This window comes from Ascaphus truei, chromosome 8, assembly GCF_040206685.1.
Source record: "Ascaphus truei isolate aAscTru1 chromosome 8, aAscTru1.hap1, whole genome shotgun sequence".
Taxonomy (NCBI): Eukaryota; Metazoa; Chordata; class Amphibia; order Anura; family Ascaphidae; genus Ascaphus; species Ascaphus truei.
The window spans coordinates 29,716,794-29,860,972 of record NC_134490.1 but is presented as its reverse complement, the minus strand read 5'-3'; the positions used below and the strand labels follow the sequence as shown (position 1 = coordinate 29,860,972).

At 47.8% G+C, this 144,179-nt stretch overlaps 1 protein-coding gene across 10 annotated transcripts; it reads left to right on the top strand.

Moving 5' to 3' along the window:
• The first annotated feature begins 28,959 nt into the window (after positions 1-28,959).
• MAST3 (microtubule associated serine/threonine kinase 3) lies at positions 28,960-136,688 on the top strand. Of its 10 annotated transcripts, none has more exons than XM_075611069.1 (29): positions 28,960-29,084; positions 40,278-40,309; positions 67,927-68,016; positions 101,542-101,630; positions 103,177-103,246; positions 103,434-103,454; positions 104,842-104,920; positions 105,817-105,974; positions 107,034-107,112; positions 108,535-108,744; positions 109,064-109,165; positions 110,742-110,874; positions 111,558-111,625; positions 111,894-111,979; positions 113,373-113,581; positions 114,293-114,431; positions 115,317-115,449; positions 116,759-116,924; positions 117,589-117,690; positions 118,893-119,015; positions 120,618-120,730; positions 121,707-121,861; positions 122,253-122,464; positions 125,882-126,082; positions 126,854-127,080; positions 127,499-127,621; positions 128,750-128,886; positions 130,475-130,659; positions 131,240-136,688. In XM_075611069.1, the coding sequence occupies exons 1-29, from the start codon at positions 29,046-29,048 to the stop codon at positions 132,364-132,366; spliced, it is 4,608 nt and encodes a 1,535-aa protein (XP_075467184.1). In that variant the 5' UTR covers positions 28,960-29,045; the 3' UTR covers positions 132,367-136,688. The 10 variants fall into 10 exon arrangements, with proteins under 10 accessions (XP_075467184.1, XP_075467183.1, XP_075467191.1 ...); XM_075611068.1 differs by having other exon boundaries at positions 103,174-103,246; XM_075611076.1 differs by lacking the exon at positions 67,927-68,016 and having other exon boundaries at positions 103,174-103,246.
• The last annotated feature ends 7,491 nt before the right edge of the window (positions 136,689-144,179 follow it).

The following is a 144,179-nucleotide window of genomic DNA, read 5'->3' as shown; positions in this document are numbered from 1 at the left end:
TCAACTCAAACGTAATAGTAGTCTTAGGCCTCGGCCATGCTCCCTGCTGGCGTGCTGAGGCGCGCTGAGGCGCAGGGAAAGCACCCGCTTTCCCTGGCCTTGCGGTTGCTTACCGCACGTGCTGTCAGCGGGCCGTCGGGGCGGGCCGGGGGCAGGCGCGTCACTGGCCGGGGGCGGGCCAGTGATGTCACGGAGCTGGTTCGCCCTCATTGGGCGAACCGCTCACGTGACCGGCCTGTCGCGCCGGCAAGCGGGGGAATTTTAAATTCCCCTAAGACCTGCGCTTCCGCAAGCGCGCGGAAGCGCAGGTGAGCCCCTACTAAAGCCGCTCTAATTGCGGCTGTAGGGGCTCAGTGCTGAGCGGGAGCGCGCGTCAGCACGCTTCTGCCAGCAAGCGGTAAACATGGCCGAGGCCTAAGTGTTTCAGATTAGATTACAACAATGTGACAACAGTGACATCAATTTAGTTAACATCAGTGGATTGTCTACATTGTGCTTCTTATACAGTGTTAATCTACGTACAGGACCGCAGACAGATTTCCCGGGGCCCAGGACTAGAGTTACATCCAGTCATCGTCACCCCCCTCCAGCACCCCCCTTCCTGATGCCCCTACCCCCCTCATATCACAACTCACGAGCCCTCTCTATTTCCCACCCTCTTTCCATGTATTTCTCTCCCCTCCGTCTCACTCCCTCTTCCTCACCCCCCCCCCCCTCTCGCCTCTCATGTATTTATCTTGCCTGCGTCTCACTCTTAGGCTGTGGTTATACCCAAAAACGTGGTGCCGTGCAGCACCGAAACAAGTAACTTACTTCCAATTGAAGGGCTCATTCCACAAGCGACGGTCGCCGCGGTCCGTACTGCAATGCGTACGGCTGGGGAAGTGATTCTGAAAATTGTTTTTTCTGGCGACGGCCGTGTCATGTGAGTTCAGCCAATGAGGGCGAACCGCTCACGGCCACGCCTCCAAGATTCCTCTGCTCTCCCGGCTCGGCGGCAGCGCTGGATGATGTCACAGAATAGTGCTGCCACCTTGCAGCTCTGGTATAATCTCAGCCTTAGGCCCCCACTCCCCAATACACATTAAAAAGACCCCCACTCCCCCAGTACATATTTTAAGAAAAAAACAATACATATTAAAAAAAAAACAATACATATGGTAGAAAAAGATTTACCTTGCTGATGGTCAGGCCAGGCCCGGTGACTGCCGGGGGGGGCACAACTGACGGTTGGGGGTGGATTGGTCACTGCCGAGGAGGGGGCTGCCGGGGGGTGGGGGTGACTGGAAGGGTGACTGCCGGTGGGGGGTGGGTGACTACCAGGGAGGGTGACTGCCGGGGGCGGGTGGGTGACTGCCGAGGATGTGATTGCCGGGAAGGGGGTGACTGCCAGGAAGGGGGTGACTGCTGGGAAAGGGTGACTGTGACTGCCGGGGGGCCCGGCCACCAGACAAAGCAGTTGCCGGCGGGCCCCGGCTCTCCCCACCTGCAGGCCTCTTCCTCTATCTCTGTCCCACGCTGGAATCTCTGACTTCAGCACGTGCCTGCCCGCCCACTCATGGCGCTACGCACCGGAAGCTGGGCCAGGCTCGCGTCGGCGCGGCGTGGGACAGAGATAGAGGAAGAGGCCTGCAGGTGGGGAGAGCCGGAGCCGCCGGCAACTGCTTTGTCCGGCCACCGGGTCCCCCGCTGCCCCCAGGCCCGGGACACCAATAACGTCTGTCCCCCCCTCTCAGCGGCCCTGTCTACGTAACAGACCTAGAACTGTGTCCTTTTCATGGGGATTGAGTGAGAAATTATGATATTTTTTCCTGGACACAGAGCAGTTTGTCTTCTGGCCTGTGATGTGGGATTGCACCTTTAAGAGCTGTGTGTCTTAACACACTTCAAAACTAACAGCACACTAGACGTGGCAGGACTGGGAACACTGCAGCCTGTAGGGTTTCTGCTTGTCGCAGCCTGGTACCCTGACACAGATAGGATGAGACAGAGTAACAAGCCAAAGTCATTTGTTAAAGGTGCAGCCTATTGTAGCATTGTGTCCTTTGCTTTCATTTTCACATTGTATGATGTTCAAAACCAGGCCTCTGAACCTGCGATCTAAATCCAGCCCTCAAAAGGCCTCTGAGTGGCCCTTGCACCATCTGCTCCTGCTAATTTTATTACCATTGTTCAAGTAGATTATTGCAATATCTCAGTCAAATTCACATTTCCCATTTATTTTTTTGACATATATTTATTTACCTTATTTAAAACAAAGGATCCCCCTGAGCTAAAGCGTGGCACTCCCAGCTGTGGGGACCAACCACTTCCTGAGATATTTAATTTTTAAATTCTCTTATACTTATTGTTATCCAGGAGAAACAATATGGTCTCCAGGGTCCAGTCTCACTCTGGCAGCCAATATAGCGTGACCAGGTGTCCCGGTTTAGCCGGGACAGTCCCGTTTTTTTAACCTGACCCGTTTTTTAACCTCTGTCCTGTTTTTTTAGTCTCTGCCCGGCTGCCCTGCATGCTGTAAAATGTTCCGTTTTTTTGTGGTCCTTCCGCTTTTGACGATCAGAGCAGGGGAGGCAGCAGAGAGCAGACAATGCATGGAGGAGAGCAGGGGCCGGGACTAAGCTGCAGAGCCCAGCAGTGAGACCCGGAAGTGTCAGTGAGAACTTCCGGTGTCTGCTGCCAGGGCTCAAGATGGCTTCCCCCACCCATGCAGGTATGGTCCAGAATGGGGGACACAGACACACACTCACACAATGGGGGGGGGGGGGGGGGGAGAGAGGCACAAGCACAGCATGAGGAGGAGAGGCACAGCATGGGGAGAGACACAGAGAGAGGCACAGGCACAGCATGGAGAGACAGAGAGAGAGACAGAATGGAAGGGAGAGAGAGACAGAGAATGGAGGGGAGAGAGAGACAGAGAATGGGGAGAGAGAGACACACAGAATGGGGGAGAGAGACACACAGAATGGGGTGGGGGAGAGAGAGACAGAGAATTGAGGGGAGAGAGAGATGCGAATAGGGGGTGGGGGAGAGAGACAGAGAATGGGGGGGGGGAGCATGGAGGGTAGAGAGAGAGAATGGGGGAGGAGAGAGAGAATGGTGGAGGAGAGAGAATAGGGGGACAGAGAGCCGAGAATGGGGGGGAGAGAGAGACGAGAATAGGGGGTGGGGGAGAGAGACAGAGAATGGGGGGGGGGGGTGAGAATGGGGGGGGGAGAGCATGGAGGGTAGAGAGAGAATGGGAGAGGAGAGAGAGAATGGGGGAGGAGAGAGAGAATAGGGGGACAGAGAGCCAAGAATGGGGGGGAGAGAGAGCCGAGAATGGGGGGGAGGGGGGGTGAAGAGAGATAATGGGGGGGAGAGAGAATGGGGGAGAGAGAGAATGGGGGGAAGAGAGAGAGAATGGGGGGGGAGAGAATGGGAGATAGAGAGGGAATGGGGGAAGGGAGGGGGGACAGAATGGGGGGAGAGAGAGAGAGAGAATGGGAAGAGAGCATGGGGGGAGGAGAGAGAATGGGGGAGGAGAGAATGGGGGGGGGGGGAGGTGAGAGAGAGAATGGGGGGTTTCACAGAATGGGGAAGACACAGAGAATGGGGGAGAGAGACAGAATGGAGGGAAGAGAGACAGAGAATGGAGGGGAAAGAGACAGAAAATGGAGGAGAGACAGAAAAAGGGGGAGGGAGAGAGAGACAGAATGGAGGGGAGAGAGAGACAGAGAATGGGGAGAGGGAGACAAAGAATGGGGGAGAGAGAGACACACAGAATGGGGTGGGGGAGCATGGAGGGTAGAGAGAGAGAATGGGGGAGGAGAGAGAGAATGGGGGAGGAGAGAGAATAGGGGGACAGAGAGCCGAGAATGGGGGGGAGAGAGAGACGAGAATAGGGGGTGGGGGACAGAGACAGAGAATGGGGGGGGGTGAGAATGGGGGGGGGGGAGAGCATGGAGGGTAGAGAGAGAGAATGGGGGAGGAGAGAGAGAATGGGGGAGGAGAGAGAGAATAGGGGGACAGAGAGCCGAGAATGGGGGGCAGGTGGGTGAAGAGAGATAATGGGGGGGGAGAGAGAATGGGGGAGAGCGAGAATGGGAGATAGAGAGGGAATGGGGGGAAGGGAGGGGGGACAGAATGGGGGGAGAGAGAGAGAGAATGGGAAGAGAGCATGGGGGAGGAGAGAGAATGGGGGAGGAGAGAGAGAATGGGGGAGGAGAGAATTGGGGGTTTCACAGAATGGGGGAAGACACAGAGAATGGGGGGAGAGAGACAGAGAATGGGGGAGAGAGACAGAATGGAGGGGAGAGAGACAGAGAATGGGGGGGAGAGAAAGACAGAGAATGGGGGAGAGAGACAGAGAATGGGGGGAGAGAGGGAGACAGACAGAGAATGGGGGGGAGAGAGACAGAATGGGGGGGGAGAGAGACAGAAAATGGAGGAGAGACACTGAGAATGGGGGAGAGGAGAGGGAAGGAGAGAATGGGGGAGAGGGAGAGAATGGGGGAGCGGGAGAAAATGGGGGAGAGAGAATTGGGGGGGAGAGAGAGAATGGGGGGGAGACACAGAGAATGGGGAAGACACAGAGAATGGGGGGATTGAGACAGAGAATGGAGGGGAGAGAGAGACAGACAGAGAATGGGGGGGGGAGGGAGAAACAGAAAATGGAGGAGAGACACAAAGAATGGGGGAGGGGAGAGAGAGACAAAGAATGGGGGAGAGACAAAGAATGGGGGGAAAGGCACAGAGAATGGGGGAGAGGGAGACACACAGAGAAGGGGGGGAGAGAGAGAGACAGAGAATGGGGGGGAGAGAGACAGAAAATGGAGGAGAGACACAGAATGAAAGGGAGGGGAGAGAGGGAGAGGAGAGGGGAGAGAATGGGGGAGAGAGGGAGAGAATTGGGAGAGAGCGAGAGAATGAGGGGGGAAGAGAGAGAGAGGGGGGAGAGAGAAAGAGGGGGGAGAGAGAGGGGAGGAGAGAGAGAATGGGGGAGAGAGAGAATGGGGGAGAGAGAGAGAATGAGAATGAGGGGATGGAGAGAGAGACAGAGAGAGAGAGAATGGGGGGAGGGGGAGAGAGAGACAGAATGGGGGGAAAGAGAGAGAATGGGGAGAGAGAGACAGGGAAGGGTGGAATGAGAATGTAGGGGTGGGGAGAACGAGAATAGAGGGATATGGGGGGGGGGGAGAGAGAGAGGGGGGGGGGGGTGTGAGAGAAGGGGGGAGAGAGAGAGGGGGGTGTGTGTGAGAGAAGGGGGGATAGAGCGGGGTAGAGAGACCAAGGAGAAGGGGCGCAGTTGGTGACATCATTTGCTCTATAAAAAATTTTTTTAATGTGTCCCGGTTTTTACTTTTGTAAATCTGGTCACCCTAAGCCAATAGAAAGCTGTTGCATCACTGTGCGATGTCATAGCAGCTTCCGATCGGGTGACCCCACAGCCATCTTTGTTTTTCCTGACAAGCACTGGAGCACCTTCCACTGGTAAGTGTGTATGGCTGACAGAAAAGAGGAAATATGTGTAAGTTTTAATATTTCCCACTAGGGTATTTGTGCACCCGCAGTTTACCTTTATAATAAGGGACCTTTGTTACGGGCTTTGGCCAACTTTTAATTGCACTAAATCACAAATAAGCATATGCTTCATGTATTTAACCCCTTCAGGCACTTTCACATACTTCACAAAGTTTAGTTCATAGGACAATAAGAAATTGTATTTACTTAGTGTAGGTACCTGCTAAACAGAGTTTACCTTGACGAGGTTTGCAGGCTTGAATCCTGTTTTGATCAAAAGATGCAACCAAATGACTTCTTTGTTACACAGACGTAGGTTCTAAATGTAAAAATGTCACTAGTATATTTTAGTACAATTGGTAGGAGTGCAGGAATTGTTCCTTGTTTTCCATAAATGTAAAGCCAATACTACACAAAGGGAGGAGCGCAGGAAATATGTACAGTATTTGTTTTCCATAAAAGTAAACAAATAAATATCTCTGCTGTTGAGGTCCCTGGAGCCTTCACTGTCGCAATTCAGCTCTGGGTGGCCACCTGAGGTTCATATAGGTGTAACGGGTTTTCCCCCCCCCAATCGCAGATTATACTGTGTGGGTGCAGAAAACATATATAGTTACTCAGTGTGGTGCATAACCTGTTAGCTCACAGGAGGGCTGAGTCTCCGCCACGGGGAACCTGGGGCAATTATACTATGGACATTACTTACAATGATGCAGCGCCTCCACCTGCGATGGCTCCCACCAGAGGGGGAGTGGTTCCTCGCAGGACAATCAATAAACACATACAATAACATATAACAACGGATACTTCTTTACTGATCACTAAGCATAAAAGTCAAACAGGTAATAACAGGGGTCCCTCTCTAAAGGTAACCCAACTCAACATCGGCTCCAGGTTAGATATAACGGACACCACAGCGGGTGTCCACACTTTATGCGTCTCGGCGGACGCTACCGTCTCCACACAATAATCCCACCCTCAAGTCCAATGAGTCCCACCCAACGTCTTGCACTCCCAATACGTAGACCAGCTTATGTGTATTCGTGTGTGACTGCGCAGCCACTATGTCAATGATAGGCCTGGTTGGTGCACGTGTGTTGTGATGTTACCTGCCCGGGCTCCAGCCACGGGTGCTGCTATACCGCAAAGGGAATCGCTGGATGTCCTCCACTGGTGAGGGGAATTCCAGCGTGGATAATATCACCGCTTCTTCCGTCGTCTGTACTTAATGGCTACTCGGTTGATGTCCACCAGCTGTAGTCACTCCGCTCTTATAGTCTATGGATCCCTGTAGGGCCCAGCATAGGCCCAAACCTCTCGGTGGAAGTGCAGCGTTCGCTGGATTCCTTACTGGCTTATAGATAAGGGGCAGGTCCCTAACTTCGGGCCGGTCCCTATCACACTCCGCTAGCGTGGCTCAGGGCTGTCTGGGGCCTAGGGGAGTACTGGCCTAGTGCTCAGAGTCACAGACTCTAGCACCCTACCTCGTACCCCTTGCCGCTCCAGTCCCCGACTAACTACGTAGTTCCTGCGCGCGGAATATATCTCCGCTTGCCAACAGAGATCCTCTTTCCCTATTGGCTAGTCCTTCGCGGGCTTTCTGGACCTTAACTGCGCAGACGCGAGCTCCCTGTAGTCCTGGAGTGCTCCTGCTTCTCGCGCATGCGCAACGCCCCTAACAATGGCGGCGCCCTGCTCCGCGAACCGGCGGAACCACCACAACGCGATACCGGCCGCAACCCTTAGTGCTACTCGCTCGCATATACAGGAGAGAAGGTAATACCGCAGGGGACCTGGCTACATCCTCCCCCCGGTAAAATCCCCAACGCCCTCACTTGGGACCCCAATATCATAACTATATACAGCATTTATATAATAAAAAATGCATTGGAGACATAACTTAGCACATGTATGACTCTATACAATGTTACACAACTCTGTGAGCATCACAATCACAGATTGGATCTTGCTCCGAGAGCACTGCTGAGTCTCATAATGGGGTGCCCCCATCTGATCATAGGCTACCCGCGTTGGAGGGTACCTGTTTCTTTGGCTCCGTCTGAGCTGTTCTTCAGCAACTCCCTCGGGGGAGTAATAAGCACAGTCCTAAGGCTCAGCCTCTTCCCTTGAGGGGAGAAATGTCTCTGAATAGTCTCTGTTAGGAACAAAGCTCGGGCTCTGTGGATCCAAAGGCTGGCCTGTTGGTGCCACCTCAGTAGGCGCTAGCCTACAGGGCCCTTTACCCGTAACTCCTCCGGGAAATGCCCCTTCTGTGGAGTGGTCCTTTTGAGAGGGTCCCTCCAATGGGTCTTCCGTAGTGTCAAAGGGGGTCTCATTATGGACAGTCTCTTGACCCTGCTCTGGTAAATCGGGCTCACCGTTGAGCGGTGTGGCCAATATCTCAATCTCCTCATCTTCCACTTGCGGAATGGGAAGAAGATGATTGCGGTGCCACACCTTTACCCGGCCGTTAGTGTCTTTGATACGATAGACCGGGAGGCCAGGCATTTGGGATTCTATCTCATACACTCCATCTCTCCAACGGTCGGCCAGCTTATGTTTTTCTGGGACGCCTAAGTTCCGAAGCAACACAGCATCTCCTGGCCGAAGTTCCCGATATCGGACTTTATGGTCATATCGCCTCTTATTATCAGCATTGAGCTTAGCGGTGGATTTCTCTGCCTGCCGATATGCCTGTTGCACATATTTAAAATGGGTAGCATTATGTATCCCATCCGTGGAGATTCTAAGACGCACATCCACTGGTAAGCGGGCTTCTCTCCCAAACATCAGGAAATACGGGGAGAACCCGGTTGACTCGTGTCGGGTACAATTATACGCATGCACCAAGGTTTCTACATGTCGACTCCATTCTGATTTCTGGGCACTCTGTAGGGTTCCGAGCATGTCTAACAATGTCCGATTAAACCGCTCTGGTAGGGCATCTCCTTCAGGGTGATAGGGTGTCGTTCGAGATTTGGCAATGTTCAACATTCGTAGCAGTTCCCTGATTAAGGTACTCTCGAAGTCACGCCCTTGGTCAGAGTGGAGGCGGTTGGGAAGGCCGTAATGTACAAAGTATTTTTCCCATAATATCTTTGCCACGGTGATGGCTTTTTGGTCTTTAGTAGGGAAAGCTTGAGCATAACGCGTGTAGTGGTCGGTGATAACCAGCACATTGCATATCCCCCGGCTATCCGGTTCAATACACAGGAAGTCCATACACACAAGGTCCATGGGCCCCGAACTCTGCAGATGACCCATGGGGGCCGCTCGGGTGGGCAGGGTTTTTCGCTGTACACACCGGTTGCGACAATGACGTTCAACAGCCTCTCGCATTTTAGGCCAAAAGAACCGATCTCGGACCAGCCCAAAGGTCTTGTCGGTACCAAGGTGTCCATGATCATCATGTAGAGCCTTTAGCACCAGAAATTGTAGGTTCCTAGGGAGGACTAGTTGTCTTCTGTCCGGGTGGTTGTGGTATTGTACCACCCGGTAGAGTAAGCAATTGTCTATTTTGAAATGATCCCACTCCCGCATGAGTAGGGCTACCAAGTTTTTGGGGGCACACTTGAGCAGAACCGGGTTCTCCTTTATTACGGCTCTCCGGATGATACCAATAATAGCGTCTCGCACTTGGTAATCTACTAGGTCCTTCCACCGTAGTACCTTGTCAGGCGTGATATTCATCCCTTTGGGATCACAGTAAGCGTCGGGGACAACCTGCGACCGACATCCCAATGAATCGACTACTCTTAATTCTGAGAACGCCACTCGGTCGTCGATGATAGCGGCCATGCTGCACATGGCTCGCACTGCAGGCCCAGGCAGTTCTTCCCATTCCTCGTCGTCAGGGATAGCACTTAGCCCGGGTCTTCGGGAAAGGGCGTCCGCTCCGACATTCACGGGTCCTGGCTTGTACTTCATGGAGAAGTTATAACTGTTCAAAGCGGCCAACCAGCGGTGTCCGGCAGCGTCCAGTTTGGCTGAGGTATTGACATAAGTAAGGGGGTTGTTATCGGTCCTTACTTCGAAAGCAACCCCGTACAGGTAATCGTGTAGCTTCTCGGTAATAGCCCACTTGAGAGCCAGGAATTCCAACTTGTGGACGGGGTATCTCTGCTCGCTGGGTGTCAAGCTGCGACTGATGTAAGCCACAGGCCGCAGACCTTCAGGATGTTTCTGGTGCAGGACGGCGCCCAGTCCTTTCAGACTGGCATCCACATGCAGGACGTAGGGCTGCTCGGGGTCCGCATATGCAAGCACAGGCGCCTCGGTCAGGCATCCCTTTAATTTCATGAAGGCTCGCTCACACTCCGATGTCCATTGGTCCCCAAATGGTTGGCTAGCCGAGACAGCTTTCTTCCCAGTTTCTGAGGGATATATTTTTAATAGGTTGTTCAGGGGCTTAGCCTTGCTCGAGTATCCTTCCACAAAGCGGCGGTAATACCCGCAGAAGCCTAGGAAGGACCGCAACTCTGTGACGTTCTCGGGGCGCGGCCATTTCACTACGGCTTCTACCTTGGCAGGATCAGTGGCGATCCCCTTGGTGGACACTATGTGTCCCACGTAGGTCACCGATGTGTGACAAAAACGGCATTTGTCTAGGGATAATTTCAACCCTTCGTTCCCCAGACGGTCGATTACCTTGAATAACCGCTCTTCGTGTTCCTCTAAGGTTCTCCCGAAGACGATAATGTCATCCAGGTACACCAGACATTCCCGTGGAACCATGTCCCCGATGGTCTTTTCCATCAACCTCTGGAACGTGGCCGGCACCCCACATATACCTTGGGGCATACGGGTGAATTGATAGAATCCTAAGGGACAGACGAAAGCAGTCTTTTCTTGATCCTCCGCGCTCATAGGCACCTGATAGTACCCGGATCGGAGATCGAGCACACTGAACCACTGACTTCCATTTAGCGCGTTCAGTAGTTCTTCGATGCACGGGAGGGTGTACTGATCCGGTATCGTGCGGTTGTTCAGTGTCCGATAATCAATACACAGTCGTACGGCTCCATTTTTTTTACGCACCACCACGATGGGGGACGCATAGGGGCCCCGAGACTCTACCAAGATCCCGGACTCTTCCATATCATGGAGAACATTCCTTACATCGTCTATATCTCGTGGGGTGAGGCGGCGCGACCGTTCTCGGAACGGGGTGGTATCACTCAATTGGATGGTATGTTGGGCACTGCGGCTACACCCCACATCCATCTCACTCGTGGAGAACACATGTCGTCGTTGGGTCAGCTGCGCGACCAGTCGTTCTTTCCACTGGGTAGATATTGTCGACTCACCGAAATTGAAATTCATTTCAACGGGCCGCTCGCCCGCGGCCGCCGCCTTCACCTCTGGTGGGCCTATGACAGGGCTGACCGGATATATGCTCCCCAACTTCTGTCCGGCATCCAACTCCATCGGAAAGGGGGAGATATTCTGTACGTACACGTGGGTTCGGAGGGGAATCTTAGTGGTCCATTCCCTCACCTCCGGGAGTATTTTATATCCTTTCCGGACCTCTTCCTCTGGGGTACTTTCCAGCGAGAACAGCTGATCCTCCCCCTCTCGGTCCGGGTAGCAACACCAGACGGGCAGCCTCCGCACTCCACCCGGTAATATGGTCGTCAGCCCAGCTTGGCGATTGTATAGGTCCCCATGTCGTTCCAAGGCATAGATCCGTTGGCACTCGTCTTGTAGAACTGGGTCTAGAAGGGCGGTGGCTAGGGGTAACTCATTAGTCTCTTTTAGGTACTGCCGGAACACTTCTTGTACTATATCCGCGTTAGTGCCTAGAATGATCGGGTACTTGTATTGACCTTGGGGTTCTTGGCATACCAAGGCCGCTAACTGCATGGGATGTCGTTTCCCGGTGTTCAGCTGGAGTATTTCCATCTGCACCTGTACAATTCCAGTGATAGGGTAGTCTTCATTGCTTAGCCCTCGTACGGTCACGTGTTCAGCCGGACGCAGGGTACAGTGCCGGAGGTGCTGGGCGTAGAACGGATGATATATGATGGTCACTTGCGACCCTGTATCCAGTAGGGCCGAGGCGTAGATTCCCTCTACTAAGACGGGTACAATGGCTGCAGGGCCTACTTGGCTGTACGGCCCTCGGTTGGAGGGGTCCGTCTGGGCCTCGGTATCGGCCGGGGCTGGGGGGTTCCCTTGAGGGGTTCCCCCGTCAGGTACGACGGCTCGCGCTTGGCATACCATCGTCCGAGCTGGGTTTGGCCGAGTGGAAGTTTTGTCTTCGGGAAGCTCCTCCCGTTCTGGGCAGGCCCGAGTGAGATGACCCTTCTTACCGCAGGTGTAGCAAAGGCGGTCCCTTGATTCCGGATGGCCACGGTATGGGGGTGGGGAATTCCGACTCGGCCTAGCTTTGGGGACCGCACCCTTAGGGGCAACTTCCTCTTCTGGAGTCGCGGGATTCTTGGCTTTAGCCCCAGTGGCTTTAGGCGGGTCATTGGGGGTGGACTCCTTACTCTTGGCGGGAGGATGCAACCGGCCATATGCCTCATGCTTGTTGATCTCACCTACTAGAGCTTCCCAGCTAGGGGGTTCGTTCCGCATCAGGGAGCATTTGACCAGGAGGGCGATAGGGTTGTCGGGCAGGGCTCCTTTCTGGAATTGATTCCAACAATACTCGTCCACCTGAGTGGACTTGATCTGGTGTCATTTCCGCATATCCCATAGAACTAACCTAATTCGGTGGAGATAGACAGACAGCTCCTCCCCCGGCTTCTGGCGAAGATTGAGGTACCTCAGCATCAGTTGGCCTTCATCCTCAGTCCGCCCGTAGGCACGCTCAAGTGTCTCCAACATTTTCTGAGCAGTGATGTCGGCATGTTGGTCTTTAGCCAGCCGTATAGTGATGGAAGCGGGGGTCCGTAGACACTCCATTATGCGTTGGCGTTTGACTAGCTCAGGACATGTCCATTCCTCCACCACCTGCGAGGTGTATTCTATCCAGGCGTCGAATGCCTCTTTGCCCGTGGGAGTCGGTTTAGTGCCTGAAAAGGTCTTCAATTTACGATATTGTTGTTGCATTGAGGCGTCAGCCCTGGCTCCTCCCAACTCGGCAAGACTTTGAGCTAACATTTGAATCTCACTTCTTCCGCTAGTCGGGACGGGGGCAATACTGAGCGGCGGGCTGTGGTCGGCAACTGTGCCTACTATAGACTCGCAATAACTCTCAGGGGTAGAAGACGAGGCGCACAAATCCGCCTCCTCTAAGTTCGTGTGAGAGCTGTCAAGTTCTGACTTGATAGGCCGCGCGGGGTATACTACCGCACAGCTCGACTCGGCCGGATCGTCAAACCATACACTGGATGGTCCTTGTTCTTCATTTACATCTTGTCCAAGGTCCACTAACACTGAATAGTGCCCTTTGGTCTCTGTGCATTGATCCACCAAGGCTAGGGCGTTTTTACCCCGGAGATGAGAATGTTGGCGCAGAGCCACTCAGATGGCCATAGATGGGATGTCTATAGGGACGCCGCACACCCCCAGAGTGTGTGCGGGTGGCACTTCCAGCCTCGTAGCCCACTCATATACTTCTGAGCACGACAGGCACGGGAATACTGTAGACATTCTAGAACGTTTGTTGAATAGGGCACCCCAGGTCTAAGGATCTCAGCAGCGCCTCCAAATGTAACGGGTTTTCCCCCCTCCAATCGCAGATTATACTGTGTGGGTGCAGAAAACATATATAGTTACTCAGTGTGGTGCATAACCTGTTAGCTCGCAGGAGGGCTGAGTCTCCGCCACGGAGAACCTGGGGCAATTATACTATGGACATTACTTACAATGATGCAGCGCCTCCACCTGCGATGGCTCCCACCAGAGGGGGAGTGGTTCCTCGCAGGACAATCAATAAACACATACAATAACATATAAGAACGAATACTTCTTTACTGATCACTACATATCACTAATAACAGGGGTCCCTCTCTAAAGGTAACCCAACTCAACATCGGCTCCAGGTTAGATATAACGGACACCACAGCGGGTGTCCACACTTTATGCGTCTCGGCGAACGCTACCGTCTCCACACAATAATCCCACCCTCAAGTCCAATGAGTCCCACCCAACGTCTTGCGCTCCCAATACGTAGACCAGCTTATGTGTATTCGTGTGTGACTGCGCAGCCACTATGTCAATGATAGGCCTGGTTGGTGCACGTGTGTTATGATGTTACCTGCCCGGGCTCCAGCCACGGGTGCTGCTATACCGCAAAGGGAATCGCTGGATGTCCTCCACTGGTGAGGTGAATTCCAGCGTGGATAATATCACCGCTTCTTCCGTCGTCTGTACTTAATGGCTACTCGGTTGATGTCCACCAGCTGTAGTCACTCCGCTCTTATAGTCTATGGATCCCTGTAGGGCCCAGCATAGCCCAAACCTCTCGGTGGAAGCGCAGCGTTCGCTGGATTCCTTACTGGCTTATAGATAAGGGGCAGGTCCCTAACTTCGGGCCGGTCCCTATCACACTCCGCTAGCGTGGCTCAGGGCTGTCTGGGGCCTAGGGGAGTACTGGCCTAGTGCTCGGAGTCACAGACTCCAGCACCCTACCTCGTACCCCTTGCCGCTCCAGTCCCCAACTAACTACGTAGTTCCTGCGCGCGGAATATATCTCCGCTTGCCAACAGAGATCCTCCTTCCCTATTGGCTAGTCCTTCGCGGGCTTTCTGGACCTTAACTGCGCAGACGCGAGCTCCCTGTAGTCCTGGAGTGCTCCTGCTTCTCGCGCATGCGCAACGCCCCTAACAATGGCGGCGCCCTGCTCCGCGAACCGGCGGAACCACCACAACGCGATACCGGCCGCAACCCTTAGTGCTACTCGCTCGCATATACAGGAGAGAAGGTAATACCGCAGGGGACCTGGCTACATAGGTAAAAATAAATACATATATAACTGATTTGGGGGCAGATTGCTGCTGTAACCCTTGGGACGCCCTTACGATGTTCCTTCTGTTCATATTACTGGGGATCGACCATTGCCACGTAATCGTTACGCCAACCGGTCACGTGGTCGCAATCACGGAAGCCCGCGGGTCTTTTGTAATGTTGATAGATGGGACTGGTCCTGTAACCCCTATGCTGCATTGCTGGCCCCTCTGGCAGAGAAGAGGTTAATGCAAAGGTCACACTGACTACTGAAAATCATAACAAGCTTGCCAATTAAACAGAGGCTTTATTAAGGCTGAGAAATGTCAGGTTAATGGCAGTAAAGAGAAAAAGATACATAGATAAGTGACAGTTAAAATTCATCTCCCATCAACATCCTTAATTAAATGGCCCAGTTTTCTAAGTAGCAGAGTGAGTGTTCTTGAATAAATATTGAAATTGGTGTTGGACACGTAAAATAAAACAACCATTAACATCAACACTGTCCTACTTTCCAGGAGATGAGGACAACCTTGTTTAATAGTAGTGAGCAGTGACACAGGTGGTGAACAAACAGATGCAGAATTAAATCCTCCCTCTCCCTCCTTTCTCGTGCCCTCTCTCTGCCCTCCTCACACTGTTCTGCTCTGGTACCTAACCCTCCTCTCTCTCCCTCCCCATCTTTCCTTCCTTGTGCTGCCTCTCCCTCTGTGTTGCTCTTGTTCCCAGCCCCACACCTCACCCTTCTTTCTCTTGTCTTCTCTTCCTCTCTCTCTCTATATCACTCTTTCTCTCTAACTCCTAATTTTCTCTCTTCTTTCCAACGCTCTCTCACTCCTCCCCAACCCTCTTCTCTCTTTCTCACTCTCTCCTCCCTAGCCTTCTTCTCTCTCTCTCTCTTTTTGTCCCAAGCACCCTCTCTGCCTCTCGCCTCTCTGCCTCTCTCTCTCCCTTTTAGCCCCAAGCACTCTCTTTCTTTCTCTCCCTCTCTTGCTCCCAAGCCCTCCTCCGCTCTACCTCTTCCTTGCACTAATTCTCTCTCATTGGCAATGCCATGGGCTGCATAGCATTCCTGGGGCCGCACCTATGAACCGTCCCTCCGTGTTGTACTTACTGGCACGGTTTGCATGGGATTGGCTACGGGCAACAGCGATGGCTACTTGGCATTTTCTAGATAAGGCACTTTCATGTCCAGTGGCCTTAGTGCCTCTGAAATCTTTGTGGTACTGTCCCAATTTCTAGAAATGGACATCTTATAATGGGGCGAAGCCCTTTGGGCATCATTTTATGAAGGATTATACAATATTCCTACTTGGATTTTTGGATCCAATCCCTTATTCGTTAATAAGGGTGTTCTGAAAACAAAAAGCCGTGTCACTCTCTACCCCTTAGGGCACTGGTGGGCAACTCCAGTCCTCAAGGGCCACCAACAGGCCAGGTTTTCAGGATATCCCTGCTTCAGCACAGGTGGCTCAATCAGTGGCTCAGTCAAAGACTGAGCCACTGATTGAACCACCTGTGCTGAAGCAAGGATTGATTGAGCCACCTGTGCTGAAGCAGGGATATCCTGAAAACCTGGGCTGTTGATGGCCCTTGAAGACTGGAGTTGCCCACCCGTGCTCTAGTGTCACCTCTCTTTGACCACTGCTCATTTTATCATTGTTACCATTGCTGACCACAATTTGCTGACTTTTTGACACTTGTGGTTAACAGATTATCTCCAGCAGGTTTTTTTATTTTTCATAGTGAACGTGTGGTATCACAGTTAGTTAAGGTGTTAATATTCCATACACAAGTTTGTTGGTGTGACCTAAACTATGAAGTATTGTGCCACAGTTCCGCCCCAGAGGTGGCTGAAATATAATAAAGCATTCTGAGACGATATTGGTGTTTTAAATAGTAATGCACCCTTTTGATTGTAATCATTATGTTAAAGGTGCAATCCCACATAGCCGGGTAAAATAAAAACCTTTTGTAAACAATTGAATAATCTAATTGTCTTCCTTGAACTAATCTAACTGTGCTAAAAGCAAATATTTCTTCTTTGGTTTCTCTGAAAATGATTTACAAATTGCATTTCTTAGGGTCCTGTGAATGGGGTAGTGTTTGTCCATCATGTTTTTTCTTGACTCTTATCCCACCCTGTCCTTACCCGAGAACCAATTCCCCCTAAGGCCGCGCCTGTAGTGCTGTCGATGGCGACGGTGACACGATGGGTGACGTCACCCGTCGCAAGTTATATTTCGCCGGGCGGCGGCGTCGCGGGTTTCTGGCCATTTGACTGGTTCAAGGGCCGTCACACGAGGCTTTGTCGCCGTCGCACTTAGAGCACACGCGCCGGCGGCAATGTGTTTGTTTTCGGGCGACATCGCATCGCCGGCACTATAAGTGCGGCCTAAGGGGAGGGAGAGAGGGGGATTTTGCCAGTGCAAACCATTGTTGAACACAGTGACATCAGGCAAAATGCAACAGCCAGAGGAAATCCAACCGTCTCCCAAGTCTCAGTTTACAAAGTAACTATAAACATGATTTGCAATACTAATAGGTGTCACACCGGGGGGCAAAGCCCTCCTCTTACCCCCAGCCATTCTCAACCTTCCACACTCCTCCCGCTCCTGGCACTTGTCAGCATCCTCCGAACTACTCTCCTTCCAGCTGTCGTCACCTGGCCCGTACCTCGGGCGGCACCACGAGAGGCCCATCCAGCCTCTCCCCCTCCGATTCTTCTTCAGACAGGTGCACAGGAGGCTTCCGCAGCCATCCAGACTGGTGCACTGTCTGCCGAGCTTGCCCACTGCCTGCACCTTCTACAGACGGCTGCCACCATGGCTGGGCCCTGATGCAGCACCGTGACTCGCACCTTGGGCTGCCACACATGGCTGCGGCCCACTGTATCCTCTGACACCACTGTTCCCCCAGCAGCCCAGATCGTTGGCCTTGAAGGCCCCCCCCCCTGCCTGGTGGTTCCACACTTTGGCCTGGAGCTGATCAAACAGCCCTCTGCCTTCCCCTGCCGCCTGTACCCACCTGTACAGGTGGCTGCTACACGTGGCTGGGCCCCGCTGCCTCTTCCGCTGCCACAGGTGAACCGACAGTGAGGCGACATCCCCTTTGAAGTCAGCTCCTCCGGCACTGGACCCATCAGCCCGGATAGTTGGCGCTGAAGCCATCCCTCTTGTTGGTTCTGTGCTTCACCCTGGGCTTTACTAACTTTGGAAGCCATCGCAATGATTTTAGAGGCCATTGTAAGCAGCAGGAGCCGCAGAGTTCTCTGTGGCACTGAGCCATAATCCTCAGGATAAGCATCAACTCCACGTATCTACTACAGGTAACCTGGGAAGCAACTCAGAGACTCCCTATAACGCTCAAGTAGGACCCACCACCCCAGCGAGGGCTCAAGTGGGCTACCCTCCCGCCCCAGTTGGGGCAACTTAGTAGGGGGGAAGGGAAAAAGCTGGGGAGGTATGCAGGGGCCCAGGACCTCTACTTACTGCTGGACGTGGATGCCTCCCTGCACCAACCAGCAACTCACGGACTCCCCCCTTTCCTCTAAGGGACAACTCACAGAGACCCCCCTTTTATCTCCCCAGTGGGGGGCTCAAGTGGGGCCCCACACCCCAGTGGGAGCTCAAGTGGGGCCACCCGCTTAATAGGGGGTAAGGAAGAATGGGATCTGTAGCTGCGGAGAAAAGCAGGAACCAAGGCCCTTCACTTACTCCCGGATGCACACTGTACCTCCCCTGCTGCCACCGCCGGCCGTGTGCTCTGTGGACACACTGCTGCCACGTGGGACTCCCCCTGACTTCCCCATCGTGTGGGAGTCCCTCCGCCAGTCTGACCCATCAGCCCCTACGGGCACCTGAGCCACAGAAGCTGCTGCGGCCAGCCACGTGGGAGCCCCAGCCCAGAGCTGACATGGAGCTCGAGACTGCTGTAATTGCTGGCAGGGCCCAGACAGACCACACGCCTTGCCAGCCGAACTACATAACCTCCGTCGCTGCCCCCTCCCATCCCCTGACCGCGTCACCCCCATCACCCGAGGGCGGGGAGCCAACGCGGAGGTGAGAGGGGAGCCTGGCCCTCCCAGTCATGGTTGCCCTTTACTTAGGGCTCAAGGCAGCTTTACAGATGAGCACTGTCCATGTGTGGTGCTCATTGTATAATCGCTGTGGAAGTTGACAGTAAACTTAAATTGTGGCTTCAAATGAACGGAACTTGACAAGAACAAATGGCTTCCCAGGGGTCTATGTACCCATAATCCCACGGGGTGCTTGTTACCTAGTTACCAACAGAGCGGTGACAAATACAGAACACAGTTTAAGTAACAATGTGAGCAGTGTTTATTCTTAACAGCGGATGTGACAATCTCATGCGTTGCTGGCCCCCTCTGGTAGTGAAAGGGTTAAATTATCCCTCCCTCGGGCTGCCACAAGGCAGCATCTGACACTGACATGTCTCACGGATTAGGGCTCAGATTTTCCGCATCTCACACAGTTCAGTGGAGGCTCACTAAGAAACATCAGCCTGTATCCATTAAAGGGGCAATCCCTCCTAGCATCAAAACGAATTAAATACACTGACATGTTTAAGGGGTCTTGCCTGGGTGACTGATATTTTTTTTTTTTTTACCCAAATCTGACACATCTAAGCATTTTTTATTTCGTTTTCAAAGTGGGACTTGGGAGGGAGTTTGATTTCCTCTGGCTGCTTCCTTGTGTGTAATATCACTGTGTGATCAGCAAATGCTTATACAGCCAGTCCCCCTCCTAACCTCTCCTTATCTTTATTGGCTCTCTGATAAGGACAGGTTGGGATACGGCCCATTCAGAGGCCCCTGAAGAAATTTAACTAGCTGACCATGTGGGATTGTGCCTTTAAAGTGTCATTTGTTTTGGTAGAAATATATATATATCTTCATCCCGGGAGCCTGAACTCTGCTGACAGTAGTGAGACGCTTCTCATAACACATTCTATTTCTTCTGCACTCAAAATCACGTCTCCAGTTCGGAAAGCTAGTTAGAAAGGTGCTTCTGATTTGCCACTCCAGTGATATGTTGTTGAGTGGCACTGCAGCAGTAAAATCATTTGTGAGGAGAAATACCCATACATGTGCTAATTAGATTAATTATTATTCAGCGTACGCTTGCTCAATGCAAATCCACCTCATGCATAAACATGCCGGACACAGCCAGACCTGACCCAGTATTTGGATGTATACCCGTTCAACTTTTCTCTTGTGTTAGGGGATGAGAGCTCCGTTCCTGCAAATAATCTGCTGACTTCATCAATACATCACCTATTTTCAAATTGGTTAAAAGCCAGCTACACCCTAAAACATTTGAAATACTCTTCTTGTTCTTTAAAAAAAAAAACACATTCTTTTTTTAATAAATTTTGAACGTTTTATACGTCATGAACGTTCAAAAAAAAGTCAAACAGGAAATTGTCATGTTGCCTCTCTGGTGATGTCACTTATGGTACAGGAAGCACCAGATGTCATAAATATCAATGTAGTGTCACAGAATGTCCAGCTCTCCATATATAACAGGAAGACGCGGTACAATGTAACGGAATGACCGAGCAGCAGAGATACTGCTAACGCTGGGGATACCTCCCTGCTACAGAAACTCCGTCTGGCATAAGAACTTTATATCAAAATCCCGCTCTCTTCTCCTGCTGTCACCTAATGGTCCCTGTCCCAGGCAGAGACATAAATAACATCACAGGAGGGGACAGCAGAGAGACACAGAACCCTGAACATGGCGGCACACAGAGAGAAACCCTGAAGTCCAATACTTGGGATAACATAGTTGGATTATTGCATTGATTTTCAGTCCTTTCTTGATTTATTAACTATACATTATGGGAAAACATTCAGATTTTTTTCCCCTGGGAACACAGACTGCCTTTAATAGTCCGGTGGCGGTGGGCTTTGAACGCACTGCATTATTCTGCATAGATTAGGGTGAATTCGTCAGCATGCAAAGAAAAGGCCGTGAGTCACAACCGCGGCTTCCCACTGCTAGGAAAAACTTCTAGGAAAGAAGAATTTAACCCTGTAGAACCTTTTCTTTTTTATTTATGCCTCTTCAGGGCGTCACTTAAAATGGACAGTCCCACGTAAACAACTTAAATAGGTGTATTCCAGGTTCCTTAGAAACATTCAACCCCCCTTACTGTAACAGTTTGACTTATTTGCTTCCTCTGTAAAAATGAACACATTTCTATTGCCTTCAGGCCTGTATTATTCGAACCTTAATTATTGTTCTTCTCCCTTTGCTCCCTGTATAATGATGGCAGCATAATTCGTTTAGACAAGTCACCAGGGGAAACAGAGAGTGGATCCACAATTTACTTGTGGGTACAAGAGTTTACAAAGCGCTTAGGTAAAGATAGTAAAATAAAACTAGTGGTAACTATGGTAACATTACACGTTAAAAAACACACTTAATACACGTTATACATCTTAATATACTTAATACTAGCTGAGAGCCCCGGCGTTGCCCGGGATGTTTGTGGTGTGGGTGTGGCATTTGGGTGGGGAGTGGTCCACGCGGCCCATGTGCGGTGGTAGTGCTGCTGTGGCTGTACTGATGGTGATTGTATTGGTGTGCTGATTTGGGAGGGTTTGGTGCTGATGTGGGGGTGCGGATGTGGGTGTGCCGATGGGGGAGGTGCAAAGGTGGCGATGTGTGGGTGCTGATGGTGTTGATGGGGGCTGGGAATGGTGGGGAGCCGAGAATGCCAGTGTGCTGGGGGGGCATGGGATACCGGTGTGCTGATGTGGTGGTGCTGGGGTGTGTGTGTGTATACACGTGTGTGTGTATGTGTATACACGTGTGTGTGTGTATACACGTGTGTGTGTATACACGTGTGTGTGTGTATACACGTGTGTGTGTGTGTATACACGTGTGTGTGTGTATACACGTGTGTGTGTGTATACACGTGTGTGTGTATACACATGTGTGTGTGTGTATACACGTGTGTGTATACACGTGTGTGTATACATTGTGTGTATGTATATATTGTGTGTGTGTATACGTGTGTGTGTATACACATGTGTGTATACACGTGTATACATGTTTGTGTGTGTGTATACATGTTTGTGTGTATACATTGTATGTGTGTGTGTGTATAAGTGTGTGTGTGTGTGTGTGTGTACACATGTTTGTGTGTGTATACACATGTGTGTGTGTATACGTGTGTGTGTGTGTATACATGTGTGTGTGTATACATGTGTGTGTATACACATGTGTGTGTATACACATGTGTGTATACACATGTGTGTGTATACACGTGTGTGTGTACACATGTGTGTGTGTACACATGTGTGTGTGTGTACACATGTGTGTGTGTGTGTACACATGTGTGTGTGTGTACACATGTGTGTGTGTGTGTACACATGTGTGTGTGTGTGTACACATGTGTGTGTGTGTGTGTACACATGGGTGTGTGTGTACACATGGGTGTGTGTGTACACATGTGTGTGTGTGTGTGTACACATGTGTGTGTGTACACATGTGTGTGTGTGTGTACATGTGTGTGTGTGTGTGTGTACACGTGTGTGTGTGTACACATGTGTGTGTGTATACACATGTGTGTGTGTATACACATGTGTGTGTATACACGTGTGTGTATACACGTGTGTGTATACACGTGTGTGTGTGTGTATACATGTGTGTGTGTGTGTATACATGTGTGTGTGTATACATGTGTGTGTGTGTATACATGTGTGTGTATACATGTGTGTGTGTGTGTATACATTATGTGTATGTATACCTGTGTGTATACGTGTGTGAGTGTATACGTGTGTGTGTGTATGTGTACATGTGTGTGTGTGTATGTCTCCACGTATGTGTTTGTATGTCTCCATGTGTGTGTGTGTATGTCTCCATGTGTGTGTGTACGTGTACATGTGTGTGAGTATACGTGTACATGTGTGTGTGTGTACGTGTCTACGTGTACATGTGTGTGTGTGTGTGTGTGTGTGTACGTGTGTGTGTGTGTGTACGTGTCTACGTGTACATGTGTGTGTGCGTGTCTACGTGTACATGTGTGTGTGTCTACGTGTACGTGCGTGTGTGTCTACGTGCGTGTGTGTGTACGTGTGTGTGTGTGTGTCTGTGTCCCTGTGTGTCCTTTGGCCCGTGACTCCGCCTCAGGGAAGGGGGGGGGTGGGGGGGGAGGGAGGTGGTGGGAAGGAGGGGGGTGGGGGGGAAGGGGAGGTGGGGGGGAGGTGGTGGGAAGGGGGGGGGTGGGGGGGAAGTGGTGGGAAAGGGGGGGGGGGTGCGGGGGAGGTGGTGGGAAGGGGGGGGGGTGCGGGGGAGGTGGTGGGAAGGGGGGGGAGGTGGTGGGAAGGGGGGGGTGGGGGGAGGTGGTGGGAAGGGGGGGGAGGTGGTGGGGAGTTGGGAAGGGGGGTGGGGGAGGTGGGAAGGGGGGTGGAGGTGGTGAGAGGTTGTAAGGGGGGAGTGAAGGGAAGGTGAAGGTGGGGGTGGAGGGGAGGTGAAGGGGAGGTGAAGGGGGGGGGTGGAGGGGAGGTGAAGGGGGGGGTGGAGGGGAGGTGAAGGGGGGGTGGAGGGGAGGTGGAGGGGAGGTGAAGGGGGGGTGGAGGGGAGGTGAAGGGGGGTGGAGGGGAGGTGAAGGGGGGGTGGAGGGGAGGTGAAGGGGGGGGTGGAGGGGAGGTGAAGGGGGGGGTGGAGGGGAGGTGAAGGGGAGGTGAAGGGGGGGGTGGAGGGGAGGTGAAGGGGGGGGTGGAGGGGAGGTGAAGGGGAGGTGGGGGGGGGGGGTGAAGGGGAGGTGAAGGGGGGTGAAGGGGAGGTGGGGGGGGGTGAAGGGGAGGTCGGGGGGGGTGAAGGGGAGGTGAAGGGGAGGTGGGGGGGGTGAAGGGGAGGTCGGGGGGGGTGAAGGGGAGGTGGGGGGGGTGAAGGGGAGGTGGGGGGGGTGAAGGGGAGGTGGGGGGGGTGAAGGGGAGGTCGGGGGGGGTGAAGGGGAGGTGGGGGGGTGAAGGGGAGGTGGGGGGGGGTGAAGGGGAGGTGGGGGGGGGTGAAGGGGAGGTGGGGGGGGGGGTGAAGGGGAGGTGGGGGGGGGGTGAAGGGGAGGTGAAGGGGGGGTGGAGGGGAGGTGAAGGGGGGGTGGAGGGGAGGTGAAGGGGGGGTGGAGGGGAGGTGAAGGGGGGGTGGAGGGAGGTGGAAGGGAAGTGGAGTGAGGGGAGGTGAGGGGTGGGTGAGGGGAGGTGAGATGAAGGGGGGTGAGGGGAGGTGAAGGGGGGTGAGGGGAGGTGAAGGGGGGTGTGGGGAGGTGAAGGCCGCTCCCTCACCCGTCCGGCCGCTCACTCACCCGTTCGGCAGCTCCCTCACCCGTCCGGCCGCTCCCACGTGGATCTGAGGCGGGAGGCAGCTTGTTGTGGCCGGTCCCCCGCTGTGTCCCGGGCGCTCGCTCGCTCCGCTGACTGTAGCGGCGCCGGGGGGGGGGGGGTGGAGGGGAGGTGATTTGAAGGGGGGTGAGAGGAGGTGAAGGCCGCTCACTCACCCGTCCGGCCGCTCCCACGTGGAACTGAGGCAGGAGGCAGCTTGTTGTGGCCGCTCCCCCGCTGTGTCCCGGGCACTCGCCGCTGACTGTAGCGGCGCCGGGGGGGGGGGGGAGGTGATTTGAAGGGGGGGGAGGTGATTTGAAGGGGGGTGAGGGGAGGTGAAGGCCGCTCACTCACCCGTCCGGCCGCTCCCACGTGGAACTGAGGCGGGAGGCAGCTTGTTGTGGCCGCTCCCCCGCTGTGTCCCGGGCACTCGCTCCTCCGCTGACTGTAGCGGCGCCGGGGGGGGGGGGAGGCTGATTTCGGGGAGGAAGAGGCGGAGGCTCCGGCGGGTATGTGAGGGCCCCCCCCCCCCCCGGGTTATACATGCTGCTAATGTACACCCCCCCCCCTACTGTGTGTGTGTGTGTGTGTGTGTGTGTGTGTGTGTGTGTGTCCGTGTGTGTCCGTGTGTCCGTGTGTCCGTGTGTCCGTGTGTGTGTGTATATCCCTGTGTGTGTGTTTTTGTCCCTGTGTGTCCTTTGGGCCGTCACTCCGCCTCAGGCCAATGAGAGGTGTGCGGGGGCGGCCCAAGGGACCAATGAGATTTCCCCTAGGGACACCGGACATCCAGCAGGCAGGCATGCATGCAGGCAGGCAGGCAAACATACAGTGCTTTCACTAATATAGTATAAGATACATCTCTCTAGATTTAGATATACACATCCACGTGTGTATATGTATATTTTTTTTGTTTTTACTAAATACATACAGTATACACACATATATTATTTTACATACTGTAGTTACATATTTTTGTTACTTTTTAAAATAATTATTCTATTTCTCTTTTTGATCAAAGTTTCCAAGTAAACGCTAAAAAAGTGTACTCAAAACCTTATTTTTTTTTAAAGGAGGTCCCCCCCCCCCTTCCGTGCCCGTAACAATGGTGTTAAACAAGGACTTGAACAAGACAACTGTCAGTTTCCAATTCTAAAAGGGGCCTCTATTCTCCGTGTTCCGGTTTAATTATACAGCGCTGCTTCTCAAAATCCTTGTGCCACTGGGAGACTGGCAGCGGATCTAATGTACGGATACACATGACCATTACGAATCCGTCTGTAGCCAGGGGACTCTGAGGCCCTGCTTGTTCTGGAACAGAATTCCTCCAGCCTGTGAAGAGATGGCGGGTTTTTAAGAAAGCTCACGGAATCGTTTACTAAATGTGTGTCATGGGAGAGATTTGTAAAGAAGAACTGTGTCTCCCCCCCCCCCCCCCTAGTGCAGGGGTGGCCAACTCCAGTCCTCAAGAGCCAGTGTCAGGTCAAGTTTTCAGGATATCCCTGCTTCAGCACAGGTTCATGATGAATCTTATCTAGGACTGTAATGGGTCAGTCCCACCTAGTGGGTGCAAATACATATATATTTTTTTTAAACAACTCGGTGTAAATGACTTCCTTAGAAAGACGTAATCCCCCTAAAAAGTAACTTTTAAATGTCGGTAGCTTGTGAAAAATGAATATTTTTTGCTTTTTCTCTGGGTCTACCTGTAAGGTGTCTTCTGCCATGGTGCTGTTTAGTAAATATAGGCCCTTATCTGCCTGATCTACATAAGCAGAGTCGTTACGTCTCACTGATTTTCTGTGCCACTGATTTGGAGTCATTCTCACTGATTTTTGCTGCTTCAATTCCACCCCAGAGGTGGCTGCACAGATTACTCTGACATGTAATAAAGTATATTGAAAGAGTAATATCTAAATACAAATATATATATATATATATATATATATATATATATATATATATATATATAAAATCAAAAAATAAATAGATCATACCGTTCTGTGGCTAACGAAATGCTTTTATTTGTGCGAGTTTTCGAGATACACTGATCTCTTCTTCCGGCGCTGTTACAATGGATAAAGCAAGTGGTTTTTACTTAAAAACACTATTTATAATGCTCTTATTAATGTTCAGTTGCTGAGGCACCCCTACAATAGTCAGAGCTTAAACTAGCACACAAAATAGGGTGGACAGGTACTGTACACACACTACACAGGGTAGGCAGACACCTATCTCTGCTCACAAATCTCTCCTGTCTATACTGTTTCCATTTATGTGGTGCCTGGACTGTGGTCCTGCTCTCACTCCTGTACCGCAAAGGCATCTGGGAAATTGCTATGGCCCATGCTCAACAAACTCAGCTCTGAAACTTTCTCCTCTATGTGCAATAATTAAAACCATTTCAGTGAGCTGCCAGTGGCGCTTGTGGAAGAAGTTCTGCGAGTTGGAAGAAGTGTGCAACTTAACTCTCCTGAGGATACGTTTTAAGACAGTTTGTCTTGCCTTGTCCGTTAGCATTTCCTGTGTCTAATTAGGCAGATCCACCATTACTTGGAGGCATCTAAATAACAACATTTTGGGGAGCTCAGCTAAAACTGCAGGACCCACAGGGGACTTTTATTTTCATCATGATCAGCAAAAAAAATTCAGATTTTGTCTTGATTATTACTTTCTCCATTTAACCCCATCCGCTCTCGCTTTCGAAATCCTTCTCTAGGAGTCACGCCCATTTCAATAGAGACTCGCTGATAAAAAATACTTCTCCATTAAAATGCCTTGTTTTTGATCCACATTTCACTGTTTTCAGTCTTTGCAGGTTATCGCTCTCTTTTAGGGCAAAGGCTGTTATTCTGTAAACTGTCAGATCGGAAAGCCCTATGGACATGGAAAAAAACAGCACAAATTGTTTTTAGTGGGTGCCCCTATTTTTGTACCAATTTTTCAGACCACACTGTTTCTCAACGTGGCTAGCGAGTCAATTATGTGGGTGCTTCAGACTAACCTGAGAGATCCCCCACATTGGAAGATAAATGATAGAGGTCCGTTTATAATGTCACGTTTGTGCCAGGTTAAATCCTCCCTGACTTCTTCTACTTACTCATCTTCCAGCTGCTAAACTCAAGCAGAGCGCTTGATACACTGATGCTAAGGCTCTGAACAATGATGCTCTTAGCGGCAGTTTAATGATTAAGCTGTCTTTTGCGTAACTAGATAGATAGGTTCCATCATGTCATCGCAGTGTTTTGTTAAGGAAACTTTTGACATTGTTTTTAACCTGCCAGATGGAAAAGCAACACAACGTGATTTGGGGAGTTAGGGAAGAAAATAGGGAGCGGTTATAAGGAGTAATAGGATAATGTCTAGTGATATGGAGCAATAGGAGTTATAGCGAGTTGTTATAGGGAGCGGTTATATGAGCAATAGGAGGAGTTATAGGGAGCGGTTATATGGAGCAATTGGAGGAGTTATACGGAGCGGTTATATGAGCAATAGGAGGAGTTATAGAGAGGGGTTATATGAGGCAATAGGAGGAATTATAGGGAGCGGTTATATGGAGCAATAGGAGGAGTTATAGGGAGCGGTTATATGGAGCAATTGGAGGAGTTATAGGGAGCGGTTATATGAGCAATAGGAGGAGTTATAGGGAGGGGTTATATGAGGCAATAGGAGGAGTTATAGGGAGTGGTTATATGGAGTGATAGGGGAAGTTATAGGGAGAGGTTAGATGGAGCAATAGGAGGAGTTATAGGGAGCGGTTATATGGAGCAATAGGAGGAGTTATAGGGAGGGGTTATATGAGGCAATAGGATGAGTTATAGGGAGTGGTTATATGGAGCAATAGGAGGAGTTATAGGGAGCGGTTATATGGAAGCAGCGAATTTCGAAATCCACCGCCCCTAGGCACGTCATATGCCGGCCGCCTCCTTTCTGCCGCCATCCTCCTCCTTCCGATTCACAGCGTCAAGTGATGTCACACGTGTGTCGTTGTCATGGTAACGTCACATTGTGCCGTCATTTGACGCCACGCTGACACGTTGCCATGGCAACAAGATGCCGTGTGGCACTACTCCACCAGGAGGAGGAGCGCGGCAGCAAGGAGACAGCAAGGAGGCGCTCGGCATATGTAAGTGACGTCCCATCAGGCCCGACAGGCCCGAGAGTGCGGCAAATGTATATGGGGCGGACATTTTTGCCGCCCCAAAATTTTGCCAGCCAAGTCCCAGGCCTAACGGGCCTAATGGGAAATCTGCCACTGTATATGGGGCAATAGGAGGAGTTATAGGGAGATGTTATATGGGGCAATAAGTGGAGTTATAGGGAGATATTATATGGGGCAATAGGAGGAGTTATAGGGAGATGTTACATGGAGCAATAGGAAGAGTTATAGGTTGAGGTTATATGGGGCAATAAGAGGAGTTATAGGGAGCGGTTATATGGAGCAATAGGAGGAGTTATATGGAGAGGTTATATGGAGCAATAGGAAGAGTTATAGGTTGAGGTTATATGGGGCAATAAGAGGAGTTATAGGGAGCGGTTATATGGAGCAATAGGAGGAGTTATATGGAGATGTTACATGGAGCAATAGGAAGAGTTATAGGGAGAGGTTATATGGGGCAATAAGAGGAGTTATAGGGAGCGGTTATATGAAGCAATAGGAGGAGTTATATGGAGAGGTTATATGGAGCAATAGGAAGAGTTATAGGTTGAGGTTATATGGGGCAATAAGAGGAGTTATAGGGAGCGGTTATATGGAGCAATAGGAGGAGTTATATGGAGATGTTACATGGAGCAATAGGAAGAGTTACAGGGAGAGGTTATATGGGGCAATAAGAGGAGTTATAGGGAGCGGTTATATGAAGCAATACGAGGAGATGAAATAGAAACAGAGATATCTACAAATACAATTGTAAACATAAAATTGGAAAGTTACTGGGTATTGTATTTCAGTTTTCTAACCAGTTTTAATAATATGTAGCTATTGATAACTTGGTGACGGACTCAGCAGTTGTATTATACAAATAGAGGTTCCTTGTGGAAAAGATCGGCTTGAAGAATGTTGGTTTAAGTAGCAGGTTGGATGCTGCGCTGTGAGGGGTTAAGGTTAGGGGAGTGGGGGGGGGGGGAGATCAGCTGATACTGGCCAGCCAATGGGAAAGCTGAAATACTTGAGTTACTTCCACTGCTGCTCAATGCTGCCAGAGCAGATCTGTGCAGAAGTTCACCAGGCAGCTTGTTAAAGCTGTGAATGCGAGAGAGCAAGAGAGAAAGCGAGAGAGAGGAGGAATAGAGGAAAGACATGGATGAGTCTAGCATCCTAAGGCGAAGAGGACTGCAGGTAAGGGGCAAGTTCTTCTTAACCTGTTGCTCGCTGTCCAGCAGTCAGTGCTGAAAAGGGGAGTTGGGTATATAATACCTGGGGTAGGAGTAAGGGTGGAAGTCTGTTAGGGTGTATAAGAGAGGGGGATAAAAAGAAGACCCTCTGTGAGGAGGTCATAGGGGTGTGTGGGGAGATGGCATCTTGACACTGAGTAGGAAGAGAGAAGTATGAGGTAAGCGGTATTGGAGGACCTCTTAACAGTGACGGGGTCAAGAGGAAATTGGGGGAGCAATCTTACACTGAGTGGGGAGGTGAGAAGTATGAAGGGGGGTAAGAGAGAGAGATACATGTACAGTATGTGATGGTGTGAGAGAGTGGGGTTGACAGGTTTGAGTGTAGATGGGAGAGGTATTATGAGGGGAGAGAGAGAGAGGTGTGAAATGTGTCAAAGGAAAAAGATCCTCTTACTTTTAATGGATTTTACTACATGTGATAAACAGAAGACAGCGCACCCCGATGCTACATCCAACATGACCAATCATAAAATGAAATACTTATCTGTTCTCTCGTAGTCGGGATGTGTGTCTACATCTGGTGTAGTTTTATTTGTCCCCAGAACACAGCCTTTTTGCTGTGATTGACAGACCCTGTGTATTTTACACCAACATTACGAGCGGAATGGTGTTCATTTGTGTTTTTTAACCAGGCTAAGGTATTAGCCAAGAGTTCCATAGTGCTTTGCACTAACCTGTATGGTGTATGGTTTAGTGCAGGGGTGGCCAACTCCAGTCCTCAAGAGCTACCAACAGGTCAGGTTTTCAGCATATCCCTGCTTCAGCACAGCTATGTCAGTCGAAGACTGAGCCACTGATTGAGCCATCTGTGCTGAAGCACGGATATCAGGAAAACCTGACCTGTTGGTACCTCTTGAGAAGTGTGGGTGAATACCCTTGCTGTAGGGTGTACAGTTTAGTGTGTTATTGGTTTTAAATCCATACAAAATTAGGAATCTACACTTACGTTTGTTGACAATGTAATTATTACGGCAACTGGAATTGGGAATATACAGTAAGTGTACATATAATATTTAGTGGTAATTCATTTCAGTTTGTAATCTGTTTTATGGGGACATTGAACGTAAACCCTTCGCTGCCAACACATGGCAGAGAATGGGCAGGAGCGTAACTACAGTACTACAAATACATGCAATGCATGGGGGGCTCGAGTGGCCAGCACTGGATGTTGGGCATGGCCATAGATTGGGCCCAACCTTTATGTTGTGCTGCTGAGGCCATTTGTTTGCGGCAGGGCCCTCAAGGACCCAACTTCTGCATCCGTAGCCCCAGCTTCCCACCGACACGGGACCCAAGGCCTCGTCCCCTCCCACATTGCCCACAACGAAAGGTAATGCGGGGGAGGGGGTAAGTGAAAGAGAGGGCGATTGAGTGTGAGGAGATGAGGGGGATTGAGTATGAGAGAAGGGGGAATTGGTATGAGAGGAGGGGAATTGAGAGTGAGAGGAGGGGGAAGAGTGAGAGGGTTAAAGAGGAGGGGGAGAGGGAGAGAGTTAGCGAGGAGGAGGGAGAGTGAGAAAGTTAGAGAGTAGGGGAGAGAGGGGGAGAGTTAGAGAGAAGGGTGGGAGAGTTAGAGAGAAGGGGGGAGAGTTATAGAGAAAGGGGAAGAGTTAGAGTGAAGGAGTGAAAAGAGTTCGAGAGGGGGGAGGAAGAGAGTGATAGAGGGGGCCTTTACAAATTTTTGCTGGGGGCACAGATAGCGAGAGACACAGAGAGAGAAACACACACCCAGAAACACACTCAGAGAGAGGGAGAGAGTGACACACAGAGGGGCCTATTCTATAAGCCTCAATAAGCCACTTATCGGCCAAAATGCCTACTGCTATTCAGTAAGCCTCGATAAGTTGGTGATAAAGGCATAATTCGGCCAAATTTTCAGCCGACAAAAAAAAGATCACCGGGTGAGCGGGAATAAGCCACATATCGGCAGGTTCTGAAACTCGTGCAATTCTAGTAGCCTCGATTAGCTTATCAAGACTAATCGCGTCTCTAGAAATGCGAGTTTCTCCCAAAATCCTCACGCCAGGAAAAGTTGGCGTAAGGCTGGTGAGAAGCGGCGAGACAGGACTTAGAAATTTCTTTTTCTTTTTCCTGCATCAGATTCATGCCGGGAGTCTCCGGTGCTGATACCCATTAATATCAGCACCGGAGGCCCCCGGCATGAATCCCATGCAATAAAAATGCATTTACAGGCAACTTCATTACCATAGCAGCTAACCGCTAAGACAATGCAGGGGTAACTACCACTGCCATGTTTATTGAGGGTAGCAGGGGTAGGTGAAGGTGGTATTTGGCCATTGGTGGGTGTTTAGGACTTGCGGGGGGGGGGTTGCGGGCGGAGTTAACCCCTTCATTACCATAGTGGTAAATAGCGCTAAGGTAATGAAGGGGTTAACCCCTCCCGCTACCCGCCCGGTAGGTATAAACACCCACCAAGGGCCAAATGCCACTTCAGCCATCCTTGCTACCCAAAATAAATATTTTAAAACACAACAACCCTACTACCCACCTCCTCCACCCCAAAAAAATCGGCACTCCGTAACGGGGCCTGTATTTTGGGTAGCAGGTGTTCCCCGGACCTCAAATCAACACGGTTTATTTATTAAAATTAATATTAAAACACATGGATCTCTGGCGAGATATGCGCAGCTAGAGGCGGCTCTCTCTGTGCAGCTAAAACAAATTGCCGGATTTGGCCTTTTGCGAGAGCGATCATCACGTCGCCGGCTAATCGCCCGTTTTGGGAATTTTGCTATCGCAGGTAATCGAGGCTTTCTGAATACCGTAATGGCAACGCTCAAAAAACGGGCCGGCTATTTTTTTTAATGAAGGCTTATAGAATAGGCCCCAGAGAGAGAGACACACACAGAGAGTGAGAGAGTGAGAGAGTGAGAGAGTGGGCTGGGGTAATTCTGTCTCCTACATCAGGCCATAAATTGCATTTACGCCACTGAGTATGGGTTAACTATTGATACATGGATGAGGATAATATGAATGAAGGTTTCCTGTGCATAGAATGATGAAATACTGTCGAGAAATAGTATATTTATGTTTTGTTCTTTCATTAATTCATTGTTTCTTTTTGCCAGCAGAGCATTTTATCATTTATAAATACAGTACAGTATCTACATATTATCATAAACAGCGCTAGTCTGTACGGTAGCAAAAGGCTAAAACATCAGTCTCCACAGACTGAAATTAGCCAGGGGCCAGAATACGAGATTTCAGTGGAAAAATGTGAATTTGTAGTGAGACTCCATTGAAGTGTATAAGACGCTGATACTAAAAATCAGTAAGATGTCTGTGAAGGAGTTAACATAAGTAGATGTAATACCACAGATACCTGCATCATAACAGGTTTTCCCCCTAGGAAAATATGATCGTGCTTTATGTCATAACATAGAAAGTGTCTTTTACAAGTGCTTGTTAGCATGAGTCATGCACTTTGTCTTTGGGTGAATGGCCTTGCATGTTAATATACCTTCCTCACGTGCACAGGCAACAGTGTAAGTTTATTAACATGGCACACAGTACTGATAGTAGCTTGTATTGGAAGGAGTGACAGTCAGTAAAGCAGGGAAATGTGGTTCAATTCCTTGTGTCCTTGGGCAAGTCACTTTATCTCCCTGTGCCTCAGGCACCAGAAACATAGATTGTAAGCTCTGCGGGGCAGGGACTGTGTCAGTGACAATTCCTCTGTGCTGCGTACTGCGCGCTATACTGTAATTGTGAAGCGCTTTGCGTCCCAATGGGAGAAAGGCGCTATATGAAAGTTATTATTATTATATGCATGTATGTATGTCTTTATTTATATACAGCCATCCATGTAGATAGCGCTTCACGTGACAAAATAAGAGGAGACATAACGGGAGTAAGCGCAGCAGATATAAAAGTAAACATTAGTCCCTGCCCCGAAGAGCTTACAATCTAAGTGATAATATCATTAAATAGAGATGTGCGAAACTTGCGCACGAGGTCGTGGACTGCGCAAAATGTGCCCGTTTTGGCGTTGTGCAAAAAGCAGCGGCTGAGTGTGCAAACGAGTGGCCCAGCACAAAGTCACCCTGCATAGCAATTTTATTTAATACACTAATTTGCTAAATGCACTAAAATCGCTAGTTCACGTGGTGCTGAGACGTGGTTGAATGTCAGAGCACCTCGGTGCGTTCATCCTGTCCCTCTTCTTGAGCTTACAATAAATTGATGCTTTCATTTTGAGTTGCCCTGGAGTTTTTTAATTTTTTTCTTCCACGTTTGGCTGTCGTCTGGCTGTGCTCTGACATTCAACCACGTCTTTGGATCTTCTACACTTCTGACTGCACGCCGTGGATGCTACGGGTTTGTCATGGAAGCCGACAGGTAACGGGCCAGAGTGCCCTGCTATGCCTTGTTCTAATTGAATTATTTATTATTCATACCTGACTGGACACCACTAGACACAATATATCTCAGTTATGTATCCTATATCAGACACCCTGGTTGCATCCGGACATTTATTACAAGATATTAACAAGCTTTGTTCATAGAACCACATGTGATTTTTTGAGCAACACTACACATAAGCTAAAATCATGTACTGTAGCGCTGAGCCTATGAATTGAACCCGGCCCACGTGTCACTTATTGCGCGGTGATATTTCGCTAGAAGCGTGCTAATTTGGCCACATTGTCAGCGCTTTGAGGTCCGGCTCATTACATCGCAGAAAATAAAACGGGGTTCGGGGGGAAAAATGGCTACAATTTGTCCAACGCGTTTTGGATCGTTTCGCAAATCTCCCCTTAGTGTTCAGAAACATGCAGCCACGTCTGGGGTGGGACCCTGTGTGTTTCTTGTGTGGCAGCCAGCGATGGGGAGAGCGGCGCGGTGACATAGGACATGACAGAGTATTCCTGAAATCTCGAGCAGTGCCTCCTTGAAAGTAAATGAATGACACTAATTAGTTTATTGCTATAAACATTCTGATTGAAGAATGAATGTATTAGAGAAGGGTTGCTCCACCCCAGTCCTCAAGCCCCCCCCCCCCCAACAGGTCAGGTTTTAAGGATATCCCTGCTTCAGCACAGGTGGCTCAATCAGTGGCTCAGTCGAACTGAGCCACAGATTGAGCTGCCTGTGCTAAAGCAGGGATATCCTTAAAACCTGACCTGTTGGTAGCCCTTGAGGACTGGAGTTGAGAACCCCAGTATTAGACGATATTGACATTTTGTAAGCCCACAGCGCTGAGTTACTGGCCTCTCTGGCAGTGTTGGGGTTAATGCCAAGGTCACAAGTAGCACAGGGAAATGACTTTCATGTACACACTAGCAGCGCTACTACTTTTTAATTTCATTTACAAGCTTAAATTCCATTTTGTTTGTTAAAGAAAGATGAATTTATTTTTTATAAAACGGTAGTAAATGCTCTGCTCTTATTACAATAAGTCCCCAATAAATTCTGGCCACTGTCCCACTTATTTTCTTTTTAACGTTGCTTTTTTCTGCCCTGACAAGTAAACGGATCTTGACATTATAATTTTTTTTTTTAATGGTTTAATGTCTCCACATGCGATGCTTTGGAGGGTTTTTCCAATCTTTATCCAATATCTTTGGTGTTAAGACTCTTTGTAAACGCATCTATATACAGGCAAATTGTTTGACACGCACTTATTTGCTGTTCTTGTAAGGTAAACGCGACTTCATTTGCCAAACAGATAAATGGACGGCCCACAAGTATGCAGCCCCTCGACAACTGGGCACCTGACCGCAGGGGCTAGGCTTCCCTCTCTTCTCCCCCACACCCCCTGTCCCTTTGTTTGTGAAATAACATGACAATGGTATAATATATTGTACATCATGTTGTATTTTCCTCCTTTTTAAAAATAAGTAAACATGGGAAGGATGTTGACCCAGGGAGCAATCCGATTGCCAATTCTTGGAGTCAGGAAGGAATTAATTTCCCTCCTTATGAGAAATTATTGGAGGTTATATCACTGGGGTTTTGTTTGCCTTCCTCTGGATCAAAATACTGTAGGTGGGATACAGAATAAAGTATCTGCCTAAATTTAGCATAGCTTGAACTTGATGGGCGAATGTCTTTTTAGCCTCATCTACTATGTAACTCTGCCTGCCATGTGTGAGGTGGGCATTCCGTGGCATGTGTTGCTTATGTCATGGCGGCTGTTGGGGGGGGGGGGGATAGGTGTGCATTAACCTTGCCAGCGGGGGCTCTATTGTGCAGATAACCCCTAAAGCCTTGTGGTGGCTGCGGAAGCGAGTGGGCAAGGCTCATTTTGTGCGTGATTCCCTGGGCCCAGTCTCGCTTTACGGCCGGGCCATCGGGCGCCCGGCTTGGTGGGTGTTGGGGCCATGGTTGGGTGCCGCCAGCCTTTACCCGGGGGGGAGAGCACGCGGGCAGGGTTTATTTGGGTAAATAAAGCCGGGGCCTTTGCACCTCCAGACCTTTGTGGTGTGTTTATCTATATGTGGGTTGGGGGAGGGAAGGGGAGCTTCCTCGCAGGCTCCACGGTCATGGATTTCGCAGGATCTGTTGAAAATCTAACACGTTTTCCACTTCGTTAACAGGCACAAGCAGAAACTTTACTCTAATAATAATGATACATTTTCTAATATAGCGTTGCCATTATATACAGTATACAGTTCATCAGGCACATGGAGTCCCTGCCCCGCAGAGCATACAATCTAATTTTGGTGCCTGAGGCACAGGGAGATGAAGTGACGTGCCCAAGGTCACAAGCGTCTCCATCATCCCATGAAGTGTTTTAAGGAAGCCGATTTCAGTCTCTTCTAAAGCAGCGTTTTTTATTTATTTATTTTTCCCTTTAATATGTGCATCAATACAATCCACACAATGATAAGTAATCAGCTACGTTGCTGATCGATCGGAGAAGATTCGGCTTTGGTTTACTCCTCTCCTTGGCCCCACCTCCAGGCTCCTGACACCTACTCCTGATTGGCTGCATTACCCAGCAGCAGCCAATCAGGATGGAAGAATCTGCCCAGCCCCCTAGCAGCAGCCCTGCTCTCTCCCTGCTTAGGGAAATCCCGCGCCCGCCCAAGCCGATCAGATCACTGCACCCAGAGAGGTAATACCGGACACACACATGTCCAGAGAGGTAATACCGGAAACACACATGTCCAGAGAGGTAATACCGTACACATACATGTCCAGAGAGGTAATACCGGACACACACATGTCCAGAGAGGTAATACCGTACACATACATGTCCAGAGAGGTAATACCGGACACACACATGTCCAGAGAGGTAATACCGGACACACACATGTCCAGAGAGGTAATACCGGACACACACATGTCCAGTATTACTGCTAATTTTTACTGGACAGAGTGTGCAAATACAGAACAGTTCGGTTCAATACTGGACACCTGGCAACCCTACGTGATTTCCCCTTTCCACCTCATGTTAAACGCTTCTACCATGTCACTCTCTCTCCCGTGAATGTCACCGACTCCACCGCATGTTGTTCCCTCCCCCATGTGACTCTCCTCTCCCTTTCCCCCACTCCACTGCATGTAATTCCCTCCCCATGTGACTCTCTCCTCTCCCTGTCCCCCACTCCACCGCACGTAATTCCCTCCCCCATGTGACTCTCCTCTCCCTGTCCCCACTCCACCGCATGTTGTTCCCTCCCCCATGTGACTCTCCTCTCCCTGTCCCCCACTCCACCGCACGTAATTCCCTCCCCATGTGACTCTCCTCTCCCTGTCCCCCACTGCATGTAATTCCCTCCCCCATGTGACTCTCTCCTCTCCCTGTCCCCCACTTCACTGCATGTAATTCCCTCCCCATGTGACTCTCCTCTCCCTGTCCCCCACTCCACTGCATGTAATTCCCTCCCCCATGTGACTCTCTCCTCTCCCTGCCCCCACTCCACTGCATGTAATTCCCTCCCCCATGTGACTCTCTCCTCTCCCTACCCCCCACTCCACTGCATGTAATTCCCTCCCCATGTGACTCTCCTCTCCCTGCCCCCACTCCACTGCATGTAATTCCCTCCCCCATGTGACTCTCCTCTCCCTGCCCCCACTCCACTGCATGTAATTCCCTCCCCCATGTGACTCTCCTCTCCCTGCCGCCACTCCACTGCATAAAATTCCCTCCCCATGTGACTCTCTCTCCCTGTCCCCCACTCCACCGCATGTAATTCCCTCCCCCATGTGACTCTCTCCTCTCCCTGCCCCCACTCCATCGTATGTTATTCCCTCCCCCATGTGACTCTCTCCTCTCCCTGTCCCCCACTCCACCGCATGTAATTCCCTCCCCCATGTGACTCTCTCCTCTCCCTGCCCCCACTCCATCGTATGTTATTCCCTCCCCGATGTGACTCTCTCCCCATGTCACCCACTCCACTGCATGTAATTCCCTCCCCCATGTGACTCTCCTCTCCCTGTCCCCCACTCCACCTCATGTAATTCCCTCCCCATGTGACTCTCCTCTCCCTGTCCCCCACTCCACCTCATGTAATTCCCTCCCCCATGTTACTCTCCTCTCCCTGTCCCCCACTCCACTACATGTTATTCCCTCCGCCATGTGACTCTCTCCCCATGTCACCCACTCCACTGCATGTTATTCCCTCCCCTTCCTGTCCTCCACTCCACCGCATGTTATTCACTCCCCCATGTGACTCTCTCCCCTCCCTGTCTCCAACTCCATCGCCCCCCACTCCATGTAACCCCTCTATTTTACCTCAGATTATATGGCCTGTCACTGAGGTGGGGGCCTGAGTCCTATGGGTTACTGTTTAATTCTTATGGTGTGTGGTACATGTTGTGTGAGACTGTAGTGACTAGACACAACACAGCTGTAATGAATTATAACAAGCTTTATATACTCATATAGCTATAATTTGTGGTGTTACATATCTCATATGAATCAGTATGGTGACTCTTAATCTCAAAATCATTCCATACACATATATACGTAAGCAAACTATACCAACAGTGTGAACGCTGCCCAAACAAATAATAACCTTTATCTCTGTCCGGACTCCCAATCATGGGGTACTGGCCTGTAGATCCTGGTGTGCTAGCACAAACGTTACAGCTCATAAACTGTGTGTGCGTGTGTGTGTGTGTGTGTGTGTGTGTGTTGCAGGCCTGGTGCTTCACAAAGATCAAACTGTGATGGCAATATAACTGCAGTTTATATCCTTTGTGTAATTCCTGCACAGATGAGCTCTCTAATCTTTCTAATCTTTCTCTGTAGTAGCCTCTGTCTGCCTGTTTCCCTCTGCACTGTCAGGTCTCTGCTGGGCCCTGCTGCACGCACTGGTCCAGTGGGGCAACTCTCTCTCTCTGCAGTTCCCACTCTCTTAGGCCACACTTATAGTCCCGGCGACGCGCCGTTTCGTCAAAACAAATGTATTGCATCCGTCGCATGCGCTTATTGTAGGAGCAACGCGACAACTTGGTCGCGATCGCTGGAAGTCAATTCAATTTGATTTTTTCAGCAACTACAGCGTGACATCAGCGTCGCCGTCGCCGTCACCGGGACTGTAAGTGCAGCCTTATGCGTCCTGCATGGACTCTCTGTGCAGGATGGGCCTGCACACCCTAGCTCCCTTTCCAACTGTCAGTCCACTGGCTAAGCACAGTCACATGATCCAGTGGAATGTTATTCTTAAAGGGGCCATGTCCTGTGCTGATAGCAGACACAGGGGGTTACACATGTTATTCCCTCCCCCAAGTGACTCTCTCCCCCACTCCACCGCATGTTATTCCCTCCATCATGTGACTCTCTCCCCATGCCACCCACTCCACTTTAAGTTAAACACCCCCTCACGGGCACCAGGTAAGGAGGTAATGGGCCTGGGGGGCAGGGAGCATAGTTCACCGTGTGGGGTTACCTGCAGTTGGGCCCACTGTACCTCAGTGAGAGGGCGGCCCAGGAAGATGCCGGTTAACAGAAGGGCCCCACAGGCCTGCGGATGGGCTTAGCAGAATGGGGGTGCGGGTCATGCACAGCAGACTCACCGGAAGAGGGGGGGCCTCTTGACTGAGTGGGCATGGAACAGGCTGTCCCAGGTGTTCCCCCTCCGGCCGGCAGCCCTGTATGTCAATCACTCCCTCGGTGCCCCCCGTCCTCCAGCTCCCCCCCCTGGACGGGCAGAGGTTGGATCCCGGCGACGACAGGAAGGGGGAGCGCGGGGCCACCAGACCGGCAGAGAGAGAGGTGTGCGTTTTCCTTTGTGAGAGGGGTCTTACCTATTCCTGTAGCGTCGCGTTGCCACAGTGACCGACGTCAATTGACGCCGCGACATCATATGACGACGTGTTGCCATGGCAACGTGACGTCACATGCCGCCATGCCTGATGAGGGCCGTTCATCAAGGTAGGCCACCTTAACTTTTTTTTTACAGGTTGGGCCCCACTGCCAGCGTGCTGCCTTGGGCCCCCAAAAAAGCCTTAGGTGGGCCAGGATGTGTGGTCTTTATCATACTGTCCACCACTTGTTTACATTTTACCATGTTGCTGCAATTGTAGTTACACCTTATTGCCACATGAGGGCATAGTATGCCTTGCTATAGAGAGAGAGAGAGAGAGAGAGAGAGAGAGAGAGAGAGAGAGAGAGAGAGAGAGAGAGAGAGAGAGAGAGAGAGAGAATGAATAAAAATAATAATAATCAGGTATGACCCTGATTTTCTGTGGTCTCAATGATTTTTAGCATAAGCAGGAAGGACTTTTTCATTCAATTGCATTTGTTGGGGTCCCAAGACCCCAAATCCCACTAATCTGAAAGTAGGGAGAGGGGAATATACTGAAATCCTTTAAATATGTCTGTGGTATCTATAAGAGGTAAGATGGAAACATGCTCATACAATGTGCATCAGGGCTAACATGAGGAAGTACTTAATTGAAAGGGTAGTGCATGCATGGAACAGCTACCCAGTAAAGGTAGTGACGGTTAATATAGTTAAAAAATCAGAACTGCTTGGGATCTCTATGATGGGATCCTAATGATGGGGAAGGGGAAGTGGCAGGACAGGGATTAGAGAGGGTTAATATTTCAGGATATACAAGTGGATGAAATGATTATGATCTAATACCAAGTTCTAGGCTCCTATAGAAAAACTATATGAATTGAAAAAGGAATAATAATGTGTTTCTTGTCTTATTACAGAAGGAGCTGAGCTTACCCCGTCGTGGAAGTATGTAAGTAGAACTGCGTACCAGCAAATGCACTTATTCACTTATTCATCAGAATCTGCACTACTTCTGCCCCTGAAGGGGTTAACAGAGCAATGCACCGCAGGCCCCTTGGCAGCAAAAGGGTTAAAGGGTCTCTCTCTCATATATATATATATATATATATATATTCCACTCCAGCAGGAGCAGACACAAGACAGCACTCAAAGGTAAGTAAGAAAACTTGTATTCAAAAATAAACATAGCACAAACATGACCAACGTTTCGGTCCTCAGCACCACCCTGAGGAAGGTACCACGAGGACCGAAACGTTGGTCATGTTTGTGCTATGTTTATTTTTGAATACAAGTTTTCTTACTTACCTTTGTCTGCTCCTGCTGTAGTGGATTACTTCTCTCTTACTATTGGTATAGGACATGCACCGCAAACTGGCACAAAATGAAAGGCACCCTCCCCCCTGACTCCTAAGCAGTGGCGTAGTGGTACCCACATGACTGCGAGGACCTGGAAATGGTTCAAACGAATCAGATGCAGTTCAGGGGACAAAGGAGACTAGAGCTGGTGCTCTCTCTCACTCTTCTTCTCCTCTCGGAACAGAGACGGCTGTAACTTAAGGCCACGTCCATAATGCGAGTGACTCCACACGCGTGGCGCAAACAGCAGGCCGCACCTCTATGAGGCAGGCCATAGAGCGCACGACCAAGCGTGAGGGCGTGGCAGCATTTTCGGGAGACAAGACAATTTGTTTTTGTCGTGCGACAGCTGGGTCACGTGAGCGGTACAGCCAATGAGGGCGAACCAGCCTCGTAACGTCACGTCCACGCCTCTGCCACCCCCCGCCGTCGCTGCGGATCTCAGTCCACAGATCGCTTGGCCGACAAGCGCGTGAGACGCCATGCGCTCTGTCGCGCACCCACTATATCCTAGGCCTAAGGTCTCGCCCAGGGTGAGAGTGCGCTCGCCGGTGCTCGAGCGCCGTGACGTCGGGTGTTCATGTTGCCCGGGTGATTCCTGGCCAGCTAGATGCGCGAGTGAGGTGGGCGTGCCTGTGATGTCACGTGAGCGGTTCGTCCTCATTGGCTGAACCGCACACGTGACCAGGGCAAGCGCGAGAAATACCAAAAAATTTGTCTCGGCAAGCAGCCCTGGACGCGGCCTAAGAGAGAGCGCAGCAGCTGTCTCCTTCCCTGAACTGCATATGGTTTCGATTGAACCATTTCTGGGTCCCCGCGGTTACGTGGGATGCCGCTCCGCACTGCTTACGAGTCAGGAGGGAGGGTCCCGACTCCTTTTGTTCCCCCCCTGCTAGAGCTGGGGCCCCTGGGACGTGCCCGGGCAGTTGAGGCCACTGGATGAAGCCTCCCCCATGACCTTCCAGGTACTGCGGTTGCAGCCTCTCTCCTCCACGTTGCTGCAACATATTTTCTGATTCATCCTCCTATCTTACTTGTGGTTGTTGTCTTGGTCTATTAAAGCTGCACTTCAAGCAATATCTTACATTTGTGTTTTTTTTTAATAAATCAGTTCTGTACTATAAGAAAGTACTTGTAGCATTTAAAAAAAATTTTTTATGCATTATAATGTAACGAGCATTTTTGTTTCTATGGCAACCATTTACAAAGTCACATCCCTTCCTCTTCTGAGACCGGCTCTGGCACACCCCTTTTGCCCTCTCTCTAGCCGTGCACCAATTGTATCTAGTGGCTGCCTGGTCACATGATGTTCCACACAGAACTTTACATCTTGGGTTCTCTTCTGCAGCACTGACAGTGATTTAGTTAACTTCCGAGCTGAATCTTTGCGGATCGATCAGCAACTTACGTGTAGCTAATCACTTGTCAGTGTGTAGATTGTATTGATGCACATATTGAATGGGAAACAATTTTTTAAACAGCAGCTTGAACTGCAGCTTTAAACTCGATTGGAGCACCATCTTTGTCCAATGATGGTAATTTCTTCTTGGGATATGTCCGGCCCAATGCCATATTAATTTCTTCACCCTTGTGATGATGTTACAAATACACATACATACATACATACATACATACATACAGTTTACAAGAATGGACACAGCACACTGGCATTGGTGAATAAAGTGAATATATTGTAGTCATAGCAAAAATCAACATTTCGTTATACTATGGGATCTTCATCAGGGTCGTTTGGGGGATGTATGACTTTTCATTACCTTAAATATGATACGTGCACGCATTAATGTATATACTGTACCTTTTGTTTTGTGAAGTTGTGCCTATTGTTACTTTTGATTGAGATATGGAATATATATATATATATATATATATATACAGTGTTCGACAAATCACCCAAAAATCTACTCGCCCAACCCAAAAATCTACTCGCCACCTAGTCCCGTCCCTAGTCCCGCCCCCAACCCCGCCCCTAGTCCCGCCCCCAACCCCGCTTTAAAATAAAATATATAAATAAAATACATTTAATAAATTCCTAGTCAGAACAACATTCGTTTTTGACATAAATGTATTTATTGTATTACATTATACTACAATTAGTCCTTGTTACATGTGTGTGTGTAAATGTGGATCTAGAAATAAAAGCCAGGTGTGAATGACTAGTTTCCTGAACCCCTTAACCAATGTCTGGATGTCCCCGCTTCACAATATCTAAAGCAGCAATCCCACCTGGGATCTTACCTGATCCGCAGTCCCTCAATGTCCAGGTACGCTCATTCCCGCAATGTTATACATTGGGGAGGTGTTCATTACCTGTCTTCTGGGTTAGGGGGGGGTTCCGATGTCTTCCGTGTGAAGCTTGAGCCAGATCTGGAAGAAAGCAGTATAGGGTAGTTAAGATTTCGGTGTAGTATAGGGCAGTTAAGATATATAGGGTAAATAAGAGATCCAGAGTGTGAGTGACAGAGAGAGAGAGTGTGGGAGTGACAGAGAGAGAGAGTGTGGGGGAGAGAGAGAGAGAGCGTGTGGGGGAGAGGGAGAGAGAGTGTTGGGGAGAGGGAGAGAGAGTGTTGGGGAGAGAGGGAGAGAGAGTGTGGGGGAGAGAGGGAGAGAGAATGTGGGGGAGAGAGGGAGAGAGAGTGTGGGGGAGAGAGGGAGAGAGAGTGTGGGGGAGAGAGGGAGAGAGAGTGTGGGGGAGAGAGGGAGAGAGAGTGTGGGGGAGAGAGGGAGAGAGAGTGTGGGGGAGAGAGAGTGTGGGGGAGAGAGGGAGAGAGAGTGTGGGGGAGAGAGAGAGAGAGAGTGTGGGGGAGAGAGAGAGAGAGAGGGGGAGAGAGAGAGTGTGGGGGAGAGGGAGAGTGTGAGGGAGAGAGAGTGTGGGGGAGAGAGAGAGTGTGGGGGAGAGAGTGTGGGGGAGAGAGTGTGGGGGAGAGAGTGTGGGGGAGAGAGTGTGGGGGAGAGAGAGTGGGGGAGAGAGTGTGGGAGAGAGAGTGTGGGGGAGAGAGAGTGTGAGGGAGAGAGAGTGTGGGGGAGAGAGGGAGAGAGAGTGTGGGGGAGAGAGGGAGAGAGAGTGTGGGGGAGAGAGGGAGAGAGAGTGTGGGGGAGAGAGGGAGAGAGAGTGTGGGGGAGAGAGAGAGTGTGGGGGAGAGAGAGAGTGTGGGGGAGAGAGAGAGTGTGGGAGAGAGAGAGAGTGTGGGGGAGAGAGAGAGTGTGGGGGAGAGAGAGAGTGGGGGGGAGAGAGAGTGTGAGGGAGAGAGAGTGTGGGGGAGAGAGTGTGGGGGAGAGAGAGAGTGTGGGGGAGAGAGAGAGTGTGGGGGAGAGAGTGTGGGGGAGAGAGTGTGGGGGAGAGAGAGTGTGGGGGGGGGAGAGAGAGAGTATGGGGGGGAGAGAGAGAGAGTGTTCGGGGGAGAGAGAGAGTGGGGGGGGAGAGAGAGAGAGAGTGGGGGGGAGAGAGAGAGAGAGGGGGGGAGAGAGAGAGTGTGTGGGGGAGAGAGGGAGAGAGAGTGTGGGGGAGAGAGGGAGAGAGAGTGTTGGGGAAAGAGAGAGTGTCGGGGGGAGAGAGAGAGAGAGTGGGGGAGAGAGTGGGGGAGAGAGTGGGGGAGAGAGAGAGAGTGTGTGGGAGAGAGTGTGGGGGGGAGAGAGAGCATGTGGGGGGGAGAGAGAGCGTGTGGGGGGGAGAGAGAGAGTGTGGGGGGGAGAGAGAGAGTGTGGGGGGGAGAGAGAGAGTGTGGGGGGGGGAGAGAGAGTGTGTGGGGGGGAGAGAGAGAGTGTGTGGGGGGGAGAGAGAGAGTGGGGGAGACAGAGGAGAGAAACGGTGGGTGACACACACAGAGGGTGGGTGATACATAGAGAGAGAGGCTGGGTGAGTGACTGGCTGGTTGAGTGGTTTGCTGGGTGAGTGGCTGGGTGGGGCAGGGGTGACTGGGTGGGTGAGTGACTGACACTGACTGGGGGTGGGGGGTGACTGACACTGACTGGGGGTGGGGGGGTGACTGACACTGACTGGGGGTGGGGGGTGACTGACACTGACTGGGGGTGGGGGGGTGACTGACACTGACTGGGGGTGGGGGGGTGACTGACACTGACTGGGGGTGGGGGGGTGACTGACACTGACTGGGGTGGGGGGGTGACTGACACTGACTGGGGTTGGGGGGGTGACTGACACTGACTGGGGGTGGGGGGGTGACTGACACTGACTGGGGGTGGGGGGGTGACTGACACTGACTGGGGGTGGGGGGGTGACTGACACTGACTGGGGGTGGGGGGGTGACTGACACTGACTGGGGGTGGGGGGGTGACTGACACTGACTGGGGTTGGGGGGGTGACTGACACTGACTGGGGGTGGGGGGGTGACTGACACTGACTGGGGGTGGGGGGGTGACTGACACTGACTGGGGGTGGGGGGGTGACTGACACTGACTGGGGGTGGGGGGGTGACTGACACTGACTGGGGGTGGGGGGGTGACTGACACTGACTGGGGTTGGGGGGGTGACTGACACTGACTGGGGGTGGGGGGGTGACTGACACTGACTGGGGGTGGGGGGGTGACTGACACTGACTGGGGGTGGGGGGGTGACTGACACTGACTGGGGTTGGGGGGGTGACTGACACTGACTGGGGGTGGTGACTGACACTGACTGGGGGTGGGGGGGTGACTGACACTGACTGGGGGTGGGGGGGTGACTGACACTGACTGGGGGTGGGGGGTGACTGACACTGACTGGGGGTGGGGGGTGACTGACACTGACTGGGGGTGGGGGGTGACTGACACTGACTGGGGGTGGGGGGTGACTGACACTGACTGGGGTTGGGGGGTGACTGACAGGGGGGGGTGACTGACTGACTGGGGGGAAGGTTACTGACTGGGGGGGTTACTAACTGGGGGGGTGACTGACTGGGGGGGAGGTTACTGACTGGGGGGGGTTACTGACTGGGGGGGACCTCTGGTGTCACACACATACACATACTCCCATACACACATACATTCATTCACACACACACACACATTCTCCCACACACACACACATACACATTCTCACACACACACATTCTCCCACACACACACACATACACATTCTCACACACACACAGGGGAGGAAAGGCCGCGACCAGCACCACGCAAATCCCCCACCCACCCGCGCCCATCTCCCGCTCGTGTGGGGGGCAGGCCGACATCCCCCCCCCCCCAATCAGCAGGGTGGGTGGGAGGCACGTGGCGAGGTATCCCCCACTGGGCGCCCCAGGTGACAGTCAGCCCCGCCGTGGCCGCCACTGCCCTGCTCCCCTCGCCGGCATGTCACAGTGCACGGCCAAGCTGCAGGCTGCTTCTTCCCCCCCAGCCCGCGGCGGCATGATGCTCGTGGCGGGGGGGCAGGCCGACATCCCCCCACCTCATGCGGCGGCTGCGCCATCATGAAGGTAGGGGACGCATGGGAGGCACGTGGTGAGGGCCGAGCCCCCCCCCGCAAGCCAACCGGGCTGCAGCAGCGGGGACCTCCCATCCCTGACATCGATCGGTGGATCGAGGGGAAGGGGACAGGAGGAGGGGAAGGGGACAGGAGCAGGAAGAGGGGAAGGGAGCAGGAGGAGGGGACAGGGGACAGGAGCAGGGGACAGGAGGAGGGGACAGGGGACAGGAGCAGGGGACAGGAGGAGGGGACAGGAGCAGGGGAATGGGACAGGAGCAGGGGACAGGAGAGCTTCCGCGGTGGGGAGTAGGGAGCCATGTGGGGACCAGGGGGATCGCAGGGAAGGAGCAGAGGGGCCGCAGCATGGAGAATACTTACCCTCCAACAGAGCTCCAGGCAGAATGGCCGCTCGTTGGGGGCGGGCTCATATAGAGCCTGGCCGCGCGCCCACAAAGCCTGGAGCGCGCGCCAATCAGGAGTCAGGTAGGGGAGTTTTTTTTTTTTTTTTTTTCAGCGCGAGCAGGGAAATTTCAGCGCGAGCAGGGAAATTTCAGCGCGAACGGGGGAATTTAAAAAAAAAACACGTGTGCTGCTTGGGCCAATAGTTACTCGCCCGGGGGTTAAATCCACCCGCCCCGGGCGAGTAAATGTATACAATTGTCGAACACTGTATATATATATATATATATATATATATATATACCATAATACTGAGTTAAGTTATGGTGAGTAAAAAAAGTGACAAAAACCCTCCACAGGAAAGCAAATATGCAAATACAACTGTATGCTCATCTGCATGTCTTAGGCAGGTCTGCAACCCCGCCTTTCCCCATTATCACCCAGCATACAGCACTTCCACTGCAGCAAGGGATTCTGGGAAATGACATGCAAATGAGCACACAGTGTCACTTTTTGCCTCAAAAACCATTTTTAACATGGTTCCCTATAGGCTTAAGCTTGCTGCATGGTCACAGCTTTGAGCACAGCCAGGGTTAAGGTGCATACCCAGAAAACCACCCACAGACAGCTGTTTCGACCTTAATGGGTCTCATCAGTGTGGGGTTGATTTTAACTGGGTATGCAAAGAGGCTATGGGATAGGCTATACCATAATACTGAGTTAAGTTATGGTGAGTAAAAAAAGTGACAAAAACCCTCCAGCCTATCCCATAGCCTCTTTGCATACACAGTTAAAATCAACCCCACATTGTAAAGTCTGGTCTGGATCTCCTACCCACCAGCCTTAGTGACTGTGAATCTGTGGGGCGGATCACTTCCATACTATGTCTGCACTTTCTTCTATAAAAGAAATTTCTATAAAGAAATCCTATCCCTTTCAGGGAACTAACTACACATCAGAATCAGCCACTAACTGCGAACTAACTGGGCCAACTAACCTGGTTCCCCAGCTTAAAACAATGCCCTATCATTTAGGGTCACTAGATATAGCACAGTCTTTTAGCAACAGCAATAAACATTTGTTTTGTCTTATCTGTTCGTGGTGGGAACACGGTCCCAAGTGTCCAGGCAAATCCTCTGGTACTGTGATACTTGGAGGGGCCGTCAACCCCGTACTGGATTCCGGGGAGCAGCGATACCCCCAGCCTCCAGGCTCTAAGGAGAGAGACTGAAATGCAAACCTCTCTGCTCTAAATACCTGTGCAAGTGATTAGAAGAGCAGGTGAGGGAGAACTAGACCCATTGTAATCTGTGGTCTGGATTTTCCATCCAGCAGTCTGAGCTAATGTGAAGCTGTGGAATGGATCATTTTTAACTATTCCTGCACTTTCTGACCTAAAACGGGGCAGAAAGCTGCCTAACATCTTTGGACTATGTCACATATCCCCCTCCCCAGCTCACACCTAATGGGGTGAGCGGCCATGGACCTCACTGGGATGAGCGTCCTACCTGAAATACTTGAGCTAACTCCTCAGTACAATATTAAACATTCACGACACGAATATTACTTTTTTTTTCTTTTTTTCCCGCGGCAATTATGGTCAATAGTTTTCGTCATAAGAGACTATACTTGGCAAACATATTTTGTTGCTCTCTATTAGGGAACTATTTTGAAAAATAAATGTCTAGCACACATTCTTATAACCCAGGATATGCTAAATATGCTCACAGAACCAGACAGTTTCTATTACCTCCCTGGGTTTTTCTACTCTAGAATATGAACCTCATTATATATTTACCAACCGGAAAGGGCATTTTTTCCCTATATTGTAAGCTACCAATATATATATATATATATATATATATATATATATTTTTTTTTTTTTTATAAACTACAGCCTTGTAATCTTAAGGGCCATCAACCCTGTATATTAATTTGTAGTTTTACCTACATTTTCAATGAAGAGAAAAAAAAATACAACATTGCAATATTTACAAAAATGCTTTTCTAAAGGTATAGTATAGCATATACTGTAGTAGTGACATAGTCCGCACGTGTAACCCAATTGGTTAGTTCCACTACTTTTTTTTTTTCTTGACTTCCAGTCCATTATATCCTCAGAGTTTATTTTAACGCTTTCTGTCTCTTGCACATGGTCAGACTGTCTCTTTAGCTTCTGGCGGAACTCTGGGGCCGGATAATCTTTGTCTTTATATTGTGGCCCAGAGTGGCGAGATCTGGATAAATTCAAGGCCAGCGTTGACCTTCGTCGCTTTTGCTTTGCAACCTTTGAACCTTTATGGTACTTCTTACTGCCATGTATTTTCTCACAACCATCTTCACTCTTAGAGATTTGGGATTTTCCCTTTGGGGCAATTATATGGTACTTAGAAGATGAAGCGCTAATTACCTGGAGCACCTTCACCTTGATGGGGCTCTCAATAACTCTGGCTGTACCGTGTGGCATTTTACCTTTGCAGCCGGCAGGCATGTAGCCTTGGGCCTCTCTTTCCTGAGGCCTACATTTATTCAGGCGAAAGTACCGCTGGATAACCAGTGACGCCTTTCTCAGGGTTTGATAGCGAATCCTGTTCTGTGTCATCCTAGTCAGAGACTGAATTTTTATAGTTGCTCCTTTCATAATGAGGAACCTGTTTCGTACCATGCGGGCATGGTAGAATGATTGAAGAACACAGGCTGCTTTATTCCGGCGATTAAACTGACGAATTTTCATCCCTCTGTAGGCAGCCTGTAGGATGATAGTTGTGGCGCGTTTACGCCGATAATTTTCTCTTTCCCTTCTTCCTTGGATAAGAGCTTTGCAGTGCTTCTGAATTATTCTAATGCTTTTCTCCTTTTTCAAAACGTTAAGTTCCTCCACGAGAGAATTCTGTTTTGTGCACACATGTCGCAATTCTGTTCTCAGAGCCTCTATTTCTTCCTGGTGCTGGCTCTGAGTTTGCATCAATGCATTCTGTAGTGCTTCCTGCACTTCTAATTTTTCCTGAGTCAACTGTTTCTTTACTTTTTCTGCTTGGTCAGTCAAATCTGAATTTTTCAATTTCAGAGTCTCATTTTCTTGCTTTACAGTCTCTAACTCACTCAGGGCAATCTCATGGGTTTGCTTCAACATTCCCAGCTCTGTGTTCAGACCGTGGCCCTCCAGGCGTGAGTTTTGCACCTCTGTGCTGAGCGCGTGAACCTCTTGTAGAGGCTGCCCGCATTCTCCACCATATGTGACAAACGCCCCTCTTTTGTAGCGCTGACGTCTGTCTTGGTTCTTCCCGACACAGTCTTCTAGGGTTATTTATACAACAAACAGGAACAAGCAAAGTATTATGCTGCTTAACTCAGGCTTCTGCCTGCTTTATTTCCATCCAAGTAAGGTACTGCAGCTTTAACATGTGTAGGCAGGAGGTACTCAGACATTTAACCTTCAGCGGTTTACTCATATCAGTGTCATAGCATTTCACACAGTGTCACTTTTAAGAAATAAAAACCAAATCATATAAAGAAATCCTATCCCTTTCAGGGAACTAACTACACATCAGAATCAGCCTCTAACTGCGAACTAACTGGGCCAACTAACCTGGTTCCCCCACTTAAAACAATGCCCTCTCATTTAGGGTCACTAGATACAGCACAGTCTTTTAGCAACAGCAATAAACATTTGTTTTGTCTTATCTGTTCGTGGTGGGAACACGGTCCCAAGTGTCCAGGCAAATCGTCTGGTACTGTGATACTTGGAGGGGCCGTCCACCCCGAACTGGATTCCGGGGAGCAGCAATACCCCCAGCCTCCAGGCTCTAAGGAGAGAGACTGAAATGCAAACCTCTCTGCTCTAAATACCTGTGCAAGTGATTAGAAGAGCAGGTGAGGGAGAACTAGACCCATTGTAATCTGTGGTCTGGATTTTCCATCTAGCAGTCTGAGTTAATGTGAAGCTGTGGAATGGATCATTTTTAACTATTCCTGCACTTTCTGACCTAAAACGGGGCAGAAAGCTGCCTAACATCTTTGGACTATGTCACAATATATATATATACACACACTATATAGTGGTGTGTATATAGTGGTTTATAGTGGTGTATATAGTGGTTTATAATTGGTCTGCCGGGGTTTCCTGGTTTGTGGATTTTGGGAAGCATGTTGAAGATCCCAACTCTTGGGTTGTCAGGTATTAGTTGCTTCAATAATGGTTGCAGGTGGTTAGGGAATGATTTGATCAGATCATGAGTTGCTTTGTATATTCCGGGTTGGATCATGCGTGAGTTTCTTGTTGTCTGTGAGTTTTCTATTGCCTTCTTCTATGTATTTATTTGTGTTCATAATCACCACGGCACCTCCTTTATCTGCTGGTTTGATGATGATATTGTGGTTGTTTCGCAGTTCCTTGATTGCAGATCTCTCCACGGGGGATAGGTTGTACATTGTTTCTACAAACCATGAAACCCCGGCAGACCAATTATAACAGGTATGGATACACTCGCTGAACAAATATCAGGCTTAGTGGAGAATATCCTCAAACCTTTAGTCACAAGCACCAACAGCTTCATACAAGATACCACAGATTTTCTCAATAACCTTAACAACATCGACCAACTACTGTACCATCCAACACACTGCTAGTTACCATGGATGTAGAATCCCTTTACAGCAACATCCCCCACAAGGATGGTATTGAGGCATGCTTGCAATTCCTTACAACATCTCCCTGGATCAGAAACACAGCGCTGATGTAATTACCAAACTGATAGAATACATGCTCACACACAACTACTTCAGCTTCAACAAGGAAATGTACCTACAACTAATGGGGACTGCATGGGTACCGAGATGGCACCGCAATATACCAATATTTTCATGGTAAATCTTGAGCAAAGATTCCTAAGTACATGCCCCCACAAACCCTATAAATACTACAGATACATTGATGACCTGTTTATAATATGGACAGAGGGTGAAGAAAATCTAAAACAATTCTTCAACTCCCTGAACTCATTCCATCCATCAATTAAACTCAAAATGGATTATTCGGAAAACCTAGTAAACTTTCTAGATACAACAGTAACACTGAAAGATGGCAAACTACACACATCTGTATACAAGAAACCAACTGACAGATGCAGTTACCTCCACAACTCCAGCTTCCATCCCACTCATACAAAACAAGGTATCATACACAGCCAGGCTATAAGATACCACCACATATGCTCTGACACTGAAGACAGAAACAGGCATCTCACAACCCTGACCGAATCGTTCAGACAGAAGGGATACAAACCAAAGACTATTGCCAGAACTACTACATCTGCACTAAAAGCCGCTGGAGATCACCTGCTACAATACAGACAGACAGAACCTACCACACGTATACCACTAGTGGCCACATACAACCCTACCCTAAAGGGTATACGAAAAATAATCAAAGACCTGCAACCCATGTTGGCAGAGGATGTGACATTCAAAGAAATCTCTCCCAAACCTCCCATCCTTGCGTTCCGGCAGCCACCAAACCTCAAACAGAAATGAGTCAACAGAAAACTAAATAACGAACATAAAGACACTGATAATGGCACAAAACCGTGCAACAACACACATTGCAAACTCTGCAAACATATATGCCAAGATCCCACAGCCAGTTACAACAATGGAACATTCAATGTTAAAGGATCATACTGCTGCACATCCAGGAATGTGGTGTATATGATTCAGTGCAACAAATGTGACCAAGGGTGCTACATTGGGGAAACCAGCCAAAAATTACAAGGCAGAATGAACATGCACAGACCCTCTATACTCCACCATGAAGAAGGAAGATACGGCTCACCAGTGGGACATCACTTCTCACAACCAGATCATTCCATGAATGTATTTAAAAATCAAAATCCTCAATGGAATGTTTAAACGTACCCAAGAACGGAAAACATTTGAACTCAAAATGATAATACTTTGACACCAAAACAAGAGGACTTAATGCGGATATGGGGGTTCTCACACCCTATCACAATTGTTTGTAATTATCCTGCCTGCCTCTCTGCCAATGTTCTTATCAACAACTCCCCCCCCCCCACAGCATCCCCTTCCCCTTCCATGCTGTTACTTCTCACCGTTGAATAACCCTTCCAATTTCTTCAAACATCCCTTTGTCACCCCTCCTTATCTAAATCTGTTTTATTCTGCTTTCCAAACCTCTGTTTTAGCCTTATATTCCTTTGTACTGTATATCGAGCGTCAAATGATGCCGCGGGGTCATGTGATGTGATGCATCGCCATGGCAACAAGCGTCAAATGATGCGCAGGGTCACATGCCGTCACATAACCCGCTGCGTCATTTGACGCCGAGTCCTTGGAGAGGGGGGGTTGCGAATGCTGCGGCTCCCGGGCAGGGGGGCGCAGCTCAAGAAGTTTGCGCACCCCTTGGTTAAGGAAACATAAGGGAAGTTCTGAGGAACCCCCAACCATCTCTAATAGCGTGGCTGTGATCAGATGCTTTGTAAATTCTTCTGCATTTTAAAATGACTAGAAAATTGCAGGGACCCTTTAGGGACACCCGGGGAACCCTAAGGGGTTATAGGAACCCTGGTTGAAAAGCTCTGGTGTATATTATACTTCTTCCTGATTTCTTTTTTTTGAGTGGGTTAAAGTGGGTGCAATGGCTACTCCCGTGAGAAATAGTGATTTTTTGCTGTCCGACGGAGAACTGCCTCAAGCGGTATCTTGTATCAGGGTGTTTTACAGGTGAGATTTTGCTTCTCATAACATACGCAGTCTCACTTGTACTGCGCTACAGAACATGTTGACTCTGCATAGGAGTCATGTCATCAGATAATGTTGTCACTTGTGATCCCCTAGGCCAGGGGTAGTCCACTCCAGTCCTCAAGGGCCACCAACAGGTCAGGTTTTATGGCTACTTCTGCTTCAGCACAGGTGGCTCAGTCAATGATTGAGCCATTGATTGAGCCACCTGTGCTGAAGCAGATATCCTTAAAACCTGACCTGTTGGTGGCCCTTGTGGACTGGAGTTTGCCACCCCTGCTCTGGGTGTGTCTCCCAGAATCCCCTGGGAGATGCCGCGAAACCTTCACACCCTTTTCCTGCGTGTCAAGTATTTAATCTTACAAGTTTCCAACGTATTTGAGTAACAAATGTGACAGGCTGAAGGGGTAGCAGTTTAGTGGTAGCAGCACTGCCTTTGATGCAGATAAACCTGGTTGGATTCCCGCTGCCAGTCTGCCCTTAGCTCTGTAATGCCGTATTTGCCCTCGTTACGGCTCATTAAGTGGAACTGCAGCTTTAAAATGTAAAAAAAAAAAAACGCAGTGCAGGTCATTTCTTCCTGCATTGCGTCGCCATAGCAACCACGCCACTCACTGCTACCAGGATAGGGGTCGGATAAGTGACATAAATCTTCACCAATCAGGGGCCTGAAATGCCGCTCCCGGACAGACAGTCCTGCCTCCTGTACTTTGCTGCTGGAGGAGCCTGCAGTGCACTGGCAGAGAAGGGGATAACAGGTTTCATTTGCAGGTGGGAGTCGGTCATTGCCATTTTGCCAATCACCCTTTCGCTGCCTGAGAGACCAGTCACTTGCAGGTTCACTGTGAGCGAAGGGTTAAACTGATGCCAAGGGAGGCATTTATAAATCCTGTCTCTCTAAGCATCAATATGTCAAGGGGCTTCTCATCAGCTTGTGAGCTGGGCTGTGACAATAAGTCCCTGCTTCAGCACAGGTGGCTTAATCAGTTCCTGTTTCAGCACAGGTGGCTCAATCAGTCCCTGTTTCAGCGCAGATGGCTCAGTCAAAGGATGATCCCCTGATTGAGCCACCTGTGCTGAAGCAGGGATATCCTGAAAACCTGACCTGTTAAAGGGAGGGGTTATATGGAGTAATAGTAGGAGTTATAGGGAACATTAAATGGGGCAGAAGGATGAGTTATAGGGATTGGTTATATGGTGCAATAGGAGGAGTTATAAGGAGCGGCTATATGCAGCAATAGGTGGTTATAGGGAGCAGTAAGAGGTGTTATAGAGAGAGCTTATATGAAGCAATAGGTAGCAAACTCTGAGATGCCATATATTTCTCCGGCTTTGAATCTGCGTCACATGAAGATAACTTGAAAAACTTGATAATTATGGAACATTCCACGCAGCCTCAAGCAAAACTTTCTCTGCAACTAGTTTTCTCACTAAACTTGTCCGTAAGAAAGTGCGGGACCTCAGCACAGTGATTTTCAATCAGGGTTCCTAGGAACTCTATTGTTCTCTAAAGGGTTCCCTGTAATTTTCTGGTCATTTGAAAATTGTACCAAATACAGAAGAATGTACAATGCATCTGATCAGTGTTTCTATTAGAGAGGGTTGGGGGTTCCTCAGAATTTCACTTAGGGTTCCTTAAAGCTGCAGTTCAGTCAATATCCTGCGTGTGTTTTTTTTAAATAAATCAGTTCTGTAGTAAGAAAAAATACTTTTAGCATTTTCTGTTTTTAAAAAAACAACTTTGAAAGACCAATTTTCTTGTATTCTATTTTAACAGCCATTTGCTAAGGCACTGCCCCTTCATGTCCTGTCACAAGCTCTGGCACACCCCTTTGTCAGCCCTGCCCTCCCTCTAGCACATGTCAGTGCAGGAGTGCTCATGAATATTCATGAGCTTCCACTGACAGACAAGCAGAATATAAACAGATCCCTTCACTAATTATGTCACCAAATTTCGACCTATCAATACATGGAGAACGAATTGACCTGCAGCTATACAGTTCTTTAGGTAATTAGAGATTGCACACATGAAACTATTGAAGTAAAAAAATAAATAAAAAAAAAAAACAAAAGACTGAACTGCAGCTTTAACCAAAAAAAGGTTGGAAACCACTGCCTCAGCATGTACAGTCTAGGGGTGTTTATTCAATTTGGGACTAAAGTCTTCTCTTGGCACGGGGAAGGTGGTTTAGCAGGATATTGAATAAGATGAAAGGAGGGAGAGGGGGGATATGATAGAGACCTGAGTATATCAATGGATGAAGTGCTACAACAAGAGGTCATGAAAGGGAAGTGGGTGCACTGCACAGCCCCCGAGCGGAGGAGGTGGAAGCTAAGGCCGCGCTTATAGTGCCGGCGACGCGACCGATGACGTCACCCGTCGCTGTCACCATTGCGATAGTTATATTTCAAATTTAGGCAACGTCGCTGGCTACAAGGCCAGCGACGTCATAAAGGGGATAGGCAGAGAGACGGAAAAGCTCCTGATTGGCCACAAGGGGAGGCCGTCGCCGAAAAAATCAAATAACAGTGACTACCAGATTTTTGGTAGCACTGTCGCTCCGTCACGTGCACTATAAGCGCCGATGACGGCGACAATGCATCTGTTTTGACGCGACGGTCGCGTCGCCGGCACTATAAGCGCAGCCTATTACCAAAAGGAATTCAAAACAGATTGGGATAGACAGCAGGGGATCCTAAATATGGAAATAAGTCAGGGACCCAATCGGGTCTGAGGGTCCCAAGCAAGTAGGGAAATGGGCAGAGTGGGTGGATCGAGCGGACTTCATCCATAGGCAGTTTCTATGCTTTGCAAAAAGCTGGCGCTCAGAGGAAAGTGTGCGGCATAAAACATTACTCAGAACTTCTATTCACTCGCACAGCTGCGTAAGCAGCCGCTCAAACCAAAAGCCACTGGGCAGACAATTTAGGGAAGAGGATTAAGTGGCACCATGAATCGCCCCGGCCATGCTGAAGTGTCCTTCACATCATTTGTAGGGACTCTTGACTCGGGAGTTGCTAGTTGCATGTCGTGGGAGGACGTGAATTCTTTCATATCCGTGAGTATTGGGGCAGCCCTTACCCTTATTCATTCACTTGTGAGTCAGGTCTATTAAGAGTCTATGGCGGGGGGGGGTCCATTCCAGGCCTCAAGGGCCACCAACTTGTCAGGTTTTCAGGATATCCCTCGACGACTGAGCCACTGATTGAGCCTCCTGTGCTGAAGCAGGGATATCCTGAAAACCTGACCAGTTGGTGGCCCTTGAGGACTGGAGTTAGCCACCCCTGGTCTATCGGGTATATTCTATCAGTTGCGAGATCGCCGATCTGTGCGGTCTCACACGGAAGCCCCGTGGGCATGGTCCGGCGGTCTCGCAGCTTATAGAATATACCCCTAGGTTTGTAAGAGATCCTGACCTTAGGGAGGGCGATCGTGTCAAAGCCAATTAGATTGTAAGCTCTTTGTGGCAATGGTACTATTGGCCTTGTATCAACCATCATGTTCATTGCCTCTTTCCCTCATTGTGTATGCAACTCCCTGTATTTTCTAATGATACATATACTGATGTGTGTAATATCATGATCCAGACTACTGGGAGGGAAATCCTATTAAATCTATGGGGGAAACTGATGCCTGTAAGATGAGGATTCTAAATTTGTACAGGTGACACTACAGAATATATTTTTTTTTTGGGGGGGGAGGAAGGCAACCGATGTGTGTTAGGGGGTGATCCTGACTTTGCAAAGGGGCGATAGTATTAACCAGTCGCTGACCCTGGCTGTTAACCCCTTCCCAGCCATGCCATGCATTACAAAGCGATGCGCCACTACAGCAGCAAACAGATTAAAAGAGGGATCCCGTAGAAGCCTGAGGGGGCAGCTGACGTGTGTGGGAGAGTGATCCTGAATAGCAATGAGGTTTGGGAGACGCCGAGCTGACTCTGACTCATGCGGTTTAGCAGAGAAAACATTGCAGATCTTGCAATTACTGAATGAGAATCTGTGCAGCTATTGATAGGTTATGGCAGGGGTCCTCAGCTTCAGTCGTCAAGACCCCCAACAGGGCAGGTTTTAAGGCTATCCCAGCTTCAGCACAGGTGGCTCAATCAGTCTCTGCTTCAGCACAGGTGGCTCAGTCGAAGATACCTATGCTGAAGCAGGGATATCCTGAAAACGTGGCCTGTTGGGGGGGTCTTGAGGACTGGTGTTGAGAACCCCTGGCTTATGGCTTTTCTCTCTGTACACATCAGAGCTAAAGCATCTGTCTAATACTGCAGCCCTACATGCTCGGACCATGTACATACATATATACATAATTAATTGTAAAATCCTTCTTGTAGGTTTCCACTGTGTCGAAATTATACATTTATAAAGATATTTTTTTGCGGGGCTTTAAAAATGGGTCCGACCTTGCTAAACAGGCGTAGCACCTGGCGTAGCACCAGTGCAAATGTGTCGTCTTCAAAGACAAGATGCGAATCCTGATTGGTATCTTTTACGGTAAAAACCTGTTTACATTAAACATATAAACAGGCTTCAGCCACCGGCTCATCCAGATGTATATTAACCCCTGCAGTGCCCGAGGGGATAGCAGGGCATTACGATTTCTTGGCAGGGTGGGGGTGACCGAAAATCACAGGTCCCTGTCTTTCTCCCTCCTGACCTCTTGTACTCATTCGTACGACTGTCCCTTTTCTGTGTCACTGATCCCTCTCTCTGTCCCCTACGCTGTCTCTGTCCCTCTCTCTGTCCCCTACGCTGTCTCTGTCCCTCTCCCTGTCCCCTACGCTGTCTCTGTCCCTCTCTCTGTCCCCTACGCTGTCTCTGTCCCTCTCTCTGTCCCCTACGCTGTCTCTGTCCCTCTCCCTGTCCCCTACGCTGTCTCTGTCCCTCTCTCTGTCCCCTACGCTGTCTCTGTCCCTCTCCCTGTACCCTACGCTGTCTCTGTCCCTCTCTCTGTCCCCTACGCTGTCTCTGTCCCGCTCCCTGTCCCCTACGCTGTCTCTGTCCCTCCCTTTGTCCCCTACGCTGTCTTTGTCCCTCTCCCCTACGCTGTCTCTGTCCCTCTCCCTGTCTCCTACGCTGTCTCTGTCCCTCTCTCTGCCCTCTACGCTGTCTCTGTCCCTCTCCTTGTCCCCTACGCTGTCTTTGTCCCTCTCCCTGTCCCCTACGCTGTCTCTGTCCCTCTCCCTGTCCCCTACGCTGTCTTTGTCCCTCTCCCTGTCCCCTACGCTGTCTCTGTCCCTCTCCCTGTCCCCTACGCTGTCTCTGTCCCTCTCCCTGTCCCCTACGCTGTCTCTGTACCTCTCTCTGTCCCCTACGCTGTCTCTGTCCATCTCTTGGTACAGGCAGCCGAGATGGTCTGACTTTTTGGGAAGTGTTCACAACCTTCACACAATGTACTTAATGATAACCAAACTCCTGGAGTGCCTTATCCCGCATCCATAGTAAGCGTGATGGTGCGAGCGACGGCACGCACGCCGCACACAGCAGACTGAAAGGCAATGCGCACGGCCATAGAGGACGGCGCGACCAATTTTTCGTGAGACAAAATCTTTTGATTTTGTCTCGCGACGCCGGGTCACGTGCGGTTCAGCCAATGAGGGCGAACCGCTCACGTGATGTCACGGGCACGCCCCCAAACATGGAATTGCAGCTGCTCTTTGTCGCGTCTCCTCCTCCAGACCGCACCTACTATGTACAAGCCCTTATTGTGGCACAGAGACCAGTGGTAGAATTGATAGGGACTAAACATGTCTTTCTGCCTGGGTCCTTCTGGCAGCGAAGGGGTTAACTGTACATCGACTCACCAACAATGCAGCTCTGGTAAAGCCACTTCTGTACAATATGACTTATGTTTAAATGATAAACTGATGTCAAAAACCCCACAGACGCAAACTGCTCATTTGGCTGGTTAACTGGCACCAGATGGACCCCTGAGTGCATATGTAGAGTAGGAGGGGGTGACTATAAATATCACTTAAATAGACAATACATTTGCAAATGGGCTGTCACTGGGTGTTCTGCATGCATCATATCTCATGTATACAGGACACAGCGCGGGCAATAACGTGTCTGTATCCAGCACTGGGCACCGCAGGGTTACTGTTACACTGACGCATTTACAATATACTTCTGTTCATCAATATAGGCGTTACATAGCAGTTATAGAGAGTGCTAGGAGGAGCTATAAGGAGGGGATATAAGGGGCAATAGGAGGAGTTATAGGGAGCGGTTTTATGGGGCAATAGCAGGAGTTATAGGGAGTGGTTATATGGACTAATAGGGGGAGTTATAGGGAGAGGTTATATGGGGCAATAGGAGGAGTTATAGGGAGAGGTTATATGGGGCAATAGGAGGAGTTATAGGGAGCGGTTATCAGGAATAAGAAGGATTTATTCCTTTGATAACACCTGGTGTTATTTTTCTGTACAACTGTAATACACAACTCCCATTATGCACAGCACTGTGTATACACTGCTGTCAATGCATTTCAGGTGTTTCTGTGAAAGGATTACACCTGTAAAATCCTATGCACAGTGTTGAATACACTACGTAATTAGACTAGGCTGGCTTGGTAAATAGTCCTTATCCGCCATCAATTTCTCTCTGCCACATGAAATACCAGCGCAGTGGGGTCATTTTCTACACAGATACGGGTGTCCTTTTGACGCAATTACATATATATATATAAATATATATATATATACTGTACTTGTGTAAATATGCATGTTCTTAGCCTGTACACACACGCGCGCGCACGCTCCCTCCCTCTCTCCTTCCCCAACGGCCAGCTGTGCCTACTGCACTTATTATCTGTGCCGATAACATAAGGGAAAGAGCAGACGGAGAGAGAGAGACTGCAAGCAGGAATCATCTCTAAACAGCCATGAAATCCAGGAGAGACAAGCTTAAAATCCCGTCCCTGACGTTAGAGTGAGTACTGTATTTGCTGATGGATAGGATGTTCAGAAGCGGTGCTGGGGGGTCAGTGGGCAGGTAGCTTTTCCAAGTCGCTGTGTCGATGCAAAACACACAGAGACTCTGCGGTATTTAAGGGGTTTGGGAATGTACAGCTGTCAAGGTGTGAGGGTTGAGATGACGGGTGAAAAGGAGAATCCGAGCTATTCCGATCTGGAAGAGGGAGACCCCGGGTCTGTGGATGATGGGAAGGAGTGAGACTGACTTCCAGTGTGTCACTTGCCTTCTGTTGAGTGAGATAGCCTTTTAATGAGTGAGACTGAATTTAGGTAAGTGAGGCTGTTTTCTGTGGTGTGATACAGCTGTCTGGTGAATAGACAGCTTTCCAGTGAGTGAGACTGCCTTCCAATGACTATAGCTTTCCTGTATTGAGAGTGACGGGATTCTATTGGGTGCGACAGGTTTTCAGTGAGTGAGACTGAATTCCAGTGAGTGTCACTGCCTTCTAGTGAGTGTCACTGCCTTCCAATTAGTGTAACTGCCTTCCAATGAGTGTCACTGCCTTCCAATGAGTGTCACTGCCTTCCAATGAGTGTCACTGCTCTCCAATGAGTGAGACTCATTTTGAATGAGTGACACTGCCTTCCAATGAGTGACACTGCCTTCCAATGAGTGTCACTGCCTTCCAATGAGTGACACTGCCTTTCAATGAGTGTCACTACCTTCCAATGAGTGTCACTACCTTCCAATGAGTGTCACTGCCTTTCAATGAGTGTCACTGCCTTCCAATGAGGGACACTGCCTTCCAATGAGTGTCACTGCCTTCCAATGAGTGTCACTGCCTTCCAATGAGTGTCACTGCCTTCCAATGAGTGTCACTGCCTTCCAATGAGGGACACTGCCTTCGAATGAGTGACACTGCCTTCCAATGAGGGACACTGCCTTCGAATGAGTGACACTGCCTTCCAATGAGTGACACTGCCTTCCAATGAGTGTCACTGCCTTCCAATGAGTGACACTTCTTTCCAAAAGTGGATTACAGTGAGTGACAGGTCAGGTTTTAGAAGTTATACTAAAACTTGGCAGTAGAGAGTAAGAATAGGTTATCCAAGCATCTAAAAAATATATATATATATTGTTTGTTTTAATATAGGGAGCCTTTGATTACCTTTATTGAAAACTAATTACCTAACCTGCCAATTGATTAGTTCTCCTGTGATCGATCAGCAAAGTCCTGCATTCCAGGTTTCACTAAATGGCCGCCTCTCAGTATCAATCAATCATTCAGTTAGTGTAACTCAGCAGCTACAATGTATTCTTAGGCCTCGGTCCAAGTGCTCGCGGCTGCGCGCGCTATGGCGTGCGCGGCGGGAACAAGATATGGCCCTCTATGGGGCCGGCCCCAGTCACTACCTGTGCGCGCCTGCAGAAAGCGCGATGTGCGACCACCTTTCCCAAAGACAAAATTTTTGTCTTTTGGTGCGGCGGCCAAGCGATGGCCACGTCATGGCGGTGTAGCCAACGAGAGTGAACCAGCCGCGTAACGTCATGGCCGCGCCCCCGTCACGCCCCCCCCCCCACTGTCGCGAGTGATCTGAAGTCCTTCAGATTGCTCGGGTGGAGGGAACAAGCGCCACCAGGCACTCCGTCGCACGGACGTGCTCATTGGGGCCGTAGCCTTATATTACTAAGGTAATATTACCTATTCTTACCATTTGCAGCTCAAACTGCTGGCAATATTGGCAGTAAGGTGTTACAAAGATCTTGCACTGCTGGGCGGGCGGGATAAAACCCGTTATAGAAATGAAAAGATGCTCAGTATAGTAAAACTCATAAAAAAATGGCATTGAGTTTAATTTTAAAATAAAAATAGGTACTAAATATTATTTAATACTATAGAATTATTATTATTATTTTTTTAAACACGTAGGATATTGCTTGGATTGCTCCTTCAAACATTTCATGGCACCAGCAGGTTGATCAGACCCCAGAAGTTTAAGTTATATATAGAGGGGGGGGGGGGTGGTGGTGTGTGTGTGTGTGTGTGTGTGTGTGTGTGTGTGTGTGTGTGTGTGTGTGTCCCTTTCCTAGTCAGGAAAAGGGAATTCCCGATGTTCCACTCTCTCGGCAACCCGCGGAAGACTGTTCTAGCGCACGATCTTTCTCTTACCCTTTAAAAAGCCGAGGCGTTGGAGGTCAACTTAAATCAGGGGGCTCTCCAGAGAGAAGAGAGCGGGGGCCTTACATTTAAATCCACAAAGCAACGCTAGAGTTTGTGTAAGCATTTTATAAGCTACATACAATGAAGGCCCCCTGGCAGTGATGGAGTTAAAGATGACACCTGTATATTTAGGAGTCTCTTCCTGTGCTATACTGTAGCTGTCTTTTGTTGTTCACAATGAACCCCTGTGTATAAAATCCAGTGGCTGGGACACCTCATTAGCTTTTAAATAGTTAAATTCATTAAAGGTCTTACATTTTTTAAAGACACATAATTGATACTGAATTTGTTATTTGCCGTTGCTTCTGCACTGCAGTGTTATTATAGTGGCAGCATTTATTTGCAACTGTCAATTCTTTTTGCTTGTGTGTGTGTGTATCTGAGTGTGCATATGCAGATCTGTGTATATCATTATATACTGTATATTAGTGTGCCAGTGTGTGTATCAGTATATCTGTGTGTGTGTATATCTGTGTGATTATCATATTTGTCTGTGTGTTTGTATCAGCCTGTCTGGGTGTATGTATCAGTGTGTGTGTATCAGTATGTCTGTGTGAGTACCATGTTTGTATCGGTGTGTGTGTATCAGTGTGTGTGTGTATTGGTGTGTTCAGTGGTTAAAGAACATCATGTACTGGCATTAGGAATCAGCAGCTCTAATTGGCAGAGGGTACTACCATTAACCCCTTCACTGCTGGAGGGGCCAGCAATGTTACAAGTCTTGCCCCACCTGACTTCCCTCACTAACAATCATAGGGATGTAAATATATAACCCCTTCCCCTCCACCAGCAAAGGAGTCCTTATTGCAAATGGGTTACCATGGAGACAGGACCCCATGGCTTAAGCCAGGGGGGTCTCGACGCCCGTCTTCAAGATGCCCCAACAGGTCAGGTTTTCAGAATATCCCAGCTTCAGCACAGGTGGCTCAATCAGTCCCTGCTTCAGCACACGTGGCCCAATCAGATGCTCAGTGTTCAACTGTGCCTCTGATTGAGCCACCTGTGCTGAAGCTGGGATATCCTGAAAACCTGCCCTGTTGGAGGGTCTTGAGGACTGGAGATGAGGACCCCTGACCTAGGCCGGGTACTTTCTAGAATACATCCACCCTGTCTTCAAAAAGCTAAGCCTGCTGGGATGCCATCATGTCTCAGATGGGACACAGTGCATATTGGGTTTTTTCCCGGTTGCTAAGATACCAGATTTCATAGCCTTGTAATTATCTAGGTTATTTTTTTTTTTCATTAGCATCGGTTTTCTTCACAAAAATAAAAATTTGTCCGTAACCACTTTCTGGAATGTATATATATATTTTTTAAACAGGAAAATGTTCTACCGACCCATTTTCCCCTGAAATCCAAACAGCCCCATCTTTTTATGCGTGACATTTTTTTTTTTTAATTTATTTTATTACCTATTTGAATGAGTCGTTTCCTTCTGCCTCGGAAAACCCTCTTTGCAAAATGCAGCAATAGCTGTTTTTATTTCCAATTTGTTTTTTAATCCATCTCTTTTAGCTGTTTTTCTCACAACGTCACCAGACATTATTTTGGCAACCTCTCTTCTCTCCACACGCTTGCAAATGGCAGAAGCCATTTTAAAATCCCGTGTAATGTAACTTAAAAAAGATACCTATTTTTTTTAATTCAGTGTACAGAGGGTTTTTGCTGCTTTAAGCCCTTCAGCTCTTTTGCCGTGGCATTGAAGAGGTTAAACATCATCGCTGCCAGAGACTGTGTTGCCGACCGCTTTGTCACAGGAAAAAAAAAAAAAAATTAATGATAGTCTGGGTTTAAAAATAAAAAAAAATGATGTTATCCCATGCTACCATAATACATAATACAGGTGACCCCAGAAAATAGGTCCTTAAGTGGAACTGCGTCTTTAAGTGCAGTTAATGAGTGTTCTGCAGGTAGGAGAAATGCAGCAGGGAGAGGCTGGAACAGGGATCTCTAACCCTTGAACATAAGATGTTTTGATAAGATGCCAGGTGACTGTACAGGGCAGACACATAGCTAATTAATGGCCTCCAGTGTCTAATAATTAACATGGCCCGAGGTGGTGAAATACTTGCTTCATTGCCATAGCAGCGCTGTTGTTGACCCCTTCAGGGCTGGAGCCAGACACGCCCACTCACATGGATTTTCTGTGGATCTCGCTGATTTTTAGTAGCCCTGGTTTCATAGGACTTGAGTGGAGTCTCACTTTTTAAAGATCAGCACTTTTTCATATAAATGCAATATTTTGGGCCAGAACCCCCCCAAATCTCAGCGGTTGTGGTACCTGGCAGTGGACATCGCAGTTGAGATCCAAGACAATTCTGATCCCAAAATAACTAACGTTATGATGGAATAATTATTTTTCCCAAATATATAGGGTGTATGTGTCAAAAAGCAGCACACACTTTAGTTCCCTCGAGCATTGCGGAATAGGGGAGCTTCCAGGCACATGGAAAACTGGTACACAGGCATTTTAACGCCCAACTTCTGTATTCTATTTATTTGTTTGTACAGTATATATGTACACAACAGGATCAGTGATCAGATCCCTCTGAAACGTATCAGATCTACTTCTGTTTTACGTCATTAGTTACCAGCTGCTCCTATTAGCTGAAGGTTCCGCGTTTAAACCAATCAAGGCAGGAACAGCTCCTTCTCGCTCTCGCACATAATAATAATTATAAAGAACATTTATAAGCACATCCGCATTTCTAAGACATGTCCCCAAAGCTGCTTCTGCTGCAGCCAGGGATTCTGGGTAAATGACATGAAAATGAACACTTTTTAAAGATAATAGTATTGATAATAAAATTGGAACAGTGTTTACAGCTGGTGTTCAGTAACTGCAGGACACAGAACACACGTGCTGAATAGGTTCAGTTTGAGGGTATGAATTAAGAGACGTCTCCCTCATAATCAGGGAGAGCTGAACACTATGTACAGGCTCAGACTGGTCCATGGGGTATCTGGGGGAAATCGCCGGTGGGCCCTCAAGGTTCAGACTGGTCCAGACTCTCAGAATGACCGGGAGAAATCTCGGGTAGATTCAGGAAACTAGGGGAATCCCCAATGGCAGCCTGTGTGTGATTGCGTTTGCACAGTCTTTCCTGTGTGTATCAGGTGTGTGTGTGAGTGCGTTTGCACAGTCTTCTCTGTGTGTATCAGGTGTGTGTGTGAGTGCGTTTGCACAGTCTTTCCTGTGTGTATCAGGTGTGTGTGTGAGTGCGTTTGCACAGTCTTCTCTGTGTGTATCAGGTGTGTGTGTGAGTGCGTTTGCACAGTCTTCCCTGTGTGTATCAGGTGTGTGAGAGTGCGTTTGCACAGTCTTCCCTGTGTCTATCATGTGTTTTTGTGAGTGCGTTTGCACAGTCTTCTCTGTGTGTATCAGGTGTGTGTGTGAGTGTGTTTGCACAGTCTTCTCTGTGTGTATCAGGTGTGTGTGTGAGTGCGTTTGCACAGTCTTCTCTGTGTGTATCAAGTGTGTGTGAGTGCGTTTGCACAGTCTTCTCTGTGTGTGTGTGTGTGTGTGTGTGTGTGTGTGTGTGTGTGTGTGTGTGTGTGTGTGTGTGTGTGTGTGTGTGCGTTTGCACAGTCTTCTCTGTGTGTATCAGGTGTGTGTGTGCGCGCGCGTTTGCACAGTCTTCTCTGTGTGTATCAGGTGTGTATGCATTTGCACAGTCTGCTCTGTGTGTATCAGTGCGTGTGTGTATATCTGAGTCAGTCTACTCTGGGTGTATCTGTGTGTGTATGTGAGTCAGTCTGCTCTGTGTGTATCAGTGTGTGTATCAGCAGGGCTGGCGCAAGGGTTTCATGCACTCTAGGCGAAACTTCATATTTGCGCCCCGGTTGTATAAAAAATAATAAGATTAATAAAATAAACAGTGGAGTAGCTATCAGGGCTGTAGGGGAAGACATCCGATCGGAGCAGGAGCACAGGAGACGGCAGGGGAGGTACGCGCTGTAACACCAGAAGTTGGCCGGCGCCGGTGTTACAGCGCGTACCTTCCCTGCCGTCTCCTGTGCTCCTACTCCGGATGTCTTCGCCTGCCACAGCCACCACCGCCCGCTGTCTCAACGTCTTCCCTCCGCTGTCACCGTCTGCTACTGCCGCTCCACTCCCTAATACTAATATTATTAATGCCCCTCGGACCTTTGCGCCCTAGGCGAGCGCCTAGGTTCGCCTAATGGACGGGCCGGCCCTGTTTGTCAGAGTCAGTCTAGTCTGTCTGTGTGTGTGTGTGTATCAGTGTATGTGTGTCTGTGTGTATCAGTGTATGTGTGTGAGTCAGTCTGCCCTGTGTGTATCAGTGTGTGTGTGTGTGTGTGTGTGTGTGTATATTAGTCAGTCTGCTCTGTGTGTGTGTGTGTATTAGTCAGTCTGCTCTTTGTGTATGTGAGTCAGTCTGCTCTGTGTGTATCAGTATGTGTGTGTGTGTGTGTGTGTGTGTGTGTATATATATTAGTCAGTCTGCCCTGTGTGTATCAGTGTGTGTGTGTGTGTGTGTGTATATTAGTCAGTCTGCTCTGTGTGTATCAGTGTGTGTATCAGTGTGTGTGTGTGTGTGTGTGTATATTAGTCAGTCTGCTCTTTGTGTATGTGAGTCAGTCTGCTCTGTGTGTATCAGTGTGTGTGTGTGTGTGTATCAGTCAGTCTGCTCTGTGTGTGTGTGTATCAGTGTGTGTATGTATATCAGTCAATCTGCTCTGTGTGTGTGTGTGTGTGTGTGTGTGTGTGTGTGTGTGTGTGTGTGTGTGTGTGTGTGTATGTATATCAGTCAGCCTGCTCTGTGTGTGTGTGTGTGTGTGTGTGTGTGTGTGTGTGTGTGTGTGTGTGTGTGTGTGTGTGTGTCAGTCAGCCTGCTCTGTGTGTGTGTATGTGAGTCAGTCTGCTCTGTGTGTATCAGTGTACGTATGTATGTATGTATGCACCAGTGAATACATGTATGACCGTATAAGAAACAAAACTTGCTGGACAACTCCTCGATTAATATGAAATATTAATTACAGTTTTCAGAAAACACACAGTATTTCTTGTTTATGGGCAGTGGCGATTAGACATACCCCAGCTGACTGTATCCCAATTTTTTTTTAATTATTTGGATTTATTACGGAGTGTGTTTCTACTTTATATCTTATGTATGTGTCAGTGCTTATACATGTATGTATCTATGAGTGCATGTATGCATGCATCAGTGAGTACGTGTGACATGAGTGCAAGCCCTTTTATAACCTTTTTGTTCATTATGGCCCTATAGTAGCCCGTACACCAGGAGTGGCCAACAACAGTCCTCAAGAGACAGCAACAGGTCAGGTTTTAAGGATATCCCTGCTTCAGCACAGGTGGCTCAGTCAAAGACTGAGCCACTGATTGAGCAACCTGTGCTGATGGCCCTTGAGGACTGGCGTTGCCCACCCTGCTCTACACTCAGTCAGGCGCTGGTATGTGTTGGATAACGGGGCTGGGAGCTGAATTCACACTCTTCCTTTGCAGCTTGTCTCCGAACAGCCAAAGCCCGACCCTGCTCAGCCCTTGCAGCCCCTGCAGCCCAAACAGCCCCCTGCAAACCCTACACCCATGGAGGTAAGAGACCTTAAATCATGGTGCATACAGTGTTTAAGGCCCCTGCTGTATATATGCAGTGAAGCTGGCTTCCCCTTCAGCTTAAAGCAGGAGTGGCCAACTCCAGTTTTTAAAGGCCACCAACAGGTCAGGTGTTAAGGATATCCCTGCTTCGGCACAGGTGGCCCAATCAGTGGCTCTGCCATTGTCGTTGACTGAGCCACTGATTGAGTCACCTGCGCTGAAGCAGCGATATCCTTAAAACCTGATCTGTTGGTGGCCCTCTCAACTGAAGTTGGCCACCCCTGGCTTAAAGGATATTTCCCCCGCCCATCTCCAGTTAACGTGTAGTCGTCATGATATTTAGTGAGACTCCATGACATGGGAGGATTTAATGGTGAACCGTTGGGCCATTGTGTTGATAACCCCTTTGCAAAGCATTGTGGGACCTACTGGCAACGAATGGGGGTAAAGCAGAAGGCAGAAATATTCTGGTCCCAGGTGAAACATGAGGAAGTCCTCCTTCACCGAAAGGGAAGTGGGTGCATGGAACAGTCGCCCAGCCAAGATGGGGGAGGCTAATACAGCAACAACTGCTTGGGGTAGACACAAGAGAATCCTAAATATGGAAAGAAGCCAGGGATTTAATAGGGTCTGAGGCTTCACAGCAGGCAGGAAAATGGGCAGACTGGGCGGGCTGGCGCTCGCCACCCCTATGCATTTCCCGGCTGACCTTCAAGTCCTACTGCACACTATAATTCTGTGGCAGGTGGCAGCTTGCCAGCTGAGCGATTGTTACGATAGGAAATGTCACACACACGGGGGACGTCTCTCATCCCCCAGCGCAGCGGCTGTAGCTGTAATGAGGATCGGAATAAATCCATTCCGTTTCCAGGGAAACACCATCCGGCTGCCGGCTGATGGGGAAGTCAGAGCTTGGTCACTGTAGGGTAATTACAGCAGGGCGACGGAAGCACAACACAACTGGTACAAGGGAAATTCAATGCGGATATTCCCTGCCAAAGGGGTCTGCGACACATGGTGAAGCTGTCTGCCATGTTCTCTGGGAGGGAAGCAGTTATATGGGGAGATAGGAGGAGTTATAGGGAGCGGTTATATGGGGCAATATGAAGAGTTATAGGGAGCAGTTATATGGAACAATAGGAGGAGTTATAGGGAGAGGTTATATGGAGTAATAGGAGGAGTTATACGAAGCGGTTATATGGGGCAATAGGAGGAGTTATAGGGAGAGGTTATATGGGACAATAGGAGGAGTTATAGGGAGAGGTTATATGGGACAATAGGAGGAGTTATAGGGAGCAGTTACATGGGGCAATAGGAGGAGTTATAGGGAGCGGTTATATGGAGTAATGGGAGGAGTTATAGGGAGCGGTTATATGACGCAATAGGAATAGTTAAGGAGGAGATATATGGAGCACAAGGATAAAGAGACCACATTTATGAAATAATTCCTTCTAATTATTTTGTTTCTTTGATAACACTGTATTTCCACACGTTTTAAACATGGGAATCTGTGATGCACGACTCCCATTATGCACCGCACTCTATATACTGCTAATGACATTTAGAGGTAAACTGTCTATACCAGTCTAAGATGTTTATATAGGTTACCACCAGCACAATTAGTAGAGGCAGATGTGAGCAAGACATCCTGCCTTTGAAGTGGTAGATCAAGGTTATAAATCGTACTACCTGGGACCTTGGACAAATTACCTTTTTCTTAATGTAGCAAAAGTATTGTAAGCTGTTCGGGGCAGAAACTCATGAGGGATACGTTATCGGAAGCCGTTAATAAGAGGTAGAATCTGGATTACAAAAACAAGCAAAATTAGATTGTAAGCTCTCCAGAGCAGGGATTGATATCTCCTAATTTTGAATTTGACAGCTGGTGTTCTCATGTAAGAATTATAATTATCATTCTGCTTGTTCTAAAGTCTGTGTGTCCATCGTATATTATATACATCATCATTTTTTGTATTTTTTTTTTTTTACATTGAACAGTATACTGTATCAAACTCCACGCTAACACCCCCTAACATACTCACCCCCAAACCGTGATGGGATCAGCTGTGTGGCTGGACCGAACACCACCCTGAGGCATACTGCATCCCACAATGAATAGCCACTGTACCTTTTGTTTCAACATTGACCCTTATTCCCCCTAGAGTGTAAGCTCTCAGGAGCAGGGCCCTGATTACCTTCTGTATCTGTTACACTTGTCTGTCCTTATTTGTCTGTCATTCAGTTTATGTAATTCATGTCACTCTGTACCCCTATTGTACCACCCTGCAGAATATGCTGGCGCTTTACAAGTTAATAATAATAATACAGCCGGTCGTCGCTTATCCGACGTAATGTGTCCCGCAAACCGCAGTCGAATAACGGACCGTCGGATTGCGAGTCCATGTTAATCCGCGTCGGATAAGCGGTTCCGACGTCAGATAATGCGCCCAGTGGAATACATTATGCGGCATCGGATGAGGCATTCGACAGAAAGCGGGCTGTCGGATACCGAGGAACACCATATCTTTGCAAATACACATGTACTTCCACAACTGTCCACCCGGGGGACACAGTACCAACGAGAGAAGAGTAAAAACATTTGCAGTTTTGTTCAAATTTGGGCATCTTGGAGAAAAATCGCTAAAATAACAACAATCACCAACCTCCTCAATCTTTTTAAGCAGAATAGAATCACCCATAAAGTCGTCGTTTCAGCAAAACGCACTCGCAAGTTTCATACACACCCATACTGTACGCTGTGAGGCCGCAGCTCTGTGCCAATGAATCGGAATACAACATTCTCCATTGTTTTGAAAAAAGATTATGGGGAAATAATATGCTAAGGAACACTATAAATACGGCTGCCCACATATGTGCCACATTAGCAATTTTGCCACGGAAAAAAAAAGGCTACTCTTTTTCAAAATAAGACTTTCCAGCGAAATGGAAAAATGTCATGATGTACAGCGTCCGTGGTCAGGGCCCCCTGGGGAGACGCCCTTTACGACATACGCTGTACGCAAATACGGCACTAAAGGGGCAAAAATGCGTATTTGCATTGCTGCTCCCAGAATCCTTTGCACTCAAGCTCACAGGAAACTGCTCAGTGTTCAGGAAGTCGGTGTCTGTGAGATGGGTGGGGGCCTGGGTAACCTCATGTTGCAGGAGACAAACCACCTTTTTCCTGTCTTACCTCTCTTCATGTTGTATTTATAACCGCAAAGATCAAGCCTGGTTAACCCCTTTGCTGCCAGGCGGTTCTACGACGAATTGCAGATTCCTCTCACCTGCCCTTAGCAAGTGCAATGATCATTTATTTTTCAAATGGGTTTCCTGGTAGTGAACGTGGAAACATTTTTAAAGAATGTAACAATCTAACTATCTTCCTTATACAAATGTAACAGTGCTTAAAGCAGAAATCTTTCCTGACTGCTCGCTTTTATTTATTTATTTATATCCCCTATTTCTTTTAAGAAAACAGTCTAAGTGTACAAATAAATAAGTAGTGGTACTTTGGCGGTGGAAATAAAGAGTATCACACGTCAACTACTGTATAACAATGAATGACTCATCTTGACCCTTTCGATGCAAGACCAACAACCCACTGCAGAGCAAGGAGTGTATAGTGGTTACCTGTGTACAGTACATGTTGCAAAGTGGTACTGCAGATTTAGGATTAGAAACACAAATATAATATTATTATATAAATATAGTGTGTGTGTGCGTATATAAATATACACACGCACACACGTAATATATTTATACAATAATAATATCTATCTACTGTGTATTATTTATATATATATATATATATATATATATATATATATATATATATATATATATATATATATATACAGTGGTTGACAAATCACCAAAAAAATCTACTCGCCACACAAAAAAATCTACTCGCCACCTAGTACCAAACGTGTGCTGCTTGGGCCAATATTTACTCGCCCGGGGGTTAAATCCACTCGCCCGGGGCGAGCAAATGTATAGGTTTGTCGAACACTGTATATATATATATATATATATATATATATATATATATATATACACTGTGGATAGATACACACACATTTATAATTAGTACCAATATAACATTATTATACTATATATTTCTAATTATTTTTTTCTTGTATAAATAGCACTGACAGTGTATGCAGCGCTGTACGTAGAATGTTTGCATGCATGACTCCCTGCCCCGTAAAGTGTACAATCTGTGTTTTTGTTGCCTCAGGCACAGGGAGATGAAGTGACTTGCCCAAGGTAACAAGGAGCTGACACAGTTGTGTTGTTTTTACAGTCTGTGCCTTTACTCAGTGAGCCGTTCCATCATATATATATATATATATATATATATATATATATATATATATATATATATATATATATATATATATATATATATGTGTGTGTGTGTAATATATATATATATATATATATATATATATATATATATATATGTGTGTGTGTGTGTGTAATATATATATATATATATATATATATATATATATATATTATATAACAACTAAGTGCGCATATAAACACAATAAAACAATAAAATGTAACGATAGATGCTGCCACAGTGTTACACTATACACAGTAGTAATACAGTATATGGAAAAAGAAAGAATAAACACAGGCGCAAAAAATCACTATATATAATAAAAAGAGAGCATAATATAGATGGAAACAGTGTCCGATATCTTTGAGATGAAAACTCTGAAATGAATAAAGAGAAACAAAATATAGTGAAGTACGTTTTGTATTAGTATATTGCGCAAAAGTAGACAGCTACTTACAAAGTAGCCAAAAGTTTAGGCATGTAGGACACATAAGTTCCTCTCCTTCCTGCTGGTCTGTATGGTGGTCTTCTCCTCTCCACGTGGAACGCTGAGATTCTGCGACCGATCCGTCTGCAGCTGATTTCCAGTACTCCTGAGTTGCTCCTCCAGTCTCGCGAGATAGCGAGCGTGACGTCACTGGACTTGTATCCGTGCCGGAGCGACAGGCGATAATGTCCAGAGTATGAACTATATTATGACTGGAAATATGACGGTTCTGAAGATACGGGGAGCTTTGTAGATATAATCTTAAGCCTTTACCCTACGTGTTTCGTTCTATTTGTAGGACTTCATCTGGGGAATGAATCTGTGTGACCTGCTGGTACTTATATAGTTTAAAATGGTCTACCATAGGTTAATTAATTAACCAATGTCTATACACCTAGTAGACACACACATTCATTACTGAATAACAATTATACATAACAAACCCTTGTTTGATAATTATAAACATAAAAATAACAGTTTATATTAATTGTCTGTTATTTTATAGACATTGGTTAATTAATTAATTATATAAACTATATAAGTACCAGCAGGACACACAGATTCATTCCCCAGATGAAGTCCTACAAATAGGACGAAACGCGTAGGCAGATAGGACTGTGCTCCACACCATAATAGCCTCAGGACTGTGTTCTTTGTACATTTGGAACCATATCATCTACAATTGTGTCTCTCTTACAGGACTGACTCCATTCTTAACTATGTGTAGCATGTTTGGGGATTGTTATCCACACTACATCAATTCTGTGATATCCTATGTAGTGGTTTGACCTAATATTATGATTTTGGTCCTAGTTCTCTCTCCATTATTGCATTTTGGTGTTGTACTTTCAGCCATCTTCTTTCTGCTTGAGACTTTTTTTTCTGTCTGCTGTTTTTCCCAGAGATTGTGCTATTTTCTCTTGGGTTTTTTTTCAGCCTGGGATATCACCTGTCCATCTACCCGGTTGTTTATAGTGTCCTAGATTACTTTCATGCTAGTTAGCATATCGCTTTGGTTTACGCACAGGGGATCCATGCCATGTTTTAAAATTTTGTGCTATCTTTTATCGTGTTTTGTGACATTCAATAAATAAATTTGTACTTTTGATATTGCAGACTGTATACCCGAGTGCTACTTTTTGGGCTTCTTTTCTTTTTTGCTTACATATCTATTGGCCCATTAAGCACCACTGACATACTTATTTAGTATATATTGTTTTGTCAGTTTGTCGGTTGCCTTTATTGTGCAGTCTTGTGGATGCGGGGTCCCCTCTCTTCTTTAGCATATATATATATATATATATATACACTGTATATGTGTGTGATATATATATGTAACGCCTGTATGCCCGCAGACCTGGCCAGTCCCCAGTACTGAGGTGGGTAAGGGTATAACACGCACCCATAGCAGTGAGGGCGTGCCCGGAGTGTGGTAATGCGTTGCCGGGCCTGGTAAGAAAAGGGCTTGTCGAGGACTTTATAAGGACCCAAGAATCTTGGAGACAATTTCTGAGAAGGCGTTTTGAGCCTTATATTTTTAGAGGATAACCAAACACTGTCTCTGGGTTTAAACGATGGGCCTGCTTGACGTCGCCGATCTGCCTTTGTTTTTTGTCTTTGGACAGCAGTTTGTAAGGTTTTTAGAATTTTCTTCCAAGAGTCTTGGAGGGTGGAGACATGAGAATCAGCTGCAGGAACACCAGAGGGGAGGGAGGAGAGGGGAAGACTGCTAGGATGGAATCCAAAATTAAGAAGAAAGGCGACTCTTGTGTAGACTCGTTTTTTAAGGAGTTAATAGCAAACTCGGCCCAAGGTAATAGATCCACCCAGTTGTCTTGAGACTCGGAGACGAAACATTTGAGATACTGCTCGAGGGATTGATTCATTCTTTCCGTTTGACCGTTGGTCTGAGGGTGATAACCCGAGGAAAATAGAAGAGAAATCCCAAGTCTCTGGGAAAACGCACGCCAAAACTTAGAAATGAATTGAGATCCTCTGTCAGAAACAATTGAAATAGGTAATCTAAAAATTTCTTTAGAAAAAATGTCGGCCAGAGTAGCTGAATTAGGAAGACCCTTGAGGGGTACAAAGTGTGATTGCTTGGAAAATCTATCTACTACAACAAGGATAGTATTCATCCCTTTAGAATTAGGGAGTTCCACAATAAAGTCCATAGAGATATGTTTTCAAGGTTGCTCCGGAATGGGAAGGGGCATGAGGAGACCAGAGGGTTTGTGACGAGTGGACTTACTCTGGGCACAAGCACTGGTGAAGTTGAAAATTTCCTTGTTCATCTCAGGCCACCATAAGGTCCGTTTGATAAGATCTGCTGTCCTTTTGAAGCCTGGATGACCGGTCGATCTTGAAGAATGCCCCCAAAGTAGGATCTTGTGGCGAAAACGTGGAGCTGCGTACAGGCGTCCCTCTGACACCCTAAATCTCCTGGGGATGAACCTGGGCTTTGTTAATTTCATCCAAAACATCGAAATTATTGGCGGAAATAATACATTTGGCGGGAAGAATAGATTCAGTGGATTCGTTAGAGTCGTTCTCTGTAGCGAACTGGCGAGCGAGATCGTCCGCCTTAATATTTTTGGTGCTGGGAATATAAGAAATGGTATAGTTGAAACGAGAGAAGAACAATGCCCAGCGAGCCTGACGGGATCCTGAACGACGAGCCCCCTCAATATACAATAAGTTTTTGTGATCAGTGAGGATGGCAATAGGTTCCTTGGTACCTTCGAGAAGATGCCTCCATTCCTGGAGAGCCAATTTAATGGCCAGTAGCTCACGGTTCCCAACATCGTAATTTCTCTGAGAGAGTACTGCACCAGCCCCCACATCGGAGGCGTCAACTTCTAGCGTGAAGGGAAGAGAAGTATCAGGATGCCGTAGGATGGGTGCAGACACAAAGGCTTTCTTGAGGAATTTGAAGGCTTCTATGGCTTCGGGAGACCAAGTAGTAGGATCAGCACCCTTCTTGGTTAAGGCGGTAATAGGCAGAGCGATGGTAGAGAAATTACGGATGAACTTCCGGTAATAATTGGCAAAGCCAAGGAAGCGCTGCACGTCCTTGAGAGAATTCGGTAAGGGCCAGTCGAGTATAGATAGACTTCAATTTCTCAGGCTCCATAGTAAAGCCTTGGTTAGATATAATATAGCCTAGGAAGGCGGTGGACGTCTGATGGAACAGGCATTTCTCCATTTTTGCATAGAGGCGATTAGCACGAAGCCTAGAGAGTACCAGTTTGGTATGGTGAATGTGCTCCTCTAAGTTCTTAGAGAAAATGAGGATGTCGTCCAAATATACGATAACGTACGTCCCCAAAACGTCCCGAAAGATATCGTTCATGAACTCTTGGAAAACGGCAGGAGCATTGCACAGCCCAAAGGGCATCACTAAATACTCATAATGTCCTGAACGTGTGTTAAACGCGGTTTTCCATGCATCCCCGTCTCTTATTCGAATAAGATTATAGGCCCCTCTTAAATAGAGTTTGGAGAATATAGTTGCTCCTTGTAGACGGTCGAAGAGTTCAGAAATTAAAGGGAGAGGGTACCGTTTTTTTACTGTAATTTTGTTAAGCCCACGAAAGTCGATACAAGGTCTTAGGGAGCCATCCTTCTTCTTCACGAAGAAGAAGCCTGCCCCGGCGGGGGAGGTAGAGTTGCGGATGAATCCTTTCTCCAAATTCTCTTGGATGTAAGTCGTCATAGCTTCTGTCTCTGGCACCGACAGGGGATACGACTTAGATTTAGGGAGAATGGTTCCTGGAATTAAATCAATAGGACAATCGTAGGGACGATGGGGAGGTAATACCTCAGCTTGTACTTTGTTGAAAACATCTAAATACTCGTGATACACCGTCGGCAGAGCGGACAGGTTAGAGGAAGTGATGTCCAGGCCAGCGAGCACGGCAGCAGGAGGTGTAACCGACTTCTCTGAGGTGGTAGACCATTGGATGGGTAAGACATCGGTCCAATCTATACGTGGATTGTGAAGCTGCAGCCAAGGTAATCCTAGAATAACCTGTACAGTAGGGGAATGAAAGACATCAAAGACCATTACCTCTTTATGGCCATCCGCGGTGGTCAGGGTAAGTGGAATGGATTCCAAGATGATGAATACTGGTTGAAGCGGGCGTCCATCGATAGCCTTCAGGCCAATGGGTGATCTTTTCTTAACCAAAGGAATTCGGTTCTTGCAGGCGAAGGTATGATCAAGAAAGTTGCCACCAGACCCAGAGTCGATGAAGGCTTTCACTTCTATTTGAAGATCAGAACCCGCCAGCGTTACAGGGAGCATAAGTTTCTTAGGTAGTTCCTTAGGGGGAGAGGGCTAAGGAGAGATAGTACCCAGTAGAAGCCCCTCTACCTTTACTGGGCGTTCCCATTTCCCGGCTTCAGTTACGGAGCCGATGCTCAGGGGAACCGCAATAATAGCAGAGACCCTCCTCACGACGTCGTGCTCTCTCTGCAGCCCGAAGTTGTTGGCTACTGATCTGCATCGGTTCAGGAGCATCCAACGCAGGTAAGGGCAAAGGAGAAGGCCTGTGAGAAATAGACGGAGGGGGGAGAGAACGTGAACAGTGACGCTCGTGTCAACGTTCTTGGGTACGTTGATCCAAGCGGATGCTGAGTGCGATGTGTTCCTTAAGGGAAGAAGGCCGAGCGTGAGCTGCGAGGTCATCCTTTAGGGTGTCGGACAAACCATGCCAGTATGCTGCGGCAAGAGCCTCATCGTTCCATTGGGTCTCTGCGGCGATGGTGCGGAACTCTATCGCGTATCTTGCAGCTGACATCCGAACCTGCGTGATATGGAACAAAGAAAAAGCAGCAGTTTCCCTACGTGCTGGTGTGTCAAACACCTGTTGAAACTCATGCCTAAACTTGGGATAGTCTTGGGTTAACTCAGGTTGGTGTTCCCTGAGGGGAGAGGCCCAAGCGAGAGTGTCGCCAGTTAGTAAGGCGTAAATGTAGGCCACCTTGGTACGGCCAGTAAGGAAGAGGGAGGGGGACATTTCAAATTGAACCTCGTATTGGTTCAAGAATCCTCGGCAAGCTAGAGGGTCCCCATCGTACCGGTTGGGAGGTGGTATACGTGGTCCTGGATTGCTCGTAGCCACAGGAACAGAGGGTGATGGGGCAACTGGGGTTTCCCGGAGAGACAAGTTGGCAAGTTGTTGTGACACAGAGGTCAGTTGAATTCTGACAAATTGCAACTGTTCCACGGAAACACCTTGGCCCACCTCAGGGGGATCTGCGTTTGTTGGGCTCTGCATAATGTAACGCATGTATGCCCGCAGACCTGGCCAGTCCCCAGTACTGAGGTGGGTAAGGGTATAACACGCACCCACAGCAGTGAGGGCATGCCCGGAGTGTGGTAATGCGTTGCCGGGCCTGGTAAGAAAAGGGTTAACGTATACTTGCAAAGTCCGGGGTGCCAGAGATCGGATAGTAATGTCCGTGTGCCAAAGTTCAAGGATCGGAGAGAGCAGCGTAGTGGTGTCCGTAAGCCAAAGTTCAGGGGTTGGAGAAAGCAGCGTAGTGAAGTCCGTAAGCCAAGGTTCAAGGGCAGGAGTAAGCAGAGTAGTCAATCCAAAGCAGGGAGTTCAAGCGAGGGGAATCCAAACAGAGGCAGGGACAGGAACCAGCGCTGAAACAAACAAGGGAGCTAGGCATAGACACTGCACACACAGGGGTCACAGGAAAGCTATGCAGAGCAATGAGCAAGAGGACAGATAGGGGGTTATAAAAGGAAGGAGAACCAATGGGGGAGAGAGGAGGAGCAGAGGGTTGAGTGAGAGTTTGCAGGGATAGGTCTGAGAGAGCAGGGGAGGAGACAGGGGAATAATTAAGGGATATGGCTTGTAAGCCACAGGGGGCGGAGCTAGATGGCAGATAACTGGAGCGTGTGCGCGCGCCCTCTGTAAGGGTATTATGCGCGTGCACCGCGCGTGTCACAGAACGTGAGGGAGGAAGCCCCGCGGGGGCGATCGGCAACGGGGGCGAGAGAGACGGAGAGGCGAAGGAACAAGGTAATATGGAGGCTGGGGGAATAGAGGCACGCAGGGGGCCGCGGGGGCCGCGGAGGGGTACCAGCGAACGCGCACGCACATTGCGGAGAACGCGCAGGTGACCCGAACGCGCGGCTGGGCATGCTAGAGGCAGTGGAAACGGAGGTGACGGGGACACGCTGGGAAGCGCGAGTCCCCCGATCCGTCACAATATATATATATATATCCACTTTTGAATAATCTTTCTCATTGCAGAATGATGGACTTTAAATTGTTTGGAAATGGCCATATAACCCTTCCCAGATTGATGGGCAGCAACAATTGCTTCTCGAAGATCATTGCTGATGTCTTTCCTCCTTGGCATTGTGTTAACACACACACCTGAATGATCCAGACCAGCAAACTGCTGTAACTTCGGTTTTTATAGGGGTGGTCACACTTGCTGATGATCAATTAAATCAAGGGCATTTGATTAGCAGAACCTGTCTGCTACTTAGCATCTTAATTCCTATGGAAGCAGTAAGGCTGTACTTAGTTTTTCACACACGGCTTCTCCATTTTGGTTTTATTTTTGTTAAATAAATCATGACACGGTGAAATATGTCATGTGTTGTTGTTCATCTGAGGTTGTATTTACCTAATTTTAAGACCTGCTAAGGAACAGATGATTGTTATTATGTCCTGATATGTAAAACCATGGAATTCAAAGAGGGTGTACTTTCTTTTTCACACCACTGTATATATATCGTAGTGTTTTATGGTCAGGGGGACCCTTAGCACGATGGCCTCTACTCTTATGGAAAACCCTCCCAATTCAATACAATATAGATATACAGCAGGGCCCCGCTTCTCGGCGCTTCGCTTTTAGGCGTTCCGCCTATACGGCGGCGCCGAGAAGGGGGCCGCCATCTTTGATTTTCTGTCGCACATGCGCAGAATGGGCGGTTGCGCCCGGCGCGCATGCGCAGACCGGTGTCTACGCACGCAGACCATAGGCCGCGCATGCGCAGAACGGCAAAAACGCCATTCTGTGCATGCACAAAACTGAAAATCGCCGGATCCACTTTCCGGCGATTTTCACTATACGGCGGGCCCCTGGAACGGAACCCGCCGTATAACCGGGGCCTTACTGTATTACACAGTAAATGATGACGCTGCGCTGTTGCCCCTTCTACAGTATCCAATGTAGCAGCCAAATAGGCCAATGTTAATGCTGGCATGGCGTCAGCGTCTTTTCTTAAGATGCAGTGTAGTCTGTTAAGCATGGAATATTTGTGAGATGTATGTGTACGTTCACCAACTGTGGCAGATTCCCATTTAGGCCCGGGCTTAGGGCGGCAAAATTTTGGGGCGGCAAAAATTTCTGCCCCCATATGCATTTGCCGCGCTCTCTGACCTATCTGCCCTAATGGGAATGCAGTTACATATGTCCTGCTGCCTCCTTGGTGCCGCCCTCCATCTCCTTTGGAATCCCAGCGTCAAATGACACCACAGATGCCCCAACGTGACGTCACACGGCGTCTCTTTGTCATGGCCCATTGCCATGGCAACAAGGCGTCATTTGACGCCGCGCAGCCATGTTCACTGCAGTTGGAGGGGGAGTTGCAGCAGGATTCCGGGAGACGCCACCGCAGCACGTAGCCAAGTAAGGGATTTTTCTTTCTCCGGTTTGGCCATCAGTTGAAGGTGTCAACCGTGGGAGGGAGAGAGCGGAAGAGTCTAATAAGATGAGGTGAGGTGAGGGGGGGGGAGAGAAATACATGGAGGGAGTGTGAGAAAGGGGGAAGGAAACAGAGGGGGTGAGAGAGCGAGGAGGTGAGAAAGGAGGGGGCCTTGCAAGGCCTCCGGCAAGTGGGGGGTCCGACGTCAGGGGGCGGGGAGGGCCCAGTGGAATTTCTAGTCCTGGGCCCCGGGAATTCTGTCAGCCGCCCTGAATGTAAAAACATGGGTGGGTGACCGTTGGACAACATGGACAAGACAAAAATAGGGGGGTTTAGTGCCGGAGTCCCTCAGCTCACATCCTGCTACAGCAACAAAATATATATAATTATTTGGTCAGATTGAAGCTTTAACCCTTTGTGTGCCTCTTGACATTGCTACCACGTCATGCGGTCAGACGGTCCACGGAACCCATGATATAGTAGCTACGTCACATGCTATGCTCCGGTTTTCTAGAGCAGATCGCGTTCTGACCTCCTCTGGAGAGCGTATTGCGATCTGTCCGGCTGAGGGACGGTAGAGGGGGGACGCCCTCCGGTTCGGATCCCTGTCGTCGGTGACGCCACGATCACATGATCACTCCCGGGAAGCGCTCACGGGAACGCGTTGCTGCCCCCTCGGGCACGCAAAGGGTTAAATTCCCGCGGAGCATTGTAATGCTTTGACCTTCTGGTAAATGCCCCCATCATCGAGTGCCCGAGCGCAGCATCACGGAAAAATAAAACACGTGTTGTCTGGAAATCCTTTTCCCTGGAAAAACATAGCCACCTACATACGCAGTGTAGATGTGTTTAAAGGGGCAGTCCCCCCTAGGGCTACATTGAGCCCATGGTAGGTTCTAAAAAGGCTGTCTGCGCGTCATTTTAAAAATGTTTTAATATATGCAGCCTTTGATTACCTTTATTGAAAACTTATTACCTAAGCTGCCGATCAATTAGTTCACCCGTAATCGACCTGCAAAGATCCTGCTTACCAGGGTTGACTAAATGGCCGCCTTTCAGTTTCAATCAATCCTTCAGTCAGTGTAACTCAGCAGCTACAATGTGTTCTTATATTACTACGGTAACATTATCTACTGTTACAGTTTGCAGCTCAAACTGCTGGGAATATTGGCAACCAATTATCACAAACAGGAAAGTGTTGCAAAGGTCTTGCACTGCTGGGGAGGTGGGTTAAAAACTAAAATAGAAATTAAAGGATAGCCGGTATATTTAAAGATTAAGAGTTGAATTAAAAAAAGGCAGTTAGTATTATCTAATACCACAGAACTGAGTTATAAAAAAAAACACGTGGTATATTGCATGGATTGCTCTTTTAAAGGAGCCTAAAAAGTATTTTTTACTGCTAACATCTCTCTACTGTAGTTATCACATTCTTTGGGATGAGGGAGGGAGCGGGTGTGGGGGGGGGGAGGATGGTTCAATCTTTATCTAATGTATTTTGGTGGTAAGAATTGTCAGTCCTCAAATCTATAATAACAGCAGTCCACTCTGATCACAGTTTTTTATATATACACAGTACCTTCTTGCCCTTTCCTACTATTTTTAGTTTTAAAATCTGATGCTTCGTTCTGGAGATAAATGTGTTTGAAATATTAAGGAGTAAAATCTATATAGTCTGAAGCGGACGGTCGAGCTGTTTTCGGCCTAAACGCCCTATTGAAGTCTACAGCCGCTTCGTGATATATATTCAGGGGTGCAATCTTTCCCTGCGGTGCCACCCCTGCCTGCTTCCCTCCCTGCTCTTTCCCCGCCCTCCCTTACCTTGTCTCTGGCTCTCGGCATCATTTGACGCCGTGTTGCCATGGCGATGCGTCGCCGAAGGTAAGGGAAGTTGCAAAGGCCTCGCGCAATCCCCCAGCATTCATTTAAATGCCTTGGGGGAAGAGCGCGGGGCCGCTGCAACCGCCGCGCCCCCCCTGAAAAATCTTGCGCCCCCCAGGTTGCGCACCCCTTCTATATAGCATTTACCCTGTGCCCGGGGGGTTAAAATGGAGCTCTCCCCAGATCCTAGTGCAGTCTAAAGGTTACCATGATAACCACAGTGGATAGAGATGAAGAAAATCAGGATTTTTAAGACTACAAATACTTTTTTTTATTTTATTTTTTTAAAGGACATACTCGGAGGACAAGATACAGTTCTAACATTATAATAGAAACTTTAATAGCAGGGGTGAACAACTCCGATCTTCAAGGGCCACCAACAGGTCAGGTTTTAAGGATATCTCTGCTTCAGCACAGGTGACTGATAGATATCCTTAAAACCTGACCTGTTGATGGCAGGGGCGAATAGGAAGCAGCTTTATCATCCGTCGTAGCTTCCTATTGGCTCTTGTGATGCCATGTCATGTGCCATGGCTTCCTATTGGCCCCTGTGACGCTGTCATGCGTTGAGGCTTGCTATTGGCTCATGTGACGCGTGAGATTTAAATACCAGGCAGTATTGGTGCTACTTTTACCAGTAAGTATCTCGGGGGGAACAGGGGACCCCAGAGCTAAAAATAGAGCATTTCTGCTCTCTGAAGCGGTCACGTGATCGCTCTGTCACTGATGACAGAACAGAAGGGGAGTAGTCACCCCTCTTCCGTCCTCCATCATTGCAGATCGCGTCCTGATCTCCATAGTAGCGCCGAACGCGATTTCCCCAAAGACAATCAGTTTTTTCTTTTCTTTACGTAGCTATTACGTCATGGTTCACCCAGGGCGCTAGAACCCATGATGTAGTAACTACGTCTTGTGGCACAAAAGGGTTAGGTCAAATTTAGGCGGTAGGATACCTTTCCAACCTCTAACATTTCCACGGTAAACAAAAACTTGGGTGTTTTTTTTTTACAATCTTTATCTCATATCTTTTGGTGATCAGACTATTTGTCAGATCCAAACCGCAGGTAAATTCTTTTTGTTGTCTTTTTTGTTTGCAAAGCAATTATGAAGCCATCATTAGTCAAGCAAATAAACATCTGTAGCTGATCTGCTTAAATTCAGTTTTTCTGGGAGAAAAGCAAAACACATTCATTTTAAAAAACATAAAAAATATTTCCAAACAATTTGTATTTGTTTTTCAGTTATATTCAGGGTGGGTAAAGAACAAACAAAAGGAACGGTTTGAAGGACAATAGAACCAACATAATTAAATCAACAATACAGTACAGAAATAATAATAACAGTAGAAATAATATTTAACAGTACTAATAAAGTATGGAGGATAGAGGGAGGTAAGAGACAATAGTGGTAGTAATCCTAGTAATTTTTCGGCATAAATTTTTTACATTTGTATATCTTGTATCGTCGATATATCTTCTGGAAAGGCCCTTATCCAGGGATTCCAGATCTTTTCAATTTTTTTCGTAGTGTTGTTCATAAATGCCGCGAGTTTCTCCAGTCCTAGAATGTGCCGAACTTTTTCCTGAAAAATCTAATAAGAAGGTATATATAGTCTGCTTCCATTGAAGTGCTAATGTACATCTTGCTGCCAAACACATTCATTTTTAACAGAGCGCGGGGAAATAAAACTTTACAAGTAAAAAAAAAAGTCAAAGTCAAAAGTTACTTTAGCTCAGGGGCGGCCAACTCCAGTCCTCAAGGGCCACCAACAGGTCAGGTTTTCAGGATATCCCTACTTCAGCACAGGTGATTGAGCCACTTGTGCTGAAGCAGGGATATCCTGAAACAATGGACCTGTTGGGGGCCAACTCCTGCTTGAGGACTGGAGTTGGCCACCGTGTTTTAACTATGTAATCTTTCCAAGAAGCCGATTACACTGAGTTGTGTTAAAAAAAAAATTGCTTTATTAGCTACTAGCAAACCTGTCTCTGCAAGTGCTTTCTGTCCTGTTTAACCCCTTGGAGGCCAAGGCTTATTTTGAACCTGGCTCATTGTAACTGCATGGCATTTCTAGCTGTGAGACTTGATTGATTATGATGGATGAGTATTCTTTAATGCGATCCACAGAAGTAGATCAAATTAAGTGTTATTATGGAGCCGCCGCCCTGTAAGTTAAAGTCTGCTCCCTTAGGGCGTTGTTACTGTACTCATTGGAACGCAGGTTCCACTAGCGTTACATTAAACCAGTGGTGCGCAAACTGGGGGGCGCGCCAGTTTGGGATTTTCTAAGGGGGGCGCGCGGTTGCAGAGCCCCCGCGCTTTTCCCGCGGGCATGTAAATTAAATGCCAAAGGAGGCACAAGGCCTCTGCAACGTCACTGACCTGCTCTCAGCCAGCTCTTCCCTGACGCGTCGCCATGACAGCGCGGCGTCAAATGGCGACGCGTCACATGACGTTGTAACGTCATATGATGCGTGAAGCCCGAAAGCAGGTAAGGAGGGGGAGGGGCGTAGGCAAGGGGGGGGCGCGAACTTAAAAGTTTGCGCACCTTTGCATTAAAGCACGGGTGGCCAACTCCAGTCCTCAAGAGCTACCAACAGGTCAGGTTTTCAGGATATCCCTGCTACAGCACAGGTGGTGCAGTCTTTGATTGGACCACCTCTGTTGAAGCAGGGATATCCTGAAAACCTGACCTGTTGGTATCTCTTGAGGACTGGGGTTGGCTACCCTTGCGTTAAACAGAATGAGAGCCCCTGAATGTATGTATGTTAATGGGTAATTTACCCTTTCAGTGCTGGGTACAGTTTAATAACACTTTGGTGCAGGACAGGGTTAAAGATAAGGAGTATAAGTGCATTTAGAAAACTAGTGGCACTGCGGTCGATTGCCAGAAATTCTAAACCTGGTAAACATTTCTAGAAATTGTTATTAGTGCTTTGCAAACAGAAAGCAAAAGAGCCTTAATAAAATAAATCCGAGTAGTGGTACTTTACAACCCCTAACAGTATTACATTTAAATCATTAATGACCACGGACTGATAACCCTGTAAGTATAATAGGAGTGTAATAGGGCTAAAGTTATAATAATTATAAAAGTAGTAGGGGGAGGTTAAAGGGACATCGCACCCCCATCAATAAAAGGTTTAACAAATAAGGTGTTAAGATCTCTCGGAGTACTTTGCATTGCACATTTATTCAGCACGAGGTTAATAGATCCCTCTCTACGCATGGCAACCCCCTGCAGCACTGAAGGGGTTACTATATTCATCTCCCTGCATTGCACCCCCATCCAGCACTAAAGGGGTTAATATAGCCATCTCCCTGTATTGCACCCCCATCCAGCGCTAAAGGGGTTAATATAACCATCTCCCTGCATTGCACCCCCATCCAGCACTAAAGGAGTTAATATAGCCATCTCCCTGTATTGCACCCCCATCCAGCGCTAAAGGGGTTAATATAGCCATCTCCCTGTATTGCACCCCCATCCAGCGCTAAAGGGGTTAATATATCCATCTCCATGCATTGCACCGCCATCCAGCACTAAAGAGGTTAATATCGCAATCTCCAGACAGTGTAACCCCATTCAGCACCCAAGGGTACAATATATCCAGCGCCATGCATTACACTCCTCTCCAGAAGGGGTTAATATAGCTATCTCTATACAATGACACCCCTATCTAGCACTGAAGGGTTTAGCCGTCGAGGGCCCGCCCCCTCGGTCACGTCACTACCCCAGCTTCCTGCCGTTGCAACCCCTGGTTGTTGGCCGGCTGGGAGTTCCGTGTCCTGGGGGGTGGGGAATACCGCAGGAGCAGCAGTAAGTAGTGCAGGACTCTGGGGGCACATGCACAGGACAGGAGGTAAGCTGCGGGCAATGGATGCTGAGCCCAGGCGGCGCGAGACCAGGGACCCGGGGGCGCGAGACCCAAGCGCGCGCTGACTCTACGAAGAGATTGAGCTGCTGCGCACACGGAGCTAATGCAAATGTACAGTTACTGCAAGGACTGGGACAGCTAGAGACAGAGCCACTGCAAGTACACAAAGCTAATGCGAATATAGAGCTGCTGCAGGCACCGCGTTTTGGAATTGGGAAGCTGCAGACAACTACAGCAAAGGCACAAAGCTAAGTGCAAACCTAGCGCTCCTGTAAGTGCTGGGGGTAGATGCAAGAGCTGGAACTACTGCTGTGACAAACCCTGAGTTGAAGCCTTTGCATCCAAACTTATGCCTGCAAGATCCAGTGTGGCTGATTGTATAAGCTCTGATACAGCGGACTTCTGATGTGAAATCTTGTGCCTCTGCTGCATCTACATCCTTTGTTGTGGGATACTGAGCTTATGCTGCTTTTTAGATCTATTCATGCATCTAGATACTTTTTGTTGCTGTGATTTTTTTTTGGTGGTGTTGCTGTTGTGAAATCCAGGACTTCTGCTTCTCTTCAGTGGCTTGTTGCTTTTTAGATCTGCTGCATCGAGATCCTTTTTTGTTGTGAGATCCAGTAGCTTATGCTACTTCTGAACCCTGTGTTGAGAACTAGAACTGTCTGCAATTTCTACATTCTCTGCTGCGACTAGATCTGGAGTTGCTGTGCTTGCGGCCCTGTTAGACCCAGTGGTGCGGCTGTTCTGAGCTCTACATCTAGATGTTGTGTTGCTAGAACATTGTAAAGTTCCTGTCGTATTTATCCACCCTTTTGTTTGGTACCAAGCAGACAGTTAAAGGGTTATGGGGACGACCTTTAAAAGAGGTGGTGGGGGAAATAAACACACACCAAGAAACTCCTAATAGAAATTTGAGGATTCTGGACCCAAACAAGGAATTTAATCGTGGTATTTTGATTTCGGTGAGGGAATCGTTGTGGTTTTCAACATTGGACTGAAGGATGCTCCACTGGAATTTATCTGGAATGGCAAACATATTTTAACTGGATAAATCAGATTCCGGAAAGCTAAACCCCATTATGCGGTTTAGGATGCAGGAATGAGGAACAACCCCCAATGAGTGGATTTGGGGTCGGAATTAAAGACCATAAAATGGAATATCTCGTCCTCTGAAGATGTTGCCCTCTGCACATGGGAGACATGGTCGGACTCCACCAGTGACACGTGATACCGTCACAAAGTGGGTGTAGGATGTCGGATCCCAGTTACTGGACAGCGTTCCCTGGTTACAAGGCCCACCTGGTGAAAGGAGCCTTATTACAGCGATCCAAAAGGTAACTCGGTCGTGGCGACAGTGTGGTACTTTGCCAATCCCACACTTTCCAAGTGAGGGGATCGGCTTTCCATTAACCAATCTAGTTTGCTTCTTATAGCAGCATTAAGCCACAGGGGATGTATAACCCTTTCTCTGGCGCTTGCAACGCATTGTATATACCAGTGTGTTTGTATTGAGACTGTTGGTGTATGGACCGTGTGTTTTTTGTGCATTTCTGCAGTGGTTAAAGAGCATCGGGTGCTGGCATTGGGAATCAACAGCTATATATGGTGTGGCACCATTAGCCCTTTCTGTGCCATAGAACTGCAACACAATGTGTTGCAGGCCCCATGTGGCAGTAAAGTGGTTAATGGTGTTCCACTGTTCAGCTGTCCTGGTGGCATACCTGGCACGCCGGAGCCACTTGGATCTAACGGAGCGGTTGCCCCAATTGAAATCAAAGTTTCTGCTGGCCAAGGATGGGGACGGGACGATCCTTACCGGTAGAGCTGTCGTGAAGTTTCACCCAACTCTGAATCCATTTTTGGCAAGCTTTACAGGGCTAAAATAGTTTGTGAAATGAAGTCTTGGGTGGTGCAGGAATTGGTGAAATTTCCCAAGGCTGAACATTCCAGAATCTCGCGAAATCTTGCGAAATCCAGGACTGATTTCTCAAATGTCTTAGCCCCGTAAGGGCTGGCGAAATATTTCCTGTCGTAAAACGGAAGATTGCAGACACGAGTGTGACATTTTCACATTTTTTTAGGTGCCGGTATGCCCCCATTTCAGGAATTAAATATGGCCGTCATCTCGTGGGTCCAGTGGGCCAATGGGAAGCTGCCACTTCCTATTAGTCGTTTAAATACCTACATTTTGGCTGCTTTAACCCTTTGAGTGCAGGAACCTGAGTGCCACCAATCTTTTGACACTCAACCACGTGATCGCTTGGGGTATCGATCACGTCTTTGCAGGCAGGGCATGAGGTTCCCTTTGGGCCCTATCTCTCCCTAGAAATCGAGCTTGTCTAACATGACGTACCTGAACGGTATAGGGCCCCTAGAGTGTCGTCCCTTATGACGTGCAGGGTACGTTTTGGGTCACTCAAAAGTTAAACCCAGTTGCTACTCCATTTTTAATTGAACTTTGGCTATTGACCAGACCTCTGTTCTCTGCTGGCTATTGTTGACCTGTAGTTGGACATCTGGCTCGTGGTCTGCAATGTATTGTGCAGCTAAAGGATGAAATTGGATTAACAAACAAAGGAAATCAAGTGAAGTACGTGAAAATACTTCAAAGCCGTTGGTTAATTTGGAAACATTAAGAGTATAAAGATCTATTTAAAAAAAATACTTCTTGTCTAGTAGTAGTAGTATTTTTTTATTTGTGTTTTTGTAAGGAAAATTCTGTCTGAATCCTAAATAAATATTAATTTTTAGCTAAACTGCAATTAATAATTTGACTTTGAATAAAGAAATGTGGTCGTTAAGGGCCCATAACTGAATTCCCTCACAGATATTAGTATCTATATAAGAATATTAGGCACTGGGCCTTGAAGCTTTCCTGAAATTCAGGCACGGCACCTAGTTTTTAATGCCATTTTTGGGGTAGTCTGTGCCTTCTTACTGTAATATGGGGCCAGTAACAAGTGTGGAATGTTAGAACTAAAGACAATTGTTGCATTTGACCATTCTGTGTACATTGAGAGAGCTTCCAGGGGCTAAACTGTTACGTCAATCTGCTGAATATCTCTCCGCAGAGGTCATTGTGCCGAGAGAGTTATTTACATTGTTTCGGCACCACATTTATTATTTGTATAGCACAATATGATATTCCCATGTGTCTACCATCTGTGTCTTATTAATGGTGCAGTTCCTAGTAGGCCAAAAACTTTGTTTTAAAGCAGTCTCTGTAATAGTCTTCCTTTTTAGAAATCTTTTTAGCCTCCCTTTAAAATAAAGATGTAATTCGCTGCCTGTGTGAAAACAATTGTCACAATTTTCTTTTGGGACATGTCATTCTAACCTTTGTTCTCCTAGTTTATCTCTTTAAACTAATTTTGCTGCCAGACTAAGGGAAATGTCTGCATCAACCATTTATCTGCATATATAGCAGTCTTATAGACAGAGATTAGGTAAATATAGCAAAAGAAAACCGCCCAGAGTATTTGGTTACTGTAGTTATATAGTATACTATATAGCTATTAAAAGTTTAAAAATATTTAATTTCAACGGTCTCAAACATTAATTTAATATATTGAGCACGCAGCTGCCATCACTGTGGTCCTAGCAGGGACTGACCCTTTAATAAGTCTTTTGAGTGCCATATAATGTGCCCTGCGCTTCAGAAGGGCTAGCACTGTAGGGACCCAGAGAAGTAAATGGCACATCGTGCTGGTTTTCTAGTGGGGGATGGGGGGGGAAGTCATGTTTTAAACGTAATTTGAACATGTCCTGGGGGGCCTGCTTGCGACAGGTCTTCCAGCACTCAAAAAGTTAAAGGAGAAGTTCCTCCTGTATGTTAAATACAGGGGCTGATGTCGCCTCCTAGTTCTTTCCCCTGCTCATTGATTTTGGAGCTGTGAATTTTATTGCTAAAAAAAATCCAGATGATGATAATTCCTTTTCACTTTGTGATATAAGTAGATTTAAAAGTGTCTTATCAGAGAAGCTCAGGATCAGACCGTTTTTGCTAAGGCCCTTTTTGATGTCCTGTATGGCAAACCACGCTCTGTGCCACATGTTGAGGGGGGAGCAAGTGAGCAGAGGTTGCCATATATACTGCAGGCCTCAGGCCTTTCTAAATCCTATATGAAAATCAAATAAAACCGCAACAGAAAAAAGAGGGTTCATCGAAAAGCTGAACTCACATTTGAGAATAAATGTAACTATTAAAAATGTAATATGTATTAAAAAAACAAACAATACAAAAAAATTAGAATGAACTAGCACTCCCACTCTCTACTATAATTCAGATGGAGGTGCTACCTACGATCCTGCATATATACCGCTAGATACATATATACTACTGAAAAAAACCATCCTAGATCAGCACTCCAAAAGTAAATCACAGAAAATACAAGCGTTTTTCCTTTTTGGTCTCACCAAGTATCTTCTTTAATGTATCAAAAAAAGCCGCGATACAGAAAAAAGAATCGGCACACGCAGGGAAAGGAGCAGTCTGCAGACACGCACTTTTACACTATATGTGCACAATATAGCAACGTTTCAAGGCCTCCGTGGCCCCTTCGTCAATCATGTTGTTTGATTTACTTTTTGATTGCTCGCCAGGGTTGCCACCTTCTATTGAAGGCTGACCCGGGGACTTTTTGCAATGACATTTTGTTTATATATTTGCTTCTCTGGTGGCGGCATCTCCCGGTACCTCCTCCTGCAAGGTCCAGTCAGCAGGACTCCGCGATGTCAAATGGCACTCGTTGCCATGTCAACTTGACGTCGTGGCGCCATGCGGTGTAAAGTTGCCACAACGGAGGGGGTGTCTTATGGCGCCGAGGTGTTAAGGGGTCGCCCGTTGTCACGACGACGCGACACTGCGTGACGCCACGTAGTGTCCCGTTGTCATGACAACGCGGCACCATTTGATGTCACAGAGCTATGTTTATGGGATTTGCAGGGGGAGGTGCCACCCGGAGATTTTTCAGCTAAACCTGTAGCCAGGAGATATGTGGCCCGAAACCCGTAGTCTACGGGTCAGACCGGAGTGGTGGCAACCCATCCAGTATGTTGTTTTGTTTGTTTATTTTGTAAAGGTAAAGTGTGTTGGAATTATATAGACATTGGTTAAAGCGGCTATAAAAAAAAAGTCTGTTTCTAAACCTGTTAAATAACTAAGCTTTCTGTACCTTGTTTTAATTACATTTATCCATCATTTGGAATAGGAAGTACATAACAATAAGTTCCCTTTTGCTTACACCTGTAACTGGCTTGGAACTTGTTTTGAGGAAGCACCAAGAAACTCCATACGTTCATGACATTATTAGGAATGGGGCAGGATAAAGTGGAGAGCAAAAAATGGGTTTTCTACCACATTTCTTTATAGCTGAAATACTGGAGTTTGCATAAAAACGATTATTTCTTTGAGTTCCAGATACATACACATTTTTGGAAAAGTGTATCAAGGATAGTGGGCACACATGTACTAAAAGTTGAATGCCTGGGTGCTCGAGCAGAGCTATTAGTATAAAGTGTGTGTGTGTGTGTGTGTGTGTGTGTGTGTGTGTGTGTGTACACACTTACAAAAACACACCATGGAAGATCACTGGGGACGTCTTGATCCAGCAATTGGATTGACAAGGGATGAAGAAGATATATAGATTTTTATTTTTTCCTACACCACTGAGTAAGTGGGGGTATTTTGGGTTTATCAATCGTACTCTCACATTTAAAGGTGTGTATGTGTGTGTTGTAAGTGAAAGATGAGGGAGGGTCTGTTTTGCTGATCTCTGTAACACTGGCTCCTTGTATAAGTGCCTGTAAGGAGGATTTTGTTGGCCTGCAATGCTGCTCTTCCTGCAGGAAAATGAGTGGAGTGGGAGCAGCCTCAGTTGGTTTCACGTGGTGCGGGCCTCGGCCCCAGGGGCATCCTGCAGGGTCGCTGCTGTGTGATTTATTCCCAAACTTTGCTGCTGATGTCCAAAGGGGTCAGGAGGAATATCGTGCTCCAGGAAAAGGGTTTTCTCTCTGGAAATTGTGCAGTCATGCGATAAAGGTGCAAGTGCCTTGTAAAAAATGTAACGTTTCAATATTTTCTGAGCACATTTTTCTTAGTCTTGATTCATTCAATAGTTTTTTCAGTTTTTGGAGGAATATCTATGTAAAAACACTTATTCCAGGGAAGGATGTTTAAAAAAACGACCACCATCTTTATGCTTAACTCTGCCCTTATCAGTGCACAATTGGAATCCATTCTCCATTTTTTTTCCTCCTTACAAAAGTGGCATCCATTATATATTCTGTGATTGATATATGTAGATATAGATATAATCTCCTCTCCTGAGTCTTCATGTTCAAAGCTAATAAACATGGAGTGGGTTTGCAATAAAATGAAAGCGCTTCGGCATTTAACGCTAATCACCAAAATCAGTCGGGTGGTTCAAGTATTCTAATCTTTTTCAATGTGGGAGGGGGTGTGAGAATACAGTGGAAACAGGAAGCCTTTATGAAACCTTCTTGATGTGTAGGCAGCTGCTTATCTGACTTGATACAGATGTGTGTGCGTGTCTTTTCAGAAGACGCTCACACTGACATATAAGTTGCGATGAATGAATGGTCAGTCAGCACTGATTCACAACACAGGAGGCAGAATCGCCTGTTGATTGAACATTCCCACAAGAAGCCAGGGCTTTTGGGTTAAATGAAAGATCACCAGCTTTTCACTTTATATATTTTTTTTTTGTTCCGCTCAGAATAGGTAAATATTATACAAATGTTCAGAATCATTCATGTGCAAGGAGAGGAAGCAACAGGGCCGATAGCTATATGTCCCCGAAAAAAGAGAAAACCGAAGAGCACCAAAGTAAGTATTAAACAAATGTGTATATAGTCTTAAAGGATAACATCCACCCTCGCAATCGGGGATATCCAATAGTCCCACAACCGCAAGAATCTGGCTGCACCTCGCTACCACAAACTACCAGAAACCGTGTCTGAGTATTCCCAACACAATTGGTACCTTAGTACTTTTTGTCACGGGTTGACTACGGATACGCCACACATTTATACCCTATAGAGCTTTACGATTGTACATGATTGAATATCAGAGATTATCCAATCATACATTCCTACATGGTTAAAAAAACAAAACAAAGAAAATAACCCCTCCAAAAAGCGCTAACCTACACTGAAAATATTAATAAGTGCTAACAATAATGTGCTAAACAATATGTGTCATTATATACATCAATGTGAGAACAAAATCTATAGCGAAAGCAGCTTGGTGACAATAATAACAGGCTATTCCAAACCTGGTAACAAAAGTGCACAAACAAATATAAAGTCCCCAGCGCTATAAGTCCAAGATACCGTGACCTTAAAGGAAGTCTCTGATCTTTCAAGATGGTAGTTGGGCTTGATAAAGATGTTTCAGATGGGACGGTGTCTTTGATGTAGATGAATACACCTTCTGAAATATAGATGACAGACACACCTGATTGCGCAGCGTATTTCTACAATCAGATCCCTATCTAGGATAATACAGAATCTTACTCACATAAGTTACATCTGTATGTTCATTGGAGAGAATCTGTGGTGGCTCCCCTTCTCCTCTGTTCCTCTCACGAACCCCCGTGTGGAGACAGCTTACTGGGATCAATCACAGTCCTCGATGACGTCAGGGATAGATCCGTTGCGACACCCCCACCGACGTGAGATAAGATGGGCACAATATGGTGTAGTATGCAATTACTTTGAGCTAATATACTTAAACAATGCTTTAAAATACACTCACATGGTGCAATGTGGATGATACTCCGCGCTAATGCCGTCCGCAGCTTGCAAATCCTTCCAGCACAACGGGGAGGTACACTGCTCACAGACACGCTGTCGACTCGGCGTGTGACGTCAGTGATGCAGGAAACCCTCCTCGTGTCAGGACTACAGATGCTGCGATGGCTCAAATCACTAGGCTCCTCCTCCCTACGCGTTTCGTGACACGTGGTCACTTCGTCAGGGGATGGTGGAGCCTAGTCGCTGCTAACTTATATGCAAACCCAAATGGAGAGAAACTCCTACTGGGGGTGGAGTTAAGCTTAACAATTTACCATGGAATGTCTGCTTGGTAGTGACCGCGCGACTGGGGTTTGTGTCCATGGCAACTCCAAACACAAAATCCCTCCTGCATAGATAGTTGAATTGATATACGAGTATCACAAATATTAGGAATAAAAGAAATAAAAATACAAATTACTTATCATTGGTCTTATATTGACACAATTCAAATAATGATAAATTGTAATAATAAGACATCCACTAGAATTAATAAAATAATTAAAACACTGAAATTGATGTGGTTCATTTGACATACAAAAATTCCCACTAAATTGAATAAAATGATTTAAGAATCCTTCAGAAAGGCTGCAAGATCGAACTCAATGTTAAGTCCTAGGGGGGACAGGGTTTTGAGTGTGTAAATCCAATAACTCTCTCTTTTAGAAACTGTATTGAGCCTGTCCCCCCCCACGCCAGTTACTTTTTGGATTGTCGATCCCTACACATACTAGACCTTCTGGATTCTGATTATGGTGTTGCCTGAAATGATTAGAGACACTGTGTGTCTCGAGGCCCCTCCTGATGTTATAAACGTGTTCCGCGAACCTCCGTTTGAGGGGTCTCCCCGTGCGGCCCACATATTGCAGGCCGCACGGGCATTCCAGCAAATAGACACAGAAATTGGTTTTGCAGTTGATGAAAGTTTTTATGTTAAAGCTTTTGCCTGTCACATTAGATTTAAAAGTCTTTGTTTTTATACTGTGTTTACATCCGATACAGTTGGAGCATGTATAGTAGCCCTTGAGGTCACTAAGCCACGTTACATGGCGGTCTCTCAGGCAATCTATCGGGCAGCTGGGAGATAAGGAAGATTTTAGATTTTTGGCTCTTTTAAACACAATCTTGGGTTTAGTAGGGAGAATGCCCTTAAGGACTGGATCTCTTTGGAGAATACTCCAATGTTTATTCATTTAATAAAAAATATATATTGCCCATACATAATAACGTCCACTTCAAATGTAGATATTGTAGGACTTTTTTTTTCCCAAGTAATTTAGATGGGAAATTTGACATTGCATGTTTTATTGTTAGTAGTTACTGCGCACTGATCCCTAGTTCTCCTAGTAGCCAGCATTGTTGATCTCCAAAAATATACTCCTGGAGAAAGCACCAGTGACGGCGTGGGAGGAGGAGTTCTTTTGTTTTACATGTAATAAGTAAAAAAACGGTTCTGTCCCCCTTCCAGTTGTTGATTGGTCAGCCAGGTCCAAAAAATCGGTAAGGGAAGAAAACCAGTTGTCTCCTATGCACGCCGCAGCTAGCAGGGCCAGGAGCAACGAGGGAGGTAGGAGGGATCGAGACAGGATACAGTCCCAAACCTAAAGCCTTACACGGAGGCAGTAAATAAGGCAGACGCAGTTGCACCCACACCTGCAGCTAATTTGCCAAACGTAGTGTCTCCGAGAGGGATGGGGAAAGGGGATGTTAAATACCAATACTCCAAGGACTGGGCAGGGAGAAAGTTCAATCCGGACAGCCGCAACTGCGGCAGAAACGCTGCTTGTGGTGTCCTCGCGGTGGGTACTGACGTTATAGGTCCATCGTCACGGCATCCATGCCATGGCAACGTGATGTCACATGACCTCATAGCGTCTAAGAAGCCGCCGGAGCCACGGTAAGTGCAGTTTACAGAGGCCTTCGCCGCTTCCCCAGCACTTAATTTAAGTGCCTTCTCTGTAAACCCTGCGCCACCCCGCAGACAATCGCACGCCACCCAGTTTGCGCACCACTGATGTAGATGGTTGAATTGTTTGTTTTAATGATCAATTGTAAATGGATAGAGTTGTGCGTATACACCATATTTACATAACACAGTGTCCCCAGCACTCAAATACGGAAAAAGGAATCAAGTTAGAATAAGCCAAATATCAAAGTTTTTAATACGAAAAGGGATGATATGTAGAAACGGTGGATACTTATCCCAACAGAAGAACAACTGTCATGCCGGAGGCCAGAAAAATAACACTGGAGCCAAAAAAGTATCCACTGTGCTGAAGTATCAAAGAACTAAATGGGGGGGTTGGGGTAGGGGAACCAGGTAAAGAAACAAGTAATACAGCAGGGGTGCGCAAACTTCTCAGTCTGCGCCCCCCTGCCTGGTTTCCCCCCCCCCCTTTCTCGCGCCCATCCTCCTTACCTTGTATTTGAGGTCAAATGACACTGCGGGGTCACGTGCCGTCAACGTGACCCCACAGCATCATTTGACGACGCATCGCCGAAGGTGAGTGAAGTTGCAGAGGCCTCACGCGATCCCCCAGCATTTAATTTACGTGTCTTGGGGAAGAGCGCGGGGCCCCTGCAACCGCCAGGAAAATATTGCGCTCACCTGTAATTCGGGGTTGGCAATCAATGTTTTGGGGGGCCCTGAAACCCCTTCAAGCCCGTGCCCACATCTTAAATAAACGTGATACTTCACTTCCTCTCTCACAAAGCAGTTCCCAGCAAAATGATCACAAATGTAGAACATCCTCAAAGGATCCTCAGTGCTGATTATTCATATCCTGAGGACATTATACATTTTTGATGATTTTGCTGGGAACTTCTTTGTGAGAGAGCGTAAAGGAAGTACCACATTTATTTAAGGCTAGCTGATATACCCCGTGTTGATCGGGATGTAATTTTCCCTCTCTCCCTCTGTCTGCGCACCCCCCTGTCTCTCCGCTCCCCCTGTCTCTCCGCTCCCCCGTCTCTCTCTGCTTCCCCCCTGCCCCAGTCTCTCTCCGCTTCTCTCTCTCACCCCATTCACCTCACCCTCTCCCCCTTCCCCTCACTGCACCCCTGTCTCTTTCTCCCCCGTTCACAGCAATCCGGTCCCCTCCTCCCTGCACATGAATGTGGGTGACATTGGCTTGACAGCCAATGAGAGCGAGCACCAACCCACAGACAAACAGTTCAGGAAGGTCTCCCTGTGGGACCGAAACGTTGCCTATCGTGTAACTGTTGTTTTAATACAATTTATTTTGGATTACTCCTTGCTGGTTGCTGTCTCCTTACTGGTCCTTGGGCTGGTTCATATGCTATATATATTACAGTACTTGACAAATCACCCAAAAATCTACTCGCCACCTAGTCCCGCCCCCAGCCCCGCTTTTAAAAAAATACATAAATTGAATAAATTCTTAGTAAGAACATTAGTTTTTGACATAAGTTTATTTATTGTATTACATTATACTACAATTAGTGTGTGTGTTGGATCTAGAAAAAAAAGCCAAATATGAATGACTAGTTTCCTGCACCCCTTAACCAGTGTCTGGACGCCCCCGCTTCACAATATTTAAAGCAGCAATCCCGCCTGGGATCTTACCTGATCCGCAGTCCCTCAATGTCCAGGTACCCTCATTCCCGCAATCTTATACATTGGAGGGGAGGTGTTCCTTACCTGTCTTCTGGGTTAGGGGGAATTCTGATGTCTCCCATGTGAAGCTTGAGTCAGATCTGGAAGAAATCAGTATAGGTTATTTCGGTGTAGTATAGGGCAGTTAAGATATATATATATATATATATATATATATATATATATCTTATCATATATATATATATATATATATATTATATATATATATATGATATATATTATATATATATATATATATATATAATATATATCATATATATATATATATATATATAGCATATATATATATATATGGTAAATAAGATATCCAGATCCAGAGTGTGAGACAGAGAGAGGGTGAGAGAGAGGGGAGAGAGGGTGGGTGACACACACACACACAGAGAGAGGGTGGGTTACAAACACAGAGGGTGACAGGGTGGGTGACTGACTTGACTGGGTGGGTGGGTACTTGTGTCACACACACACACACATTCTCTCCCCCCCCCCCCACACACACACACACACACACACACTCTTCCACACACACACTGTGGAGTATGAGTCATCGATCCGAGCAAGCCACCGTCCCCTGCACTCAACGGCCGCCCCAGGCGGGCCAGCCCAGCAACCGGGCATGGAGGAAGAAGTGTACCTGTGCATGTGAGCAAACGCCAAGACTCTGCCCTCCAGCCTCCCCACCCCGTGCGCGCCACTACCTCCAGCCTCCTCCCCCCGTGCGCAACAGTACCTCCAGCCCCCTTCCCCCCCGTGCGCGATAGTATCTCAAGCACAAAGGGGAAGGCATGAGAAGACATCAGTACTTACCTCTGTGCAGAGCAGGAAGGGCGGGCTTGACTGCTCAGCTCGCACAGAGCATGACAGCGCGCCAACACTTGTCTGCCCAATCAGGAAGGGGGATTTATTTTTTTTGGCGCGTGCAGGAGATTTGAAACAGAACCGCGTGCGCTGGTTGGCAGGTCGCCAGCGGCCTAAATTCAGTCGCCACGGGCGTCCGTATTTGTCGAGCACTGTATATGTATATGTGTGTGTATGTGTATATATATATTTTCTATATTTGATAGAATACACAAAAACCGACGTTTCGGTCACCCAGTGGGACCTTTCTCAAGGTGGTGCAATTGAATGCAGTGCACAATACATGTATATACCCCAAACCCCAGTGCAATTCAACAAAACCAATTATTTACTTGCTTATGGTGTGCCGGCTGTGCATTGGATTCTATATATATATATATATATATATGTATGTATGTATGTATGTATGTATGTATGTATGTATAAATAGTCAAAACAAACATCTCAGCTTGCACTCAATGTACTGATGTACTGGTTTATATAGACAGGTGCTAGTCTCATATAATAGAAATACAACATTACCATTCTCTCGTCCGGTAAAGAAAGACTGCACTCGGTTCAGTAATCATGAAAATCTGTATTGGGCATCTGAATAGAAAAGATAAATCACCCAATCCGGCGTTTCGGTCCTGGAATAGGACTTTTCTCAGGATATTGAGGGGAAGGGCATACCACAGGTGCGGGGCAGTCAGTGAGAAAGGTTAAAGGCAGAAGAGTGCTTTAGATACAAAGGGGGTAGAGAGAAGGCATCCTTGAGCAGAATGCAAGAGTTTATCCAATTGTATACCTCAGTGGGGTATAAATATGATGTGTGGCATATCTGTAATCAACCGCTGACTAAGTACTGAGGTACGAAACGCGTTGGGATTACGTCGACTCCTACCGGATCCAGTAGTTTGCTGGGGGGGGGGGGGGGGGTGGAGACACGGTCCATTTCACCGGCTTCTTGCCTTTGTGTGACTATTGGTGGTCCCCAATTGTCAGAACTCAAGCTTTTTTTTTAACTTGATTGTAAGTGTGGAAGTTAGCCTTTTATGCTATATAAATCTGTTTTATACTTCTCTTGCGCATTGGACATCTGCGTTTGGAAATAGGTATATCTATCTGTGTGTATATGTATATCTCATCATCATCATCATCATCGTCCATCATCGTCTTTAGACCTTGTCGATCGACTGCTGGTTGAAGACCTCCCCAATGATCTAGAAATACACAATCTTAGCAAGCCCAGACCCACCGTATTTTATATTTAAGTTCCAGGTGCTGCGGTTGCAAGCTTCTCTTCTCCACATTGCTGCAACACATTTTCTATTGCTTCCAACAAATGTCTTACAATCTTTCTTTTGGTCGTCGTCTTGGTTTTTTAGGCTTGGTGTATAGTGCAGGAGCACATGGAGTCGCGCCTGCCTGTCGCCCGAGCAATCCCTGCACTCTGGTAGGGGAGGCGTGGCCGTGACGTCACCAGGGTGGTTCGCCCTCATTGGCTGAACCGCTCACGTGACGCGGCTGTCGCACGAAAAAAACTAAATCGTTTGTCGCTGGAAAATTCTGCCGCGCGGTTGCTCTTCCTCGAGCACGTGGTCGTGCGCACTATGGCCGGCCCGATAGAGCTGCTGTATTTTGTTTCCGTCGTGCACACTATAATCGCTACCTTAGTCTCTCTTGGAATCCAGTCGAGTTTCATCTATGTCCAACGATGGTCATTTAATCTTGTAATATTTTTGACCCACTGCCATTTTAATGTGTGTGCACATGTCTCTCTCTCTCTCTCTCTCTCTCTCCCCTCTCTTCTCTCTCCCCTCTCTTCTCTCTCCCCTCTCTTCTCTCTTCTCCCTCTCTTCTCTCTTCTCCCTCTCTCCCCTCTCTCTCCTCTCTCTCTCTTCTCTCTCCTCTCTCTCTCTCTTCTCTCTCTATCTTCTCTCTCTCTCTTCTCTCTCCCCTCTCTTCTCTCTTCTCCCTCTCTCCCCTCTCTCTCCTCTCTTCTCCCTCTCTCCCCTCTCTCTCCTCTCTTCTCTCTCTCTCTTCTCTCTCTCTCTTCTCTCTCTCTCTCTTCTCTCTCTCTCTCTTCTCTCTATTCTCTCTCTTTCTCTCTCTCTTTTTCTCTCTCTTTTTCTCGCTATTCTCTCTTTCTCTCTCTTTTTCTCTCTCTCTTCTCTCTTCTCTCTCTCTCTCTCTCTCTCTCTCTCTCTCTCTCTCTCTCTCTCTCTCTCTCTCTCTCTCTCTCTCTCTCTCTCTCTCTCTCTCTCTCTCTCTCTCTCTCTCTCTCTCTCTCTCACACACTATAAATACAGGATTCACCACGTCTGTGTATATAAATGTATGTACAGTATATCTTTATGTACAGTATAGCGCCATCCAGGTACATAGCGCTTTACAAAACACGTGACACAATATTATAACACAATGGGAATAAGCGCTTCAGACATAAAACAATAGGAAAAGGAGCCCCTGCTCCGAAGTGCTGATATACACTTCACATATACTTCTGGACTGGGTAAGGTGGCACCAGTATGATACTGTGGCCTGATTTTATGTAGTGCTATATGTCTAGTATTTCTATTTTAAAAAGTGACACCCTGAGTGCTCGCTCATTTGCATGTTATTACCCAGAATCCCTTGCTGCAGTGGAAGCATTGTATGCTAAGAGATGATGGGGAAAGGGAGGTTTGTGGACCTGTCTGAGGTGGGAATGTTGTGAATCATACTCCGTCAAAAAGCAAGTATGTGGCAGAGCAGAAAAATAAATAAAACATTTGAATAAAAATGCTCACAAGGTAGCACATTCCCCATTTGTCATGCTCCGAATGTGTGTTTATCCGGGTGGGGTAAATGAAGGGTTGGGGGTCATCATTCTTGCCCTGTTGGGGACGGGAGAAGTATACTTTACATCAGCCAAGATAAGCAATGCAGTGAAATTGTTTCTTATTTCCCCTTATGCAGCTGTAGGAGCAGCAACAGAAAGAGCCTGGTGGTGGGGTCCCCTTCACCAACACTCTCGCGCCCCCTCTCCCCTCTGTCTGTGCCCACAGGTAAGAGACGAAGGCTTGTTTTGCCTTGTATGTGTATATCACAGCATGTATGTGTGTATCACCGCATGTATGTGTATATCACCGCATGTATGTGTATATCACAGCATGTATGTGTATATCACAGCATGTATGTGTATATCACAGCATGTATGTGTATATCACAGCATGTATGTGTATATCACAGCATGTATGTGTATATCACCGCATGTATGTGTATATCACCGCATGTATGTGTATATCACCGCATGTATGTGTATATCACCGCATGTATGTGTATATCACCGCATGTATGTGTATATCACCGCATGTATGTGTATATCACCGCATGTATGTGTATATCACAGCATGTATGTGTATATCACAACATGTATGTGTATATCACATGTATGTGTATATCACAGCAAGTACGTGTATATCACAGCATGTACGTGTATATCACAGCATGTACGTGTATATCACAGCATGTACGTGTATATCACAGCATGTACGTGTATATCACAGCATGTACGTGTATATCACCGCATGTACGTGTATATCACCGCATGTATGTGTATATCACAGCATGTATGTGTATATCACAGCATGTACGTGTATATCACAGCATGTACGTGTATATCACAGCATGTATGTGTATATCACAGCATGTATGTGTATATCACAGCATGTATGTATCCATACACATTTACATCTTTTTCTGTGTATGAAAAAAAAGCCGAATCGGATGTGCTTTGAACGGCTTAGTGTGGAGGGGGGAGGGGTGTGTCGTGTGAACTGGGGGCGGGAGCGGGGCATACCTGCTCTCAAAGATGTCAAGGGTGACAAAGATGTCAATGATTTCAAGGTTGTGTGTCAGTGTGTGTCCCAGATACACACACACACACACACACACAGACACACACACACACTGACAGAGAGAGTTTGTGGAGACAGAACTCCCCCCCCCCCCCCCCCCCTTGCTCTCCGCCACTCAACAAGACTTTGGCTCCTAAGGTTTTACAATTTTAGTCCACCCCTGATATGGATGTATGTGTGTTTATAATATATATATTTATATGTGTGTGTATATGTACGAGCATACAGACAGGTGTGTGTTGGCATACTGTGTGTGTGTGTATATGAGCATACAGACAGGTGAGTGTTGGCATACTGTGTGTGTGTGTGTGTGTGTATATGAGCATACAGACAGGTGAGGGTTGGCATACTGTGTGTGTGTGTGTGTGTGTGTGTGTGTGTGTGTGTGTGTGTGTATATATGTGTGTGTGTGTGTGTGTGTGTGTGTGTGTGTGTATACACACACACATATATACAGTATATCTCTATCTCACACACACACACATCGTGCACCTCCTGCACCACCTAATGAAGAAGGGGCTGCGGGCCCCACCCCGGTGTGGTTTCTCTGCAAAAATAAAAAGATAAATATTTTTAAATGGCTTGGTGACCACATCTAATTCATTTTTCTGTGCAATCAACTAAATGTGTGTGTGTGTGTATAAAATATATATATATATATATTATTATGTATTTTGTTCTTTATGGATAGCAGGAAGCAGTCCTTTGGATAGTCCGAGAAATTTCTCCACCAGCGCTTCCATTAACTTCCCGTTTGCCCGCAGGTAGGTTTTGTATTTTACATCTGCACTTCTGGTACTGTCATACTCAGCCCCTCTGCTGCCGCGGGCGCCCTGTAACCTCTCTGAGATACCTTAGAAATCTTGTTGTTCTCTCTCTCTTACCGATGTTCTCCGGCTTTCCTTTCTCTCTCTCTCCTGCTGCTGCTGCTGGAAATGTTGCTGTTTGTAGCCATGGTCCTCGTTCAGACAGGTAATCGCAGATAGGATTTCACACATATTTAGCTGCTGCTTTTTTTGGAGCCTCAGGCCGAGGCTGTACTAGGCGTGCGCACGGCGTTGCAGGCGCCTGCCGCAGAGGAGATTTGTGACGTAGGTTGAAGACACGACGGGGAGGCGTGGCCATGTGGTCACGGAGCTTTTTCACTCATTGGCTGAACCGTTCACGTGACCCGGCCGTCGCTCGTCAAAATCAAATTATTTTGTTGCGCGCGAGAAATCGGCCACGCCGTCGCTCTCATGCATGCGCGCACTATGGTCACCCTCATTGAGGTAAGGTCTTTTGTTTGCTTCGCACGCGCCATCGCTGTCACCGCGGCCTTAGAACGAGGGGGGTAGAGGGTGGCGTGTCTGTAAATCAAGTGTTCGTTGTAACTCAAATAATAATTTGACAATAGGTGTTGCATTTTGGTAAAAGAGGCCTCAATCGCCCAGATCAGATGCGACCCTTTAGACAGGTCATTGCCATAAGTTCACTTTGGTCCTTGGAGGGTTTGACCCTTTAAATTCCTTGTACCACTTGCCAACACACACATACTTTTTAACCCCTTTAGTGACAGAGGTGCCAAACACACTTTACTTTGTACTCTGCTGTTCTAGAAACGGTGGTATTGTGTTTGATTTTCTGGTCCAGGTTATACGTTGTTTTTATTTGTGTTTCATTTTTGTACTGTCAGTCCCTCCTAGGGCCAAAGTAAACTAATGTCAGTGACCTGTTTTGTCTTTGGGTAAATGTAGGCAATTGAGACACACACACACACACACACACACACAATTGCCTTGCAATTTAGGGTGCCAGACGCTGATGTTCCAGCTGCTCTGTTATTGGTCTTTGGTAAAATCTCTCTGTTTAGTCCCTCCCCCCTATTCCTCCTCCTTTTAGTTTTGAAAACAAGCAAAACCCCATGACGTACAGCGTATATCATTAGGGCTCTAGGGTTCCTCCTACCTACCCCCCCCCCCCCCACCTCCCCCATATGATGTACGTACACTGCATGTCTATTATGGCAACAATCCTGCCTACTGTTTCTTTTACCATATTTAAACTGTGGGGTCCTTTAGAGCTGTACGCTCTGTATTCTGTTCTGGGGACCCTCCGGTTTCCGAGGTACTTACCGATTTAGTTGCTGATGTTTTTGCTCCAAATAGGGGAATCAAAATAGCTGCTAAATGTTGCGAGCCAATAGGAAGTCGCCGTATCATAGGGGTAAGGTTGCGGCTTCCTATTGGATGGCCACAGCCGCCATTCTATAAAAGTGCAGCGATCCTGATGAGAAGAGAAACTGAAGGCATATAGTGATCATAGGTTTCAGGAGTGTAACTGCACCTTTTTTTTATGTGTTTTTTTTAATTCCCTTTAGGGCTGATGGGCGCAGATGGTCCCTCGCTTCTCTCCCCTCCTCCGGATATGGAACCAACACCCCAAGTTCCACTCTCTCGGTAACACATTTCTACCATCCTATTTATCAAGCCATCATGCACAATATTTATCTACACTAGTGTGTGACTTTCTTGGCTATATCTGTAGTGAGGTCGGAGGCATGTCGAAGTGGTTAGGCTGATATATACACAGGCACGTGTAATTGTAAATAGAGGTTGTCTCCAAAAGAATGTATACACAGTTTGTTCGACTTATGCATAGTGTATACAGATGCATTTCTTCTGAGACATAATGTGTATTTCTATATATAATAGCTTAATAAAAGTTCAGTACTGTATTACGTTTCCGTCCTGCATCAGGCATGTGTGTCTATGGATAGAGAAGCCTTAATCAGGTCTGTGTGTATCTATGGATATAAAGGCCTTCACCAGGCCTATGCTAGTCTATGGATATAAAGGCCTTCACCAGGCCTATGCTAGTCTATGGATATAAAGGCCTTCACCAGGCCTATGCTAGTCTATGGATATAAAGGCCTTCACCAGGCCTATGCTAGTCTGGATATAAAGGCCTTCACCAGGCCTATGCTAGTCTATGGATATAAAGGCCTTCATCAGGCCCGTGCTGGTTTATGAATAGAGAGGCCTTCACCAGTCTCGTGTGTATGGATAGAGACCTTCACCAGCCCGTGTGTGTATGGATAGAGAGGCCTTCACCAGGCGCGTGTTTCTATAGATAGAGAAGTCTTCACCAGGCCGTATGTTTATGGATAGAGAGGCCTTTACCGGGCCCGTGTGTAACTGTATGGATAGAGAGGCCTTCACCAGGCCCGTGTGTGTCTGTATGGATAGAGAGGCCTTCACCGGGCCCGTATGTGTATGGATAGAAAGGCCTTCACCGGGCCCGTATGTGTATGAATAGAGAGGCCTTCACCGGGCCTGTGTGTGTGTCTCTGCAGTCTTCATCCTCCTCCCAGGAGAGGCTGCACCAGCTGCCCTTCCAGCCCACTGCAGATGAGCTGCACTTCCTCTCCAAACACTTCCGCAGCACCGAGAGCGTCACTGACGAGGAGGGAAGGCATTCACCCTGCATGCGCCCCCGATCCCGCAGCCTCAGGTAAGGAGTCTGACGATAACGAGTCATCTGATCGTACTGGTACAGGGTGTCTGCTCATAACGTGAGGCACTCACCTGATCATGAGCTGGTTTTCTGATAATGTGGGAGGGTACATTGACATGGAGGAGGATAATGCATGTAAAAGCGGGCTCCCAATTAAAGTTCCCAGTTTACTGTACATACGATTTCTTCACCAGTCTGGATGGAAATATTACTGTATGCTCATTTGCATGCCTTAGGCAGGTCTGCAGCCCTGCCTTTCACCATTATCGCCCAGCACACAGTGCTTCCACTGCAGCAAGGGATTCTGGGAAATGACATGCAAATGAGCACACAGTGCAACCTATATATTTCACCCTATGGCAGGAAAAGCGTTAAACAGTTTTTGGTTTGTTTGTTCCTGAAAATTTACCCCAAAATGAAAAATGAATGTGACTGTCAGGCACATACTTAGTGACTTCAAAGAGCCTTATCAGAAAAAGGATAAGACAGTTTCTCTGATAAGTCTCTCTGAAGTCTGCATGGAAATAAGCTCTGTGTTGCTTGGTGAGCAGTGGAGAATAAACAGCAGGGGTTGCCACGTGGACACTTTCCTGCAGGCTTCGGGCCTGTGTAAAGAAGCAATCAAATCAGAAGCAGCTAGCAAACAAATAAATAAGGTTGTTAAATCTGCTTCACCTGGCGACCATTTCTAAGCTAGCTAATTTTTTTGAGGGAATTGCACCTTTGAAATCTCTGAGACGTCTGAGAATACCATTTGAAGTACTTCAACTCACTGTGGTGTATTTGCCAGATACATATTGGGAAAAAATAATACTGATGAGGGCCTCCTAAATGGCCACTTTATGCAACTTATATGAAATGCCTGATGCTGCCCACATCACTGGAATCGCTGCAGCATTCATGCTACTCTGTATATGCTCCCTGCTGACTCATGTTATCATTCTTATCTTGTCCTCCTTACTGCAGCCTTTTCATACTTCTCATTACCTCTCCTCGTTAGCTCCCCACAGACCAGCGGTTAATGATGATTGTACTTTTTTTTTTCCCTCTCTCTAGCAGCCCGGGTCGTGCGTCAGGAAACTTTGATAATGAGATAATTATGATGAACCATGTCTACAAGGAGAGATTCCCCAAGGTGAGCCGAGCAATGGATCCTCCAATACAGGGCCACTGACGGAGGGCAGAGCCTGGACAACCGTTGAGGCTGACTTCCGAGGTCAGCTGGGTCCCCTCCCTCTGCCAGGCTCTCCCCCCTGCATGCAGTGGACTTAGGACTGCCCCAACAGGTTGCCACCACCGCCCTTCACTGACCTCTAGGTGTCAAAGACCTTAGTGTTACTTTACAGAACTCTTTCCCAGGTAACAGGAAGATACAATGTAACTAAATGGCCCAGCAGGAGAGATACAGCTAAGGCCGCGTTTATAGTGACGGCGATGCGACCGATGACGTCACCCGTCGCCACTGGCGAAATTTGCACTTTAGTTTGAAGCGACGTCGCTGGCGACAAGGCCAGTGACATCACGAAGGGGGCGGGCAGAGTGCAGTAGGCACTCTGTGATTGGCGTAGAGACAGTCACATGTGGCGACTGTCTCTCCCAAAATCAAATTTCAATGGCTTCCAAAAAATTTGCAGCTCCGTTGCGCTTACTATAAGCGCATGCGACGGATCCAATGTATTTGTTTTGGCGCGACGTTGCATCTCCGGGTACTATAAGCGCAGCCTCACCCTGGGGATACATCACTGCCACAGAAACACTGTCTGACATGAGACCTTTATATTAAAATCCTGCTCTTTTCAAACACCCCTTTCTGCTGTCACCAAGTGGGCGCTGTCACAGTGAGAGACATAAATAACATCACAGGAGGTGACAGCAGAGAGACGCAGAAACCTGAACATGACGGCACACAGAGGGAAACCCTGAAGTATAGCTAGATTAAATTATTTAGAGTTTTCTTGATCTATTAAAAACATATAATTATTAACCGACATGATAACATTCTTTATTGGGGTGTAGCAGAACTTTATTGCTTTGTGGGGCATTAAAAATTGTACTTTCCCTTGCATATTTATTTTTTAAATATTTTGTCCCACACGGTCTGTTTGATCTTATTTCCCTGCTCACTGATATTAATGCATTTCTAAAAAAAAATTAAAAAAATGAGCCCACAGCCTAAATGAATAAGGCTGCTAATCCCCTCTCACTTGGTGACATTGGTAGACCTCAAATAACCTTCTCAGAAGATTAATAAGACATTTATTTTTTTTATAAGGCCCTTTTGTAGTTTGCAGAAGTGAGAATAAACCGGTGTTACCGTGTGAATACTCTACTGCAGGCTTCAGGCCTTTTTACATTCAAATTAAAAAAAAAATTAAACCGCTAAGAAAGAAAAAATACATTGTTGGTTATTTACTTTAAAGGGCATCACGTGGCGATCACGTTCAAAATAAGTTCTACTGTATGGGGCAGATTGAAAGGGCCATCACTGCCGTGGATTCACTTAGGAGTTGGGAGAGGGGAGTGGACATGTGCTTAGCTCCTTCTTTATCCCCTTTAGGCCACGGCGCAAATGGAGGAGCGTCTGCAGGACACCATCACAAACTACTGCCCCAGCCGCATGCTGCCGCTGGCCGACGGGGTGCTGGGCTTCATCCACCACCAGATCATTGAGCTGGCCCGAGACTGTCTGGACAAATCCAAGGAGGCGCTTGTCAGCTCTCGCTACTTTGTGGAGCTGCAGGAGAAGCTGGAGAAGATGCTGCAGGACGTGAGTGCTTCAGGAGGATTTGTAATGAGGGGTTTTAGGGAGCAGTAGGAAACGTTATAGGGAGCAATAGGAGAAGTTGGAGGGAGTGGTTCTATAGAACAATAGGCGGAGTTATAGGGACAGGTTATATAGAACAATAGGAGGAGTTATAGAGAGCGCTTATATGGAGCAATAGGAGAAGTTATAGGGAGCGGTTATATGGAGCAATAGGAGGAGTTATAGGGAGCGGTTATATGGAGTAATAGGAGGAGTTATAGGGAGCGGTTATATGGATCAGAGCTGGAATCTGGTCATTCACAGCCTGCTTGCTTTATTTTAGGCGTACGATCGCTCGGAGAGTGAAGAGTTCACATTCATTGTCCAGCTGGTGAGGAAGCTGCTGATGGTCATCGCTCGTCCCGCGCGTCTCCTGGAGTGTCTGGTAATGAAACAAGTCAATATGCGTAAAGCTACCAAATGCCCTACTCCTGGTCTGTATAAAAAGCATCCGCAGACTGTACGCGGCATAACAAAAACATGGTCAAATCAACCACACGATAACTACCTTTAATGAAATTATCCCGGATTCCAAAATCCTGCCAGCACCCGATAAAGGACCAGGAGGTCCGAAACGTTGCTCTATTCTGTACTGATAAACTTTCTATCTTTATATACTACTATAGTGAGTGCTGCAGATCTTTTCATTGTTATCATAGAAACCTAACCATGCATCTGCAGCCTGTATATATCCTTTTAAAATAATCGCACCCAAAATCAAGTACTTATTATTTTGTTTTATTTTTTTAAACCTTGTATGAGCTAGGGGTGCCCAGGGACTGTATGGCTACGCTCAAAGCTCCAGAACCCCCAATTGGCTCCTCCATTTGCGCCGTGGCCTAAAGGGGATAAAGAAGGAGCTAAGCACATGTCCAGCTGAAGCACCAGGAAAGGCTTCACTCTCCTAACCTTTCTATTGGCCGGCAGAGTGAGGCTGACCCCAGCGGCCATATTGTTACTCCCAGGCAAGAATTCTTGTCTGGGAATTTCACAATTCAATATCTCAGAAACCCTGGGTGGAGGGGCCTGTACCTTCTGGAGTGTCACGGTTCAGCTGCAAGGGACACCTTGTTTCAAATAATGTAAATACAGGTAATTATTATTTTTTTTTAAACTTAATTCTTCCACTAAAAAAAGTTCACGTCATATATTCTTTTTTCACCGTAATAGAAAATTGGCAGGATTAGCCGAATTCTGCAAACTCCTGGCAGAAGTTTGCCAGTGATTTTGCTCATTTTTAATCAACAGCCGCTTTCATTAAAAACATCGGCTTTGAGATACTTTGAACTTTTTGGCCTCGACGTTAATACATTATAACCTGAGGGCTACGGGTTAGCTTTTTTTCTAACCTTCTATTTTTTCAATATAATTTGTTTCTTTTTTTTTGCTGATTATTCACCCGTTTTATTATTCCACTGGCGTCAGCTGTTCTGTGGCCGTTCCTGTTCTCTTGAGTGTAATGGGAGCCTTCATGTTAGCCTCCCCATGTAGGCAAGTGTTCCGCAATTCCACAATGCAACTACAGGTTATAAAGCTTATGGGATTGGTAAAAATTGCAGCAAAAGGACTTTACAAGGGTAAAAAGAAAGTTTCTTTGTTTTATATCATGAGTAAAGCAGATTTGCTGCTTTAAAGGAGCAATCCAAGCCAATGATTTTTATTTAATGATTTTTTTTACCATAGGAATGAAGCGGGGGGTTTCCAGAGCGGAACCCCATTCATTTCAGCTCCGGGGGGAACCCCATGCTTCCGGTGCCAAAAAAAAAATTTGCTGGATTGGATTGACGCTTTAAAACTCCAGTTTAGCCAGATATGGAGAACAAGGATGAAGTTGTTTTTAGGGCAGAAAACCCCAAAGTGGGCCGGATTTGGGGACATCAATTTACTGCCTCTCATTGACAGGAATTGTCTTAAATCCCCTTAATCCTCTTACTGACGCTGCGCCCTTTCTGTGCATCTAGGAATTTGATCCAGAGCAGTTTTATCATCTCCTGGAAGCCGCTGAAGGTCATGCTAAAGTGGGCCAGGGTATAAAGACGGACATCCCCCAGTACATTATCAGCCAGCTGGGACTCGCCAAGGACCCACTGGAAGGTAAGGACTGTGTTTTGGCCAAGGCGGTCGCGCATCGCGGCTTGTGTGCGGCGCACACGCTGACCGGGGACTGCCCCATAGAGGGTTGTGCCGTGTGTGTGGCGCGCACACCGTCACACATGCAGCCGCGGCCACTGGGGACCTAGCCTTATGTTCCCTATAATCTTCAGGAATGGAGCGCTCTGATTGGCTGTGGATACACCCACCAGTTCTTCTCCGTCACAATAAGTTTTTAGAATGTTCCATTCTGCCCCAACGAATGGGGGAGTTCAGCACACATTTGAAATGCCCTTTTCTATCAGATGTTTATGGCACCTACCTTGTAATGTGATAGTAGGGTGTCCTTAGAGCTGGATTCCTAAGAGGTTAAACTGTGTTCCTGAAATTCTATGCGGCTCCCCACCCCCTTAACGCATAAGAGATGGATGGTGCTTACACTACAAACTTATAGTTCTGACTTTCAACAAAAAAAGTCAGTGGCCCAAATGTAATTGGCCCAGATTGAATTCCTTAAACATGTCACTGGTTCATTTTGGTCATAGGTGGGCTAGTTAAATTCTCTACATTGCCAAAAAAGCACAAACGCCTTAACATGCAGAATACCTGTTCTATAAACTTGTATTTTCAAGCCAGATAATGGCTAAATAAAAAGGCCTTTTTTTGATTCTTGTCCTTTTCTGCAGAGATAGTTCAGCTGGATCACTTCGACAGTGAGACCACGCTCCATTTGGATCAAGGGGACTACCATGACGTGAGTAAAAGTGGTGCTAAGCTGCGAATGCTAAAGTTATTGTAACTACTGTATGCATGAGCCTTTGAAGGGTTAAGGTATTCACACAACTGTGCATCTCAAAACATAACGCTGCCTTCTGTTACACTAACAAAGTGAGAAATGTGCAGCTATCGTCCACTTTTAAACTGTGTAATTATTAACCTGTTTTTCTGGCCAGAGTGCGCTGGGATCCAGCACATGAACTGTGCACATACAAAACGAAACACAGACTTCTCCTTCATTTTAGGTGTGCGTTTCCACCACCCCTTCCCGGAGAAAACCTTGCGAGAGCGATTTTGAAACCACCAAGCTAATCAGCAACGGGGCTTATGGGTAAACACTGCTAAACACATATGATATGGAGGATCTGATGTAATTGTATTTTACTTGTACATATACATTTTTTCAGTCCGTATCCCTGACCCACGGAGCTTAGAATCTAGTTCTGGCGCTAGAGCGATAAAGGGACTTTGACAAGGTGCCATCAGTGGGATTAGAGCAGTGGCGTTACCTCTAGGAAAGGGGTAACCACATGTGTATAAGTACCTCGGGGTTACCCAATGTTCTACAAAGTGCTAAACTGATCCCTGTGACTTGTACGCCTCAGGATGATGTGGGAGATAGGACAGAGGCAGATTTGATAGTGGTTTTATTTGTATAGCCCTAGCATACGCCGTTCGTTATAGAGATATATTATACAGGACATAATACAGGGAAGAAAAATACAGATAGGTGCATAATAGGTCAAAGGGAACATAGCAGGATAGAACTATTTATGCTTATAAAAATAAGTAGAATAATTACCTATTAAAGGCATCTCTATAGTGTAATTACAATATTTCACTAAACAAAGGGGAAAGTGTGTGTGTGTGTGTGTGTGTGTGTGTGTGTGTGTGTGTGTGTGTGTGTGTGTGTGTGTGTGTGTGTGTGTGTGTGTGTGTGTGTGTGTGTGTGTGTGTGTGTGTACACATACATTTTGAGAGAGGTCCTAGACAGGACCGCTATGTTGATTCAATAAATTCACGTTTGCCTTGATGAAAGGTGTGAGTGTGTGTATATACGGTATATACTTTGAAAAGTGCTACAGAAAATTCTGTAACAACATAATGAGGGAGGTCCCACTGTACATGGCCGAAAGATATATTGACCCACCAAATCGAGGTGAGAGGCTACTTGATTTGGTGGCCAAGGTCTTTGTAGTGGGATATCCTGCTTCAGATCCCATTCCCGATTCGGTTTGATCTTGTGCAGGTCACTTCATTTCTTGGTCTCTGGGGAGGTTAGATTGCAAGATCTCAACATAAGCCAATAATATCTAAATGAATAAATGCGTTCAGGCCCCTTGGGCAGTGACGGGGTTTATTGTGCAGTTTTGCCTCCCCATACAAAAGTATCTGTTTTGACACTTAAATTAGTTTTTTCTTTCCCTACTCACCAATTTTTAAAATAGTATGGTTTACGCTCTTAAAAAAAAAAACAACAAAGAAAACCAACACCAAAATTAAAATGGCCAATAAGGCCCCTCCATTTATTGACATTACTGGGACTTCAGAGAATCTATTCAGAGAAGCTCAGGATAAGAGATAACATATTGAGGAGTGTAGGTACCTAAGGGTTCCTGGGAAAGTGGAGCTGGTGGGAATATCATTAGAGGTTGCCATGTGGACACTCTAGGGCTTTTGGGCCTATTTATAAGCGCGGCGTCCTATTTCTCCTTTCCTGGCAGCACTGTGTATCTGGTCAGGCACAAGGAGACCCGGGAGCGATTCGCCATGAAGAAGATCAACAAGCAGAACCTGATCCTGCGCAATCAGATCCAGCAGGTGTTCGTGGAGAGGGACATCCTAACATTTGCCGAGAACCCCTTTGTAGTCAGCATGTTCTGCTCCTTCGAGACCCGGCGGCACCTCTGCATGGTGATGGAGTACGTGGAAGGTCAGTGCGGAAACCCTTCAACGTAATATTTGTTTCTTATATATCAACAAACGGTGTGCGCAGCACTGTACAGACGTAAATACAGTGAAGAATGGTGCAGATAAGGGCATAGTACATCAAGAGTAAACCACGGGGATAGGAGTTCATGACCTGTGGAGCTTACAATTAATTAGCGTCTTTGGAGACATACAGAGACGGGATTCAATTAGATGTTCAGCTACTTTATGTGAGGGTAAAAATCAAAGGGGTGCTAAAGATGGAATTGGGCACCTTATTGGACACTATGGTGTAGGACAGGGGTGCTCATCTCTAGTCCTCAAGACCCCCCAACAGGTCAGGTTTTAAGAATATCCCAGCTTCAGCACTGATGGCTATATTCACTGATTGAGCCACCTGTGCTGAAGCTGGGATATCCTTAAAACCTGACCTGTTGGGGGGTCTTGAGGACTGGTGTTGCCCACCCTTGGTGTAGGAATTTAACTGGTAAAAAAAAATATATACAAGGAGAACTGCACTTTAATGACGATATAAGTATGCAGGGTGGTCTTCAACAGAATTAATAACAATAAAGGGGTCTGTGAGAAGGATATCCGCTGCCCTGGATTTAATCCATGATTCCAATCACTGTCATTCGATGACACCGGGGGGCTGAATGAGATTGGATCTTCCCAACGTCCTCTGGCCAAAGCGTGTGACTCTCTTGTCCTCCAGGAGGCGACTGTGCAACGCTTCTCAAGAACATGGGCCCCCTGCCGGTGGACATGACCCACATGTACTTTGCAGAAACCGTCCTGGCGCTAGAGTATCTTCACAACTACGGAATCGTACACCGGGACCTCAAACCCGACAAGTAAGTACCCTCCTATAAACCCACCTTTATACTCATACTTGGGTCCTGGACATTTGGTGTGGCCATTTCGCTGTGACCAAATAACCGCCGGTGCTGCACTGCGACTTACCTCGCCGGCGGCAGCCACTTCGCCGCTAAGGTAAGTGCCTTACCCTAAAACCCCCTACCCTAAGGCTGGGGCCATGGAGCCTTCGGCCGTGCGGAGGCGTGCGCGGCCGTGACGTCACCCGCGTGAAGTGGGTGCGTTTTGTGGCCAGTGGAGACGCGCCGTAGGGGCGTCACGGAGCTGGTTCGCCCTCAACTGACTTCTTGCACAACGCGCGCTTCCACCCACACGCCGCAAGGACGCGATCACTGCCTTAAGGCAGTCTGATCGCTCAACCGCACGGTCTGCGGCACCATGGCCCCAGCCTAAGACCTTACCCTAAAACCCTTTAAATTAACCCCCTGTGTATATATATATATGTGTGTGTCTCTCTCTCCCCCTCTCTCTCCCCCTCTCTCTCTCCCCCTCTCTCTCTCCCCCTATCTCTTGCTCCCCCTCTCTCCCCCTCTCTCCCTCTCTCTCTCTCTCTATCTCTCCCTCTCTCTCTCCCCCTCTCTCTTTCTCTCTCCTCCTCTCTCTCTCCCCCTCTCTCTTGCTCCCCCTCTCTTTCCCCCTCTCCCTCTCCCATAGCGGGTGAAACCGTGCCGCGGGAAGGCACAAATTCCCCCGCTACACTGCCCACGGAGAGTTCCTGGCGGCACCACGGAACCGGAGACTTCATCTGTTTACACGCACATACATGCGCGCACACATTTGGACCCCGGTGTGACATGGCAGGGCTGCACCATAACGTGTAAATGAGGGGGGTTGTGATCCTGCCGTCTCACCCTCTCCTGCAGTTTGCTGATCACGTCCCTGGGACACATAAAGCTGACGGACTTTGGCTTGTCCAAAATCGGCCTGATGAACATGACCACCAACCTGTACGAGGGCCACATCGAGAAGGACACCAGGGAGTTCCTGGACAAGCAGGTGAGCACTGCTGGTATCGCCCATCTTTACTGTGGCCATGTACAAAGGGAGAGTACAACAAGAAAACACAGGGAAGAGTAACTTTGCATTGACACAGCTTGTCTTTGACGTGGTAACCCCCGCTAGGGGTTCTCCTGACCTAAGGCAAGTATTTTACTTCCATTGGCCACACAGGTTAGGCATTAGGGCTCGTCCAGGGTGGCGCTGAGCGGGCGGGCACGCTCACGCTAGACACGTTGCGACAATGCCCATGTCCTGCTAGAGCGGGCGCGCGCGCCTGCTCGGCGCTCAGCCGCTTGCCGAGTGAGCAAATTTGAATTTGCCGCTCACAAGCGCGTCACGTGAGCGGTTTGCCCAATGTGGGCGAACCAGCTCCGTGACGTAGAGGCCGCGCCCCCACACGCGCACGCACCTAGCCGGCCAGGAAAAGCACGCCAGCGCACCTCTACCCACCCTGGACGAGGCCTACGAGTGCAAGCTCTTCAGGGCAATCATTTTTGGTACCTCTGAAGTCTTCCATGTAATATCCATTATCTAGAGCAGGGCGGCCAACCTGACTGGGAGTTGGAGCCAGAATTTACCTGTCGCATTGTCAAAGGGCCACAATAAGAAAAAAAATTCAAATTAACACCTGTATACAGCGACACAGAGCATAACCTGGCCGTGTCAGTGTATAGTGCCGTCAGGATATATACCGTGTCGGTGTATTACACTGTGTAATACTACATGTGCTACACACGGACACAGGGTATAACCTGGCCGTGCCAGTGTATAGTGCCGTCAGGATATATACCGTGTCGGTGTATTACACTGTGTAATACTACATGTGCTACACACTGACACAGGGTATAACCTGGCCGTGTCAGTGTATAGTGCCGTCAGGATATATACCGTGTCGGTGTATTACACTGGGTAATACTACATGTGCTACACACTGACACAGGGCATAACCTGGCCGTGCCAGTGTATAGTGCCGTCAGGATATATACCGTGTCGGTGTATTACACTGGGTAATACTACATGTGCTACACACTGACACAGGGTATAACCTGGCCGTGTCAGTGTAGAGCAGGTTCCCCTGCTTCAATCTCAGTGCTAGAGTCAGTGTCTTTACTCACCGAGCCGCTCCTTCCCCTTTTAATATGGAGTATCTCACCTATTGGTACCATTAACTCAGGGGTTCTCAACTCCAAGTTGGAGTTGAGAACCTATGCATTAACCCCTATGCAATGGGTTGCTGGCCCCTGTGATAGTCAAGTGGTTAATAGAACGATTGAACCGATGTCCTTTACGTTTCCCTATTGCCCAGGTATGCGGGACCCCGGAGTACATCGCCCCCGAGGTGATCCTGCGGCAGGGCTATGGGAAGCCCGTGGACTGGTGGGCAATGGGCATTATACTGTACGAGTTCCTAGTGGGCTGTGTGCCTTTCTTCGGAGACACCCCAGAGGAGCTGTTTGGGCAAGTGATCAGCGGTAGGTGCAGGATGCATGGTGGGATCTGATGGGAGATTGCTCTTTGCTACCTCTTCTGTTTTTATTCTTTTACTCCTCTCGTCTGTATCCAGATGTCTCTATACGTCTTCTATTTCTACCTCTCCCTTTCGCGTGTTTCTCTCCCTTTCGCGTGTTTCTGTCCCTTTCGCGTGTTTCTGTCCCTTTCGCGTGTTTCTCTCCCTTTTCGCGTGTTTCTCTCCCTTTTCGCGTGTTTCTCTCCCTTTCGCGTGTTTCTGTCCCTTTCGCGTGTTTCTGTCCCTTTCGCGTGTTTCTGTCCCTTTCGCGTGTTTCTGTCCCTTTCGCGTGTTTCTGTCCCTTTCGCGTGTTTCTGTCCCTTTCGCGTGTTTCTCTCCCTTTCGCGTGTTTCTCTCCCTTTCGCGTGTTTCTCTCCCTTTCGCGCGTTTCTCTCCCTTTCGCGCGTTTCTCTCCCTTTCGCGCGTTTCTCTCCCTTTCGCGTGCTTGTTCTCGCTTTCCGTGCCGTGTTGGGAGACTTACAAAGACAGTAGAGTAGTAGGTGCAGTGCTTGGCCTTGATGGTGGCTAAGTGCCTATGTGGGTGCAAGGAGCAGTGGTTTAGAGTCCAGGCTGTTGAAATGCTTCGTTGGCCAAGCAGTGAGTGTTAAAGTGACATCATGTATTCTCAGACGACATTATCTGGCCGGGAGGAGAGGAAACTCTTCCTAAGGATGCTCAGGATCTTATCACCCGGCTCCTCCGGCAAAACCCTCTGGAACGTCTCGGAACTGGTAAGCTCTTACACTGTATACGTCCTGAAGTTTTGTGTGTATATGTATGTATGCATGAACCCTCGTCGCTAATATAAATGTTTATTGATAAAGGAGTGCCATCGCTAACCTTTGAGATATATATATATATATATATATATTTATACAGGCATATATCTATATCGCATGGGATGGAAAATTCCCGGGCGCCTGTGCTGTGCGCAGTGATGACTGATCAAGTCTCCACTGCGCAGCTCAGTGAGGAGAGATAGGAGAGCAGGAGGCAGGCATGAGAGGGCTGGGGGCGACACTAGTCAGAGCTCAGAACGGAAATGAAAGAGAGAGTTTGTGTGTGCGCGCGCGTGTGTGCGTGCGTGTGTGTGCCCCCGTCTCTAGGCGATAAGCAGGTAACGCACCGCCAAAGGGCGGCATGTCTCAGGGCACAAAATAAAAAACTACCAGCACCCCCTACGGAGGTAAGTATCCTGGGAAGCAGGGGGTACCCAGAACTGACATAGACGGGGATCGGTTCCGCATATCCCCCTGCTTCAAAAGTAGGGGACATTAATTTTTTGGGTGATGGGGGGGGCGAGCGCATGTGCTGCCAGGGGCGGCCTTAATAGTTCTTGCCTATGGGCGGCACATAACCTAGGGACGGGCCTGCGCGGTGTCTGTCACTGCGCAGCTCAGTGAGGAGAGCAGGAGGCGGGCATGCAAAGGCTGAGTGCGGAGCTAATCAGAGAGGGTAGAGCTGAGAGCAGTGTGTGTGTGTGTGTGTGTGTGTGTGTGTGTGTGTGTGTGTGTGTCACGATGGGTATAGAATAGCTGCACTCGGGGCCGAGTGGGAATATTGCGGGGCTCGGTGCAGGTACTTGGGGTGTGGGGCCTCTTACCTTCTCCTTCGCCATCTCCTCCTGCAAGGTCCCTCACCGCGATGTCAAATGGCAACGTGGCGCCACAGGGCGTCCCATTGTCATGGCAACATGATGCTATTTGACGTCTCGCTGCCATGATGAGTGACCCTGCAGGAAGAGATACTGAAGGGAAAGGTAAGAGAGTTACAGAGGCCCCGCGCTCTCCCCCGGCAAGCAGTTTAATGGTGGGAAGAGTGTGGGGCCTCTGTAACCGCGGGGCTCGGTACAGTGGCACCGATGGAACAGCCATCAAGCCGGCCCTGACTGCGTGCCTAACAGAATGCTGTCACTGTCCCCATGTGTCTGCAGGAGGAGCCCACGAGGTGAAGCATCACATGTTCTTCCTCTCCCTGGACTGGAATGGGCTGCTGAGGCAGAAAGCGGAGTTTGTCCCACAGCTGGAAGCCGAGGATGACACCAGTTATTTCGACAGTAAGAGGAATATCCGCATTATTCACTTTATCTCGTGCTCCCTCATTTCCAACTCAAATACATGGGGTTTAATGCCTTTGCTAACTAGGTGATAAAAGCATGTTGAGAACGGGTCTTTATCTCTCCTCCCCCTGTCTTTTTGATTCTCCTTATTCTTATGCTGCGTCCATAGTATGGGTGACGGCGTGCGTGCCGAAATAAAAATGCCGGAAGGCAATGCTCACGGCCATAGAGCGCGCCGCAGGCACGAGAGCGAATGGACGATTGATATTTCGCAAGACAAATTTGTAGCGCGACGGCCGTGTCACATACGCGGTTCAGCCAATTGGGGCGACCCGCTCACGTGAGGTCACGGACACGCCCCCGTCGCACAATCCTACAAGCCACAGATCGTTTCTAGTACAGGCGCGCATGACGTCGTACTCAGTTACGCGTGGGCGCCTGTTATATATATCCGAGGCCTTACTCACTTTTTACTTCTTTTGTCCCCTTGCACTTTTGCCTCCCCTCTGTCTCTCCCCCCCCCCCTGTCTCTCCTCCCCCCTCTGTGTCTCTGTCTCTCCTCCCCCCTCTGTGTCTCTCCTCCCCCCTTCTCTCCAAACTCCCTGTCGCTCTCGCCCCCCCAGCCCTCTGTCGCTCTCCTCCCCCCCAGCCCTCTGTTGCTTTCCTCCCCCCCTAAGCCCTCTGTCCCTCTCCTCGACCCCCAGCCCTCTGTCGCTCTCCTCCCCCCCCAGCCCTCTGTCGCTCTCCTCCCCCCCCCAGCCCTCTTTCGCTCTCCTCCCCCCCAGCCCTCTTTCGCTCTCCTCCGCCCCCAGCCCTCTGTCGCTCTCCTCCCCACACCCCAGCCCTCTGTCGCTCTACTCCCCCCCCAGCCCTCTGTCGCTCTCCTCCCCCCCCCCCCAGCCCTGTCGCTCTCCTCCCCCCCAGCCCTGTCGCTCTCCTCCCCCCCAGCCCTCTGTCGCTCTCCTCCCCCCCAGCCCTCTTTCGCTCTCCTCTCCCCCCAGCCCTCTGTCGCTCTCCCCCCCCCAGCCCTCTGTCGCTCTCCTCCCCCCCCCCAGCCCTCTGTCGCTCTCCTCCCCCCCAGCCCTCTGTCGCTCTCCTCCCCCCCCAGCCCTCTGTCGCTCTCCTCCCCCCCCCTCCAGCCCTCTGTCGCTCTCCTCCCCCCCCCTCCAGCCCTCTGTCGCTCTCCTCCCCCTCCAGCCCTCTGTCGCTCTCCTCCCCCCCCCCAGCCCTCTGTCGCTCTCCTCCCCCCCCCCAGCCCTCTGTCGCTCTCCTCCCCCCCCCCCCCCCCAGCCCTCTGTCGCTCTCCTCCCCCCCCCAGCCCTCTGTCGCTCTCCTCCCCCCCCCCCCCCAGCCCTCTGTCGCTCTCCTCCCCCCAGCCCTCGGTCGCTCACCTCCCCTCCCCCCAGCCCTCTGTCGCTCACCTCCCCCCCCCCCCCAGCCCTCTGTCGCTCTCCTCCCCCCCCAGCCCTCTGTCGCTCTCCTCCCCCCCTCAGCCCTCCGTCGCTCTCCCCCCCCCCTTCTTTCACCCTCTCTTCTTTCCTGATTGTATCTCTCTAGCACTGGTGACATTAAGCACTGAGCAATCATTTTGTTTTTCAGCGCGGTCGGAGCGGTATCACCACCTGGGCTCTGAGGATGATGATGAGACAAACGACGAAGAATCTTCTATGGAAATCCGTCAGTTCTCCTCCTGCTCTCACCGTTTCAGCAAGGTACGGAGTCTGCGCTCGATAGAGCAGGTCCTCTCATTCTGCACTTCCCTAGCTACACAAGCTGAGTGGGAATCCATTTACAAAATAGGAGGCTAAAAGTGACGCACTGTGTGCTCATTTACATGTCACTACCCAGAATCCTCTGCAGCTTAACCACTGTAAGACATGTGGGGACAATGAGGGGAACGACGGAGGTTTAGAGATCCGTGGAAGACATACAGACTCACTCATAGGCTCTGTATCTTTGCTGTCATTTGTAGCATGGTAGGCTTTTATGTCCTTTGTTGTTACCAGCTTTACAATGCAGAATCAGTGACTGAGCTCAAACTGGAGTTCATTGTCCCAGGCTTAGCTGTACAAGTTGTCTAGGGAATCCTTATGAAAACTAGAAAGCTTAAAAAATAAAAAAAGGTGCTGACTTGCATGTCCCTTCTCAGGGCTCAGCATTTTGGACCAAGCCACCATTAAAGCCAGCACAGGACAGGCAGCAACTGCTGATGAACGTCTTTAGGAAGTAGAGCTGGCAATCATCGCTCTGTTTTCCCGAAGTTGCGCCCTACTATGCCTTGCAAAGCATTGTGGGGCATGACTTTGGGAAGCAGAGCGGTTATTGACCACTCCGATTCCAAAGGCATTCTGCACGTCCCTGGCTAGTGGACAAGTGGGTTTTTCCGAAACACTGACTATAAAAACCTTCACTTCAAATGTTATATGAAAAAAATGTGTGCGGCGGCGGCATTTTACAGAGGAAAGAGGAATGATCGAACAAGAGGTTATGCTCTGGCGAGGCACAAGGAAGTCCTAGTTGGTCCATGGTGGGGTGGGGGGGAAGTCATGATCACCCTCTTAAACATATCAGTTCTCCCACAGACCCAAGTGCGATCATCCTGTGTTACCCTTATGAGTTGACCTCGATGGGAGACGGGTCAATTAGATTTGTTCTTTCCATCCTTTGACTATAATCTGGTGTGGGCAGGTGTACGGCAGCTCAGAACATCTCGCTACACAGCTCAACCTCAGCTTCTCCTCCACCGAGCGAAGCCACAGCGACGAGAAGGAGGAGCGTGGGGAGAAGTGGGAGAGAACGCTCGCAGAGGAGGAGAAGAGCCGGTCGCTCAGCACTGAGACAAGGTGAGAGAGCCTAGTATCCCAAAAATCAGCAGTGGTCCAACTGGCCAAAGTAAAAAAAATAATGCGTATCTTGTCAATTCAGGGGTCCCCAAAGCCTTGAGTGCTGTGGTTTATCTCCGGGGGACTCGCTAGATCAGGAGTGGCCAACTCAAGTCCTTGAGGGCCACCAACAGGTTAGGTTTTAAGGCTATCCCTGCTTTAGCACAGATGGCTCAATCAGTGGTCCAGTCATTATGACTGAGCCACTGATTCAGCCACCTGTGCTGAAGAAGGGATATCCCTAAAACGTGACCTGTTGGTGGCCCTCGAGGACTGGAGTTGGCCACTCCTGTACTAGATTATTGTATGTTGGTGGGATTGCGGCTTTAGCCTTATATTGTCTCTGCCTCAGGTTGAGGTCTTGGACGTCCTCTGGCTCTTCCCATCATTCATGGCTGAGCGAGCGCAGTGCCAGCCCCTGCGTGCTAACCAGCACATGCAGCCTGGACACCATGCCCAGATTCACCTTCTCCTCCGAAGACGAGACCTCGGACCACAAGCCCGAGAGACCTACCTTTGTGGTGGGGGAAATGAAGGGGACCTCAAAGGCGACCTCCCTGTGCGGTAAGAATCATTGCAGAGTAGGCTTCTGAAAGGGAACGAATGACGTGGCAAGTGGGTTTAAAGACTGGGGCACCTGACACCTGTAATGAAAAAAAAGAAAGTAGGAGAGAAGGTGAAGGAAGAAAATGATTGAATAGTGTATGTGTGTATGTGTGTATGTATGTATGTATGTATGTGTGTGTATATATGTAAGTAAGTGTGTGTATGCATTGTAAAGGTGCAGGAGCGAAGCCTGTTTCAGAGAAAAGAGAAGTGCTAGAACCAGGGGTTATGCTCTTATGCTGGAGGGTGGACGTATTAGTGGAAATGTGAGGAAGTCCTTCACAGAAAGGGTAGTTGCTTCATGGAATCGCTTCCCAGCAGAGGTGATAGAGGCTAATACAGTAAGGGAATCAAAAATGCTTGGGATAGACATAAGGGTATAAGATACAAACACAGTGGATACCAGCACTCCCTTAGTAGAGATGGAGAGGGGATGGTGCACTAGGGGAAAAATATCATAAAGAAATGCTGAATCCCACCAGGTCCAAAAGGAGATGGCGAGTCACAAAAAAGCCTCCAAATGACATGCACTCAGAAACCACGCACTGTAATGTAAGGAAATCAGTATAATACAATAGAATAATATACCTCAATGTATACTGTATACTTAACATGGGCCAAGTGGTTCGTACATACAGTTAAAATCTGTTTCTTTGTTTAAGACAAGTAGGTTGAAGGAGGGGCTCAGTGTGTAAATGCAGGGGAGCCGGGTTCAAATCCCGGTGTCCGCACCTTGTGGCCTGGGGCAGGTCACTGTATCTCCCTGTGTCGCAGGTTCCAAAATAGCTGGGCAGGGACTCATTGTGCCGGCAGGATTCTCTGTGTAGCGCTGCATACACTATCAGCGCTATACAAGAAATACAAGTACACCTCTATTTAAATAAACATTTTGGCCCATGTAAGCAATAAGTAATGTAAGTACGCAGTGCTGGCAGAAATGTTATGGTCCAATCAAGTGAATGGTCCGTAAGGGTTCTTCCTGCACCTGAAGGTGTCTTAGGCTGTGCTTATAGTGCCGGCTACGGATGACGTCACCCGTCTCCGTAGCCACTGCGAAAGATGTAATTTGAGTTTTGGAGACGTCTCTGGCTTCAAGGGGAGTGACGTCAGGCAAGGGGGAAGGCAGAGGGGCGGAGACAAGAGCAAGGGGGAAGGCAGAGGGGCGGAGATCAGGACAAGGGGGGAGGCAGAGGGGCGGAGATCAGGACAAGGGGAAAGGCAGAGGGGCGGAGATCAGAGCAAGGGGAAAGGCAGAGGGGCGGAGATCAGAGCAAGGGGAAAGGCAGAGGGGCGGAGATCAGGACAAGGGGGAAGGCAGGGGGGCGGAGATCAGGACAAGGGGGAAGGCAGAGGGGCGGAGATCAGGACAAGGGGGAAGGCAGGGGGGCGGAGATCAGGACAAGGGGGAAGGCAGGGGGGCGGAGATCAGGACAAGGGGGAAGGCAGAGGGGCGGAGATCAGGACAAGGGGGAAGGCAGAGGGGCGGAGATCAGGACAAGGGGGAAGGCAGAGGGGCGGAGATCAGAGCAAGGGGAAAGGCAGAGGGGCGGAGATCAGAGCAAGGGGAAAGGCAGAGGGGCGGAGATCAGGACAAGGGGGAAGGCAGAGGGGCGGAGATCAGGACAAGGGGGAAGGCAGAGGGGCGGAGATCAGGACAAGGGGGAAGGCAGGGGGGCGGAGATCAGGACAAGGGGGAAGGCAGAGGGGCGGAGATCAGGACAAGGGGAAAGGCAGAGGGGCGGAGATCAGAGCAAGGGGGAAGGCAGAGGGGCGGAGATCAGGACAAGGGGGAAGGCAGGGGGGCGGAGATCAGAGCAAGGGGGAAGGCAGAGGGGCGGAGATCAGGACAAGGGGGAAGGCAGAGGGGCGGAGATCAGGACAAGGGGAAAGGCAGAGGGGCGGAGATCAGAGCAAGGGGGAAGGCAGAGGGGCGGAGACAAGAGCAAGGGGGAAGGCTGAAACAGAGAGGAGTTGTAATTTCTGTTTGTATGCTGAATTTACTTTACTTTAAATTACGGGAGAATTTACTATTTTAAAGTTGTTAATATAGTGTGTTTCACTTGACAGACACACAATCACACACACATCCCCCCCCCCTCTCCCTGCACTCACACACACACACAACCCCCCTCTCCTTGCATCAGAAGCTATCTGATTGGTTTATAGCCTGTCACATGGTGAGACCGTCGCTGTAAAAATCAAATTCTACTGACTACAGAGATTTTGGTCGCTCGTCGCTCCGTCACCATCGCGCCTACTATAAGCGCATGCAACGGATTCAATGCATTTGTTTTGACACGACGACACCGGCACTGTAAGCGCAGCCTTATGAAGTAGCTTAGGTGTAGGTGTCTTATGTAGTAGCTTAGGAAACATTGGCCTTCATTTCTTTTTTTACTAACTTTACCTAAACTCTTTTGCAATAGTCAAGATAAGGGGAGAGAGGGGGCTTTTGCCTCGACAAACTCTTGTTTAACAAACAGAGATATCACACAGACAGGAACAGCCAGAGGAAATCAAACCCCTCCCAAGTCTCAGCTCCCTGTGTTTACAAACGATTTTTAAAAGGTGATTTAAAAATACTTATAGGTGCCAGAGTTGGGTAAAAAGGCATCAATCACCCAGACGTATCCCCTTAAACATGTCCCTGCCATTAGGATACTTTGGTCCTCGGAGAGTGAACCCCTTAAACATGTCCCTGCATTAGTACACTATTGTCCTAGTAGGGACTGATCCCTTAAACATGTCCCTGCCATTAGGACACAATGGTCCTAGGAGTGACTGTTCCCTTAAACATGTCACTGCCATTAGTACACTATGGTCCTAGGAGTGACTGACCCCTTAAACATGTCCCTGCCATTAGGACACTATGGTCCTAGGAGGGACTGATCCCTTATACATGTCACTGCCATTAGGATACTATGGTCCTAGGAGGGACTGATCCCTTATACATGTCCCTGCCATTAGTACACTATGGTCCTAGGAGGGACTGATCCCTTAAACATGTCCCTGCCATTAGTACACTATGGTCCTAGGAGGGACTGATCCCTTAAACATGTCCCTGCCATTAGTACACTATGGTCCTAGGAGGGACTGATCCCTTAAACATGTCCCTGCCATTAGTACACTATGGTCCTAGGAGGGACTGATCCCTTAAACATGTCCCTGCCATTAGTACACTTATGGTCCTAGGAGGGACTGATCCCTTAAACATGTCAATGTCATTAGTGCCCACCTAGGAGGTCCTTTACGCTCAACTTGCTGCCCCCCGTCAGCCCCCTGTGTGAGCAGACTCAGGAGTTGCAGTGTCCCTGTCCAGCCTGAGCTTTGCCGCTGCTGCCGACCTCACGCTCTCCTCCTCCTCTTACTCTGCAGCGGACATCGTCGGTCTGAGCCGCACCCGTCTCCGCAGCAACAGCACCGGCGCCAGGAACTCCACCCCTCGCACGCTGGACTCGGGACTCGGCCGCCGCCTGCGGGGTCACAGAGAGACACCGGAGAAGCAGAGCACGGCCCCAGGAAACCGCGTCCCGAAATCCGCATCGGTCTCCGCCCTGTCGCTAATTGTTACTTCTGGTGAGTCTCCGCTGTAACCTCTTCACTGCCAGTGTGACCGGCAGCAGCATGTCACAGAGAGAGTTACAATTGGCCCCACCTAGCGGGAAGTATGGTGGAGAAGCGAGGAAAGGAACGTGCACGGGGAACCCCGGCTTTAAAGCACCAATGCCCACCAAGAAACCTATATAAGTTTAACTCCTATAATGTTACTTTCTTGCCCCTTTAACATGTCCTGCTCTTTGGAAAAACTGTTGTGTTAAACATGATTTTCCTGATTTCTAGTGTTTAGACTTCACTGGGCTCTGGGGAGAGCTCCATTTTAACCTCCCATACACTTAATATTTTAAATGCTGCTATATCTTGAACGGAGCATCAGATTTTAAAAATAGAAACCGGTTTGTAAAGGGCCAGGTGAGATCTAATAATGCGTGTGGACGGCTGCTTTAAGGATCTGAGAATAGAAACAATATTCCAAAGAAAATAAGTGAACCGAAAGCTTAAAGCAGGTAAAAGGCCTATATTGTCCCTCATCATAGCGCAGAATATACACTGCGAGGCTTGATGCGGATTCTCTTGCATTCCTGCATTAACAGACATCGACTTGCATAGCACTTAATGCTGGATTGGGGTCCCATCTCCTATCCGCAGGGTCTCATCTCACAGCTTTTCATTGGCTGGCGGAGTGAGGCTAACCCACTGCTGATCTTTATGATACATTGTATTTGAACCCTTCCTCCTCTCCGGACTGCGCTGCCCCGGTCAGAGTCATGACTTGCCCTCCCTCCACAGATGATTTTGGCACCGGCTCTCTGATGAGCCCCATCTCCTCGCACTCCCTGTCCTCCAATCCCTCGTCCCGCGACTCGTCCCCGAGCCGCGACACCACTGTGTCGGTCACCAGCCTGCGGCCCCCCATAATCATCCACAGCTCCGGGAAGAAGTACGGGTTCACGCTGCGCGCTTTCCGTGTCTACATGGGGGACAGTGACGTGTATACCGTGCACCACATGGTCTGGGTGAGTGGAGGAACCGGTGTAGGGGTCCTACAGGAGGGTGAAGGTTGAGGACTAAAGGGGGGGTAGGGGAAGTGAGAGAGGGACCTACAAGGGGGGACGTGGGGGTCCTGCAGGAGGTGGGAACCACAGGAGGGTTGTGAGAGACTCACAAGGGGGCAGAGTGGGAAGGGGGTGTTTGTAGGGTCCTCCAAGGGGGTATGTGGAGGTGCAACAGTTGGTAGAACTAATGGGAGGTGTGGGGGTTCTAGACAGGGAAGGGGTTGTGGGGGTCCTACATGGGAGTGTGGGGGTCTTATAAGAAAGGGGTCCTACAGGAGCAGCTAGGCAGGGAGATTGGTGCAAGGCTACAAACCCATGGTTTTATGTGCTTAATTGTTACCTTAGTACACAGGCCCCTAAATGTTACTCCCTTTTCCAGAATGTGGAGGATGGAGGTCCAGCTCACGAGGCCGGGCTAAGAGCTGGGGACCTAATCACACACATCAACGGAGAGTCTGTTCTCGGGCTAGTGCACATGGATGTGGTAGAGTTGCTGTTGAAGGTATATATATATATTTGTTTTGGGGGTGGAGGGGGTTGTTTTAATTCCCTTCCCTGACAGATGTTTACGGCAGTGAAGGGGTTAATGTCAAAATAAGCAAGTAAAGAAACCTCCCTTTTTTTAAAATAAGAAAGTCCTTTCTGAACCTCTGCCTGGGGATATAACAACATGGCAGATAGAATCGGATGATGTCACTACCCCTGCTTGGGAGGAAGTTGACAAGCAGTGAGGAGGAGACACGCAGAGAATTCTGGGGGAGGAAATATCCTCTCTAATGACATGTTTGGCTCACGTTTTTTGGAAGGGGCACACATTTAATGGATGGGGAAACAGACTTTTATATGATGGAGAGAGAAAATCCTGGGATTGCAGCGGAGCACAGCATGAAGAGAAGGGACCAGCAGGGTGTGGGTTAAAAATATTATTTATTGAAAAGCATGGTAACGGGGACAAACACTCTGACGCGTTTCGGGCAAAAAAATGCCCTTTAATGCCTGAAACGCGTCAGAGTGTTTGTCCCCGTTACCATGCTTTTCAGTAAATAATATTTTTAACCTACACCCTGATGGTCCCTTCTCTTCATGCTGTGCTCCGCTGCAATCCCAGGATTTTCTCTCTACTAAGACAACAAGCGTGATGCACGCACCCCATGAAGCAGCTACCCTGTGAGTATTGTTCTCCCCTTATCTATGGGGATTTGTTGACCAGTAACAGTGTAACAGTGACAGAACCCTGTTCTGTGGAGTACTACAAGAATACTGGTATGTTAACCCTTTAATTGTCTCCACCTTATGGACAGTCATGTGTTATTGAAGAGTCACTGTTTCTTATACACTGGGTCCAATACTCCCTGTAGCTCAATATGCTTCTATTCACACCATGATATGTGGACTTTGATGCTTTGATATATGGATTTCCACTGTGTTTGATTCGGACTGAGCACTGCTATTTGGACGTGTGTCCTAACTACCTACTTTTATATGATGGATAAATGGATGTGCGTTGGAATCCTGTTCTGTAAACTCCTTGAGGAACAGATTCCGATGTTACATACAGTACAGTGTAAGGAAACCACTATGTTGTACTTGGTGTCTTCTGATCGCTTCCCCTTTTGTCTCCCGCTGACAGAGCGGTAACAAAGTATCGCTGAGGACGACCCCAATGGAAAACACCTCCATAAAGACCGGGCCGGCCAGGAAGAACAGCTGCAAGGGCCGCATGGCGAGGAGAAGCAAGAAGAGCAGGAAGAGGGAGAGTCAGGACCGGTACGAGGGGTCCCAGGGAAATCCTGTTATACAGGGGGTTATTTATTCAACTGGCATAGTGCTGATCGGGGCTCTATTGCATTTTCATGAATAACCCCCAAAAGTATCCTACATTGATTGATTGAGACGGGGAGGGCACATATAGATTTAAAAAATCAGTATCAAAATATATGTATATATAAAAAAAAAAAAACAGAAAGTGAATCCCTGCACTTCTCCCATTGGGCTAAGAATAAATGGGGAAATAAATATACATAGTGAAACCTAAGTCTGTAAGACAAAGGAGACTTTTGGTTACATCCTTTGATCAAATAATGACAAACCTGCTAACCACGTCAAGGTAAGTCTCAGTAGCAGGTCCCTATGCTAAATTCATACAAATGTTCTGTGAAATATACCCTGAAGGGGTTAATAAACTAAGCATAAGCGTATGTAACTATGTGCAGTTAAAAACTGGTATATACCAGTAAAGATACTTACATGTACTGTATGCAAGTAAAGTGAAAAGTGCTGTGGCCAAAGGGTTAAACTAAATAACCCTTTTTCAAGAGAATATATAAGTATGTTACTGTGTATTTTTGTTATGTTGGATGTAGCATTGGGCTTCTCTGTCACCTGTTGTATTATGTGACCTGTACAGAGGTCCTCCGGTATTTCCAGATAGGTCTTTGGCTTGTGCTGTTTCTGCGGCTTCCCCAGCTGCCCCAGCCTCTGCCTGTTAGGAAGGTGCTGAGGCTTTGTATGAATCCCTCTGCTCTATAGCACTAGTATTACGCTATATCCATGGAGCCACTGGAGGGCCTAGTAATACTCCCTCTGGGATCGGCCCCCTATCTTCAGGGTCGCTTGCCACCGCGTGGCCTTCTAGGTGAGAGCCAGTAAGGAACCTGTCTGTGGGGTGGGCCCCACTATACCTAGGGACAGTGGCTTGTGAAGCTCCCTCTGGGCATAGCCTGTCTTTCATAATTCCTTAGGAGTAAGGCCAGACCATCTTGGTGGTACTCTAACTACACAGGGTAGTTTCTCTAACTGAAATCCATAAAAGGGGTGGGGAACCTATCCTATACCTAGGGGCTTACATAGCTATTTACAATGAGATCCCTCTTCCTCAGCTCCTCCTAGGATCTGCCCTTCCAGAACCTTCCCCTGTGTGCGTGTGTAGATGTTTACATGCTTATGCATTTATATCTATGTCTGTCTAATTTATATCATTACAATGAATGTTATGTATATAGCAATTACTTCACATGTATATTCCTATACATGTATTTGAGCGTGCGCATGCACACCTACATAATATGTAATCATTGCGGTGTGTGTGTGTGTGTGTGTGTGTGTGTGTGTGTGTGTGTGTGTGTGTGTGTGTGTGTGTGTGTGTGTGTGTGTGTGTGTGTGTGTGTGTGTGTGTATTATTGTTGCTGCTGCTTCAAATCCTTTGATAAAAATGAGTTTAATAAACCGGACTGTGCCCTTTGAGGCAGCAATGTCTCTGCATTGTGTTGCAGGCCTCTCTGGCCAGGAAGGGGTGACACCAAGCGTTGGCGTTATGGCCTGGGATATAATCGCATTTGTGTCTCTCTCCATAAAGGAGGCGCACACTCTTCAAGAAGATCTCCAAGCAGGCGACTGTTCTGCAGACCAGCAAGAGCTTCTCCTCCGGCCTCCATCACCAATCCCTGTCCTCCAGTGAGAGCCTCCCTGCCTCCCCCACGCACAGCCTGTCCCCAGGCCCCACCACCCCCTGTCGCAGCCCAGCCCCTGAAATGCCAGCCGGTAAGTGCCCGCGTGGGGCATCTATGTGCATCCCATGTGCCAACTGAGCGGAGAACCTGAAAATTAGTTTTGTTCCTGACATCATTTTGGCATTGTATGCAGTGCTGTGCATAAGCTTTTTTAGCCACAAATCTCTACCCCACAGAGCTGACATTCTACATGGGGCACAGAGATATAGGGCCATATTTACTCAGCAGGGCTTGTCAATAAGGCACCTTGTAGCACCACTTAGTAAATATGGCCCTATTAAGGCCCATTCATGGCGAATAGGCTGTTAAGGTGTCTAATAAATATGGCGCACAGTGACTCACACAAGGAATTGACAGACCCTGGCAGAACGAGGGTATACACCAGGAGTGGGCAACTCCAGTCCTCAAGGGTCACCAACAGGTCAAGTTTGTATAAAAACCCTGCTTCAGCACAGGTGGCTAAGTCTTCGACTGAGCCACCTGTGCTGAAGCAGGGCTATCCTTAAAACCTGACCTGTTGGGGGGGTCTTGAGCACTGGAGTTGAGCACCCCTGCTCTACACAGGTACAGAAGTTGTCATACTCAGTGTCGAACTTATGTCTCTCTCGCAGATGCTACATCTCCTCAGAGCACATCACCCTGCTCCAGCACGCCTAGCTCGCCCGCCGGCCACATTCGCCCCAGCTCTCTGCACGGGCTGGCGCCCAAACTCAGCGGGCAGCGCTACAAAGTGGGGCGCAGGAAGTCCACCAGCAGCATTCCTCCTTCCCCACTGGCGTGCACGCCCTCCCCCGTCCCTCAGCCGCCCCCATCGCCTCAGCGCTGTCCATCCCCGCTGCTTCCCGGACACCCCAGAACTGGGCACAGTGCCTTTCAGGGCAGGACCTTGTCGCCCCCTACAATCGTCCGTCAGGGCGCAAGAACCCGCATGGCTGAATCTCCCAGGTCGCCCCTGCTAACGCGGGTGCAGTCCGCAGAAAAGATGACAACTCACATGGCTGGTGGGCGCAAGACAGTCTCTCTGGAGGCCCAACCTGGGGAGGAGTCAGCAGAGGTGTGGGACGGAGGATGGGAAGCGCCAGTTTCGCCCAGCCTCTCCACGGGGTCCGGGAATCGGAGCAGGGACTGGGGCACGGAGAAACACGAGCGGGACTCAGAGGTGGTGGTGATGAGAAGACTTAACCTTTCCGAGAGGCGGGACTCCTTCAAGAAGCAGGAGGCAGTGCAGGAAGTCAGCTTCGACGAGCAGGAAGGCGGGTCCACAGACCCCACCCCCGAGGAGCAGAAGGGACGCGACAGCACAGGGCTATGGGAGCGTTTGCCGCACCAGACATCCTGGGTTCAAGCCCGGCAGGGAGGAACATCATCAGTAGGCGTTGCCCAAGAGCAGACGTGCCGGATGGTACCGCAGATAGCCGTGCAAACGTCAGAGAGCGAGGAGCACCAGAGAAGTCCAGGACACTGGGAGTGCCAAGCGTTCTACCCCCTCCAAATGACGGGCAGAGTCTATGAAGACAAATGCCCCATCGGGGGTCGGACCCCGACAGCAACAGCTGCCAGTTCGGAAAGCAACCAGGTCGGAACACATCCAGTTCTGCTCACAGAATCCAGGCAGAACCGGCGCCCGGATCTCTCACCTCTCTTGGCCTCGGATATCCGCTCTGAGACAGAGAAAAAGGGACGAGCCAAAACGAAGGCGCAGGAAGCCAAGGATCGCTCCCCGAAGAAGACCAGATAAGCCGTAACATCAGCCGCATTTAGAAACACCGGGACGGATAGCTGGAGAGCTGCTCACACAGCAGCCTGTTCACACGCAGTTTTGTCAGTCATATTTTGCATAAGGAAAACATTTGACAAGTAAAATCTCCAGAAGAGTGTGAAGGACCCATTACTTTTCCCATTTTCAACTTATTATTTTTTTTAAATTTTTTTTCTTCTTTATTTTTATTTTTTTTCTTCTCTCTTGTTATCATTTTCTATTTTTTATTTTATTCCTTTATGGCAGGCGACCTCCTGGAGATGACTTACTCAACCGTCGGGCTGTGGCTTCTTCTGCAGCAGCTCCCAACTGTCCATTCCATCAGCTCTTGGCAGGGTGCTTTTGTGTGACAGGTTGGTGATGTTCACGGAGAGGCAGAAGGCTTAGTAATAAAACACCGTGCACTTTAAACGTCATCGAAAAATTGGAGGCAGCCAATTCTTGGCAAGAAAATACAGAAATGTCTGAGTATAGTGCACACGTTTCTACTTTTGAAGAAGTTAGGACGCTCTTCTTAGACTTTAATTCCCATACTGCCTTGGGGTCTCCTTTATCTGCAAGCTTTCAGCCCATTCAATCTTTGACCGGAAATATCAACGCTGCCTTTAGAAAAATAGATTTACGTTCGGACTCGTGTAAATAGAAGGACTTTTTCTAACTAATTTATTCTTTTTTTTTTTATATATATATATATATAAGATGAGCAGAGACAGGGGTTGTAAAGGTAACAGTCTTTAGTGTTTTCTGTTTATATATACACAATGTGCTCGGTATGAAAGGGACACCGTTTTAAATCTGGTCACGATTGGCTTTATAGGGTCAGTTCCCATTAGGAGGATGCCTGTGAACTACATCAGGGGTGCACAACTCCAGTCTTCAAGCCCCCCCAACAGGTCAGTTTTTCAGGATATCCCTGCTTCAGCACAGGTGGCTCAATCAAAGACTGAGCCACTGATTAAGCCACATGTGCTGAAGCAGAGACTGATTGAGCCACCTGTGCTGATGCTGAGATTGATTGGGGAGGGGGCTTTGAGGACTGTCATTGAGCCCCCCGGAAATACAGTATGGACAGTGACATGTTAAATATAACTGACACCTTTTTGTTTTGTTTTTTTTACAAAGGGGGCCCTTTTTTAATTGCTTTAATGTTTTAACATTCCCATGAAGAAACCAGCTGTGGCGGGTTTTACCAGCTTTATTTCATGTCTTTGTTGGTGATGAGACTGTCAGTCCTCAGAACCCAGAGGTGCCCTTTGACCTATCTCTTCCTGTGTAAATGAATTATAAAGCCGTCATTACTGAAACGGATAAACAGAAGTAGCAGATCCGCTTGAATTCAGTGTTCCCGGAAAAAAGGGAAACCGTAATTTCTCACAAGATACAAATAAGGAAACCTGTTACTTTTAAAGGGAATTAAATCTTTGTAAGGAAGTCGATATTATTACAAGCTCTTTATCCAGCTATGAAATAACCGGGGGTTTTATTTTATAGGAGAGGACAAATAAATATATTTGTATGGTCGGTATATGTGTATGTATGTATATATATATGTGTATGTATGTGTGTATATATATATATATATATATATATATATATGTATGTGTATGTATATATATATATATATATATAATTGTATTATGTTCCGTATCGTAGAGCGTTTGGCTACATTGTATCCTGCAATCCTAAATGAGAAGAGTTCTCTTTTAAATAGCCTTTTTCGCTCTGCAGTGTAGAACTTTTAAAGATGCAGTTCCCAGAGATATCATTTCTTATTTGTAAATCTCTGCACAAAAGAGAGTCTGACTTCACCCTATTGATTTCCTCTCTCCCCCCCCCCCCCCGCCCTCCACCTCCATTAATTTTTAAATTGCATGTTCTATTCCCAAAATAGAAAATGAAAAACGGCTTCAAAGCGCCTTTACACAACTTCACGGTGGCAGCCATATTTAATATCCCCCACCCGAAAGAATTTTACGTCCATACTTTCCCATTTAAAAAAAAAATATGCCAGAGGCATTCCCTGTTTGGGATTTTAATGGAAAACCAAAGGCCACTTCTAAAAGGGAGATATATAAAAAAAAAAGTGGCTACAAGTTTGTCCATTAAAAAGAATGTGCCCTGAACAGTACCACTGCTTTTTAATCGTTGTGGGTATTAGTCAGCACTGCAACCTGCTCTGGCAGTGAATAGGTTAAAGGTGCTATGGTTTAGAAAGAGAACTTTAAAAAAAAGTATAACCGTTGGGTTACAGTTCTCAAGATCACCCCCTCCCAACAGGTCTTTGGGAAATCCCTGCCTCAGCACAGGTCAAAGACTGTGCTGAAGCAGGGATATTCCAACAAATTGACCTGTTAGGGGAAGTCTTGAGGACTGGACTTGGAACCCCTCTGGCAGGACTGGGGTTAATGATCTACTTGTTTATTACAGCAAATAGGGGCTGTATCTCTCGCGAGCTCCCTCTTTCCCCCTATATATCAACATAGTTACAGAAATAGATTGTACGCTCTTGGGGGGCAGCGATTTGTTTAAAACAAATGTATATTCCTGTGTGTGCACCGTGGCAGAGAAGAGGTTAAAAAAAAAACTTTTTATATTCAAGACGGGTGACTTTTCACGACCCGAGCTGTCCTTCTGCAAGGGATGTTCCTATGTGGACTGTAATAATTACAAAAGGCTCCTTCAAAGCTCAGCTTGTTCTAGCGCAGAAGACAAGGCACGGAAAAACAGCAATGACATTTGCGCACAGCTGCATTTTTTCAAGGAGCCACTTTTAAGATGGCCGACGCTGACTTCCCCTCCTCCCCATTTCTTTGATTTCGCCCTGGATGGACTCGCTTCAGCCCACGCAGCACAAACGGTCTGGTATGCGCCAAGTAATATCTTGGGATGGATTCTCGCCCAGGAATAACTCCTCGTGCTTCCTCGCCTCGCGACGAACGGTCCCAGTGTGCGTCTGCGCTCTCTTTCTGTAATGCAAATCTACGTAATGGTGCTGGAGTGGATAGTGAACGGAGCAGGGGAACGAAAACAAATCGCTGCAGTTCTTGTTCGAGGTGTATGCTTTTTAAATCGTGCAGGGAAAACGTCCACATGAAGGGGGGGCTCGTCACTCCAGGACCAAATTGACTGTTTAACCCTTGGAGTGCCACCCGCACTTTGTGATCACGTGATCGTAGCTGCACTGGGGACAGACTGATGGTGTTTCCCTCTCCAAAAGAGCGCAGGACGCCGTCTGTCCTAGAAAAAGAGCGAATGGTGTATGACATGGCTACTAAGCCATGGGGCCCCCGGAATGCCAGAAGGGTTAACCCAGGGGTGGCCAACTCCAGTCCTCAAGTCCGTCAGGTTTTCAGGATGTCCCTGCTTCAGCACAGGTGGCTCATTCCGTGGCTCAGTCAAAGATTGAGCCACCTGTGCTGAAGCAGGGATATCCTGAAAACCTGACCTGTTGGTGGCCCTTGAGGACTAGAATTGGCCACTCCCGAGTTAAAGCTGAGTAATTGATGCCTGTTTTAAACTTTTTCTTTATTGCAATCTGACACTTAGAAGTATTTTTAAAGGAATTTTAAAGTAAGTTTGTAAACATGGTGAGCCTGGGAGGGGGTTTGATTTACGCTAGCTGCTCCCTTCTGTCTGATGTCGCTGTGTGTTCAACAAGAGGGTGCACAGGCAAAGACCTCTTCTCCCTTATCTTTATTGGCTCTAACAGGGACCAGGTGGGCTAGTGATTGAGTAAACCCTTGATTGACAAGTGCCCTCTTTTCCCTCCTCCCTCAACCCTGCCCCCATTCACAACCCCCTGATGCAAAGAAATGTTTTGACCATGGACGTCAGCAACTATGCCGATGCTGCATTGATCGGGGACAACAGTCTTAGAAACTCGCATTTTAGCAGAAGCCCACACTGCAGGTTTTCACATTTCGTCATGCAGGCTTTTGCAGAGCAGTCGAGGATGGACCAGATGCAAAGCAGAGAGCAGCACCTAGTAAATGGGAGAACATACTATTCTAACGTGGAAAGAAGTAATTCATCATTTTGGCACGTTTGTAAGAGTTATTGCTCCTCTGGAGCATCATAAATGTTTACAAGGCATGTTTTTAAGGGTTTTTTGTTTTTTTGAGGGCAGAAGATAGCACAAAAACCTTCAGCGTGGGAGTTTTTAATGTCTGTATGTATATGTATACAGAGTGCGGCGTTTGTATTACCATTCGGAACGTATCAGTGAGGTCTGATCACTGTTTGTAAAAAAATTAAAAATAAATTAAAAAACAATGCTGATCTGTCATAAAAGATGCAACTGACATTGTCTGTGTGTCATCCTTTTCGAGCAGGAATCATCCCCTAAAAGGAATTGTGATCCTGCACTCTGATCGTGAAGGACCACTACTTTCATTTTCCAAACCCTGATTACCCTGAGCCACCTGTGCTGAAGCAGGGATATCTTGAAAACCTGACCTTTTGGTAGCTCTTGAGGACTGGAGTTGGGAACCTCTGATGTAAATAATGTAGAGCAGGAAGTCCCCATGTTGCACGTTTGATTTAATGTATGATACGGAAAGTTCCAGCTGTTCTGTGTATCTAGTTTCACATTCACTTTTTAACTCCCCAGATGACTGAAAGATACAATGTAACTAAATGACAATTTAAAGGGATAATTCCACCCAGTATTAAAAAAACAACAACTGTTAATCAACTTTAATATTATCTTGTTTAAAAAAATGACATCCAGGCAGCTATAAAGTGACTTTTTTCATTAGGCGTCCTGTAGGGGGGGAAAAAAACCTTAAAAAATAGAGGTGTCTTTGACTGAGCCTCTGCTTGAGCTACCTGTGCTGAAGCTGTGATATCCTGAAAACCTGACCTGTTGGGGGGCTTGAGGATTGGAGTTGAGGGTTATGGGACTAGGTAAGTACCTCTGTATAGCAGGAGTAGAGTCACAACAGTGGTACCTATTTTATACCTGCAAAATGTTCAAGGGTCTGCAATAAAGTCCAGCAAAACACTCCCCCGTAGCTAGTCTAAGGGGTAGTGCTGGGATTCCCCACTTCAGATGTTCACCGGGCAAACTGGTAGACCCAAAGTGGCCGCGGGGTCAGGGATAGCTCTGGCGGCCATTACAAAAGGTGAAACATGGCTTTCTATTGGTGACCCTGCTGCCATGTTTGCAGGGAGGAGGGGGGGGGTGGAATTGTGTGTCAAAACCAGCACCAAAATAAAAAAGCCCTAGGATTCTCTGGAACGTGAGGTTTCTGGATCCCAAGCCCGTCCCGTTTCATACTAAATACATACTACTGTTGTCAGGATGGAAGGTTTTATGGGACTGCCTCTTTAAACCCGTACGCTAAAACATAAATTTCTTGTATCCTTGTGTGAAACTGATGGACCCATTGTCTTAACCCCGTCACGGCTGGAAGGGCCAGCCATGCATTCCACCTATCAGGATTTCTTCACATGCATATTATCAGCGCATTTTTGTCTTCTTCCACAAGATGGTGCTGTGTTATAAAAATTCATGTTTGGGGTCTTCGTATTCAGCAAATAAAAATCCCACTTGTGAGCACATTAAAGTCCCACAGGTCTGCAACCCTGTCTTTCCCCATTATCTCTTAGCATACAATGTCTCCACTGCAGCCAGGGATTCTGGGTAATGACATACAAATTAGCACTCAGGGTGTCACTTTTTTGCTTGTCCATTTTAACATGGACCCTTATAAACTTATGCCTGCCACATTGCACAGCTTTTTCAGCACAGAACATTACCCAGTCTCCCTTGCTGCAGTGGAAGTCCTATATGCCAAGAGATAATGGGGGAAAAGCTGGGTTGCAGACCTGTCTTGAGACCTGTGAATGTGCTCTCAAGTGATATTTTTATTTGGTGTGTGTGTGTGTGTGTGTGTGTGTGTGTGTGTGTGTGTGTGTGTGTGTGTGTGTGTGTGTGTGTGTGTGTGTGTGTGTGTGTGTGTGTGCGTGTGTGCGCGCGCGCGCTCTCCCCATAATGCATTGTGTCTGGGCATGACTTCAGTAATCCGTAAATAAAAGGAGGAGGGGGTCTGTATTGTATCTAGATGAAGAACAGTTCCAAAGCTGCAGTGATCAGGGCTAAAAACAAACAAAACTGAAAAATCACAATTTGTGAGTGTGCTGAAAGTGTGTGTTATATCCATTCTTTTTCAAACTGGAAAGGGTTTCCCAATAAAGCGGTGTGCTCAAGAAAATCAATGTACTTACACACACAAAATATACATGTGTGTGCTCAAGAAAATCAATGTACTTACACACACAAAATATACATGTGTGGGACTGTATTTTTGTATACGAGTGTGTATATATATATATATATATATATATATATATAAAAGCAGCAGTCCATGCTGGTCGCCATTATTTGTGCATTTGTCCCTTGCTTTGAGATCTCCTTCTGCCTTTTCCAATGCCGATTTTGTTTTTGGAATTGAATGCTCCGTTCAGGAGATCTGTGTTTGAAATATTAAGTGTCCAGGAAGTTAAAATGAGGTTCTCCCTAGAGCCCAGTATTGTCTAAATGACAGCCCCAGAAGCTAGCGATTAAGAAAATCATGGTTTTTAACACTGTGACGGACTTTCCTGTAGGTGAGGTCAGAAAAGCATATACACGTAGATTTTGTTTAAACAAGCCCTATGCTTCGGTTTATTTACAACACAAGGCAACGTCCAATATCGGGCACACTGTCCCTTTAAGCTAAAACAAAGCCTACTCTATCTTGGAGACTTACTAGACTGACCAGTCCCCAACTACCTGACTGGCTGGATAGTCCAGTTACCAGTCTGAAACATAAAACGGTCTCAGGGCGCAGTATATATCAAAGTCTTATCTTAGTATGCTGATCCCGCATACTCTGGTTTCTGCAGGCGTGTCTAATGCAGGGTTGTTGCTTCCCTGCCTTTTAACCCCCTGTTCCATCAAGAGTTCATTACATACACTCATGCAGCTCAGGTAGGAAACCTGACACCAGTGTGTAGTTTCCTGATCCTCGCAAAGGGAGTGAGTTCACTCCTTCACAAACACATACAAGTAAGTGTACAGGGGACAGGACATTAAAGCAGCAGTTCAAGCAATATTCTACGTGTGTTTTATTTATTTTAAATAAATCAGTTCTGTACTATGAGAAAATACTTGTAGCATTTAAAATTTAAAAAATGTTTTAAAGACATTAAAAATGTTTCTAATGTAGGAAGCATTTCCATAGTGACAGCCCCTTCCCCTTCTGAGACTGGCTCTTGAGACCCACCCTCTCTAGCAGTGCACCAAGTGTACAGTATCTAGTAACTGCCCAGTCAATCATATTCCAGGAACTACATTGCCCGCAATGCTGTGCAAGAACTGAATTAAATAGCCCCGAGCAAGCGATTGATTACAAGAGAACAGATCGATCTGCAGCTTAGCTAATCACTTCTCAGTGTGCAGATTGTATTGATGCACATATTGAATGGGGGGAAAATATATATTTTTAAAAAACGGCAGCTTGAACTGCAGCTTTAAAATGAGTTAAACTCTTAGACTTTTGGGGGGAGGATTGCTGCTTTAATATATATGTATATATATATATATATACACACATACACACACACACTGTGTGCATCAGTGTGTTTATGTATTCGTATCTATTAATGTGTGCGTACCTGTCACGATCTGTGTGTGCGTCTGTATCTACCTGTACCAGTATCTGTGTGAGACGTTCTAATGTACTACACCTAGCACAAAAAAAATACAGACACACTGTAACACTGCCCTGACAATCTGAGACCAGGAAATGCATTTGCACAAATTCATTGCATTTTCCTTTAGTGGCCTCCCACTTCAGAGACAACCCTTACCCCAGAAGGCTACATAAAAACGTTACAATGAAGAAACAAGGACTGGAATGAACAAGTGGGGGAAAAAATAAGAAAGCGGGAGGAAGCACATTCTGTTTGATCACAAGTCCAGTGGCTGTGATCTCTGATTGATAAGCAGGAGGTTTTCTCTGGCATGCATAGCACAGGTTTACTGCACAGGGATATTAAAAGGTGACTCATGGCAGGCAGGAAATAAATCAGCTGGGCAGATAAGTAGAAGTGAAAATCCACCATGTAGGATGTGGCAGTGCTGCCTGTGTGTGATAGCAGCAATTGCATCAGCCTTGTGCTATCAAATATACTGTGAAGCGGCCTTCCCCGTGCCGGAGAAGAGATCATCTCCGTTCAAATAAATGGGACAGAAATATTCTCCAGCACAGGGAAAGCTGCTTCACTGTGGGGGCCAATAAGAGGCATTTTATCCTGTGTTTCTGCATGTGGGTGTAGGAAGGTGCTTTGCATGTTTGGAGGGTGATAGTAGATGGAGTTGTAGGGAGTCGGTTGCATATTGCACATGATATGTGGCAGACAGAGCCCTCGTGGGTTATTGTTTCACGTTTTCCAGGTATAAGGAAATGTAAACTTCCCTGGCTAATGATCAATATTATATATGGGTGAAAGTGTATATTTTTTATTTATCTGTATAGTAGAAACGGTTTACGCAGCGCTTTACAAAAAAGACAAAATGTAGGAAATAATACAATAAGGGCAACCAACATAAAATCAGACAACAGAAAATAAAATCCCTGCCCACTAAGAGCTTACGATCGAAGATCTAAGTGGTATGTTGAAAGGCTTAGGCCGCGTCCATACTGCGTGCTATCACGCGGGCGGCGTGGACAAAAGGCCGCACCTCAATGAGGCAGGCCATAGAGCGTACGATGAAGCGCGACGGGTGGGTCACGTAGGCGGGTCAGCCAATGAGGGTGAACCAGTCTTGTGACATCACGGCCACGCCTCCCCGTCATAGAATTCCCAAAGCCCACGGATCGCTCAAGCTACAGGCGTGCCTACTATACCCGTGGTCTTAGAGACAGTAGGGGAAGGAGTAGATGGCAGTGTCTGGCCACAATGGTTGAGAAGTGTGTCCGTGGGACCATAGCCAGGAGTCCAGGCTACTGAAATGCTTCATTCACAAGCTGTTTTTTTTTTAGGTTTGACTTGAAGGTGGGGAGAGAAGGTGCTTGGTGTGTACCAAGTGTGTGAGGGAGTTATACAGATTGAGGGGGAAAGGAGTCAATTATGAGCAAAGCACAGGAAACCAGCAGGGAAATCAAAGCTGAAATGTAGGCGCAGCAGATGAGTGGAGAGGCTTGACGCTAAGAACAACTTTGCAGGTGAACTGGAACTTGATGGGCAGCCAGGAGAGGGATTTTAAGAGGAGAGGAGTAGACGCTGTTCTAGGATAAAGTGAAATGATTCTATCTGCAGAATCTTGGATAGATTGCAATGAAGATAGATCGTGAGGCAAGCAATACCTGTTAGGTTGCAATAAACCAGGAAGGGACGACACACAAATATACTTTTCAACACCTGACCTTACACCTGCTGTACAAACCAAAGTTTCTGAATGTCTCTCTGCTATATCATCCTGGATGGCCCTCCGCCGCCTTAAACTCAACATGGCTAAAACAGAGCTCCTCATACTTCCTCCCAAACCTGGCCCTACTACCTCCTTCCACATTACTGTTGGAACTACGATCATTCACCCAGTAGCCCAAGCACGCTGCCTAGGGGTCACATTCGACTCCTCTCTCACATTCGCCCCTCACATTCAAAACATTTCTAAAACCTGTCGCTTTTTCCTCCGCAATATAACAAAGATACGCCCTTTCCTCTGTTGCTCGACTGCTAAAACTCTGACTCAGGCCCTCATTCTCTCCCGTCTTGATTACTGTAACCTCCTGCTGTCCGGCCTTCCTGCCTCTCACCTGTCTCCCCTACAATCTACCCTAAACGCTGCTGCCAGAATCACTCTACTCTTTCCTAGATCTGTCTCAGCATCTCCCCGCATGAAATCCCTCTCATGGCTTCCGATCAAATCCCGCATCTCACACTCCATTCTTCTCACTTTTAAAGCTTTACACTCTTCTGCCCCTCCTTACATCTCAGCCCTAATTTCTCGTTATGCACCATCCAGACTCTTGCGTTCTTCTCAAGGATGTCTTCTTTCTATCCCCTTTGTATCTAAAGCCCTCTCCCGCCTTAAACCATTTTCACTGACTGCCCCACACCTCTGGAATGCCCTTCCCCTCAGTACCCGACTAGCACCCTCTGTATCCACCTTAAGACACACTTGCTTAAAGAAGCATATGAATAGCACTGTGGATATTCTGAACACATGATACATAAAGCTTGGCCCCCTGCAGACGCACTTACCAGAACTCCCTCCTTCTGTCTCTGTACGTTCTCCCTACCTACCAATTAGACTGTAAGCTCCTCGGGGCAGGGACTCCTCTTCCTTAATGTTATGTTTATGTTTAAAGCACTTATTCCCATGTTCTGTTATTTATATTATCTGTTATTTATTTGATTACCATGTGTATTACTGCTGTGAAGCGCTATATACATTAATGGCGCTATATAAATAAAGACATACAATACAATACAAAAGGAGAGGATAAGGGCATGCATTAGTTTTAGCAGAGGATGGGGCAGATCTTGGTAATATTACAGAGAAAAATAGGCAGTATATATGTAAACATTCACAGGTGCATGTTTCATTTTTTACAATGTACTAATAATATACGGCATAATAACATGGTTTATACAGGAAACTTGTGTGCACTATACACAAAATATTTATTTAAAGAAGCAAAAACATGTAAAATCGTATGTTTAAAAAAAATCAGTTCTGTTTTATTAGATAATAGTGACTGTTTTTGTTTGTATTCAACTCTTAATGCCATTTTTAATGAGTTGTAAAGCATTGATTTCTATAGCAGGTTATAGCCCACCTCCCAAGCAGTGCAAGATCTTTGCAACACTTTCTCATTTGTGATAATTTACCTGGTTTTCACTAAGAACTTCTCTCTCTCCGATTTCTCCATTTCCCCTTTTCCTCTCTCTAACCATCATCTCATCTCATTCTCTCTATCTCGCTTCTCCCCCTCAATCTACACCCCGGTTCTGCAGAAACCTGCGCTCTATTCACTTACCTGACCTTGAGTCCACTTTACACTCCTCCCTCTCCTATCTCAGCTCTGCTACAGACCCCGACAACCTGGTCAGGAACTACAACTCTGTCTTGTCCTCCTCTCTTGATCTACATGCCCCACTTTCTCTCTGCCGTTCTTCTCCTCACTTTTAAAGCTTTACACTCTTCTGCCCCTCCTTACATCTCAGCCCTAATTTCTCGCTATGCACCACCCCGACTCTTGCGTTCTGCTCAAGGATGTCTTCTTTCTACCCCCTTTTTATCTAAAGCCCTCTCCCGCCTTAAACCTTTTTCACTGACTGCCCCACACCTCTGGAATGCCCTTCCCCTCAGTACCCGACTAGCACCCTCTCTATCCACCTTTAAGACCCACCTTAAGACACACTTGCTTAAAGAAGCATACGAATAGCACTGTGAACATTCTGAACACATGATACATAAAGCTTGGCCCCCTGCAGACGCACTTACCAGAACTCCCTCCTACTGTCTCTGTACGTTCTCCCTACCTACCAATTAGATTGTAAGCTCCTCGGAGCAGGGACTCCTCTTCCTTAATGTTATGTTTGTCTAAAGCACTTATTCCCATGATCTGTTATTTATATTATCTGTTATTTATTCGATTACCACATGTATTACTACTGTGAAGCGCTATGTACATTAATGGCGCTATATAAATAAAGACATACAATACAATACAATAATTTGTTCCAAATGTTCCCAGCAGTTTGAGCTGCAAACTAACAATAAATAAATGTTACTT

Excerpts from the sequence above, each read along its gene's own strand:
- MAST3 (XM_075611068.1), top strand. The coding sequence starts at position 29,046 with ATGGATGAGTCTAGCATCCTAAGGCGAAGAGGACTGCAG. Across the intron at positions 113,582-114,292 it reads GGTGATGGAGTACGTGGAAG|GAGGCGACTGTGCAACGCTT; the intron begins GTCAGTGCGGAA and ends CTTGTCCTCCAG. Across the intron at positions 115,450-116,758 it reads GGGAGTTCCTGGACAAGCAG|GTATGCGGGACCCCGGAGTA; the intron begins GTGAGCACTGCT and ends CCTATTGCCCAG.